Source organism: Brachyistius frenatus, unplaced genomic scaffold, assembly GCF_029030835.1.
Source record: "Brachyistius frenatus isolate BFR_SWC_R1_liver_20210118 unplaced genomic scaffold, ASM2903083v1 Contig_9, whole genome shotgun sequence".
Taxonomy (NCBI): domain Eukaryota; kingdom Metazoa; phylum Chordata; class Actinopteri; family Embiotocidae; genus Brachyistius; species Brachyistius frenatus.
The window spans coordinates 2,765,247-2,882,597 of record NW_027210608.1 but is presented as its reverse complement, the minus strand read 5'-3'; the positions used below and the strand labels follow the sequence as shown (position 1 = coordinate 2,882,597).

Genomic DNA, 117,351 nt, shown 5'->3' with positions numbered 1-117,351 from the left:
CTCACCAGTGTCTAAAAGTCCATTCACTTTGCTAATGAATGCTAAAAAAATAAACGTGCGTAAGAGTTCATTCACTTTGCTAATGAATGCTAAAAAATAAACGTGCGTAAGAGTTCATTCACTTTGCTAATGAATGCTAAAAAATAAACGTGCGTAAGAGTCCATTCACTTTGCTGATGGATGCGAACAGACACGTGAGTTAGCTGCTTCACTACAAACGTAAACAACTGTATCTCACACTTCCAGTAGAAACGTCTTCAGCTGCTCTTAAAGTCGTGCAGAATTGATATCCTGGCGGATATAATCGGGTAGATAATCTCAGATACCACCATCATACTTATTACTCTATAAAACTTCCAACTGCTCACAATGTGTCTTAAACTATGCAGCTCAGCTGATGTCAGGAACTCTCCTCCGGCTCACACATCAACCAATGAACGACCAGCATTAAACTCACACGTAAAAAACTTCCCTTTTAATTTCATAATAAAACAGGATGTTTTGAACAATGCATTTGCAACTTTTAAAACCTATTTAATCCAATGGATTTTTTTTTAACAGTGTATTTATGATGCCTCTTTTACCTTAATGAACTGAACGAATCGCCTTAACATGAACTTTATTGCAATCCACTATATTCTTAACCTGGCTACATACAGTCTATTGTGTTTAACACAACAAGCACTTTGAATAGCATGTGGTGCTCTCGGTAAATGTCATGGGCCTTTTTCACAATCTTTTGATATTTCAACACACTATGACACCAAAGTGTGTACTACACACGTCAGTCCACCAGACGATGCTGTGTGAGTGTCACGTTGCACTTCACCTAGCCGTGAAAAGTAAGGTGTCTTGGATTTAGACATCAAAACTACTTAGTTAAAGTTAGAAAAAGATCATGATTTGGGTTAAAAAAAAAAAAAAAAAAAGAAAGAAGTAGTAGTAAATTCACATAGGTGATGTTACGCATGTCATGTAATTTATTTAACGTACGTTACTTTGAAATGAGTTAAATACATTATGTTATGTACTCAACTTAAGCTACCTGAAAGAACACCCACATTGACTTTTGCTTTCTCATGTGCAAGTGAACTAACCTCCCTGGTCATGTGTATGCATGTGTTGTACACCGAGGTGAAGCAAAACGTGACACTGACACAGTATCCTCTAGTGGACTGATGGGTGTATTACATGCTTCGGTGTGATATCGGGCCATTTTATGTATTTTATGAATCACACTATAAATCTATTCACAAAATTAGCATTCAGAGTAATTGGTAATGACATTTTTATATTTATTATGTTAAACAGTTAGTTTCAGCCATAGACTAATAAATATTAGGAATTTAATGTCCATTTTGGTTAAAAATGGTCGGGATGTGAATAGAAATTCTCAAAATGCTGCAAAATAATAGCATTCGTTAATAATAAACACCGCAGTTCAAAAAGTAATGAGAGTAGCCATAATCAGCCAATTATGCAACATCTACCAGACAAATCATGCACTCACACAGACCCAGAAGCACAGATGTAAAAGTCAGAGGAGGCAGCATGATTATAAATAGATGTTTTCTAATCGTCACATTATTAGTTTCTACACGGAGGATCCTCTAGTAAAGCAGAAAGATGTACAGCCCTGGCTCTCAACCGCGGGGTTGTGACCTCCTAGTTTACACAGATCACCAGATGGTTGTGGAGAAAACTAGGTCAAAATCTTGTTTAGGGCTGAAGCATGTATGAAACGCAGAAAGGTAGTGACGGAACATCTTGATTTTCATTGTGGCCCGTGTGAACAAGTTCAATTCAACCGAGACTCAAAGGATTTTCTATCGTTTTTCATTTTGGCTCATCATCAGTTGGATCAATCTGCACATTTGTTTGTGATGTTGACTTTTCCCTTTCAGTCAAACAACTTAATTTGTCTCCAAGACCAATGGCACAGCAATATTTAAATATCATAAATACAACAAAGAGTTCAAAATCATTCATTTTGCAGTGTGTGTTTTGCTGATTGGTGTCCCTAGTTGCCACTGATTGCAACCAAAGGCCAAGAATCACTTGCCAATTTCACAAAATGGTCACCATTGCCTACCTGGCAAACATGTCCGTCAAACCATGGTTTGTATGCATTAGTTGTGGTAAATCTATAAAAGTGGCCATTTTGGCAATTTTGTGCCTCTATATAAAGCAGCTGTAGCTACTTTTTCTAGCTACCACATGGAACAACAATGGAGCAAAGAAATATTCCAGGTTGAGACTCTGGCCAACTGAAGATGTCTGAATGGGTTATGAGGTGCAGCAGGATCGGACCCAAATGCAGGCACAGAACAGACTTTATATTCACGAGGATGAATCAGAGACGGGACTCTGGGAGCAGCAGGCCCGACGTCAGTGACGATCTCAGTGGATGAAGCACGATTTACAGGCCGAAACTGACTGGTGACCTCCGTGGGACGACACATGATAGCAGGTCAAAGTCGACGGTGGAATCTCCGTGGATCTCCGCAGGGCATCGGGTAAGTCCAATGTGTGACCTGAAAGTCCAACAGCAGCTATCCAATATTGGTCTTACCCCGAAGTGGTGGTATTTCAATGAGTGTTCTGCTGTTGTTAGTTGTTGTCCTGACTGTAGGCAAACCAATGGTCTTCTCCTGTGTGTGTGTGTGTGTGTGTGTGTGTGTGTGTGTGTGTGTGTGTGTGTGTGTGTGTGTGTGTGTGTGTGTGTGTGTGTGTGTGTGTGTGTGTGTGTGTGTGTGTGTGTGTGTGTGTGTGTGTGTGTGTGTGTGTGTGTGTGTGTGTGTGTGAGAGGGTTATTCTAATTAATTCAGATTATTCTGGTGGATCAGGAAAAGGTTGAGAACCACTGATGTACACATATTTGGACCCCCAACCAGCACAGAAATACATCCTCAGTCCTAAGCCACTGAAGCATTGATCCATTAAGTTGAGCACACAAAGGCACACAGTGAAAGGGTCAAGCACTGCCCTGAGTGTAGCTCATGACAGACCTATACAGGAGCAGCGGAGTCATCCATATGAACACAAGTTTCCATGCGTTCCCTGTATACAGTGTGCAGTTTGGTAATCATGGAGAACGTGTGCGCTCGCCAACAGCCTGCTTTGCTGCAGCTATGTGATTATACATGTCCGCTCACATGCGAGTTGCCACGATGCATCAACTTAATTAATGTGAATGTGCTCAGAGCAGGCTGTTACATCACTCACACAGACCAGGAAACACGGGAACACACACAGACATCCTCCTGCCTGTATAAGTGGAATAATGTTCTCCTTGTAATTTGCAACACAAATCCTTGTTTATTTGTTGTACTTGGTGAGCCCTCCCTGCCTCTTCTATTTTCTCTTTCTGTGAGGTGTGGAGCCACATGCACACGCATGCACACGCACGCACGCACACACACACACACACACACACACACACGCACGCACGCACACGCACGCACGCACACACACACACGCACGCACACACACACACACACACACACACACACACACACACACACACACACACACACACACACTTCTGGCTGCATTCATTATAGGAGCTCCTGTGTTTCTGGCTAACAACACTGCACATCTGTGTCCCCCCCTTCCCCCCATCCCCCTATCCCCCCGCCCTCCTTTCCAGGCTGCAGGAGTTAAGCTCAGACGGTGTGTGTGGTCACCCCCATGGGAGCTCTGGGTGGGAGTTCTGGGTGTTCACAGAGCCAGTTGCCCCTCTTAACAACACTGTTTGGCAAAGATTTGTATCACAAACAAAAGAAAACTGATAGTTTCTCCTGAAAGCTAATATTATTCGCCATGGTTTTGTTTTAAACTTTGAAATAATCCAGCCTAGAACCTGTATTTTAAGGACTGCCTCATCCCCAGGCAGTCCTTAAAATACAAACACCCTCCATCCCCTAAAAACTCCCCCCAAGAATATATAGCTACAGTTGTGACAAGCCTTCGACTGTAGTTTTATTTGCCTTCTCCGAGGCATTTTGTGAACCTTAACATTACGTGCGGTTGGCTGCGGATCCTCATGTGTCACAACAGTTTATAGTCTGTCCTCAGTGGATGCTCGCCAAGCCGCTGAAACAAAGCGTGGGTCATTTGTGAGGGTGGAAACCCCCGAAAGACGGAGCATTCATTTTCATTTCAGAGACAGAAGATGTTCAGACACCCTCTTCTCTTCAGTTTATCGTTCCATCCCAACATCTGTCACACCAGGCATGTCAATATGGAAAATATTTGTCTTTATAGCGCGGCTAAATTCTAATATATACAAGTGAATATTTCATAAATTAATACTTTTATTTCTAAACAGGTGTGTGCTCATTGGTCTCAAGTAGGTCTTATATGTTCTTTCAAAGCTTATTTTCTTAAAGTAAAGTGTTGTGTCAAGTTTGTCAAGCTCCCACTATAAAAGGTACACAAAGATGTCATCTGCTCCAGCAGTCTGCCACCCAGCCTGCTGCTCATCTATAAAAAGTGAAAACAAACTCCGACTTCTGAATGACAGTTGATGTCAGACTGGAGCTCTGACTCACACTGCGAGGATTCATCAAACCTCGCACCGTCTGCCAGGCACCGGGCTGTCAGGAGGGATGAGGCTTTCAAGCTGAACCAACAAACTTTGCGCACTAGCGTCTCCAAATGGCAGCGAGCCGCCCCCGAGAACTATTTGAACTTCAAAACCCATAAATCCTGCGAGGTGACGTCAGTAAACTAGACTCAGCTTGTTCATGTTTACCAGCCGAGCCGGCATGCTGCGATGGTAAAATGTCTAATTTTAGTACGTCTGCTGTTTCCCTTGCTGTGGGGTGGAATATATTATCTCATGCTTTTTCACTACTGATACCTGATATAATGATGTTTGGGAGGCCTGGATCTTTTTGTTATTCACAGTTTTTTTCACCACGGTTTGTGGTGCAGTAAATCCACCTACTCTTGCATTTCATATTACCACCTTGGCACAAGTGCGTTTACCTGCAGAGAGGACATCGTTGAGCCACAGAGGTGTACTGCTGGATTAGTGGTGAGGGGGATTATAATGTAATACACAATATGCACTTCTCTAGTTCCGTTTTGGTCTCCACCAACTCCTGAGAGGAAAATCTGGATACTTTGTGGCTAAAAGCTCCACTATGTAAACCAGCTAGTAGCTAAACTTCAGTGCTGCCCGTTCAGTGCTGAGGTACATTTTGTACAGCAGGTCAAAGGAAGCAGTAAGATTTCTGTATTGATTATAAAGCAGATCTACGTGCTTTATAAATACCGTGAAAGTATCAAAATGCTAAGTCCAAAGACAAATTCACACAGCTTGTATTCAGCATCTGTGCCTTTTGGACTTTTGTGATGTCACAAACTCACACTGAAGTCATATGTCCGTCCTCAGCACGGCCCACTATCTAACTTTTTATGTGGAGCGATCACTCTGTCGTGGAGCTAACGAACTACAAGACCAAAGAAAACCCGGGATTGGTCTGGACGTGTGTCACTCAAAAAAGAATCAGCCAATCAGAAGAAAGAGTCAGTGATATCATTGTGCCTTAAAGACACAAACACAAAACAGCCTGTGAGATTAAAACCATAAAAATATCTTATGGATATCAAAACTGCAAAGAAAACTGAGTATTTAAAAGTGATGAAATATGGGACCTTTAATGTTTGTTCGTCAGTTACAGTATGTTGGTATTGTTTCCAGATTTAATACAGCTGGGAGAATAATGTAGGTAGGAGAGTTCCTACGTGGAGTGGTGTGGTATCATAATGGCGGCTCCTCACGGGGGCCGCAGGGCCCTTCACCCTCTCCTGGTTGGGATGCGTGCTGGCACAGTCTCCCCCCCCCGGCTGGCAACCAGGAGGCCAGAAGCCCTAGGCACGAGGAGGTGAAATGTCAATAGCAAAATGCAAATTCATGCTGACAAGCAGTGCAGAAAACATGTTCTGTGCGACTCAGGGAACTTTGATATTTCACAAAGTCAAATGAACATGTCAGCCAGCACTGCAGGGCACCGATTGGGTTATTTAAAGAGGAGGTTCAGAAAGCAGGCCGGTGTTACATCACAGGCAGCAGAGAGTGTTTGCATGCAGCTCAGCGGACAAGGCTCGGCTCTGTTGTGGTTGTTATCCTCCTCCTCCAGTGTGCCTCTGTCTGTGAGCCATCACCGACTCGCACAGCGAGACACAATGAGGGTGGGCCGAGAGAGGAGACGCACACTGGTTCACATTAGTCTGCCATTACATCACTGCTGCGCTCTCACCCGCCAGGTACGTTGGCGGACCCGGTTCCTGTGTGTTATCCGTCTCCAGCACTGAGCTCCCAAAACCACTATGTGGCCCACAGCCTGAGCTCTGATTAGCAGCAGGACACCACCAAGACACAAGAACCAGATTCAGCCCAAAACCTCATTAATCAAGTCTGAATTAGAACCACAGTATGCTGTGAAAATAGACATTACACTGTGAGGATGCTCATAACATACAGCTAAATGAGCTTTGCCGGTTGCCATACCAACCGTGAACCTTCAGAAACTTTTTTGTTATTTTTTTTACACCAATGGCTGGTAATCACTTTATAAATATCATAACACCCACTGCTGTGAAGATGTGACTGGAGTGCAGTCAGCTGCATCACCATGATTCAAAAAGTGTGACTCTGAAGATGTCGCTGCCAGACTGTCGACCACAAATATCTCAACAAGCACTCGACGGATTTACACACAGTTCCCAGAGAGTGGAGTGAATCTTCATTAGGATTTCCTAACTTTTCCTCTCGCGTTACCAGCAGATGTTGGTTTGGAGTGAAATATCTTAACAACTAAATAACCTGCCATTAAATTTTCAGACACTAATAGTAATAATCTCCAGAATGTATTCGGCTGGACCTCCGACTTTTCATCCATGATGATTATTACACTCCTGTCAGACTAAACTGTACTGTTTAGTACAAATGAGTGAGTGATAGCAAGCCAACACACTAAACTCAGATGGTGAACGTGGTTCACATTACCATATATTCCTGCCAGGAGAGACTTGCTGCGCTCCAAATGTCATACATATGTACTAAAACCGAGTGCATAAGTGCGCTCACACAATCCAGTTTGGAAATATGCCGTGCTCTACAAGTACCAGAATAATGTAATGCATTTCAAAACACTCCACAAATTGAGCGTGAAACGCTGGACTCTTCCCCCTCAATGGTCGACATCTCGGCTACGTAGCAGAAAGGGAGGTGTTAGGTTTAGTGGTTTTACTGGCCCCAAACTGTGAGGCACAAGACAATAATTGAAAGCAGTAGTTAGAGTAGGTTGGCAAGGCCACAGAGGCTAAGAGCTGGCAGAGCAGACGAGGCAAGTGTCTGGCTTACTGGAGGCTGGCGTTACAGAAGACCGCTGTCGCAGAAAGAATGGCAAGACAGAGCAGGCAGGACTCTGTGGCGGACAGGCCGGTTAACTAGAGCTGCAAAAAAACAGGTTTCAGGTCGGTTTCAGAGAACTTAGACAGACTCCAAGCAGCCGTTCTGGTGAGTTACCAGGCAGGAAGACTCAACAATCTGGCTCTGAGCGGCTGCTGGAGTATTTAAGCAGGGCAGCATTGATGAGCAGATTGATTGCAGCTGTAAGGCAGCGGATCAACGGCAGGTGACGTGGACGAGTAATCAGCAGCCAAGACGCCGGAAGGAAAACATGTCAACAAACACAGTCAGACAGGAAAAGGAGGGAAAAAACAGAGGCCGGATGACCGGCGTTTCCTAACAGGAGGGACCAACAACTCAAAGTATTTTCAAATTAAGGCATCCGAGGAAGCTGCAGCTGTTGCAGAACAAAACAAGTGTTTATTTTTCACTAAGTACCATCATAGTGCTGTTGGACAGAAGACATCAGTGTGTTTATTTCCGTGCGTTAAACGGAGAGCACGAGAACACGTTAGTTTCTGGGTAAAATAATCAAAGCCAGCAGATATGTTGGTGGGTGATGCCTTCAAATGTTACGGTTATTTCCGGTAAGTGCAGAACGACAGTGTGCGGTTTGAGACAACACTGCTCTGTCAAAATTCAAGTATTACACAAGTAAGAGTGCTAACATGTAAGAGTACTATATGTGAGTGTATTAATGGCAGTACGCCATTTGAAACACATCCACTGTCTAAGAATATGTACCATTATCCTCATATTTAAATGATAATTGTGCCTCCTCTCGCCAGCTTTTCTCTCCATCTGTCATTGTGGCCGTTTTACAAACACTTCTAATTAACTGCATGTTCGTTATGAGCGTAACTCGACCCAAAAAAGGCAAATCTTTTTAGTCCATTCCTTCTGCCTGTTTCCATTCCTCCACCGCAGCTGAGCAAGCAAACACAAAAAAAAAAAATTAAAGTCATTTCGAAAGTTTGTCTTTCTAACATTGCCTGCTGGAGTTTCATTTAATTGTTTTCCTTTAAACACCAATCGTCGACTGTGGATTTTCTCCCTCATCTGTTGTTAAAAATGGTGTTTTGAAGTGATCTCCTACCTGTGCGCTGCGCCTGTGGATAATAAGGGTTTAATGAATGTATGTTCAGTACGTAACAAATCTAAAACAGAATTTTTGTGGGAAACATGTCTGAATAAGCCATGAGCTTCTTATGCCTGTATTCATTTCACGGCTTAAGATCTCATCCGGCACAGGATGTCCTGATGAGGCTCTCAGACGTCAGAGATCGAGCTCCCTTCGTTCTCTGAGTGCATGAGCCGTCGTCGGCTGTGCTCACGAGCGGCCTTGTTTACGCGGTCACGCCTCCTGCGGTCAGACATGAGACACACAGAGAGCTACTGGGATGACTGAGAATCATACGAAGCTTCAGTGCGCCACTTTGAACAAACTCTGGGCTGCAAAGAAGAATGTCAACATTTACGTAGCGCACACTCGACTGATGATGTCACAGTAAATAGAGCATGCAGTAATATGTTCCATATGGCCAACAGGGGGGTGATTCAGGCGGCTAAAAGCAACAACGTCGCTACTCTGCTGTGACACAGGGCCACAAAGCAGTGTCCCACACAAGGACAAAAAAACTGGCATCGATGTCTGAGAGGTTAACATCCCAGTCTTTACAAATGTCCCTGAATAGAAACTAATTGCAGCAGGAAACAGAATATTTTTAGGCTGTTTCAGCAAAGTGGCGAACTCAGACAGGAAAAAAGGCAAGTGATACATCCGTGTGAAATGATTTCCACCACCGAGGCCGTGTGCACGTTTGACACAGCCAGCCGCATACTGGCCTGATAATGTCAATATCATTTCCTTCATCTCCTGTCAGCTCACCGCCCGCTCCTTGTCGCTGAAACAGGCTGCAAATGAAGAACTCCCACACTCAGTGACAGTGCTCAAGCTGTTTAAATAAAGCCCTCAGAGTCAGTAATTCAGGGGTGTGCAGATTTCCCCGCCCTGCAATCTGCTGCATCACAGACAACTGGCTGTCATGGAGCATTTTGGGAAATGCACCTTTTACAACAGTCGGCTTAGATTAGCATAAAGACAAAGAGGAAACAGCCTGGCTCACTCCAAGGTTGACAAAATCCATAACCTCCGTCATATATATATATATATATACACACACACACACACACACACACACACACACACACACACACACACACACACACACACACACACACACACACACACACACACGCCCTCATTCTGTCACACATGTAAATCTGTCAGGTCCAGCTTGACATGCAATGAGAGAAGGGGGGGGGGGATTTTCACATAGCAACTCCACTGAAACGTGTGTAGCTCTCAGCGTCTCCCTCGGCCTCATCCCCAAAACGGTGTTGGCGTAATCAGATTAATTCAGGAGTTAATTCATAGCAGCCTGCCTGGCTGCCGTCGGTAGCACACAGATCCAGAAGTTATCGAAAGCTGATTGACGCATCAATCCTCCTGCTTGTGCCTGCTAAGAGAGCCGAGCTGTGTGGTTGTCAGGATTACTTAAGTGTGAACGAAAGACTGAGGCTTCCAGATGCGAGAGCCGTTGCATTAGCTCTCCCTCCCGTCACCACGAGCTCCCGTTAGAGTGACGCTTCGAACTGGGCTTCACATTTTTAAATGCATCATAACTGTTCATCGTATTTCATAATATAACAATAATTTGTTGTTTTATGAATGGAAAAAAAAAATGAAGTACGGGATGTAATGAGATGGAGATGCAGACAGTGGCAAGACGCAACTGCCTGTGACCTTTGACCTTTGCTCTGGACCGTCTAATGTCTGGTATCTAGATTGCCTCTTTCACCGCTGCAGTTCCATCCGAGCCCCCGAGCTCTGAGCTCCGTGTTGCTCCTTTCCAGCTCCCTCGAGAGCTCAGACTGTACGACGCCTCCCAGTGGTGACGTCTGGCAGTCAGGCGGCATCCACAAATCTTCCCCTAATTGCAGATGAGCTGCACTTTTTTGCCAGTGAGCTAAGGAGACAAACTGAGTTGAGTTGTGTGTGTGTGTGTGTGTGTGTGTGTGTGTGTGTGTGTGTGTGTGTGTGTGTGTGTGTGTGTGTGTGTGTGTGTGTGTGTGTGTGTGTGTGTGTGTGTGTTGGGCGGGAAGGGGGGGGGGGGGGGACCTCTGCAACAGGCCCGTCTCGTGCAGCCGTGATCGTTCCTGACAGCAGCACAGTCTTGGCCATGAGCACAAACTGCCTTGCTTACGTAACGGGCCCATTGTTACCGCCCTGTCACTGCCATTAAAATTCATGGTATTCACATGAAATTACGCCCCAAACTACTGTTTTGCTGCCACTGCTGCAGCAGGCGATGCAGGAAGGACAGAGTTTGGTCAAAATGATGAGATAAAAGTGGAAACACGTGGTCGGACAAATAGGATGCATTGGGACTTTTTTTTTGTTGTAAATGTGTGATGTGATGACGTTCTTGTCATCAATTAAAAAAAACTAAATAGCCCAGCATTTAATACATTTTTGAACTCCTTAAAGAGTCTACTTTCTGTATGTGAAGACATTATGTATGACATTTAAAAAAAGGATGGCACAGAACTATTTCTCAGTGACATGTTTGGTCATTCGAAAGACAGTTTTGTTAGTGTAGGCGCTTGCTTTCAACCCTGGAAATTTTACAAGAATATTTCAAACGGATTTTTAGTTTTTCCAGTAAATATATTTCGAAGGTTACTTGATATTATGTATTCGCCTATTATGATGTGTTATGATAGATTGTTTATAGTCTAGACCCAATTGATTAAAGTGATTAAAGAATCCAATATGTTTTCCAAAATATCTAATTCCTTCAGAATATTTTGTGGAATTAAATGTTTTCATCATGTCATCAACTAACAGTACATACATTTATTGTCAGAAAATTAGTGGGATAATTTGACCAAATTATAAAGCCGAGTACTAAATACAATTTGGGGGATTAGCATCAATTTCTTACTCTGGCCCTACTTTATCGACTTTAAAATGAGCTGTAGGCTGCGTCTCGACATAGATGTGAGGTCTCTCTTTTTTTATCAGGTTATATAAATGCTCTGACAAGCACTACACTTTATTTAAATACCTTTTCAACCTTGTCCCACATTACCAGACCATGTTTGGTAATGCAAGAAAATGAAGGTAATGTAGACTACACTATTAGATCATACATGTTTGTATACCATTTAAATCTATAGTATATTATTCATTCAAATCTTATATCTTAATGAAAGCAAGCTGAAGCACTTCCTCTTATCTCCTCGTGTTTTGGAGTCGATTTCTTTTTGGATGCTGCAGACCTCAACCCTTAAAGAGACAACATAGGATTTATATCACGCGGGTGTGATCATGTTCTCCAACAGCGAGGTCTCGACATCAGTTGCTTTGACTCCCACTTTTTATTGCTGTTTTGTTATGCTGTCCCACTTTACCTGATGTCTCCACATACCTGAATTGCTCCACAGTGAGACTGGAGGATCGCCCGGTTCCATCCTGTAAGTCAGTGCACTGGGCAGAGGAGATCCTGCCTAAACTCCTGGTAATGACTCAGCTGACACTCCTTCACACCTTTTCAGGCTCCACTGACAATCTCCCACCTGCTGTCAAAAGATGATCACAGGAGGATTATTTATAGCGAACAGACATAAACAATTTTAGGAGCATGTAAATTCACCGTCAACTTGTCTCGTCATCCTCGCCACAAGTTGCTCATGTAGTGATGAATAGTTAAATCAAAGAACTATTTCCTCTGATGGGATTAAGTGTGGCAGGGAGGTTATAAACTATAGGTAGCAGTTTATTAATAGGACAGCAAAACCTGTAGATGAACGGGTATGATGACAAATTAAGGGTACATTTTCCATAATTACATAAGTATGTACAGGTATTTGATGGACTTTTTCATCTCCATCCCCTCATACCCCCTAGAGAGAGTACTGAACATAAAACTAAAATAAACAGATAAAGTGATATTTCTTATAAGCTTAAACACTTCTGTCACACAGCAGGACAATGTTGTAGTTGTTATGGAGATGTTATGGTCTCCATTTTGAAACACATTTTGATCTGCTCAAATTCGGCTGCCCAGACTTCAACAAACCTGATGTGGGGTAAAGAGTAAGTTTGCGTGGGATAATGTGGGACACGTTACCAATGCTGAGAGGTAGTTTAACATATACAGCGGGTAAAATAACGTGTCACCATTTGTCTCAGTAAATATATTTCCAAAGGTGCTATTGACATGAAAGCTTCACCAGATGTTGGGAACAACCCAAGTAATCCAGACATACAAAGAAACCAAAACAAATAAATTAAGAAATTAAGGTATGTGTAATAATGTGAAATGACACCGGGAAAAAGTATTGAACACATGAAGAAAGGGAGGTGCAAAAAGGCATGGAAAGCCAAGACAACAGCTGAAATCTATCAGTAAATAGAAAGCAATCCGGCCTCTTGTCAGTGCAAATTAATATCAGCTGGTTCAGTCCCAACTGATGGCCTATAAAAAGGTGTCTCATTACCAAGGTGTCACACAAGAAACATCTCATGATGGGTGAAAGCAAAGAGCTTTCTCAAGACCTTCGCAACCTTATTGTTGCAAAACATGCTGATGGCATTGGTTACAGACGCATTTCTAAACTTCTGAATGTTCCAGTGAGCACTGTTGGGGCTGTAATACGGAAGTGGAAAAAACATCATTTCACCATAAACTGGCCACGACCAGGCGCTCCTCGCAAGATTTCTGACCGAGGAGTGAAAAGAATTATCAGAAGAGTTGTCCAAGAGCCAAGGACCACTTGTGGAGAGCTTCAGAAAGACCTGGGAGTAGCAGGTACAATTGTTTCAAAGAAAACAATAAGTAATGCACTCAACCGCCACGGCCTGTATGCACGCTCACCACGCAAGACTCCATTGCTGAAGAAAAAGCATGTTGAAGCTTGTTTAAAGTTTGCTGCACAACATTTGGACAAGCCTGTGAAATACTGGGAGAATGTAGTCTGGTCAGATGAGAGCAAAATTGAACTCTTTGGATGCCATAATACACACCATGTTTGGAGGACAACACTGCACATCACCCTAAAAACACCAGACCAACAGTGAAGTTTGGAGGTGGGAACATCATGGTGTCGGGCTGCTTTCAGCATACGGTACTGGAAAACTTCACATAATTGAAGGAAGCATGAATGGAAAATGTACCGAGACATTCTTGATATAAAAATCTGCTGCCATCTACCAGAATGATGAAGATGAAACGAGGGTGGACATTTCAGCAAGACAATGATCCCAAACACACAGCCAAGGAAACTCTCAATTGGTTTCAGAGAAAGAAAATAAAGCTGCTAGAATGGCCCAGCCAATCACCTGACTTGAATCCAATTGAAAATCTATGGAAAGAAGTGAAGATCAGAGTTCATAGAAGAGGCCCACAGAACCTTCAAGATTTGAAGACTGTTTGTGTCGAAGAATCGGCCAAAATCACACCTGAGCAAAGCATACGACTCGTTTCTCCATACAGGAGACGTCTTGAAGCTGTCGTTACCAACAAAGTAGTACAAAGTATTAAATAAATATCAGGAAGCGTGTTCAATACTTTTTCCCGGTGTCATTTCACATTATTACACATAACTTAATTTCTGAACGTATTTGTTTTGGTTTCTTTGTATGTATGGATTACCTGGGTTGTTACCAACATCTGGTGAACATTTCAAATATATTTACTGAGAAAAATGGTGACGTGTTCGATACTTATTTTACCTGCTGTCGATAAGTCTATCCAACTAAAAACATGGAACTTGCAGGTGAAGGACAAAATAAATAGGTTTTGTTTTAATGCAACTTTCCGAACTCCCACATTAAGTAAATACAGTAACCGTAAAGCTCGTTTCACAGTAAAAACTGGTGCCAGCTCACTACAACTATCTGCTGACCTGACCAACGTGATGAAATTGAGTTATTTGAGTTGTTCTTAACTTATCTGTAAGGTAAACTTCTTCGGGGTTCAGAGGGAAGGTCTTTGTTTTCGCCGCATCCCCAGATTTGAGAAACAAGTCAGTCCTGCACGGTTGACTTGAAAAATTATACTAGAAAACGGACGTCGCATCAATATGTGGGACATAGTAGAAGAGATAAAAATGCTGTGCAGCCCCACAAAGTGGAACACCTGGTCACACGAGCTTCAGTTGAGTGGAGCTGCTGAACAACCGGAGGCTGTGGATGAACTCAAGAATAGGAATCTGTCCAGTTTAGTGCTACAGTGAAAGTAAGTGCATCCCCACAAACAAACAGATAAAACCCAGACCACAAAAATAGACCCCCCCCCAAAAAAAAAAAAAAAAATATGTAATTTCATTCTGGCCAAATCTTCAACGCGTTACTGTCGACTCAACTGCTGAATCTCCGTGATGCACGGCAACGTCATCTGAGAAACCTTCAGCTAAATCCTTCATGAAGTGCAAATTTAAAAACACCTCCTAACACGCAGAATTCATGGAGGAGGAGGTGCTTGTACGGGATGACAGCACTCCTCATCCTAACAAACAAACACTCACACACACCTACGCTCACACAAAGATAAAACATTCTCACACTGTTCAGATGGAATGATTTATTCATAATCATGATAGCATAATAAAACAATGAACATTGAAAGCACTGACAGTTGAACCCAAGGCCTCTCACAGCATGCACCACCCCGACCCCAGCGTTCACAGAGACACTGAACATCCCGAACGCCAGGACACTCCTGGCTTCTCCAAGTCCTCCTTTTTTTTATTCTCCGTCCCAGTCAGTTGTTTCCTTGTTCCTTTTTTTTTTTTTTTTAATCCTTTAAATATATTTTGATATAAAAACAAGCCCACATATGATGAATCAACCATGTTTGTGAACTGCCTCTCCCCCTTCTTCTGCTGTTATTGTCCCCCCCCCCCTCTCCACATCACCACCGCTCCTCCGGGCTGTCTTGGTTGGAGGATGAATGAGATACTGGCCCATAAATCCCCTCTCTTCCTGTTCACGTGCTCTTCATGGACACTTGGACAAAAAAAAAAATAACAGTCTGATGTGGAGATGGTGGAGGTGCATGGAGACAAGAAAAAAAATGGTTTAATAACCTCCCTGAAACAAAAAGAAAGCAATAATAATAAAAAAAAAAGATCGTTAAAAAAAAAAAAAAGAAGAGATGAAACCACAACAGTCCAATTAAAAGAAGCGGGAGGGAAGTCTGGAGCTCTGTAGACTGGAGGCACTTTGGCACAGAGCGAAGGCCCCACACCTGACACCATGGCCGAGGGAACAGACGGATGGAATGACACAGAGCTGGGCTGAAAGGCATGCAGAGCCACACGGTGACACACCACATCCAGGAATGACCAAGAGGAGGGAGGGAGGGAGGGAGGGAGAGGAGAGAGAGCACCTGACAAACGTGGAGGGAAAAGGCCAGCCTCCCCTCCAGTTAATGTCATGTTCAGGAGAGGAGGAGGAGGAGGAAGGGAAAGGAGAGAGAGAGAGAGAGAGAGAGAGAGAGAGAGAGAGAGAGAGAGAGAGAGAGAGAGCAGCGGCAGGTGTAGAAGGAGGAAACAGCAGCGGCGTCAAGAGAAGAGGAAAAACTGTCTGGCAAAAGCTATACAACACAAACAGGAAAACAGTCCTAGTGTGGAAGCGGAGGACCTGGTGGGAGGAGGAGGGGGTTGGGGGGGGGGCAGTCCCACGGGTCAACGAGCTGGGCAGGCAGGAGGAAGGCGCTGTGGTCCCCTCTTCTTCTTCTTCTTCTTCATCTTCTCCTCCTCCCACTTGTTACAGCTGTGCTGGGCTGTGTCTTGCCCCCCCCCCCCTCCCCTCTATGCCCCACCTCCCCCCCCCACCTGCGCCTCCTCTTCACAGGTAGAGCTCCTTGGCTCTGATATGCTGCAGCTTCTCCCTCAGCATGCGGAAGGAGGGCCGCACCACGGCGTCCAGGGTCCAGCACTGCTTCATCAGGTCGTACACCACGGGCGGGCAGCCGTCCGGGGCGTCCATCTTGTACCCCTTCTCCACCCGCGGCACCACCTCTTTCAACGGCTGAGGAGACACAGACGAGAGACAACGTTAAGGAGCCTCTGCGTTCGAGGTGGATGAGTCGCCTGATGCAATCGACTCGGCCGCCCGGCAACGTCCCCGGAGAAAGGTTATTCTTCAACAACAACAACAAGTAGCTACACGTCAACGTGACGAGTGGTGAAGCATGCAGGGATAATTAAATTCATAATTGACAGTACACACCGTGTCAGATTTTCATCACCTGCTTCAGCGGTTCCACGGCATAAATCTCATTATTTTGAGGTCAAGACTGAGGGAGGCAGACATTACACTAATCAAAACTAATCAGAAAAAAAACATCCCAGCAATGAAGCCTGCCACCTGCTGGTGTGTCTCAGACCTCAGCGAGCCGCACAGAGCCGGAGACCGTACTTACAATTCTGGGGTAAGGCACGCGCCCGAAGGAGTAAATCTCCCAAAGCAGGATTCCATAACTCCAGACGTCTGACTTGGTGGAAAACCTCTGTTGGACAGAAAGAGAAGTGAAAGCTGTCAGAGAGCCGATCAGCACAACAACAACAACAACAACAACGGCGGCTTTGTTCTATTTTAATCTTGTTTCAGGAGATCATGCGAGCGAATACTACTGAAACCAGAATTGTGTAAAGCCAAGCCAAAGGCTCCTGGGGGGTGTGGGGGGAGGAGGGGGGGGAGGGGGCACTCCCCATCTGGACAGCTTGGTTATCAGTCACACACTCGTTCCTGTCGGGCTCTGAATGGCCAGAAGTTGTATGTTCTCTGGGTACGAGCATTATTTTGAACAGTTCAGGCAGAGAAAGAAATATAAAACATGTAGCAGCTACAGAACCGACCCAAAATATTGTACAACTACAACCTGTCCAATGTCAACAAAGCAACGTCTGTGTCTGACCCCAGTCTCGTCTCTTCTATCAGCACTCTCCACCAATGAAAAGCTACAACAATGATTTTCTGTGTTTGTGTGATTTCTCTTATTTTCCTCTGACAGCAGCAGTCCTCTTCTCCAGAAACTTTTCTTTCATGCTTACTAGGTTTTTCCACCATTGTTGTAGCTGCTGCAGCGAAACTCATCTCCATCCACGAATGTTACTACTTCCACCTTCAGCTCTGGGAAAACATTCACTTGGTTTTACTCTTCAGGAATTTGTGCAAAAAGGAAAACTCCCAGAAACGTCTCTCTTTTGAGGCTGACAGAAAACCTAATAATAGAGAGGAATAAACTTCTAGCTTACAAACTTTAACGCTGCAGACATCCCATAATGACCAGTGTATGTTCAAAACTGTTGTTAGGTAACGGTCTAATCCCCGAATATGACACAGCCCACACTTTTTTTTTAACCCCTGTTAAATCCCACCACCTTCCTAATCGCATTCAAGTAGTTAAAGCAGATGAAAACAAATGCCAAACCTTTGACCTTTGACCCTCGCTCTGCTCCCCGTCCACCCTCTCACCTTCTCTCGTAGTGCTTCGGGGGAGGTCCACTTGACGGGCAGCTTGGCAGTGTCCTGTATGGAGGAGGCCTCCTTGGTGAGGCCGAAGTCGCTGACCTTGGCGATGTTGTCGTCGGAAACCAGCACGTTACGAGCTGCCAGGTCTCGGTGGACGAAGTTGTTGGCCTCCAGATACTCCATGGCTTCACACACATCGCTGCGGGGACAGACGATGAGTGAGGACTGGACGACTAAGATCATAACAGCCCACCAGGCGAGAGTCTCATCCTTAATGTATGAGGGCATGTGTATGATGAATTGCTGTGACTTTCGGGGTTTTATCTCACTTGACCAAACATAAACAAAGAGACAACATAGTCCTCATCTTCCTCTAATATATAATTTCTGGTTAATGTTCATGTGCATTTAAAGACCTGCTCTCTTGTGCTTCTCTAATAAACTCAGTCAAACTGAAAATAAAACACTTCACCGTGGATTAATGAAAGTTTATGGTAGCACTCAGTAATTTGTCCCGGATTGCATAATCAGTTAAAAGACTTTTAAACCCTTGACTTGCAGATAAAGCAGCCATTTATCAAAGCAAACCACTTGCATGACGGTTGCTTGAGTGAACAAACAGCTTTTTTTATGTTCCCAGTCGAGTGCGTGACGCTGTTCTTCTGAAATTCACTTCAGATCCTGACAGCGACAGCAGCAGCAGTTTAGCTCCAGACATCGAGCTGTGCCGAGTAAACAGCTGCCGTTTGTACAAATCTAATAACCGCTTGAACGGAGGTGAAGAGGACTCACAGCGAGAACTTGAGTAAGCAGTCACCGCCGAGGACGGTCCGTCCTCTGGAGCGCAGGTAGTCCACTAGGCTGCCCTGTGGCACAGGTCACATCATCAACATGTGGACACAACGCTTACATTGAATGCAACCTTTTACCATCTAGTGAAGGTAAATATTTGTTAGCTTGTATGACTGTAAATCTCAACTGAGTTACAATGAACTAATACAAATATGCGAAAGTGTTTTATGTCAGTTTTTAAATTCATGTTTTTATGTGGCTGCTGCCAGAACCATGTGCCAAAACAGGAGTGTGAAAATGTCACACTGCTGTTTTATATAGGATTACATTCTGGGCTATTTCTTGGTTTAGAGGATTAACTTCCTGGAGTCTCCACTCGTTGCCTGGCAACCATCCCCTCTGGCATGTAACCTGTGAAACGCTTGTCATTTTACACTTTTTGCACAGATGAAAGAAACAAGTTGCAAAATGTTAGCCAGTAAGCTTTAGAGCTACAGATTTTGTAACCATTGGACAGAGGGGTTTATGCTTCCTCGTGTTTCCAGTCTTTATGCTAAGCTAAGCTAAACTAACCAGCTGCTTTAGGTGGTTTCATGAGCTTAATATGCATCTTCTCATCTAAATCTGCCATAAAAAAATGTCTAACTATACCTTTAAAGCCTTGATAGACAGTGTGAGCATGTTAAAAGCAGTATTTGGTGTTTTTCCATATGAGGAAACGACTGACCTTAGCCATGTATTCTGTGACGATGTAAAGACTTCCCCTCTCCTCCACAATTACACCTAGCAACTGCACCAGGTTGTTGTGCCTCAGTTGTCTGTGCAAACACAGAAACAGGCAGACAAATACAGAGTTAGGAGGCAGAACAGATTTAAGAATAACTCCTGCCCACAACAAAATGTATTAAAAAGACAAAGATAAAAGCAGCCGATGACGAAGGAAGACGTGACATCTCAAAGAGGAAAACATGGCTGACAGACGGTGGTGTGAAGGACTGAAGTAACAGCTGGAGGATCTTACGTCATCACAGAGGCCTCAGCGATGAAAGCCTGCGCCGTGGCATCGTTTTTGATGCACTTGACCGCCACCTTGGTCCCTCTGTAGTCTCCCACCATCACATCTGAAGAGGACACAGACATGGTGGACTTTTAGTGTCTTCTCAAAGGTGACTTTGGTCTGATGAATGAAATGAAATGAAAGGTTGTTTGTGGAATCTGTTTCTCACCTCCAAACTCCCCTTTGCCAATGGTCTGGAGGAGTTTCAGCTCCTTTCTGTTCAAGGCCCAGCCGCCTGCCAAGACAGGACATTGGTGACAAACAGAAATCAGCCCATGAGAAATAACATCAACAGTATTATCAAAAGGAAAACAACACATTTGTTGCACACAGTCTTTCTAGCTATGAAGAAAACTTATGAAAATATTCACTTTCACGGCAGCTCCATTTAGATTGATGAATAGAAAAACTATTGATTGACTCCACCGTCTATCTTCACTCATTTTTCTGCTGTAAGAATTAGTCGGGTCAGACGGGCACATGAAGAGTAATGAAGAGAGACAGAGGTTGAAGAAGACCCAGATTGACCTTGAGAGCTGGTGAAGCTCAGCAGTCGTTTCCCAGACACGCAGAGATTAATCACCCTCTTCTGATTAATGCTATTAGGACTGCGATGATAGCAGAACCTTGGAGGAGACGCAGGCTTTGTCTGTACACTGTGTGTGTGTGTGTGTGTGTGTGAGAAAGACTTGAGGTTAACGTGGCGGTGTCTAAACACAAGCATTACAAAGTGTCCCAGTGTGCACTGGTGTCCCTGTAGAGCAGTGGGATGAGCTCAGTGTGCCCTTACTCCTGGAGAACTCGTCCTGTGCTGCCACGGTTCCCTCCATCAACTTGGGTTTAATCAGCCTGGTACAAAGGCCATCGGCATCTTTGGTGTAGTGCTGGAGCGAGGTGGAGAGAAATAAATGCAGTTTCAACACATGAAGAATAAAGTCAGGATGTTTAAAGTGCTGAACGTCACAATGGGTTTCATTTTCAGAATCTTTTTTTTTTTTTTTTTTTTACATTTCATGTTCAGAAGTCTGAAGTATATACGCTGTACTCTGCCACTGTGGGCCTAGATGAGAGATATCCGGGACTGATGCTACTAAATTAAATCTGATTGGTGAGTTTGTACAGAAGCTTTTGATATGCAAAACCAAAGTGAGGCTGATGTTTTCAGCACTTCTCTACAGAAGAACGTGAGCATTGAAAAGAAGATTCATGCCGCGTTGTAAAGACTTGAATATGAGGGGGCTCCATTGACCAAAGAGAGGCAGCGTGACAGGTTTTACTTTTATCAACATGCATCGGTGTTAAAGAGGCGGAGGGTTGTCTTGAGGGACAACAGAAGATGTGCTTAATTTCCATATAAAAAGATGGAATAAAAGAGGAGGAGTTAATACGAGAGGATACACAACATTTTACCGAGTGTAAGAACAAGGAGAGTTGTTCTACTGAAGTTTAAGGGCTGTTTCTACTGGAGAGGGAGTTACACACAATATAAGTACTTCTTATTTGAACTGTGCTGCTCGAATCTGCACCGTCTCCGAAGAGAATTAAGAGAAAGCATCAGGTTTTACTTTGTTTTCAGTTTCTAATCATGAGGACGTGTTTTATATCATTAAAAAAATGGGGTCGGCAGAACCGGCCCATTTTTTCTGACATATGTACTGTCTGTGTCCATCAAGCTGAAAAGACAGTTAATTCAGTGGTGCCATGTTTCTTCCAGTCTGTCTAAACATAAAGTCACAGTTTTCATGCATGACGGTGGATATGTTTTTTCAAATTTTGTTTAGTATGGACCACAATGTGGGAGGGAATCCTTCTTTTAAACCCATATGTCACCTGTAACTTTAGTTAATTACAAAAATGTTTAGATCATCACATTATGACACCAGAAGTTGAATGAACACAAGTCAGTGAAACCTAAATCATCTGTCCTGCATGGCAACAGATGCTGCAGGGAAAGGATCACACATATGAAATAAATAAACCTCTGCTGGATATTTGCAGTATTAATATCATGACAGCCTAACTGTGATTTCTCTTTGAGGTTCAATAAATGATTCTATCGATCTAAGACGTCCGAGCAGGGCTGTGGGGCGGCTCCCCTGCTGGGAGGTGTGGAGTTTAGGAGCATTTGCTGTGGGAACCGGCAGCAGCGGAGAAGTGTGTGGGTGTGAGAGAGGTCGATGCATCCGACCGTTCACCCCCAGGAAACACAACAAACCACACAAACCCCGGTCTATGTCTGCTCATTCTGAAAGCAGGTTAGACATCAACATCGAGAGAGCAGATGCCCTGCTTTGATGATATTCTATTAATGTGAGAAAATACATTTATATTTTCATTTTCAAACTTGAAAGACACAAGAAAGAGGAACTATTTGAGATAAGAGTAAATCAGTTTCCTCCTAACACAGCTGTGGTTACATGGGTTACACACCAAACTGCAAAAGAAGAAGCTGCTCCACCAAAAAAGTCAATGCAACACAAGTTTACCACAAACTGTAAGTCACCATCACAGCCACCAGGGGGCAGCATGATGAAAGAAGGGTGCTCTCTGTTACAATATTCAGCACTGAGGCTGTCAAATGCAAAATAACCAGCACCACAAACACAAATAGGCACATTTGGATTATATCCAGCATTCATCAGTGATGCAGCTTCATTATTTGTTATCACATACACAGTGTTCTTTATCTGTGCAGTAAAGACTGCTCTGAAAGAAGCTTCATTAGCTTGTGTCACATTTTACAATGACTTTAATTGAGTATTTTACTGCCTGAACATTTATTTTTAGTGCACAGTTGTCTGGGCTAAATCAACTTCTTCTCACATGTAATTAACACAGAAGGGTGTAATCACAGTAAAAGTACACAATTAGCACCACAACAGACGTTACACCCTCATGGAGCCATCTTTGTTTTTTCTATAACCACATGCGTAACATCACCGTGGATGCGAGCACGCCTCGGTCTGTCAGTATATGTTGATGCATATAGATAGCCTGTATATGCTAAGTGTGTCTATGTAAAGCCTGCTGGGACCAATAACAGCGGAGCAGGGGGACAGCGAGCACACTGGGAAAACACACAAGAATGTGAGGAATGCTATTACAGAGATCAAGAGATGGACAGAGATGGAGAGAAGACTCAGGGGAATGGAGACAGGCTACAGGATGAAGAGACAGAGACTCAAATATGGTGACAGAAAGACAGAGGATAGGAGACAGCAGAGAGGAAGAGATGGAGATGGATAGCAATATGCCAGGTATACATGAGGGAACAGAGTCAGAGACAGACAGAGACAGAGACAGAGAGACAGAGACAGAGAGAGAGAGAGAGAGAAGGAGGTGGAGAATGGAAGTGGAGACATAACCCAGCCTGAAGGGTGTGAATGAGAGAGAGAGATTGTGGGTGGCTGATAACAAGAATGCACCGGGGATGGAGATGGGTCTCATGCCAGCTGGCACATTCCTGCCGTCCACTTCCCAGAGTCCCGCAGGGCAAAGAGATGAGGCCCAATTAAAAGTGTGATAGCCGCCAATGCAGCTCTTCTTTTTATCAGAGAGGATGAAAAAGGCCTCTCTCTCTCTGTGTGTGTGTGTGTGTGTGTGTGTGTGTGTGTGTGTCTCCTGTCTTCCTGTCTCCACACTCTGTCCTTCCTCTGAACCAGTGTTCAGATAACAGTGAGAGGATCAGAAAGTTTTAGAAGAATGTCAATGTGTACTTGAGATGGATTTTTAGAGAAAGTCCAAGGGGATATTCAATCTGTGTGTGTGTGTGTGTGTGTGTGTGTGTGTGTGTGTGTGTGTGTGTGTGTGTGTGTGTGTGTGTGTGTGTGTGTGTGTGTGTGTGTGTGTGTGTGTGTGTGTCCTCATGTTTACAAAGTTATGTAATCACACTGCTGCATGACTAAATAGTCTAACTCGCGTAACTTCATTTTAATAATTTTAGCTGCCTAACATTGGAAGATGGATTCCTCCTATTGTTACTCCTGATGTCTTGCACATAGAAAGAAGAACATTTAAAGATAGATCAGTCTTTTTATTTGTCACTTCACACGAGCTTACATATTATTTTTTCCCGAAAGATAATCAGAAATGCCTTTACATTACCAACTTAGTCACAAAGAGTAAAACAAAGAATTTGATGGCATCCCTTTGCTGTCTGATGGACAATGAGCAACAATGTTTGGCTGTAAAAGATGCTTCAAGCCCGATGATACACTATGATACACAAGGTAGGCTGCAGGGGATGAGCAGGGATACATAACGGATGGACCAAGAAGCAACTATATTAACAGCTGTCCTCAAACAAAGACATAAATGATCATCTTTTTTTGGAGGAGTATCTACAGGTTGATGTGGAGACTCAAAACAAGAGCTGACGGTTTTGCTCTTGCTCTTGCATGACCGCTGCTTATTTTTGATTTAACATCTGGTCTGTAGAGCATCAAAATAAAAAAAATAAAAAAAGTGGTCGAAGACGACGTCTTCAAAGCCCATGTTTTGTCCAACCAACCATCAATACTATAATTCAGTTGACTTTCATGTAAAACAAGAAGCAGCAGCAAATCTACACAACCGAGAAGCTGTAACAAGGGAATATTTGGCATGTTTCAGTTCTCTAAATAGTTGCCCTTTTATTTCCTACACATTGACTTGTCACGAAACTAATGGTATAAACTGTGCAGTTTTCCTAAAGAAACTAAAATAAGACTTGTGGCTACGCCCCAATTCCCTAGCACAGTTTTAAGAAGGATTCCCAGCAGCCTAAAAAAAAGTAGCCTTCCTCTCAGAGACCTTCAGGAGAGAGGAAGCATCAACTGGAACATGAAAACAGAGTGACATTTACGCTCAAAGGTCTCCTCGTCTTCCAAAGAGCTCTCTGTGGTTCAGCTTTGAGCCTTTCACTTCTTACTGTGATTAAGTTTAAAGACACATCGACCAACTGGCGGCAACGATGAGTGGCCAATTATCCCTTCCAGCTGCCGCGCTGAATGCCGAGGGTTTTACGGGGTATTAAGGGAATTATGATAATGATAAGAGAAAAAGCGTAAACGGCAGCTATGTTGTCCACCATCGCTCACCTCCACCAGCTGCATGAGGTTCTCGAAGTACTCCTCCTCATCGATGGTGAGTTTGCCGTTGTGGTAGATGATCCGGTAGTGCTCCACCTTGCCGTCACAGCTGACGCACAGGGTGTAGTCGCCGGGGTAGTTGGTGCTCTCGCGCACCAGGAACAAACCCGTCTCCGGAGGGTAGAGGAGCCGCTCGGCCTGCTCCCGAGTTATCTTCCCGTGGAACCAGCTGGAGGGACGAAAGTGGAGGACAAGAGGGGGACAAAGAAGGAGAAGGGCGAGAGAGTCTGTCAGACAACAAAGGAAAGAGTTTATGTAACAATAATAGAGTTTGATGCGTGTCCAGAAATACCACATGCCAGTTCTGGTTCTCCAGAAAACAGTGCAAACAGCATCAGACAGGCCAAAACCCTACAACAGATCCATAAAAAACCAAAACATTGTTTCTCATTTTTCCTACACTCATTTACAACCTCAACCACACAGAAGGATCTACTTCCACATATAACGGCCCACCGCCTTCTTCTGAAATGAGAAGTGAAAAACAAGAGTGGGGCGGGAATGGGAAGCCAGCAGCAGCACTTCCAGTCTGTTCAGCTGGATTGGTGCAGGGACGGCTCATCGCAGCGAGTCAGTGAGAGAAAAAAAAGTACCTGAACACCCAAACAACAGGAAACACGGTGCTCACGAACACACATGAACCCTGAGGGCCGAGTCGGAAACGTGCACGCGCTGCAATAACAGGAAAATGAAAAAACATTAAAAAATCCTGCTCAGACGAGGACGAGGCGGGACAGGACTGAGTCACCCAGTCCTGAATGGGGTCAGGGAGACCACGAGATGGACTGACCTTTCACAACAAGGAGGGGGAAAAAAAAACAACAACCTCAGGCTCCTTCTAAGCTAAAAAGCTGGTCAGATGTCTGCTGGTTTTAACGTGCTCTGACAACAAATAAAGCTTCCTGATTTAGAAGCAGCCCTATAACCCTGCGTCCCCGTCCCCCCCACCATATGGTATGGCCTGGTGGACACATCTATAGGCTACTAATGGATGGATTAGACAGCTGCATCACATCTACTGCTCTGCACCTTTACAAATCTCTATGAACAAACAAATATTTCTCACTGGTGTGTTTCTTTCTGAAAAAGCAAATTAAAGGTTACTTGTGGTCTGCAAATGTTAAAGTTTAATCTTTACTTTAGTCTTCTCTAAAACAAAAGCTGAGGATTATACATTTCCTGCCCTTCGTCTCTATCGACTGCGGTGTTAAGCTTAAACACAGAAAAACATCGCAGCAACGTCAACAGCAAAGCAATGTGCTGCATTCCATCGATTTATGTCAACTCCTCCTGCAAGAGGTCAAATTAGCCGCCAACAGCACCAACACACGGTCTCCCTATCCCCGCTCGCTGGTCAATGGCTGGTAATTAACGGCTATAATTAATTTAGCCCGTTTTCCCGGGGCTGCCTCTGTAACGCCCTCCTCCGCCTCTTCCTCCTCCTCCATGCTCGGCCTCCTCAGACAGCAGAAGCCCTTGTGGCAAAGCAGCTTAATGCGGGTTGAGTTGATTAGATCAGTGCAGGCAGCTTCTCCCATGGACAGCAGCTCTTTAACTCCCACTAATCCGTGAGCAGTGGCCAAGTGCAGACGGCCAGGAGAGACACATACCCCCCTTAGGTCGACACACACTCGCCGCTTCGTCCTCAGTTATCAAATGCTGTTTTCAGAAATGACATTATGCTGAAGTGAAAGAAAATGTGGCAAACCACCACTGTGGTAAACACAGAAGGAGGAAGTAGGGCAGCAGGGGTTGAACACCCCAGTTTTTTTTTTTTTTTTTTTAGGGTGGTGCAGATTTCTGCCACATGGGGGCAGCAGAGAGAGGCGATGCCAGGAAGGGAGACCAGGACTGCATCCACTGCCGAGTATCAAAGTATCAACAGGTCAGGATGAGCGTGGGGACAGAAGACCACAGCTGAACCCTTATGTAACCCAGAGGAGAGGGAGAGGTCTTCTCGGAGACATCTGTCAGTGATTCATAGCAGAATCAACAAGTCCCTGTGGACTCCGGCTAATGGCTCCAGAAGAACGGCGTCTAATGGCCCGAGTATTCTGAAAGAACTCTGAACTATGCAATGATCCCAAAGGCAGCAGGAAGAGGTGAGGTCATCAAATGAAATCCTGCAACATGTTTGGGAGTCTGTTCATTCCTCACAAAGAAATCACAGGAAAACAGGAAACATCCCACTGTGATAAGAAAAATTTAAATTTAATCTGATTTACAGCTATGGTACAGTCGTAGCTAACAGTGAACTTCATGCTATCGGTGTGTGTTTGCCCTCATAGCTGCTTAAGGCTAATTTAAAACAACCATTGGGCCTCATCAGATCACACACACACACACCAACATACCAGAGCTGGATGACACCCTGACCGAGCTGAAAAAGGTGCGGACAGACTGTATGAGGGGTGGCAACAAGGAGAGACTAAAGCTTTCAACAGCAGTTCACGAAGACAGACAAAGAGGGTCAAAAGTCTATTTAAATGTTTCCTGTCAACAAGATGTTAAAGTCATCCCACCAACTACTGTGAGCTCCAGAAGCAGTGCTGACAAGACTGCCAGTATAAGACAGACAACATGCTCCATTAGTGGTGTCAACAGTTATCTCCCAGGAGCATGAGGACAGGTCAGCACTGTCATCACGTTTGAAAGGTGTACAAGAAAACTACCCTTGTAAAGCTCTATATTTCCTTCTGAAATTTAGATTTCCAAAGTTTAAACATTTGCTTATCACCACCTTCCAACGTGAACACGAATAGTTTAGATGTTCAAAGCAGCTTTCAGAGCTTTAAAGCAACAGTATGTGATGACACCGTAGCGGCGGCTCGGCTTTCCTGTCTCGTCTAATTTGCATATGCCTCTTGTTATGTTTTCGTCTTTTTGAATAGCTGCAGTTTGAAAGAGCCTGAAATGTCACTCAGATGTAGAGCACAGCTGGTTCTGGACTCGGTGGCAGTCGCACACAGACAACAGAAGACACGCCGTAAAGAGAAAGACTGGTAGACGGGGAGTTTCCATCTTTTGAAGTTGACACCATGTTTTTCCCTCACTGCAGGGACCAGACAACAACAACAACAACTTGTTCACACATTTAAGGATGGAAAGCATACAGCGGGTAAAATAAGTATTGAACACATCACCATTTTTCTCAGTAAATATATTTCCAACATGAAACATGAAACATGAAAGTTTCACCAGATGTTGGTAACAACCCAAGTAATCCATACATACAAAGAAACCAAAACAAATAAGTTCAGAAATTAAGTTATGTGTAATAATGTGAAATGACACCGGGAAAAAGTATTGAACACGCTTCCTGATATTTATTTAATACTTTATACAAAAGCCTTTGTTGGTAACGACAGCTTCAAGATGTCTCCTGTATGGAGAAACTAGTCGTATGCTTTGCTCAGGTGTGATTTTCCATAGATTTTCAATTGGATTCAAGTCAGGTGATTGGCTGGGCCATTCTAGCAGCTTTATTTTCTTTCTCTGAAACCAATGGAGTTTCCTTGGCTGTGTGTTTGGGATCATTGTCTTGCTGAAATGTCCACCCTCGTTTCATCTTCATCATTCTGGTAGATGGCAGCAGATTTTTATCAAGAATGTCTCGGGTTATTTTTCCATTCATGCTTCCTTCAATTATGTGAAGTTTTCCAGTACCGTATGCTGAAAGCAGCCCGACACCATGATGTTCCCACCTCCAAACTTCACTGTTGGTCTGGTGTTTTTAGGGTGATGTCCAGTGTTGTCCTCCAAACATGGTGTGTATTATGGCATCCAAAGAGTTCAATTTTTTTTCATCTGACAAGACTATATTCTCCCAGTATTTCACAGGTTAATGATGTTTTTTCCACTTCCGTATTACAGCCCCAACAGTGCTCACTGGAACATTCAGAAGTTTAGAAATGCGTCTGTAACCAATGCCATCAGCATGTTTTGCAACAATAAGGTTGCGAAGGTCTTGAGAAAGCTCTTTGCTTTCACCCATCATGAGATGTTTCTTGTGTGACACCTTGGTAATGAGACACCTTTTTACTGGCCATCAGTTGGGACTGAACCAGCTGATATTAATTTGTACTGACAAGAGGCCGGATTGCTTTCTATTTACTGATAGATTTCAGCTGTTGTCTTGGCTTTCCATGCCTTTTTGCACCTCCCTTTCTTCATGTGTTCAATACTCCCCCCCCCCCCCGTGTCATTTCACATTATTACACATACCTTAATTTCTGAATTTATTTGTTTTGGTTTCTTTGTATGTATGGATTACTTGGGTTGTTACCAACATCTGGTGAAACTTTCATGTCAATAGCACCTTTGGAAATATATTTACTGAGACAAATGGTGACGTGTTCAACACTTATTTTACCCGCTGTATGTGGCAGAGATATACAAGAAGCACAACTCCAGCTACAATTAATATTCTGATGACTTCTGCGTATTGTCATATGGCTGTACTACTTTGGCATTTTCTTATAATGCTTTCAGAATGAAACATCTCTGTAATGTTACATTTTACAGCTATTTATTATAGAAATGATGTTGAGTCTAACGCTGATTTTTTTTTTTTTTTTTTTTAATGGCTTTCACTGTAAGAAAAGGTGTAAAACATTCCACACGCAGACATGCACAGATTGGCTGTCTTTATCCTGTGTCAGCACTCACGGCATTAAACTGAGTTTCCCTCCTGACTTGACTCCTTCTCTTTTCTGGACATAGTTCGCTGGGATGGTGCCTTCTCTGCCCACTGTGTTCCTTGCTCTGTACCAGTTTGGATCCTGAAACAGTCAAACACAACACAACACAGTCTCAATATTAGTGCTGATAACTGAGGTAGGGAACCATCTTAAATATCCAAGTCATTTTGTAAGTGAGGCTTCCGTTTCCTGTCCTTCAGGACTTTCTCTAAATACATGGAATGGTTAGCAGAGATAAAGCAGTGCAGTTATAAACCTAAAGAACCATTAGTTTAATCTATTTGTGGATAGACAGTGAGGGCTGCTGTGTATCTGAGGAAGCAACAGAAACCAGAGGAACCTCTGGCTAAAAGGAAACACACTGACAGGAGCGACGAGGCTGTTTGATTGAACTATAAATCAGGGAAATCTCATGTTTTACGGAAGCTGATGTACTCTTTCATGTGGCTCTTTGTTTTGTGTCAGCATATACAGTATTTATTATTGTTGTTCTGATTATTTGCAGCATTTCCGTATTTATTATTATATCTTGATTAGGGAGGAAGTCTTTGGTTGTTTTTAGCATCCCATTTCAACTATGAGTTATTGGCTCAGAGTTCAGCTTGAAACAAAATACAAAAGATGTGACAGTAAGAGTCAAATCATATTATAGCTACATTCAGTATTTAAAGCCAAAAGAGGAGGAAGCTGTCTTTTTATGGCCCATATCTCTGTATACTACTTTCAATATGCAGAGACAAGTGCAAAATTTCCTCTATTTAGTATGATCTATAAGTTGGGAATACTCTTTACCCCTCAACTGTGCAGCCTCATGAAGAAGTAAATAAAAGGACAGAACTTAAATTGGGTTTATTGGTAAAATGTGCATCATTTTACAACTTCAGGCCCGGACACCCATTTTCTTACCCTGGTGACTCCGATGATGGTCAGCACATCTCCTTTACAGAAGGGCAGGTCCTGTTCATTGGCAGTCTGGAAGTTATACTTGGCTACACACTCTGTGCCAGTCGACCATGGCGCCTACATCACACACAAGACACAGACGGACCAAATTAATCACTGATGTAACTCAGTTTAGCACAAAGACCTGAATGAAATGGGTTACAACATAGCAACTGAGTCACAATTAGAGGTAACGAGGCACTGAGGGGGAACGTGGACAGAAAATTTGACTCCTCAGCATTATGGCATTGTGGTTCAGTCATTAACGCCACAGAACGACACCATTTAGACATTGTCTAAATGTTATTTTGGGAGTTTTTATGTGGTACCCATGTTATGTTTTTCTCCTGTATTCCAGATTGCGTTGGTGTTGTGTTAAATGTCCTGCACAGTTACATAAAAAACAATAAAGCTGCAACAAATAAAGTAATCAACAACACAAAATTTACTCTTGATAGTCGTTCAAATTCAAGGCAGAGAGCCAAATAATATTCACTTTGAATTATTATGATTTTCACACATGCCAATTGCTACCACAATTTAGAATTAGTTTGGAAAAAAAAACAAGTGATTAATATCTCAAAAATTAAATTGAGTGCATAAACAGAAGGTGTAGATTATAGGCAATAATTTATCTCCGTGGAGCTCAGTGTGCTAACATCACCCACTTCAAAAGATGGAGATTAACACAGCCCAAGGTGGTTATACGACTTCACTGCCCTACAAAAGGAGAGAGCAGGAACTAGAGGAGCAGTGAAGTTGGGGAAGAAACGGTTCAAAGTTTTCAGGCCGAGGTGGCAAACTGTTTCACATATAGAGATTTCAATGGTGCTTCATAATTATGCTTATGTGGGAATTGTTGAATTGTTGGGTTTCTCTGTATAATATTGTAAAGTCTTTCTGTAAGGACTTTAATGTGTTAAGTGCCGTGAAATAACCTGTGTTGTGATTTGGCGCTATATAAATCAAATTGAATTGAATTGAATTGAATTGAATAATACCTAAAAAATAAAATACATTTTCATCAACCAAAATGTGATTCTGCTTTCTTGTCAACTTTATTTCCTTCAACAAACTAGTTGAAGTTAATTTAGAGTCTGTAGTTTACAGGAAATTGTATTTCTGTTTTGCTAGGTGGCTGTGAGTACTATTATTATTTATTGGGAGACCAATACACTACATAAACCCATTTCATTATATAATTGCAAAGGAATGTATTTGCCAAATCACATAAATTACACTGGAGTTGAGATGGAGGTACTGAGATGTGCTAAACTAGGGAAACTAGCTCGCTAGCAGGAGTTCAGCTGCTTTTTTCAGTCTCCATCATGATGGAATTTATTAACTGCTTCATTTAGTCTTGTGACGTAAAGTTAACTCATAATATGTCATATTTTTCATTTACAGAAAACCAAATGAGTACATTATATTTTAGAGTCAGTTAATCGTGGCGATCTCACCAGCTAGCTTCAGCATTCTTTCTACTGCAGTCGATAGGACACAAAGTGTGAGCTACACATAAAAGTATCAGGTGGTTATTGCAATTTTATTCAACTATTAAAAAGATTAAACACATGTAAGCGAGCAAAGCCTTTAAAAACTAAAACAACTGAAACAAACAGCAGGAGCTGCGAGAGACAAATGTAAATGACAGAAAAGAGAAGTGAGCTAATGATACATCCAAATTTAAACGTATTAATATGGATGTCGTGTATTCAGTTTGCATTGTTAGATCAGCACTGTGCTCTGATGAAAATGATGCCTTGATATCATGAATGAGATGAAATGACACAAGCAGAGTAAAAAAAGCAGCAGGTGTGAGCGAGTGAGCTGTGGAGGCTCAATGTGTTTGATGCAGTCTGAGACAATAGTTCATTATGATAATAGGATACGAGTTGAGACCAGTGCTGACAGCTCCTACCGGGGTCATGCACAGAAAATCCTCCTCCAGTGTTATTAATTGTCATGTGGCAAAATGAAAAAAGGGACTTAAAATGGACTAGATAGGATGTATTGTTGGGGAAAATTTCATTGAGAATATTTAGTCATCCAAAATGTAACTTACTGCAACACAGAAACCACCAAACCAACAATCTCAAGGCAGGACCACATTCAATCCACAAAGCATGTATGCAGCTACAAACCGCAATTAGAAAATCCTGAGTAATAAGACGTGGTGACTGAGTATACAGTATATCATGAATGATTACCTGCAACTGAAAATCACTGACAAAAACATAATAAAAGCAAGAAAAAGAATACATTTAATACACGTAACACAACCAGGCTCCTGCAGATAATACAGAGATCTTACGTTTGGTAACAGATTCAAAGTGTTCAGTTTAACCTCAGTCGTGGTCTTTCCAAACTCCTAAAAATTCCTTAATTATAACTCCCTGTGAGTGAAATGGGATGTGAATTGCAGCTTTGAAGTTCAGTGCTAATTAGGAAGCGTCAGTTTTAAAAGGGTTACAGGCGACAACACAGAGGCAGGAACAAACAATGAAGAAATTAAACTTCAGTCTTCATGTTTAAAACAGACAAAGCTGAATAAATGCTATGATCACACAATAAAAAAAAAAAACATTGGCAGATCAAGGAACATGTGCTACAGCTATTTTTACGAGGATATTGAACTTTATCATTTATTTCAAACAACAGTAACAGAACCTGACAGCTGTTGCTGGAAAATATGAACCTCCAGGAGGGCACAATAATGCTGAAGATTTGACAGGCAGGAAGGGTATTCATAAAGGAGGGTTACTAATTTAATCTCTAGCAGAAGACGTTAAGCAGAAGAGACCACTTGAACGGCTTTGGGGAAGATTTACATGAATTTATATCTTAAGCTTTCAATGAATTAATGATTTGTTATCTAGCGGACGACGAAGTGACTGTAAAATATGTGTATTACTTCACCACCAACAGCTGACTGTTAAGATGTCGATGTGACGACCATTGATCCCTGACAACATGCTTCCTCACTCAATCATTTCAGCATGCTACTAAATGAGTAACATAGCAAGAGCCTCCCGTGTCCGACTGAACATTTTGTTTGGATGCACTGGTGCCCCTGAAATTTAGCAGGCCGGGATGTGCAGACATTTCTTTTTTGTCTTTTTACAAATATTATAAACACATTTTCTGAGCTCCCCTGAAAGCAGCATGATTTGACTGAAGTGAATCACCATGGAGTTCAGGATTCTGGGGCATTTTAGTGTCTTATGGCCATCTGAAATCACCACAGGGGAGAGCGGCAAGGTCAAGCGGACCCACGGAAGGAGAGCTGGTTGGGACTCAGGATGTGTTTGACTGGCAGCAGCCGGATAGGATTTCATCATGTGGGCGGCCTCGGCGGTTTTAGGCTCAAGACAAACTGGCTAACGGTAAACTAGCAGAGTCAGTAAGTGGCTGGCTGAGAGTGAAGCAGCTGTGGTGTGACTGCCAACAGGGTGGACAAAGGTTTGCTGAGCAGTGCAGAGCTGCGTGAGCAGAATAAACAGTGAATGCAGCTGTACATGTATGTTATGATGCACATTTTGCAATAAAAATAAATGACAATGTCCAAAAGGTCTGAAGCCCGGAAGAGAGCAGGTCAGTTATAGAGATGGAGGCTTTTGTTGTCAAATAGTTTGTTATTTTCAGTTAGATTCTTTATTATGAAAGAAATGAAGTTTCTGAAAATGAAATCAAATGATATATGAAAGTGTTGCACCAGTGTTTTCCTTCCTAGGTATGTGTAAACTGGGTGATCACTTACATGGATCCCGGACATGATGAAGGGAATTGGGCAGCAGGTGTCCTCAGGCAGGTAGCGGTCACTGTTCAGCTAGTACCATCAGAGCTGCAACACACAAAGGGCAAGACATTAGAAATATAACCAACCACATGGTCATTTACACTTTTTGGGTTCTCAGCACCACAGAAGACGACTGATATGTCTTTGCTGCAGGATGTCTGTGCAAAACAACCATTTTGATAGAATCATAAGACCACAGCTGATAATGGGCATCACAGTCTATACTTTAATATCTTGATAAGAGCTCACTGTGCTAACATGAAGAAGTGGATGTCCGCAGAAAACAAGTCACAACCACATCTTGTTGCCCAATTATTCTGAAAAAAGATATTGTTATGTGAAGTGTTTTTCTTTCTAACTGCCTTCCAGCATTTCTTTGCTCATTGTGCAGTTAATAGATGATATAACTGGAACCAAAATCATACAAATAAAAATATAACTGGCTCTGGGGTACAAATAATTTGAATCATCACATTACATAAAAGGAGCCGAGAGCATCAGTGCAGCATGTTAACTAATGAAGGTATGTCATCCGAGAAAAGGTGGCTGAAGACGGCACTACAGAACCAGAACCACAATATGAGTAAATAGGTCTTTGAACATGCACAATACCTAAAAATGTGCTCTGGCTCCAACATAACACAGTGATTGTGTTTCACGGTTGGAAAGCCAGTGATCCAAATACATTAAATATGGCCTCTCTGCTCATGTGTGCATACAGGGGACAAAAAAGAAGATCACCTCATGTGATACTAAACCTCAAAATATTCACCCAAAATAAAATCTTAATGTTCTACTAATGTAGTCATGAGACAATATAACAAATATCACAATCAGACGTACAAACAAGAACACGTTAACTGGAGTGATGGTGATGTACAGATCCAAGTCAAATACTTTTGGCGCATAAAGCATGTGCAAAAACTCAACTGGGTTTCAACAGTCTACCATAGCCACTGTGCATATTTTACTGACTTTACTGCAAATGTAATTCATACTTTCATTTATCACACTTAATGTTGCTGATTCCCAAGGTGCAACAAATATCATCTCCCTAATCCTTCCTCCCAGTGTATCATTTTACTTCCTTTGACAAATGAAGTTACCTCCTGATAAGACTCTCTTATCGGGGGCTGTTACAAAGATTGGAGTCTGAAACTCGGAGGCTGTAAACGAGAAGGCGGCTCTTTGATATTAGCCCACTATTCAGCATCTCGCTTTCCATCTGGTAGTCTGTTAAAGGTGACCTTGATACAATGGGAGGAGGGCGAGCGAGAGAGACAGACAGATGGAGGCAGAGAAAGAACAGGAAGATTCAGCATGTACTGTATAAAGAAGTTCACGTATGGGTGTTTTACTGTGTGACCAGAGGATAAAATGTGTTGAGGTGTGTGAATGAAACAACGTTGAGTATGCTGGTGTGTGTCTGAGTGGGTGAGTATTTACACGTGTGCCCACATCAGTGTCTTTTTGTGTGTCTGAAAAGTGAATGTAATTGTGTTTCAGTGCAGCTCTTCACTGCCTTAACGCCCTTTCAGGGTTTTTTTTTTTTTTTTTTTTTACTATATCAATCCTTCATTGTCAAGACACAGCAACAAATCAGCATACTAGTTATTACAATAGTCTGGAGATGTAACAGTAACTGAATAGGGTCTCCACACAGGAGCCTCCATTCAAAGCATCTCACCTCCGAGCAATCCAGGGAACAGGAAGTTAAAAGGGGAGGGTGGAGAGTGAGAAGGAGGAAGTAGCTGACGCATATTTTTCCAGCATTTCGTATGAGGTCGGGAGGGGCTGTATTTGCAGTCCAATATGGACATGAGCACTCTGGTCACTGCCAGCCTTTAGACCGACGACAACTGCCCTGAAAGTAAAGTCAAAATAGCTCAATATAACCAGTGAACAAAACAAGGTGAATATAATTTGTAGCCCAAGTATCTGAGCTGAAAATGTGTTCTTAAACCTCTCACCTCCCTTTGATTTCCCTGCATATCTAGCGTGGATATAATTAATAAGAGCCCATAGCTTTCGCTTTGATTCCACTTCATGGAAAGGAACATTTTATCCACTGAGCGGAAGCCAATCGTTTCCTACTTACAAAGTAACTTCGTGCTCCGTGTAATTTTAGCTCCATGAAAATGCTGCATCTCCTTCAGAAGGCCGGGCTGCCGGCTGGCATTCTCCCTGAGAGCATCTATGGCCGAGCTTCACAGCGCTACCATATCCTGCTTTCAAACAGGAAACAGCCTAATTGCAGACCAGTGCAGATCTGTATGCAAACTGACAGAGCCAAATATATCCGAGGCCGGGCTGCTCTGGTGAACCCAGAGCGGACCTGCTTCTTTCCCTTTTGCCATTCTTTACGTCTAAAGCAGCAGAGCTGGAACAGAGAAGCGCGGCTCACCAACCCACAGCCGCACTCGCTCGCCAACAGAGGAGAGACGAGAGCAGAGACACAAGAGTGCTATTCTTATCTCTCCAGTGCTGAGGAATGCCTGCGAGCTATTCAAGAGCTTCAGCATCACACTGCTCACATCAGTCTCCTTAAGTTAGTCAAGTGCTGCTCGGTGAGGGCCTGCGACTTCTTCAATTCAGTTTCCTATCGTAGACCGTGGAGTGATGACTGTGTAGAACTCACACCAGCACTTCTCACAGAGCACAATCCAGTTCTAACACACAGAAAGGAATCGATGGCGATATCATACATGTTTGAAACTGAGAAAGAAGGTCCACAGGGTGGGATGTGACTGAACATTACTTTTTCCTCAATATCTTTGCAGAAACGTGACGCTGCGTTCGGGCAGAATCGACGACGACAACACGACAATGAAGAATAAGCGACGGGCTAAGTGTGTCTGGGTGTGATGCTGCACTGATCAGAGGACGGAACAAAAACCAGGGAGTCGAGCCTGAAGGCTGGATTTTACAACAACAGAATAAGCGTAATCCTACTCTGTGCAGAAACACTCGACCTGCGTGCGTGTGTCCTGGCATCAAGCAGACTGGTTTGGGCTGGATACAAACCGCTGGCAGACGATGTGATGATGAGCAGCAACAGTTAAACTCTTCTGCCAGACTCACCTGCGCACTTTTTATTTCATTGCTGCTCTGAACTCCGCCTGAGAATTGTGTTAACGTTTCATATCACTGAGCACATTTAGCATTCTGGTTCACACCACACATGAATGTAACTCTTTCTTTATGCCTCCTCCCCATAATCTTCCTCCGTGTGGCAGGAGCTGCTGCTAACAGTGTCATGGCAACACACTAAATGATGTATCACCAGTCTTTGATGTAGCGCTGCTTTTTTTTCTCCTTTGCTATGCCAGATGACAGTAATATTACAACTGTTCTGTCATTTTTATTGATACCAGTATTGTGTGTTAAATCCTGTTCCTCCTAAATTGTCAGCACAAGTGTCTGTGAATCACATCTCCTGCTGCAACCTCCTGCACTTTGATGACACCAGATTAAAGTGAGTCATCAACATGTACTGTATATCCATGTGATCTTGTTTCACCACATTAATATTTCAGTGCACTGTGCAAAATCCTACGTTTCCTCTCAACCTAAAGCAATGTTGACTCATTTCCATACTACACCACCATCCAGAGTCCTGAAGCTGCTAGAATTAAGTTCATCTAGATGTAAAAGCTTAAATCGCAATCTAGTACAGTAATGGCAAATTATTCTGTGGAGCAGCTCTAAGATTTATCTCATGGTGGAACGAATAGCCTTCACTCTCCAATATTTTTTTTGCCATAGTACCATTTTACAACTTTGAACATTTACCTTACACTGTGATCCAACTCTTATTGGCCGACACTCCGTCCAAGAATCCCAGCGCTGTTTGTACTGGACACCTACCATGTGCAAGCAACTGTGAGAATGTTTAGCTGATTGTTGCTCCGTCAGCTTTCCCTGGATGAATACAAGCTTAAACAGAAATCACCAGAGAAGTTTGGTGTTTAACTGAAACAGCTGTTGTCGGTTTCTGAAAGTACTGTGATAGAGCCTCGGGTTATGTAAACACAAGTCTCTGGTCCGAGGCGAGCCCAGGGCCCTCTGCAGATTACAGGGTAACAGCGAGAGGTCGTGAAAGTCCACTTGGTGAGACGATTTCGCCTGGTCCAGATGTTTGTCAATTTAAATCAGAATGTCATTAATTGTCCGGAAGGAAATTCAATTTGCTGAGTCAGCGCTAAACAACAGCTTGCATTACACTCAACAAAGGACAGTATTATATCCATTATCCAATAAACAACATTCCCATCGAATTCCATGTCTGGTTAGTCAAGTAATGCCACCCAATATGCTGCAGAGGCAGCTTCATACACAACACAAACTGTTTCCTGGGTCTCACATTTGTCACAATGCAGCTGTCTGCTGGTCCTTCTTTCTCTATTTTCTCAAAAGAACTGACATTAACAGCTATGTTTTGATATTATGATTTCTAACCAACCCAATTTAACTCATATCGATGTGTTTAAAACTTAAATTCTTTCATTCAAATATGCACTGAATCTAACCTTAAGGCTCGAATGCTGCTTCAATTTGCCAAAAACTTAAAGCTTTACAAACAAACAATCAATAACAATTAGCATTTGCTCGCAAACATTGTTTGCGTTCATCCACACATAGATGTGGGTGGCATGCTCCCTCCAATCTCGCAGTTAGCAGTTTAACAGAATTTAACTGAGGAACAACCATGACAACAAACATCATCCCAGTGTTGCAGAAAGAGAAGCAGCTACGGGTGCAGATGAGAAGAGCTGGAAGATGAAAAAAGACGAGGTCACGTCCCTCTGGGAGCCCTTCAGCTCCAGTAAACAGATACAGAATAAAATGCTACACGTAATAACTACAAGAAAAAAAAAGTTGCCACTCCAAATGGAAACACGACCCATTTTGTTTCAGCATCTCAAATCTGACAATGTCACAAAAAGTGCTGAGAAATGGAGAATATCAAAATATTGCATATCTAACCTGAGGACTTCTCTTCAGAGACAGCAGTCCATTAAATGGTGTTTGCCAACGTGACGCCATGAACAAAAACTATTATATTTTGAAAGCACCGCTGTTGCGAAATGCAAAGCAGCTATATTTATGAAAAAATGTGACACAATGAAGACAGTAGAGGACGAGAGCAGAGATTTTACTGTGCAAAGAGACACTTGGGGTCCAAATCCATGATTTTCTGTTTGAAAATAACTCTTTAAGGATAGATTTTTTTTGTACAAGATTACCTAAAAAAAAAAAGACAAGGATCATTACTGAGGTAAATGTGTCAATTAACTGTGATGTGTATTTCAGATGATATTGCCCAGCCCTAGTCTTACTTCTCACATGCACTCATACTGAGGAGAACACACAGGATGGCCAACAAGTTGGGGAATGCAGAGTTAAATATGATTTGAAATTCAGGCCACAAGTGTGAACCCTGTATTCAACCATTAACACCATGTGACGTGTCATCGCAGAGTGTAAAATATATTACGGGGAGGGAATAAACCTTGTGCAATAAGACAGCTTTCAGCCTTGCCAACGTCACATCAGATCAGAGTCAGGTGTCTGACTGTCTGCCTTGGGGTGTCGGTCCTGTTTTAGAAATGTGAGCCACAGTTTGGTAAGCCAACTGAGGGTGCAGACACAAAGATAAACATCTGCTTATGTACAGACATGCATGATGTGAATGTTTGGTCACGGCTGTACAGACACAGGCAAGGTAAACGTCTCTCTACAAACAATCACAATTAAGTCTTTATTAAATCACACCGCTTGTGTTTTTGGGAGATTGGAGGGAAGTCAACAAAGCTACTGAAATATACGACTTACAATTCAAAAAGGACCATAACGTAATTTGAACATTAATTATGTTTGCGTGATATATCTGAGCTAAGAAGGTTTATTTACAGTACTGTATAGCCACAATCCATATGACATAATCTTGACAACAAGTTTCCCCTCAGGGAATTAATATGACAGCATCAAGAAGCGTGCAGCTATGACTATCGAACCGTGACTGATGCTCAGTACAGAGTTGGCATTGTAGAGAAACTGGCGGTGAAAAGAAACGGGGAAAAATATGGAAATGTGCCCTACTGGGTATGCAAATATACAGTATACAAAAAGTGCTCAGAGGGCTGGAGGCTGTGCAGAGTGGACAGCCTCAAACTGTCAACAACAAATGACTCGTGGCTGCATCGCATTTCCTCGTATATAAAATAGTTGACAGCAAGACTTTTAGCTGCAGCCAATGATGGGCATGTATAAGGGGAACCGGGTGGTGTGTATGACCAACATTAAACAAATGCAATACTCCTAGCTGGGAAATATGCAACTACAGATAGTGTGTATAAAAGCCACACAACACATTTTAGTGTCTGTCCCTGTTTATGACACCAAACACCAAACACAATTTACAGTTTACATATTCAGCTGAGACAGACTTGCAGCTGTTAGCAGGAGAGGGCAGGTGTCTGTTTTTACCAGGACAGATTCAGTGCTGTTTTTTTAGTTACAGTATGAACCCCTCTTCTTAATGGTCATTCTGCCTCACAGATTGAGCTTTGGCTTTCCCCATCAATATTAAATCATGCAAAATACAACATTAACAAAAGACATTCAAAGGGTGTTTTTTTTTTAGTGCAAACCAAGAAAAAGTGCGAGTCGGACCACAGACGACCTTTGAAAGCCCGCAGCCAACCAGACTGTGTCTTCATTAAATCACAACATAGAGCCCGACCAACAGGCTGACAGTTCAATAGAAGAAGCAGATCTAATAGGACAACACAGTCTTTCCATGAGAGGCCCAACATCAGAAAAAAAACTGGAGGAATATTTTTTTATAACAACTTCTAGATTTTCAAACCCAGCAGCAACACATAGGCACAGAGGCTCGCTATCTAACTATTGTATTGAACATAAAAAAAGAGCAACAGTGCATAGACAATGCAATTCAGCTGAATTTAATGTGTGTGTGTGTGGGGGGGGGGGTATATATTAGACATAGCAGCAGGCAGCATTTAGGGTGTGTATGTCTTTGTCTCTGCATCTGTATTTGCAACATTGTGCATATGTCTGTATATCTATGTGCCGTGAGGCCCCCCCACAAGGAACCAGGAAGAAGGCTTCAATTAGTGCAAATAGAGAGACGATGTGTCCAGAGAAGCAAGCAGCTTCTCCAGACATTTAATAAGCCTCGGTGTCCTCGTGTCCTTTTCATCTGGGCGAGCCGTCTCCCACCACAGCATGCCGTCACTACTGGGTCTCCGCATGCTTCAGTGATCACATGACTCTGACAGACAGTGTTCTGTGCAGGAGTCCAGGCAAAAATCACCATACAACACCGTTTCTCTTCTGAGATTCTTGTCTTTTTAGCTGAGATGTTGTGAGGCACCCAAGATGCGGAACAGATTGACATCAACTACAATACACTACATACATATATTCATGGGCAATTTCTGATTTGGTCCTGACGCCTTATGTCTTTTAGGTTGGGATATATTTATGCTGTAGTCTGAATCTTGATCAGGACCTTAATCTTGGGTTCTGCTAAGTGGCAGTCTGTCTTTGTTTTGCAAAGTGGTTACCTGATTTTAAAACTGATAATTGTGGCCATAGTACGTAAAGATATGCTAGATTTGGGATATGACGTCATATTTTTCCCCCCTGGTTTTAAAGGCTTTATTACATTAAAGTGATGTTATTTTCTGAGATTACCAGACAGTTGTAGCTGCTCTATTATTTGCTTTTACACACCGAGTCATTATATCCATATAACTGGTAATAATATATTAAAAATGTCATTGCGTAAATACTTTGTGAAAGCATCTGCAGTAATCTCTACAGTATTGTTTCAATATTGATATTGAGGTATTTGGTCAAAAGTATGTTGTGATTTGATTTTGTCCATTCCACCCAGACCCACATCGGCCCGGCTGTCACTCAGACATCACCGTTAGCTTTTAGCTGCTTTATTATCTCACACTGCTAGCAGTGCTAACCGGCAATAATAATAATAATCATTATTGTCTACCTCACTTCAGCCTGAGCAAATAAAGTGATGTACCGTAGCCTCCAAACACGGCAAGTCAAAACATGACTACCAGTTTGCAGCTGTGATAACTTGATAGATGATTTCACCAATACTGCCTCCATGTTGACTTTACACGGATGAAATTTGACTGCTGCTTTATTGAAATGTGTTCAGAATGATGTTCCCATGTTTTATATTTGTTTGGCTGTGCAGTCTTGCTCCTGAGCAGGTAGGAGCAGTTATGCAACTTAAAAATACAAGAGCTGGAATCAGCAGGACTAATTTACCACTAATCACAGCACTAAAACCCTTTCAACAAACAAAGATTAGAAATGCATGAATGTTTACAAGCAAAAGCTCAAACACAAGTACGGACTGGTTCTCACTCCTGAAAGAGATCCTCGGATTATACCGAGGAGAACTCAAGAGGAGGAAGCTGGCACAAACTGGTGCTTGGAGGGCACACTGAAATCTCAAGTAGAGCAGAGAGGCAGGAGAGAGTGAGGAAGTTAAGAGAGGCTGTGGCTCGCTCCGTCATTTCGACTGTTCGGCTCCCTCTGCCATCTGCCACATGAAACATTTCTAACCATCTTCACCTTTTTTTAGCTGAGGTTCTCTTTTCACTGTCCCACAGAAACTCTTTTTTAAAATTCAGCAGCAACTGAGAGACAGAGAGTTAGAGTCTTTTGGATTGAGGTTGTTCTGTGGCTTTTTAAACATTTATTTAACTAGAAAATGCTGCTCAACTCAACCACAGATTTATAGCATCATCTAGCAGCTGCACCAGGGACATTCGATATGACTTACTGTTAATTGTTGGGGATGTGGGGTGGGTGCAAGGTTAATGATATTTCCCCGAAACAGATTCAACAACCGGCTCCAAGATCTAAACCAAAGTCCTACAGAGAACAAGAAAACATCTGAAACTGCAACCCCTCAATTGATTTACTGAATCAAACATTCATTTTGTCCTGCTCCATCTAATAAACAAGAATAAGACATGACGGATAGATCCAGCCAGAATCAGTTACATAAATCATTTGTCACCAAGACAAGACCTGAATGTGACCAGGAACGCCAAGAAAGAAAATAAATGTAGGAAATTTAATTCAGGCCAACACAAGATAAAGGTTGTGCTATTAAACTCGTGTGTGCACAGAACCGAGAGAAATGGATAAAGTGAATTAACAAATAAGAGAAAATAACATTGGGAGAAAAAAGTCATCTTTCTTAGATTAAAGGAGTCATGCATGTGTCGAATCCACAGCCGTCGACCCATATTTTTTATCCAAGTGAATAAAAAAATAGAGCAGCGGGACAGAGAAACCTCTCACACCACAGTCGGTCAGTCGGACCGGCAGGTGGGGAGACGGGAGACGGCCCTGCTGCCTGCCTCCCTGACGTAACAAGTCACAGGCTCGGGTTTGCCACTGATAACAGATTACAAAAGCAGGGAGGCAGGAAGTGGTTGAAAGAAAGGAAGAGGGAGACAGAGAAGCTCCCCGCCCCCTTTCCAGCTCGGGGAGGCTGCTGGACTGGAGAAAGCGGAGGGAAGGAAGGGTAGCGGTGACTGCTTATTGATTGTTTGAGCGCTGTGTGCTGCGGTTCCAGTCTCAGCGCACACTCATCCAGGCCTGCCGCCTGGCTATTTATATCCTCTCAATATCCATGCAAGCGGAGGCAGGCTGCAGTCGCTTTCATCATTGCATACATTATGGAGGCACTGGAGAGTCTGCCTGCTGGGAGAGTGCCTCCTTGGACTATTTTTCTTACAGGACTTCCCCATTTATAATTGGACAATGTTTGGTGGTGGTTCCAGGATTGTATGCTGTATTTTTTTGCATTATTAGAAGAACATGCATGAGCAAAAAAACAGGCTTATTCGATCAGAGAAAGAGTGAAGGTTCAGCTAGTGATACCAGATATATTAAAGTGGTAGATCAGCAATTTAAAATTGTGTTTTCATTTAGTTTGAAAGCTTGCTAGAGACAGATTGAACAATGTGTTCAAGCTGCCCTAGACTGACATATCCTGTCTCTTTGTCTCTAGCAGCAAAGTAGCTGCAAAAAAAACATACTGATCCTACATATCCCATAATGATATTTATGATCATGTGCTCATCTTGAGCGCCAAAAGACAAATCAGTGTTTTACACTTTAAATTCAGATTAATTTAATTCTCCTCAGTTTATCAACCTACTCTGAGCTGATGTCAAAGAATAAAAATGAAACAATGACTGCAAATGCAGAGTAAACTAGAAGAACCACGAGCAACCCAACATAACACTATGGGTCTCTGCTGACTATACAGAATAGAATTGATACACACATTTATTGTATGCTGTAGTCCCTTTAGGGGCAATGCTGGTGATAACAAAAACATAAAGTTGCACCAGCATAGTCAATGCATAATGAATTTACAGTTAACAGAAAATGAGATGCAAGGGACTTATAAATGATACTGTACTGAGAAGGCATGTCCAGAGCTGATATCAAAGATCAGTATTGGGGCCAAACAAGGCATTTTGTAACTGATTGGTATCTGCTATACTGAGTTACAGTCTGCTTAATCAAAGGGGAAAAAAAGCAGCACAACAGCCAATTTAAATGTGTGCACTGTCAGCGTTTTACGAGGTGGTAGTAACAGAGCTACATTCAATACTACTGATTAGTCATGGCAGCTAAAAAAAAAAAAACCCACAAAGAAATACAGTGAGTTCATTCAGGTAATTGTGACACTGTGGAATTGTGATTAGTATTTGCTGTGACTGAATGTTAAAGTTAAGGTATTGCACAATTCAAAGTGGAGCTGATAAAAGCTATTTATAAAGTCATATTTTAGTTTTATTGCTTGGTTATATTGTTTAAAAAAAACAACAACATGAAATCTAGAGTTGTACTAAGTGCAATTGTGTAAAAAATATATATAAATGAAAATTTAAAAAAAAGGAACAGCAAGCAATTTTTCCAAATGCATTATAGACCTATTTGGTTGTCATTTACATTGGCTTGATTTTAATAATCTTAATAAACTTGAAGTGTGCATTGAAGCTGTATTAACTAGGCAAATTCAAGTATAGAATTGGGACTAAGAATCAGCAGATATTCAATAATTAATAACTTGATTGGGGGCAAAAACACTCGATCAGGACATCGCTGGTATTGAGCCCATCATAGCTTTATGTGGTGATCAGGGTTAAGAAACTAAGTGAGAAAGCAAAAACAGGCCAAAAGCGGAGTGTATGTAAATGTTTAGGTGGGGCAGCTGCTGTACAGACTTGGCTGCATCAATTAATTGGCTATCGTGTGTGAGATGCAAGTGAAAGTTCACTTGTGATTGTGCTAAACTGCAGAGTGGAACAGAAGGCGAGGATGACAGAGGACTACATCAGCCTGAATGCAAAATGACGAGTGGAGGCAGATAAGAGTAGGAAGCTGTCCGAGTGCTGATGGGAGGTTTGGGATGCAGGTTGAGAGCTTAAGAGAGCAAGGGATTCTGGGAGACTCAGTCTCTCACTGGCAAAATACAAACAAACACTAAAGTATTTGGATTAATGCATACACATTCTTCAGCCATGGCCTAATGTATGCTGTCCTGCAAACATGCACACACATACATACACAAGTGGCTTCAAACATCCCAGGAGGTGAGGGGCCAATTGAGGAGGAAGAGGAGGGGTTGACACCGCCTGCTGCTTTCACTGCCTCTTTTCCTCCTTTGATGGCAAAGCATGACAACTCCTCCATTCAGAGCAGAGGAGACGGGGAGGCAAAGCACAAGCATGGAGACACAAAGAATGTCATTAGAAGAAGCCTCAGCAGGGTGCTGGTACAATACGGCAGCGGCATTAGTGGCAACTGCAGCTCCAAATCTCTCTAATAAAAGAAGCATTCAGTGGCAGCAGCACTGACAACGTAGAGGAAAATCAGACTCAGAGGACTAAAAAGAACAGAGTGAGGAGGGAAAGAAGCGTATAAGGAGACGGGGGGGGGGGGGAGGAGCGAAAAACAAAAATTCAAATTGCACATGATACTGTTTTGCTCAAAATAGATTATACAGATTACCTGCTCAGTAGGTAACCCCAAATTGAGAAGGAAAGAGATTCAGGGATGGCAGCCTCAAAAATCAAGGTAGACACGGACAGACCCGGTTTCCCAGGAGAGAACACGATGACAGACAGAAACACAGCTATAAAAAAGGAGATACACTCATCAGGTTGTTATGCAGAAAGACAGGGCTCCAAATCTTCCGCAAAACCAAACATTGCCTGAATTACCTGACAATTATATTCCATATTTCTGAGCTACGTTTTAGACCCAGCTGAATAAATTTGTTTTCTGCAACATGACATTTCTTTACCTTTTAACTAACAGAGTTTTGGAATGAAAATGCGAGCGGGACGGACACAGCACAACATACTCAGAAAGAGACATTCGGAGATGTAGAAAGAGAGATCCAGATAATACAAAATGAGAGAAAAAGATGCTCACAGATGGAGAGGACAGAGATCAGGGGAGCAAGGACACAGCGCAAGAGGAGGAGTCAGAGGGGCGGTGGGTGGAGATGACAGCGGATGGAGACATGAAAGTGTTGAAGTCTGCCTGGTTTCTTGGCCGAGGACTGGATCTGCCGGTCCTTAATATTAACAGCAGTTCATCTGTCGGTTCCAATGCCAACCATGAATAATAGAGGCTCCACCCAGCGATGCCAGGACTCTGAATTATTAATTCACAACCACAGACTTGCATTAGCACACTGTGGGGCACTCTTCACGGTGGGGTGTCCGCTTCGGCTGAACCACGTGCGTGCGCTCCAACGCAGGAAGTGTGTGCGCGTGTGCACGTACGGTGTGTGTGTGTGCAGACATCTGACACATGCACACATGCATATTCACACACTGACAGGAAGTGAAATTATTGCTCTATCCAGAGCGTCTCGCAGGTTTTCCATTAGAGAACTCCTGTGATGCAGAGTGGCTGATGCATTTTACAGTTTTGGCAACAAAAAAAATTGTTTATTTGGAATAAACATTGCTGTTGGTTTGATGCCACTGTCATGTCACATCACCATTTCAGATTTAATGATTAAAAAAAAATATCATTAAAATTGTCAATAAACACTCCAAAAAGGTCTTTATTAAGCAAAAAATGTCAATGAACTGATTTAAAAAAAACAACAACAACGAGAAATATTTTGTTTTTTGAGCGATGAAAGACATTAACAATTACCCTTCAAATATCTACTAAAATTAGCAGTTAATAGTGGTTACAGTTTCATCCACAATAGTACAACCCAAGAGACAACGTTAACTAGGTCAATGATTTCTTTTCATAGGCCAAGTTAGGAAATATAGCCTAATTAGCTGAGAGGAGAACTGACAGATGTACATCAGCATAATGCTGCTTTGATTGTAACGTTAAACATTGTATACACTGGTCATACGTCGCTCTCAATGTGTCTGAGGCTGACGGGGAAACACTGAAGCAAATATTCACATCTCACCATGTACATATTGCCCTAGTTTATTAAACCACACGTACAACTCCGATTCACATGCAAGCAACATCATGTGCACATACGCAGGCCTTATTCATCAAGACAGATTCTCCTACACAGCCCACACTTCTCGAGATCAAAGCAGAGAACCACCGCGCTTCCCCACACAGAAAGCCAACCAACACAACCTGCCAAGCGGTCTCTATTGTTGAGCAGGAAAAAGCAACACATCATCAGCTCAAACAGAAAACACAACGAGAAGCCTGTTGTGAACTAAATCACGCAGACTTAGAGAACATTCAGCCGTGTGTGTGCCTTCTGCACAGCGATGTGTAGGCTGAATAAACTGCATTTGGGCAGCACATGCAGAGTCTGTTTCCACCTGGAGGACACTGGGTGAGAAGGTGATAGTGGAGGTGTGGGTGAGAAAACCCAAGTAGACAGTGAGGCCCACAAGAGGCATCACAGAGGAGATTTTCTGCTAATGCACAACCAATGTTTGCAGAGGCAGCAGCAGCAGCAGCAGCAAATCTTTGCTGTAGAGAGCAGAGCTCAGGGATTTCTTCAGTAAATTCATGGAAGCCTGACGCACACCGTGTGCAGTGATGAACCCCGTTCACTCTCTCAGCACAGGGACAGGCACGCAGCTTCAAAGACAAGTCTGTGTACACAGGGCTATATAAAATGACCTTACATACAGTATCATTCAAACATTGGCCCGGAACAATTACATGTATCTTTGTACTGTACTGTCTATACTTCTGTCCCAACAATTTCTTTAACCTCGTCAGGTTAAATGTGCACATTCACCGGGAAGGTTCACACTTTGTATGTATTTATGGGCCACTCAGAGTAGCACTCAGTCCGTCTTCACTTCATACCAAGGGAAATCAAATGTTGGACAACTGAACACAGATCACACAATCTTCTTTAGTTTTAAATAGTAAATACAATTTCCGAAGACACACAAAAAACGTGACATCTTTAAAATGCTGAAGTCTTCCTGAAAAAGCCAAAACCTTTCAATTTATAGTAACGTTAAAAAAATTGGAACAAGAGACTGTTGATATCATTTTGGTTTGAGAAATGACCCAATTGAGTGATTATCAAACTTACCGTTGATTGCTTTTCTGTAATCAAGTTAGTTCAGGACTCTAATCTTCATTTTCATAACATTTATAGTGACACATGGTGAGGACTGTGTACCAAACTTGAATGGCTACATCAACACTGACGGGCAGGCGGGTCCACCCACATAGATAAAAAAAACAACTCGTTTTCAGCCCAGGCATATCGTACATCAGAACACCTTATTGAACTCTTTTCAAAACACATTTTTGGCTACACACCTGTCACACCGTAATGTGTAATTTTCTTTTTTTTCAAATGGATTTGATAAAATCGCTATTGAACAAAGTATTGCTCAGGAACCAGTATTGAAGATGTTGTAACGATACTCCGCCCTGCACATGGTTTACGGGTCACAGGAATATGCAGCACAGGACACACCGGAATAAAGAGAAAACATCCTGACTACAGACTGCATGTCACAGCACATAAGCTAAAACTCTTAAAAATGTATCAGCACTGACTACACACAGATATACAACCATAGAAAAGACAGTGTCCAGGACTGCTCTGAGAACATTGCTTTACAGGAGAATATAAACAGAATGGCGTTTTATTACAGCAATAACATCACAGTGACAACATGAAGCACCCCCTGTGCCAATAACAATACAAAGTCATCGGGCTGCCTGGCTGAGCTACATGTGTATTTGGCCACAACCACAAAAATAAGCTATAACCTGACATTTATCCAAATTCTGCCTGTCACCTGATACACTGAAAAAGGCTGAATTAGTGCGCAGGGAGGGGTCCGCGTATCCTAAATGGTTGCTACATTCTTACATTCCTGGGAGACTCAAGAAGGAGCTCCACAGAAACTTAAGACGGGTGGCTTTATTTTGCTCCGATGCTGACCCCACCATGGTCTGGGCATCAGCAAGAACAGCAAATGATCTGTGTGAGTGACTGAACATGTGCGTGCACAGGTCAGTGTGGGTGAGAGATTTTATCCTGGATAAGATATTTATTGTATTACAGCACTTTTATGAAACTTCATATTTTATTTTGAGGGACCTGTTTGGATGGTGATTAACATTCAACGGTTCTCCTGCTGTGTTCAGTAAAAGTCAAATATTTTTAATCAACTCCATGGAAACAATAATTGCGCTAGTAACCTGTGACAATAACAAGCCGGATGATTGTTTTTTTTTTTAAATTTTTCACTCAACATCCCAGACCTTTACATGCATTTGTGTTACAAGATGATCAAAGTTATTCCCTTCATGAGTGGTCATAGTGTTTTGGGTCCTTGGTGTATCACTCTACAACTGCTACGTGTTATTAACATGCTTTATTTAGAGCAATATACCAAAATCTGAGACTGCTGCCATTTCTGTTACAACTTTGAAAAGATCTCAGTGCAAAAAGCAACAGATAATCACGATAATCATGATCCTACTACTACTACTACTACTACTACTACATATTATGTTTCAGGATGTTTTTAAGGCTTGTGTGGCCTCAGTGAGGCTGTGCAAGAAGGTAGCGTCAGAAATTGTGGTTATACTTGGTTAACGAGGTCAAATTTCTTCCCGAGAGGAAAAAAGCCTTCACGCTGTCCCACCAGTAACAGCAGCAACAAGGAAATCACCCCTAACCAGCTTCCCAAAGATGAGCACAGTCTGCATTTCCAGTTGTTTGCATGTCTAAAAGTGATATACTTTTACATACAGTTATTGTATGACAACTGTAGCCGGACTACCACATAGATAATGTTGGCTAAAGGGGTGGGAATCACCACAGGCCCCACAATACGCTATTTTCAGCATACATAAGTCATGATACCATGTTGGCCCTGTGACGGACTGGCGACCTGTCCAGGTTGTACCCCGCTTTCGCACAATGTCAGCTGGGATCGGCTTCAGCCCCTCTGTGACCCTGTTCAAGATAAAGTGGGTATAGATAATGGTTGGGTGGATGGATGATACCATGTTATTGCGATGTAAAACATTCTGATATTCTGAGTATCGCAATAATGTACACTGTGACTTATTACCTTTTTTCCAACTACCAACTCTGTCCCCAAAGGAAAACTTTTGTTTTGTCTAATAAGACTTCACTCTTTAGCCTGTTCATCTCACTTCAAGTCTTTGTGTTGCAGAAAAATGGGATTGTGAAGCAGACAAACCCAGCCCTAAAACAGTCATAAATGTTGCATGCACAAAACAAATGTATTTATTTACCGTATAAATAAAATACCAACACTTGGTGTCTCTGTATATCATTTTTCCACACAAATTATTGCAATACTGTACTGTATCAATGATGCTATAACAAACATATTGATTGTCAGGGACTGGTGAGAAATAAGATGCCACCATCCTCAGTGGCAAAACATTTCATTTTACATTTTAGCTGCCAGCATTATTCAGAGTATGAACTTAAGCGCAACAAAAAGATCAATTCTTGTGCTCCTACAATGTCCGTGAATGAAGAATGTAGACGGCCACCTCTAAATCCATCTCCATTCATCTCTATATGCATTCATTTATCCAGCTACTACCTACCTCTCAGTAAATCTTTTCAGTAAATCATCAGCTGCTGTATCATTACATTACATTACATTTCATTTAGCTGACGCTTTTATCCAAAGCGACTTACAATAAGTATCACAAACAGGCCCAGATGTAGGCTGCGTCAACAACAACAACCTGATCACTACACTGCACAGATCACTGCACTGCACAGATCTTCTTGATTAATCTCTAATTTGAAAACATCAGGACAAAAGATAATGCTTTTCTTAAAAAGATAGCCTGAGGGAACTTCCACACAGAGAGAAGATCAAGTCAAAACTTCCTTGAAAAGAAAATCCTGTATCAGAGTAGACGTAGATCAGGTACCTTTCAGCACTCTATGTGACATCATTAAAGCAGAAGCATTTACCGTGTCTTTGAAGAGCATCCGATGACTCGACTGCACAGAAACTACTCTGGAGTACATCGGGAGGGCAGATAAAAACAGGCAGTGCTGGAGCCTCCCTGCTGAGACAAGATTCATTGTTATTATCATTATCAGTGATTCATCCTGTTTTCGTATTCAGGAAGTCACAATAAGCAGCACTGAATCTCTATAAATGGAGAAAAGACACCATCTGACATCATCACACTGACTGCACCACTTCCCCTTCCCCCTCATATTGGCCTAAGTATAACTGTTCTGTACACACAGGTATTGTGCACAGGAAGACAGACTGATCAGACAGTGAAGGTAACCACGGGCTCGTTTCACAAAACCTAGGTAAGGGATTAAACTGGGATCATCCAGGTATCCTGGCTTCATTAAAATTGGTTCGGTTTCACAAAAGCAGTGGCACATAAATTACCATGGAGATTTATTCTGTGAAACTGGTCCAGGCCAGGCTATCAGCCAGGCTTCCTTAGCCCTGGTGCCTTTCAGTCAGTGTTTACTCTGATCAGAAACCAATTTCTTACAGTTATTCCCTGTTAAAGGGAAGGTTTGCTAGAAAATAAATAACACAATAACTTTACCTTTATGAAAACTATTATTACTTCAGTCTTGATCATGATTTTATTACAATTCTTGAGATGATTAGAAACAGACAATAAAGCTGCAAAGGTGTTTTAAATTAAGTCATGAAGGAAACAAAAGTATTAAAAGATGGGTGTTTCTCCCTTTATAGTCTCATGCTCTTGATGATATCATCGATGATGAAACACATACGGGCTTTCTGATGGAAAAAGGTGTTTCTGGACCGGTTGGACCCCTCGACTTTTCTTAATGATAGAGAGAGAGAGAGAGAGAGAGAGAGAGAGAGAGAGAGAGAGAGAGAGAGAGAGAGAGAGAGAGAGAGAAAGAAAGAAAGAAAGAAAGAAAGAAAGAAAGAAAGAAAGAAAGAAAGAAAGAAAGAAAGAAAGAAAGAAAGAAAGAAAGAAAGAAAGAAAAAAGAAAGAAAGAAAGGTTGGTAATCTTGATGACCAATAATACCAGTAACATTAACTTCCTCTGCTCACTTTTAAGGCATTAATGTGTACAACTGATAATTTGAGTCAATAACTCCTTCCATTATAGAATTATGACAGTTTTAGTTCAGATTTGTGGTCGGTAAATGTTTATTTTTAGGAAACTACGCATTTGGTCAGTCCACTCGGTCTGCCACACCTTTTGACGCTCCTTAATGAAATCAGCAGTGTTCTTTTTCATTTATTGTCCTTTTCCTCCTCGTATGCTTCCGTTAAGATTTAAGCATGTGACATGCCTCTTTTCCATTTCACATCAGTGAATCTGTGATCTACCTCGTGGTCTTTTGAAGATGGACGTGAATGCGCATTTATCCGGATAAATTACACCTGGCTTGAAATAGCCGCACCTGATCAGTCAGGCTTGGCAATTGTGAAACGGATTAAGCCAGGATGCTCCGACTGGGCTAGGTCAAGCCAGGCTTTTCTCTCTTATCCTGGATATCTTAATTCTGCTTTTGTGTAACAGGCCCCAGAGGAAGTCCCAAATATAAACAGCACATTGGCACAGGTCTTTGTTACAGTCCACTTCCTGCTTGGCTGGGGAACTCATGTCCAGAGATCACATATCAGTTTGATACTTCATTGATGTGCCTGACACAGTGAGTATGTGACAGAGCACAACAAAGGATCAAACAATGCAGTGCAAGATAAAGATAAAACTGTCAATATCCATCACAGAGAGAGAGAGATACACAGGACTGTATTTACTACATCATCAGTGACCTGGTACTTTAAATTACAAAGAGTTTCTGGGTGAAAATCACCTGATCTGAAAAAGCTCTGTTCATTTGCTACTAATGGCCTGTATACCAGGCTGTATACCGAATCTAAATCCACTGCAAATCACAGTGACCTGAAGCTATATTATATATAATTTTTCCCAACTCTATAGAAGTGCCATTATAATGTATTAAGAGTTGTTTCGTTTTTCAATTGAAGCTTACCTATGTCAAGACAATAACTAGCTCACTAAGGGCTGGGTAACAAACCATAGTACCAAAAGGGCCTCGTCACTCGAATCCAAATGTCAATACCAAAGGAGTAAATATCTTCAGCATCAGTGAGATAATGGCAAGTAAATCTAACATTAAGACAATTAGTTATTTCAACAAACAGGGGCACAGGTCTCTTGCTCCAAAACAGAAATCATGTCACATGAATCATGTCATATACCTGCAATACATCTGGCTGCATGACATTATCCCTATCAATGCACTCTAATATTGATATACAGTCTGCACCGTCTACAGTGTGTACATTCATAAAGGAGCCAGCTGACAATGTCAAGGGCAAAATCTGTGGTATCAACTTTCCATTGTTACAAGACTACTTGGCTCTCCAATCACAGGTGGTATACTGTGTATTATACTCACTACAATCATGCATGTATTATCGCCAGTCTGAACATGCTCAGACGTGGTGTGGGATGAGAATCTAATTTGATCTTATTGACACACTAACTGACACAGAACTTGTCTCAAAAAACAAAACAGAAAACTGGAGTTTCCAGTCAAAATCAGCTTTTTCAAAACCCAAAACAGAGAATGATGTCATGGAGCCGACCTGTCATTTAAACAACAAACCACATGCTGGTTTGCACCATGAGGTAGCTCTCGGTACACAAGGAGGGTAGTTAGTGAAAGATGAGGAGGTACCAAGAGGTCATAGCAAAGCTGGTGACTTGGTATTTATTTCTTGGACCCAAAGAATGATTCATGCTGCTGTTTCTGAATGATCACCTCTGGATGAAGAATGGTTCTGTAGATAATGAAACATCTCAGCTGCAGGTTGGGGGAACTGGTGGGGGTCATCGCCAGGCACCTTTTATGACACCATTACCTCTTAAATCCAATATCACAAAACAATATATGAATACCACCACAAGTTCAGTAGCAACACTTTAACAATGAAACAAGAAACCAGATATTTCATAAATATGAAGTTGTCTGAAAATGGCATCTCCTAGAAATGCTAAAATGTTGGACTTATCATCAACCTTTTGTTTAGCGGCTCTCCGTAGGAAATCTCTGCAGCCTGTGGGCGTAGTGAAAGACTAAGGCATGTGTCAGGCCTGCAGCGCTCCTCATTGCCTACATTGTGCAGATAGCCAGCAGGCGTGGCGGTAGAAGCCTCAAGGGGCTCTCCAGCCGCTGCCCAGATGGAGAGGCCTCGCTGAGTTTGCATGCAAGATGGCAGCCACAATGCCACTATTCTGCTGGGCAGGAGGGATCGCCTGGAGGGAGGGGAAGTGTGTGGGGAAGAAGTGTGTGTGTGTGTGTGTGTGTGTGTGTGTGTGTGTGTGTGTGTGTGTGTGTGTGTGTGTGTGTGTGTGTGTGTGTGTGTGTGTGTGTGTGTGTGTGTGTGTGTGTGTGTGTGTGTGTGTGTGTGTGTGTGTGTGTGTGTAGGGGGGCACCTCCATCACAACTCAGCAGGTGCTGACCAGAGCAGAAGATACAGGAGTGACAACACAGTGGAAAAAAACATTTAAGGGATGATGATTGTGGTCTTTTTTCCTCCCAAGAGCAGCCTGGCAGTTTTTTTTTTGTTTTTTTACCAACTAAAATAAATTTTCCATTAGAAGACTTGCTAAGGTTGAGAATTAACAGACAAACCACAGATATGACAGTCACAGCGGTCAGACCCATTTCATTAATAAATGAGTCAGCAGTAATCTGCAACAATTTTGATAATGGATTAATAATTTATTATTAAAGTAGAAGTGCTGAACATATATCTAATTCTGTCTTCTCTAATGTGATAAGTGTTGGGTTTTCTTTATGCATCCCTTATAAAAATCAGTTCAATTTATGTAATTTTTTAATTATTGTTGCGCAAAACATGCAATCTAAGGGCATTAATTTGGGTTTTGGAGACTTTTTTCACCATTGGTTCCACTATTTCTGACGTGTACCATGAAACTAGCTGACTAATCAAGAGGAAAATCAGAAATATATACAACTAATAATCATCAGCTGCAGCCCAGACAGCCCTAAACAGTATTGATATTAACTTCATAATACCAATAATGATCTGATTAGGAGAATGATGAGCAGTGATATCCTTAATAGGAATCAGCCAGGAAGACAGTCACGTCCGGTGTCTACACAAAGAACGTCTTGATCACTGATCAGCTGAGAGACAACGAAACCGCTGTACACTTCCCAAACAGTTGTGTACAGTACAGCTGTACGCTGCACCTATTCTGTCTCTACAGCCTTTAAAAACAGGAAGCAGCGCAGGTGCAGATCTGCTGCCTGTTTCACTTTCCATCACCCTTCCTACACAAGTGGACCGTGGCACCACTTGCCACTTTGCATCCTGCAAGGTCTACAATAAAAATGCACAAGTCAGAGCTTGCACGCACCTTATCAGACACAGTAAAATACATCGCACTGCACTCTGTGTCTGTTTGGGTACATAGAGTCATGTGCTGCAAGCGCATTCATTTTCCAGCTACCAACACACCACACCAGGAGGCTGAAATGCACACAACCATGAAATAAATGATGCTGAATGAATCTATGCAGAGATGCGATACAGCCCGCTTTGCAAAGTATGTCTTGCACCATCTGTGATGTCCTGTTGCTCATGAGTGTCAGTATACTGTTAAGCTCTGCACCAAAGTCACCACAATAAATCCCTCTGTTATTGCACTTGCTGATTAAAGAGGCAGTAGGCATTGGAGAGTTGGGTCTGGAGGGGAGGGAAAAAAAATAAAAAAGGGAGCTAAACGCGGTCATTGTGTCGAGGTCAGAGCCTTGGACGGGCTTCAAATGTGCAATGAGATGGTCAGTGTACAGACAGAGGACCTATTACTTCCCTGCTGAGCATATAAGCCAGGCTCAAAGCTTAACATAAGACAGTAGCACAGCTCAGCTCCTCTCAGCTTTAAGGATCGACTAGACCAGAACCCCCCCACAAATAACTCATTGCTAAACAGGAGCGAGACGACATGTAAGGTCTGCAGACTTGTCCTGTCACCTCTAGTCCTCGTCAAGCCAGACCTCGATTAGCCTACTGCGATCTAGCCATCAGTCAATGATGTGGGGAAAGAGCTATCGACAAAGAGGAGATAGGGAAGGAGAGAACTAAGTGTGGTCTAAGGGTTTTATCTGTGAGGCTCCTGCCACCTTATTGGATGGATCAGACTTAACAGATGGAGAGCTGCACAGTCTCACTCCTCAGTCAGTTTAGAGTCCTGCTACATTACGCTGGGGGCTGAAATGAGGTTCATGGAAGAATGATACTTACAGCAAAATAAAACACGTACTTGAGTCTGAGCACAGAGACCCCCGAGGGACTATGTTGGATATACCAGCAGCAGATTAAACCTGACAGACACAGCATATGGATCCCCAACATGTTGCAGTCGGGTTCAGTAGATTCCTCTGGGGATAATGAAGCCCTTATATCCCACCTCACTCCAACCAATCCTGGTAAAAGATTCCTCTAATAGAAAACCAAAGCTCTCACAATGCTTCATCAGCACTCTGCACTCACTGTAACAGCATCAAAATGTCAGAACTACGTGGGAGCAGAACAAACAAAGGACAAATCATCTTTTACCCGATTGTTGTTTTCTGTCTTTCAAATCAAACTCATGGAGTCATCTTTAAAACATTCCACACAACACAGTGCAAAGGACCTACGGAGAACCGAGCCAAACGGTTCATGCAACCATCCATGTAATCAGACAGGCCTTTTGCCAGTGGTTCTATCCAGATTACAATGCAAAAGCTAATCGCTGGTCCAACCTGCCGAGGCAATCAGTTATTAAAATTGGCAACAAGATCTGGAGAGATGATATTTCAGATTCAGAGCTACCACAACACGCTAACATGTCCGATAACAAGCACAGGCACGGAGATAATACGCTAATCATAAGATTTGTTCCCTGAAAACAGCCCGGCAGTAAGATCGGCGCTGATTACGCCGCGCTACAAAGCAGAGCAGTCCATGGGAACACCATGTAAAGTGACAATATGCTACAGATGCTTTTTGTCAGTCATGCCGCGGCTTGCAAAGGTATGTACATGTCAGACAGACACCTCGAAGCATCGGAGGGACCAACGAGCAAACAATGCCGCCAAAGCTCCAGGGACAGCTGGCTTCACGCTCGTGTACTCAATGAACTACCGACAACATAGTGTAAAGCTGTCGATAATACATTTCATACTCCTTAAACGGAAAAACAAAAAAACTCAAGTTTGCGACGGTCCACCCTGCTTGGAGCAGAGACACTGGAGCCGGATCAGTTCCTACATGGTGCTCTGTAGCTCAACCCGACCTCTGACCTCTGACCCTGTGGAGCCAAGCCAGAGAAAAACGACTTCCCCGCGGGGTGAACAGAGCAAACAGAGCAGCACCACAACACAAATATGTGCTGTCATCATCAACAGGACAGCTCTGCTGCAGCTGCGGGTCGTTCCCTAAAAGCAGGGACAAAAAAAAATGATCAGGACTGTGTTTGACACATGAACGTGATCAGAGGAGAGATATGGATCGATGTTTCCTCAAGACAAGGGGCTGAACCTCGTCCCTATGTCCCGGTGTCCCTGTGTCCCGGAGGAGGAGGATACACGTACTATGTCCATTATCGGACAGGACGTGTCCGTCGTCCCTATTTCCCAGCAAGAGGCAAAACGATTCCCAAAAAGGGCAGAACATCGTATTTCCACAAGTCTGATATGCACACGGTTCTTACATCAACGACACACCAGCTGAACCTTTTAGTCAATTACAGGACATTTGATCCAAACTCAATAACGGCGCATCCGCCTGTAACACAACGAGTCCTGGTTTTAAATGTGGGCTTCACAGCAGTGATGAACCTCAATGTGTCACAGAGGAGAGACTCGAAACAAAAAACAAAAACAAAAAAAAGGTCAAAACCACAAGGCGTTAGAGACGACCAAGGTGTCCGACTATGGAATCACAGGACAGAAAAGGGGGCGACCAGGAGGTTTTGGGCACAGCCGCAAAAAATCGCCCATAACATGAACATAACTGGAGCTAACGAACGAGGCAGACAGTTTTAACATTCACCTCGTTTTGCTCTCCTGTCAAACCCCCGTGGTTGTTGTTGTTGTTGGGTTTTTTTTTTTTTTTTTTTTTTTTTTTTTGGGGGGGGGGCAAAAAAAAATCCGGCAAGACCTAGCATAACGCCAAATAGTGTCCGATAATGGGTCTCGTGACGGTTCACTGCACGTTAACTAGCAGCTAACGCTAACCGGGTTTACCGTTGACAACAAAGCGCTTCTCGTGCTGCCGGTGACCGGGAAGAAAAGCCGCGGCCGGAGTCGACTATAACAACCGAGTAACGACATCCCCCCCTCGGGCGCGATCCTGAAAACCATCCCCCGCGCAGCAAGCAGCATAACCGAGACAAAACAAGTCGGTCCGCTGTGGCCAACTCACCCGAAAGACCCCTCTGTGGTGTCGGACCAGATGTTTGCTGCAAATCAGCGATGAAGGCCCATGAGGAAGACTCCTGCGGTCGGCGGTCATCCAGGTTTTGCGGGGGGGTTTAACGATTAGACAATCCCAAACGTGGCTTCGCTTTGACGGCTGTCTCGTCCGCATATGTGTGTGTGTGTGTTGAAGCTGTGCAAGGCCTGCTGCTGGAAGGAAATGGGCTCCGCTCCGTCAACGGCAAGGCGCATGCGCGGAGGAATAAGCACAGCCAGCGGCGGGCGAGCGGTCCGCGAGCACAACCGTGCGGCCAACAGGTGAGACCGGCAACCGATGGCGGACTTGTTACAGCGGGAGGAGGGAGGCTTCTCGTGTGAGGAGTCCAGCCAGCCAGCCGCCTGCTGCGTTTCAAAGCCGGGTTAAAAAAATAAAATAAAAACACATGCCGCGAAATACGAGTCGTACATCTTGTCGTACTGTGGCCGCGTGGTAATTTAAAAACACCTGTGTGGATTCCATACAGGTGTTTTTGACTGACAGTTCCCTGAGGATAGTTCGTGACGGGAGAGCTGCTCACAGATTCCAGACAGTGATTAAAAACAGCTGTCTAGCAGCAGTAAAGCTTTTGTTATGTGTATGATTCAAATATTTAGATGCAATATTTTGTATCAGGCCTATATGTTTTACAATATGTATATTCAGCGGAAGCCTCGCAATCGTTGCACGTCCCTTGGTTTGACTGCATTATTTATTACCTGACAAGTCCACCCATTCAGCTGCTCTTTATAATTTGGTCATTTGTAAGGAAATATGATGACCACAAACCCTAGTGACTAATGACGGGGCTGCAACAGCGCATCCTCGTGGATTAGGGTCACAGGTGTGTGTATTTACACCGCGATGCCCCTCTCCCCCCCCCCCATCTATTTTAGAGGCCCAGAAAGGTACTTGAGTAAGGAAACGTTCACGAAAATGGAAATGCAGCCATGCTTAATTTGATTAGTTGTATCTTTGCTTGTTATTCCATATGTCAAAGTGTCTTTAAACACTTTAAAGGCCTGTTAAATTAGAATTAAACTAACAAAAAAACAAACAGCAGCCAGATATATCAACATCACTGACCCAGATGAGCTCAGTGTATCTAAACAGAACCTTTTGCTAATTTGATGACACTGAAAGCAGTGGAGAAGAATATTATGTTCAGTTACCTGTGCTGAAATAAAGCACATAGCTTAATTTGCACTATTACTAAAATTTCATGCTGTCAGCTGAATATCAGAATATGTGTAATAACCTAATTGGGATGACGTATTCATATTCTTCCAAGAGTCACTATAGAAACAGCCTCCACCATAAGAACTCTTTAATGGTATTGTGAAAAAGTGTAGTTCAGTATCATAAGTAAAGTATTTCACGATGCAGAACAGCAAGTAGCATCTTTTACTGCTGCAGTTCATCAAGGTGGTGCTCATTCAACCCATGTTAATAGGGAGTTAAATGTATATTCATCATCATATTTTATAGTGATTATGTATTTTAAATCATAATATCCAATGTAGTACTTGATCATTTAAACTGTTGAATAAAAAGTGAAATATGTCCATCATGTAATGTAGTGTTGTTAAAGTATATAGGAACATTATATGGAAATGAGTTTCTCACAACTTCCCTTCGGTGTAGTGGCAGGTGTTATATTTCCTCTATGACCATACACAGTAGACTACACATACACATTGGAGGCAGTCGGACCATTTTATCAGCTGATGTTGGGCTGTCACAGATAGATCGGTATCGGCACAGATGATGTCTGATATGCACGGATATGAAAACATTTATTTACAGAACATGATGCAGAAAAATATGCTTGGGATAATTTAGAAAAGGGTAAAATACAGAGTGTAGATCAAACAGACACTGGCTGGCAATAAATTCAATTCATTTTTATTGCAATTCTTTTCCCAATTTTCCTCACACCCATTGATCTTAGGAGCAGAATCCTCCACAATCAAACATACAGACACTTATGACTTTAGAATGTTTTGATTACAGTCGTCATCACATTTGAAATGTTATTTTGTCTTTGCTACAATTAAGACAATAACAGTGGTTCAGAGAACACACAGGAAACTGTGACTGTCTGTGGAGGCTTTTAGGCAAATTTTAAATCTTCAATTGCCATCAATATTCAGTTCTCTTATTTAGAACTTTGTAGAAGCACCAACATATTAAGTTTAATATAGTCTGCCTCCCTCTACCATCATAATACAGCAGGTTCAGGGCAGTTTCTGAGAAACCATCAATGGAATAACTCTCTTTTTCATCACAAATTCCTTGATTCTTTCTGACTACAACACAAAATGGTCCTCCTCCAATTGCAAACTGGCAAAAGGACAGTACAAATAAATGTTCACAGACGTAGGATGAAGTACAAAAAGGGATTCTTTCAATACAAAATGTAGTAAGTTCAGTGCAAACACTGCAAAGTGTCCCAATCTGTCCCTGTCCCGTTTCTACTCTAAGTTCCGTTTGTTCAGATAAGAAGTTCGTGAAAAATAAAGAGCTCTTAAAAAGCTCTCATTGCATTAGTTCAAAAGCTGTCAGTCTAAAAAATACAGCCGTTTCTTCGGTCTGGAGAAGTTGACATTTTGCTGATGCACAGCTGTAACACAAGATCACTGCGCAGACCACGAGAGGACGGTTGGCGGGTGCGGTTATTTCACATTTAGTGGCTCAATCTGATGTGTCAAAATGTCCAATAATCAGGTTTTATTGGCCATAATCTCTGGAGAGGAACTTGTTTCAAAATGGTTTTTGGTCCTTGAAATGTGTGCCACAAAATCCTGTCTAATCTGCAGAGCTTCAGAAATATAGAAAAGTTAATCCTCCACGGATGTGTGCTGCCACTTTTCACTTTCAGTGTCAGCGGCTACGATCAAGACACCCAGCAGTGTAGAAAAACTGCCATCAGATTAATGTCAATGCAAATATAAAGTTATTTTCCCCATTTTCATTCAGTGTTCCTGAGATGTATTCAATAAATAAATAGAAATATAGATTCTGTAGAATATCACCTCTTTAGTGTAACATGCTACAACCATTACTTGACAAAAAGCACCAGTTTAAGATAAGAAAATGAAAATTGAAAGACAATGGGCCTCAACATTATCTGTGGGAGATGAACGGCAATTTTGGATCGGCACAGAGTAGAGCTGAGCCGGGCTCCTGGTCGTGGGGTCACGACCGGACTCCACATGCAATCTAAAGGAGGAAACAGGAACTGTGTCTCGGCTGCTTTAACCGATCACAGAGTCAGAGGTCAAAGATAGACTCACAGTGGTCAGCATTTTGTAAACATATTCATGTCATCGTGGAGCCCTTTATCAAAACACGCCGGAGAACAGGAAGCTTTTCCCTTGTGGAAAACAAGAGGTGTCGCACGCAACACGAGGCACGAGGACGAACCTACAGCTCCCACGCAGCTCAGGCTGTCGGACGATGCTCGCAAATGTGACAAAAAGTTGTTTACGCGTTGTAACAAACTGGTTTGGTCATATAGTTGCTCTTCCACATACACAATGCTTTGCACTCACGGTGGAAAATGGACCAATGCTGTTATGCCGGGTGCAGAGGGATGACGAATTTACATCCAAAGGGGGAGTGGTAGCTGATGCCCACTTCTTGGTAAACCTGCTTCGGGATGCCGATGTCACAGAGGTAGACTCTGCTCTCTCTCTCCGCTAAAGTTAGAGGAAGTCCTAAAGACAGGGTCCACTTCGCCTCCACAGTCTGATGCTGCTCGCTGACCGGAGGATCGATGCCAAGGACTGGAGCCCGGTTCTGGTTGGCCCAGTCTGCAGCTGACTGGTACCAGGACTGCTCCCTCAGCAGCGGGTTCTCATGGCAGTCCAGACAGTTGATGAGCAGATCGACCGGGCTCACAGGCAGGTCTGGGGAATTGGTGGAGGAGATGGAGAAGAAGAAAAAAAATATGAGTGTTTCACTGTAAAAACTTTCTCTAACAGAGTAAAATAATATTAGATGTGTCTTGAGGCCTTGTTTTAAGTATAAATGGATAATCCAGTGCTTTCACAGGCAGCTCATTTGACTCAATTCAAGTAAATGTCACTTGCCTTTTCCTGATAAGCATCTTTGTCTTTGAGTTACTTTTAACTAGATACAAGAGACATGTCTGTAAAACATCCACTTCAAGGCTTTAAAAGATGTATTTTAAGCACTATGTCTTGAAACTAGAATCTCTAGAACGATGAAGACTCCCACACTACTTTAATTGTCAACATTTTTTTAGTAATTGTAAAGCCAGCGGTTCAGGTCTCGGTTCCTCCGGTCCACATGCTGAGGACATGCTTCTGATGGCAGGTAGAACTCCACCATTGTGTGTGTGTCTTTGTGTAAATGGTTGAATTTGAATTTGTGATTTGTTCTCTTCTTACTTGGACTTAATTTCTTCAGTATGCTAAAATTGGGAATTCAGAAAAAAAAAAAATCAATTAAGAATTATTTTCTAATATTCCGTGTTTTACTTATTCCTGTGCTGTAGTCTGACCTCAAGTAATTTGATCTTAAACAACATCATTACCTACTTATTTCAAACCTTTGAACACTTATCAGAGTTTCCATATTTCTAGATTGGAGCCATCTTATTTTAAGAGTTCTTGTGAAATTCAATTAATGAGCCACACGGACAAATAGTTCAGGACTATTAAGTCATTATCTCCTCAAATTAAGTGTTTTCTTGCTTTGTATTTTGGCCAGAATTTTTTTGAGTGTTTAAGTTACTTCACAAAATCATTAGAAAACCCTTTTTTTTTGAGCATATGATCTCACTACAAACTGATCAACAGGAATCTTAAATGTCAAAACAAGTGTCAAATATGCATGTCAAAACAAGGGCTGAAATTGGCATAAAAAAATGTTTGAGCATCAGACCATTTGGCCTCATCACTTGTCCCCCGTCTTCCTTTCAGTCCTTGCCTCTTCTTCGCAAAATAAAAGAGAAGACTTACAAACTAGGACTGGTTTCTCTCATGTTAACTAAAGAGATAAAACCCCAAAGTTTTCTGCATTCCAAATATGCTTCCAAAATATTAAAGTGTTTGAAATGGTGCGACTCCACTAGAGGGCATCATTTGTCTGTGCTGCTCTGTTACAACAGGACAAGATGGACTATTATTTGTACAGATACTCAGTCTCACTCAGACATCTGGTCAACTCGGTCCTTTCCAGTTGAATGAGTGTGAGCAGTGTAGAGAAGGACTCAGGCGTCTCTTGGTGTGTTTTACCTTTGACGCTGGCCACCTGCTTGCCGCTCGTCCTGCTGTAGAGGTTGACCTCGCTGGTGACCGACTCCTGCATCTTGACAAAGTTGGGCAGGAACAAGATTACCTCCACTTCATGGTTGGCCAAGTGCCGACCACAACTAATGCCTTGGGCTCCTTGAACATGGGGCCCACACAGAAGCACCACAGTGGGCCTCTGGTGGACATTTTTTGGGGTGAGCCTGAGGAAATACGAGAGATCAGAGAGATTACTCCACAAAATGAACAAGCAGCGAGGACCACTGAAACAGTGCCTGTGTTTATAGACAAACCAACATCTCAGAAACAGACAATGCTGACTGGCTAATTTCCAAATGTTACCCAAGGTCATGGGAGACCTCCAGGGAGCCAGTGTCTATCTTTATGAACCAACATACTCTGTTAACTCATACTGTGATTCAAGTTTTAGGCACATAGATATTTGTATTGTTATCTATCAAGCAATGGCTGCATCTGATCGGTGCCAAATTCACTCTGCAGCAGGACAACGAACCGAAACATACAGCCAGTGTGGCACGAAGAACAAGGAGTCCTGCAACCGACAGTGTGGACCTACAGAGACCTGATCTCAACATCATAAAGTCAGTCTGGGACTTCATGAAGAAACAGAAGTGACAGCCTGAATCCGTTTTTTTTTGTTCACTATATGTCAGTATTTGATAAATTAAAAACCATTTACTGCATAATTTTGAGAGCATCCTCACTTTGATTTTAGTACCTAAAATCTGTGCCCAGTACTGGACATGTAACAATAATCAGAGTTACGGTTACATATTACACACTTTTGAAAACATTGTCAAAACATTAACAAACATTAGCGATCAAATAAAAACATTAACAGAGCTTGTGTAAAAAGTAAAGCGTAGTCATGTTCGGCAAGTCCTTGAAGTGTGGCATGTTTACGGATGTTTTGCAACTTCAAAACATTTTTATTGCTTTGTTTCCTTAAAAAAAAAAAAAAAAAAAAAAAAAAAATTCCCATAGTCTGAGACATCACACACAGTTGGTATCATTAATCTGGGTTCTTAGTAAAACATGGTTAAGGAATGTAAAGAAAAACACGTGCACACAAAAAGGATAAAACATGGAAAAGGATGCCCTCTCAGGAATGTATCAACATTAAAGAGTAGAGGAAGATGAGATTATTTTTAACTCTGAAAAGCTGCACGTGTTGAAGATTAAAAAGAGCCCTGATTTGGCAGTTAATTGGGTTCTCAGAGTTTCAACTCAGAAACAGTTGTGCTGCTACTGACAATAGCAAGTGATGCAAAAACAAAAAATGAACTCGTTACTGTGTAGAATTTGTAAGCCGGTTGCTGATGTTTCCAACCTTCTTAGCGACAGCATTTGCTCCATGTTGCAAGAAAACCTTCTAAAAAAAATGAAAATATATATATATATATATATATTTTTTTTTTTTTTTAATAAAGCTGCAGCTTTTTGATTACAGGAACTCTTTAGATGATGGCACTTGGATAAATCACATAAAATACGGTCACCATATTATTTATAATCAGAGGTTTTAAACTTCACATTAGTTCGGAATTACTGGTCATACGAGGCAGGAATTATTTGGGAGTTTAATTAAAGACTTAAAGTAAATCTCTACATGTTTTAATATGAACTGTCGGAGTGGAGACTGAATTGAGTGTCTGCTGGCTGTCAGTGAAATAGTTGCACACCAATTCAGTCTCTGATCCAGACACAGCGACACTAAATCAAAGCTGATCTCAGCTCACAGTAGTTTCAGTGTAAATCTGAGACACACAAGTATTACACTGCAAAAATGATAAAAGGATCCGAGACAGTAAACCTGTTTGTTATTCGAGCCGCCGCGCTGTGGTTCTTTGATCTTAAATAAGGCTTTGCTGCTCATAAAGGCGCCGGTAAACAATACCGAACACGGCTGCTTCAGTCGATTAGGATGGTCCTGACCTGCTGTGCAGCCACTCAGAAAATAGACCTTGAGAGGGGGGGGTGTCAAGGTTAACACCGTCTAACTCATGCAGAGGCACGGTAGTAAAGATGATTGCCATGGAGACCGTAAAACATGGCGTGTAAACAATACATTGGACAGAGCAGCTCTAATGACTGTATAACTGATCAGACAGGGATGTTTGGCACACTGCTGCACATTCCTCTTATTATCATTCAAATAACTACCTTCATTCTTTTATACAATTACCAGCCGGGAAGGTTTCAGGCTTCCACACACTTCACTGCTGCTCCTTACCTGTTCGGTCCGCCCAGCAGTGTGAGAGCCATCTGACAGGAACAAACGCCTATGGCCTCCAGCCGGCGCTCCACAGATAGGCCCCAGCGCTCTGCGGCCGCGAGCAGACGCTTGTGAAGCTTGTAGGGCACGCTGGGAACCACCAGGCCTGAGTCTGTGGAGAAGAAAAATGGGATAGATAACATGTTTATGCTATTCTATCAAGTCAGATGTAGCAGAGTGCCGAGATTTAGTGGCAAATAAAAACATGATTCAGTCCAGATGAAGTGTACTTAAATGAATTTCCCAACTGTCAAAGTCACGCCAAGCTCCAAGCAAGAATCGGGTAGCAGAACCGTAACTTGATTATTGGTAAATGTTTTCCGCTGGCAAGTTTTTGTAAAAATGTTTTTGACACAGTGGGAGGCAGCAGCAGGTCGACCTTTGGTTAAATAAATGCCACCAGGTTTATTTCATAAATGCATGAAGTATTATACTTCGGAATTCCACCTGAACCGTAAAAAAAAAACATTTTACATAATTTTGAAGTTTGTATTCATCAGTTCACTTTGAAAAACAACAGTTGGAGCAGAAGTCAAACCCAGAAACCTATCTTCTAAGATCAGGGCAAATATTGGTCTACAGATAAACACACTCCAGGTTCTCAGGGGGACGTAGTCATGTGTGAGCAACACAGATCCTCAGGCGAGTAAAGTCTTTCTTTGGGGAAAAGCCCTTCCACCTCCTCCTGACCTGATCCTGTTCCCATCGCGGCAGATTCTCCATTTCCTCTCCGGTTTGTCACTGCTGTCTGAGACAACAAAGGAAAGATTGGCAGCCTTTATAAAACATGACAAACATGAGGCAATGGGAGTGAGACGCCTATTCCTCGTGGGCCCCAAGTTCACACGCACTATCGCATGCTTTCTGACCAATCCCCAAAGCCCGAGCTGTGGGGCGGGGCTGCGCTGGGCCGGACCCCCCACATAGGCTGCCGTCTCAGTCAAAACAGACGGCAGGTTAGCCTGACAAAAAAGGGGATAAACATCAGACATATGAACACCTGTATCTGTATCCCAATAGCTGGTGGTGAGAGATTGGAGAGGACTGAACATGGAGGCATGCTGGTGACCGGGCTCAAAAATTCAGTTTCTTAAAATTAATTCTGCCCTCATTTGGCAATTAAACAAAAAAACAAAAACTTTCAGCCCAAAGTAATGCATAGACTAAACATTTTTAGCTAGGATTTATCACATAGCTCCCTTCAGTTGTATTTCATGTACAGAACTGTGTATAACATTTTAAAGGAAACTTCTTTTAAATGGTTTACATTCATTTCACACATATAATATTGCACCGGCCCAACTTTGGAACAGCCTCCTCCAGATGGGGTCGTCACTGCCTGTATTCAAATCCTGATTGAAAACATTTCCAATGGCATTTCCACATTAGGTCAAATTTAATTTGAATTGTATTTCTTTTTTAGTATTATTTACTTTATTTCCAACGTATATCGTCATGTGTTGTTTTGGAATGATATTGATTTAAAATTTTAAGGATACTTTTTGTTTTATTGCTTATTTTGTCTTTAATGTCTTCAATGTCTTCAATGTTTCAAGTCTATTTTTGTGGAGCACTGGGGATTGATTCCAGTTGTTGCAACCTCATAGGTGCTAAAAAATCAGGTTAGTTTTGAAAATATTGGAGCAGCCTTTAAGCCATTACCACTGACCATCATATTGGTCATCACAATCATATTGTGCGCCAAACTCTATCATCAGGCGCCTTTGTTGGAATTTATTCAACGCCACCCCCACTGGTTGCTGATTGGTCCGCACTTCAGAGTGGCTGAGCTTTTACTTTTAGATCAGTAATAATAAACTTATTTTTTTAGCTACATGTTTGGTCACCCCTCATTTGTCCTGCCTTGAGCCAGGCTGTAACAAAACCTTAAAGTGAACAGGGCTTCCAGACTGTAATCACAGTAAAGACTGAACCAGTGAACAATAATTGGGTGGAGCCAGGCAAGTAGTTCACCTCCTTTTGATGAAATTGCTTAAATCCCTTTGTTTTTAAGTGTCTTTCATGTCACATCACCCAAAGTTGTCACAATTGTTCTTTTCTCTGTATTTTTTTTTTTAATTACTGTATTACATAACATCAATTCATCCTTTTATCACTGTACAACATCAAGTGTGTGGAAACCTTGAAAGAGCTTGTGCTAATCCGTAGATGTCTATTGCCTGTGGCACATTAGGAGGGTAATGAAAGTCAAGCTGTGGGGAACTGCATGGCTCAGGATCCCTTTGATAAATAAAGCTGCTGGGAGGCAGTTAAGTCCTTAATGGCCTCCTACAATTCGCTGGCCTGGTAGCTGAGAACTTGGTGGCCTCATTGGTGGGCACAATAACACATTTACACCCACAACTTTCCCCACCCATGGCATGCAATGCGATCAGTGACACATGAAGTACACACACACACACACACACACACACACACACACACACACACACACACACACACACACACACACACACACACACACACACACACACACACACACACACACACACACACACGCGATAATCACATACAAACACAGAGACTCATGCCGTGCCAGACTGAAAGTCTTATCTTTATGTTCGCTCTGCTCCCCTCACACTATTCTTTTATTGACACCGCACAAAGGCCGCTAATATGTCTCAGTGGGCAACAGCAATCTGGAACATGCCAGTCCTCATGTGAGCGATAAGAGCAGGAAAGTCAACTGCTTCTTGTCATGCAAAGTGCTGCCTTGAGTGCCAAGCTCAGAGGAAGTGGGAGTTGCACTAGTATGCACTAATTGCTTTTCAACCGTCCTACCAGGTGTGCTTCTTAATAACTCATAACTCTCCTGCTGAAGTTGCTGCTACCAAAACTGCTCCCCTGGCTGGCTGCCTGCCCCCCCCTCTCGCCACACACACACACACACACACACACACACACACACACACACACACACACACACACACACACACACACACACACACACACACACACACACACACACACACACACACACACACACACACCTCCATGACAGTCTCACACAGATGCAGTGATTTATGCACACACCCACTCTCAATGTGAAAACAAACTCAACAGTCAACTAGCTCAACCGGGTAGCCGTGAGTGTGCAGCAGCACTAAAATAAACTAAGCTGGAAGCAATCCTTCAAGCATGACAAGGAAACCGGCGGGACTGAAAGCAATACACGCTGGCTGGATGTGAGCCATGTGTGACTAAGGCTTGTGCTGGGACAGGGAGGGTCAGACGAGGCTGTTTCAATTCTCTCTGCTCCACTACCAGAGTAGCAGAGCAAGATTGGGCGCTGGCTCATTAGGAAACAATTAAAGTAGCTTCATGCAGTAATTTGTTACATTACTCTTTACAATTCTGGTTGTTTCTTTGCGGCCAACAGCTCATTATTAGTACTGAATCCCGAGCCTGGCTCTGCCAGAATACTGTGATTATAGTCAGAAAACCATGCTTGCTTTAATGTTTGCTCAGCAACTCCGAAGGGCAAACCAAGCAGTGACAAGTTATGGTGGCTCAGTGCAATGACGTTGTAGTCATGCTTTTTAATTTTTATATTTTAGCTCCATCAATGCTAGAGCCTCGGCGCATATGGTGCTCACTGCCGATTGGTTAAAGCCTGCTCTATCAGTTTCTAAATTACCACGAGGCTACTGAATCCCTGCAAGTGGAGTGAATAAAAGTGACAGTGTGCACTGCTTGTGCAACTGTGTAAGGGACTTTCTCACCTTTGGGATCTCTTCCAGTGTGAGGCCCTCATCGTTTAAAAATCAAAGGGATTCATGGATATCTAAGGATTAAAACATCAAAACTGAAACCTTTTAGCTGCATGCAGTTTCATGAGGAGTTCAGAACACACACAGTGTTTCACATCTAACAAAAGGTCCCTGAATCAGATGAGTTAGAACAAGCTGTCCTGATACATTTGCTTTCAGAACTCACATTCTGCCTTCTCCACCGTGATGTGTCAATAATAAATGAATATAGGAAAAGTAGGTAAACAAGCTGACGTGATTTGGATGCTGCGGTCTAGCTGAGGTTTCACTCCAGAAGAGCAAGATAATAGTCCAACTAAACTTAAACAGACTGCAACTTTTTCAATAAACAATGGCCTTTAGAAAAAGGCCTGTCAGAGCCTCATGCCAGTGCATTAAGTCAACCTAACCTACAGCAGGGCACTTTGTTTTGCTTTCTCCTATTGTTGATTTCTGTTTACTGGCAAAGATTCCAGGTCGAGAACACTGCGGTTTGTTCCTGCTTCAGAGTGCTGTTTATGTAAGGCGGCACACTAATTACAGAGTGCAGAGGATGGGGATTATGATGACAGCCCTGGGAAGTATATCTGCCTGCATGGTAAGAGAAGGGAGGCTCTTGTTGGCAGCTGTCTGCTGAATGGTAGACAGCTGCTTCCACCGAGCACTCCACAATCAGATAGTCAGTATGGGGGGAAATCCCAGAAACTCCATCAGTACTACAACCACCCTGTCACCTTTACATTCAGCAGAATAAGTAGCCAATATTCTTATCTACTGTAATCCTTGCTCGAGTCATTCTACTCCTGCTCATCTTCAGGAAGGCAGAGGTACTGCAAAGAGATCTGTGAATAATAATGGAAAAAGTAAGGGGGGGAAATAAGGGGGAAAAAAATAATTTATATTTGATGCACTGTTTTAAATGTCAAATTTCTCACTTCATCAAAATACTAATTCTATTTTTACCAAAAAGACAACTTAAAAGCATATATTGAACATCCAAGAGAAAGATTTATCATGAGCATCCCAATGAGGTTGATTTGTCCAACGTATAGTTGGTTCTAGGGCTGCCACCAATTATCTGCCAAAGCTTTAGTCAAAAAAAAAAAAAAAAAAAAAAAAAAAAGATCTTTTTCATTATTTGCAGGAAGAAAAAAAAAAAATGCACAAACTGTGTCTTGTCAGAGACATTATAAACATACAGAAACATGTGTTACCGGGGAGCTTCAAGAAGGTGTTCTTGTGGGTAACCTGGGTGTGACATCCTGTATGTCCAGTGGGTCCTGGTTATCATAAGCATGGGACTCTTACATGTAAGAAATAATGTTAGCAGCACGTAGCCACTGCCACTGTTCAGTTCCTGCCAACAACGGGAATGTAGAGAAGACCAAGTTTCAGTCTAACAGCTTTCTAAACTCTGTTCATCGTGTTCGCTCCCCAGGCAAGGAAATAAGGGCCCGGCTCATCCAACGCTACAGTGGAGTCTCTGCCTCTCCACATCTCTGCGGACAGTAAAGCCAAGTTATAAATTACAAACCAGACTAACGTAGAGACGTTACCACGTTGAGGAGCAGCAGGTCTGGAAAGGCCACATGTGGTTTGCAATAGGCTTTGTGTCATAGAATTTCTGAATAGTGTGCACTTTCATACTTCTATTTCTCTCTCTGTTAACTCTCTTTCAAACAAAACACACACACACACACACACACACACACACACACACACACACACACACACACACACACACACACACACACACACACACACACACACACACACACTGGAGGGTGCAGGTCCTCTTATGGCCTGACTTTCAATAATCTGTTTGTAGCTGGGACACAGATGCTATTAGGCGAAAATACATGTGTGTTGAAATAAATGAACTAAATGTTCAGTCTCCCTGCTGATTGTTCTGTTAATATCACTTGTCCCATTCTTTGTCATATATGTATACAGTGAACCCTCGCTATAACGCGGTTCACCTTTCACGGTCTCGCTGCTTCACGGATTTGCATCGTGCATTGTGTTCTGCATTCTGATTGGCTAAACAGTCTCTCCGCTTCTTCTCTACCTGTTTGTCAATAACGTTGCGGTTTAATATGTACACGTACGTAAAACAGCTTGCCAAATTAAAAATAATCGATGGTGGCATGTCGGTTTATAAGAATCTTTTTGCCCAGAAGAAAAAAGAGCGACAACAACTACCGATAACTATGTTCTTCTCTCGAAAAACCACACCTGCACCGCCGGCTTTAGAAGAAAGAACCGCTGCAGAGCGGAGTCAGGATGCAGCGGCTCAGTCAGAAGAGCAGTGAAATACACGAGTCACTATTTGTCCTACTGTACTTTGTATTTGTTTTCATAATCATTTTTCATTTCCTCCCGTTCTAATCCAATGACTCGGGTCGCAGTGGGGCGGTGCCGATCTCAGCAATTTGAAGCCTTCAGTTCGTATTGATGATTCAAATTATTATTTTACAGTACAGTAGTTATTTGTAAAAAAAACATTTATACAGTACTTTTATTTGTTAAACAAATGCTTGGGCCTGTAAAAAGGTTTTGTTCTTTGGTTTCAATGTATTATGGAGTATTTCATTGTATAATAATTGTAAAAAAAATAAAGGTTACTACTTCACGGATTTCACCTATCACGGTTTCTATTTGGAACGTAACCCCCGCGAAAAACGAGGGTTCACTGTATATGTATATATATATATATATATATATGTATGAATAGGAGAATAGGAGGTGGAGCTCGATCCTGATACACCACACACCTCAGCCCTTTCTCCACCACTGCTCCAGTTGCTACAGAATGAATTGAAACAAAAGCCCACCGACATCTTGGGAGTCCAGGGCCTGAGTTTACTCATCTTGAGTCTGTATTAACCAGTTATAACGCTCCTAGAGCGAGAGCTCATGAGAAAGGACAGGGTCATCATTCTTGTGGGCCAGAGGGGATGTGCGAGGTCAGAAGTCGTGGCCATGACAAACAGTAACTAGGGGTTAATGCAACCAATCAGCCCGTCCCAGAGTGACCTCTCTCTGACCAATGGGAGAAATAAGCATCACAGCCATTGTGAGCCCCTCTCTATAGTCATTGTTGTTGTTCTCGTCGTGTTCAATAGAAAGAGACGCAGCAGCACATTCCTCGCACTACTGAGAGCCTATTTAGTGCACAGTATCAAGTGTAAAAAAAAAAAAAATAGTTTAGCATACTGCACCTTTTGGACAGAGCCGAACTGTGCTGTATCAAAACAGTGTCATTACATAAGCAGATGGTATTCCTGGTCAAAGTTTAAACATTTGAAAAAGCTACTCTGTCCAAAACAAACTCTGACATGCTCGCTGATAAAACATCCTACAGACAGTTTCATATTATCTCGTTTAACTATCTCATGTGAAATGTGTACAGAGAAGGTGCGCAACTAAGATTGTCAAACCCCCAAACACCTTAATTTTCTTTTCTTTTCTCATATCATGTACAAAAAAACTTTATATAACAAAGTCATGTCTGTACATCTCATTCACACAGATGGTGACTAATGTGCTTTATTACAAATCTACCTTTATCAATAATAATAAAAATAATAACATTTGGATTTAAAAACTTTTTTTTTTTTTTTTTAAAGGCTGGCTAAATGCAAAATTTTTCTGAGCATCATTTAGTCTTATTAACAAAACTGACAGTTCATCTCCAAGTACTTTCTGACTACACTACCAGTCATTGGCACTGGAAATGTATATTTGTGAAAATATGTCAAAAATATATCATTATATTAAAAAAAAAAAAAAAAAATAGTTTTGAAGGTAATTGTATAAAATAGCATAAACATGGCTGGAAACATTAGTAAACAGTGTCTCTGCTGGGAACTATTATCGTCTGCGGATTTGGTGAGGCTGTATAACAGGACAGAGTATGCATGTGGCATTTGCTCGCAACTAACTGGAGTTCTCTTTGTGGTATTGAATGTACATGCAGGACAGCGGCGTTGTGGTTTTTTTTTTAATAGTTCTGGCCAATTCTAGGGTTATTGGGCGTGCAGGATGACGTCCGGGTTTGAATACACACTAATTTTTTTGTTTGAAAAATATATTCATTGTTGGTTTTGGTTTAAACTTACTGGTTTTCATGGAATTTACTGACGTTAAGAAAAATATAAAATATCTCCAGAGCCATTCTTTAAAGAAACCTTTGGCTTTGGGACACTGCGATATATATGTTTCACTATTTGTGTTTCTAACGTTTACAGACTCAAACTTAGCTCGAAAATTGTGCCGTTATCAACTAATCTAAAAACATAAAAGGTCATGTACATAAATGAAGTCCTCCCAACTACACACGTGTGACTGTGTGTGCATCTTCTTCTTACCGGTACAGTACTCTTTACCCCCATGCTGGGGCACTGTTATCTGTCTGTATATGACCGGCTTCCCCTCCAGAATATTCTCATCGTGCCGATAGGACTGGAGCTTCTGCTCGGCCTGCGTGCTGGGATGCTGAGCCCTGTTGCTGTGGCTACTGGTCCCGTCGATCTGCGAGAAGATGGCGGCCTTGTCGAACAGAGCCAGATTTCCCTCGAAGTCAAAGTCAGCGTCCAGGTCCTCGTTGGTCCCGTCGCCAAAGCACTCGTCATTCTTTGACCTTAGCGGCCCTCCAGCGCCTCCATTCCTCACAGTGGTTTTCCTTGGTGTGGCCTGCGACGTCCCTCTGCTGTTGGATGAACCTGCAGGCGCTGGAGAACAGAGAGAAAAGAACACATCAGAGGACAGGTTTAGAGTCATTTTCAGAGTAGCTGACAGCTTCTGTGCACACAAACGCTATCCTGATGTGCTCACATAAAACAGGATTTTGTGTGGGTCAATGTTGATATTTATTCTAAATATTGTTAGCAAGGTTTTCCCAGCTTTCTGGGGGGCTTAGGTGCTGTGGTAGCAGTAAGCAGCTGACAAAAATGTTTTGGACGATTATCATGCAAATTTTCATTTAAAAAAATGCACTTCTCTGAAGCTTTTAGTGTAGCTATAGTGACTTAGGTACTGTGAATACAGTGTTATATCGGTCGTGAAAAACCCTGATTAGGATAAAGTCCACTGATGAAGCCTGATTCTCAACTTGTACACCCCACTGAATAATCATAGTAGAGACATCCAAATCCTCCAAAAATTATTACTGTCACTGTCACATCAGAAGGATTGAATACATTTACACACACTGCCTTCAGCAATGATCTATATACAGCCCTTTAAACTGTGTTATCAGAGTTAAGTAGTTATACATCTTACATTTAGTAACTTTTTGGAGTAGTTCAGTGCCCTTTTTACTCTTACTTTAGTAGGAAAATTAATACTTTTGCCGTGTTGCATTTTAAATACAATCAGTGTGCTAATTCTATTTATCCTTTTATGCATGTGTGCATATATAATAATATAATATACCCCTGGAGTGCATGAAAATGTCATCCTACACAAGAAGGGTGATCTTTTTAAATATGAAATAGGCAACAAAATATTCAATCATTTATACTTGGCACAACAATAAACAGCAAATCAACAAACCCAATGAAACACTATAACAGGCACATTCAGTTGATTGGATGGTTAAAGGCTGTGACAAGGGTTCTCAGCTAAATTTCATTTTACTCCAAAATGTATTGACATGAACTAATGTTCAATTAAATTTGAGAGTAGTAGCCTAAGCGTAAATTATCTCACAGTGCAGACAGCTGTGCCAGCAAACAATTGATAACACACCATTTGTGGCGTGTCCCCCAGACGGACCGACTGAGGGTTCAACACAGTGAGAAGGTCTGATCTGGATTGCCACCAGCTGGTTTCAGCTTTAAATTAATCCTGAATTTATATTTCATCTGTCAGAACTGCTCAGATCTGAGTCACCTCTAAAAGAAGCTATGAGCTGTCTTATTAAACTGTAAATCCTTGTGTTGTACATGGTATAATCCACACACAATAATATCCTGTGCTCAGCAGTTTCAAATTCTGACTAGTTGCTTGTAACTTCCTTTATCTTGCCTCTTCTCCTCTCACGGTTAGTTACGATAACCCGCTGAGAACGAAACACCGCTTCCACACAAAACATGCAATGGCCGACTGCGCGGTGCTCAATAAAGTTTACATACATGTAAGCACAAACAAAAAAACAAAATGAAACAAGAACAAAAAAAAAGAAAAGAAAACTGGAAAAACCTGGCCTTCAACCCCAACCATCCACAGCTCTCACGCTAGCCAAGAGACAGAGAGGCACAGTCGCACGCTACTGTCAGTGTGACAACTAAGGTGCTTTGGCATCTCTCACGCAAGACAGTGGGAGGCGCAGTTATAGTGCAGCGGCGTTGATAGAAAGCTGCTAACTAACTGCCAGCTAATTTGATACCTGCCTCAATATAAAAATACAGTCTTACAACCATCAATACAGCGATAAAAAGTATTGATTTCAGATTTACGCAACAGCAAGGTGGCGTTTCCACCACTGCTGTGGAAAAATATTCAAATTAATGTGCCTCATTCCTCCTTAAAGACAGGAAAGCTATTTTCTAATTATAATTAATTATAAGAAGCAAGCAAAGCATTATGGAGACTGGTCCAACATGTCGGGGAGAAGGTGGTGGGTTCGTGTGTATAGCAGTGTGAATGGAGATAAAAGCTGGCGTTCTTATTACCACAAGCTGACAGTGTATTTATTTACAAGGAAGTGCTTTCTCATTCTGTGAATCAAAAATCTGAGTGAACTGGGCACGGCTCTAAGTCAAACAAACTAATGACTAACAAGCAGACAGGCAGCGAATCGCACTGATTTCAATTTAAACAAACTTACCACCATAAATTTGTCCAAGTGCAGAGGCCAGGAATATTTACAACTGAAATATGGGTTATTATAAAATTGCACCATTAAGTGCAGAAATATGATATGACAGGGCTTAAACTGTGACTGTGGGATTTAATTGTCCTTGCTTGTCAACACATTTTTTGGTTTTCACAGCAATTCCATGCTAGAGAATATTACATTTTCAGCCATCTCATTCATAATAAAAACTCGTATCACTGTACACTGCAAGGATAAATCAATCAGAGTGATAAGGAATGTAGTAATAAACAGAATGGTGTATATTTTATACTAGTACACCGTCACTATAGATCACAAGGGGGTAAACGCAATGTGATGTCAAATTCAAGCCTAAATGGAGATGAAACCATGCAAACCTCAGTGTGTCAGCAGCACTCAGTCACAATTGGATGAGGATGCTGCTGACGTTGGTGGTGGCATTACAGCAACAATGATCTCAACAGTAATACAGCTGACACACTGAGCTACCTTAACTACTACATATAAGAATCAGAGTTGTTTCTGGTTAGAGTGACGAACCAGCTGGGAAAACCCAAAGTGAGGAAATGAATTTGCAAAGTTCTTCACTGCCTCAGTAACTTCAGCTGACCTGCCTGCGCCAAGGCTTTTAAAACACACAGGCATTTTTGTGTGGTTGACAGAAGAAGTCCGTAATCAAACTGGGAAGCAAAACAAATCCTGGATGTGCAGCAAAATCTTTCCAAGGTATATAAAGGTTTCACATTTTCTGAAGCAGAGGTTTATGGGAAAAACCCTAGGCTGGACATGATTTCTCTCCATGCAGAGGCGTAGCATGCTGGTTGTGGGAACACTTTTCATAAGGGCAGAGTCTGGAACTACTCCTCCAAAATGCCTATTTAATGAGATCTGTTTTAACATGATGGAATTCGACGATGATGCTTCGGGAGGTCTATGCATCCTTCACAGAAGCAGTCCGTTTCTAAATTCCCGTTCTACTCTCCCAGAAAGATCAATGGCAGATATTCAGAAACAATTTCTGGAATCCCTGATCTTGTACAAGCAACAGCCCACCCTGTTTTCCCCTCTTTGTGGCCGGGGGCTTCTTGAGAGCATGGCATTGCGTGTGAAAGGACCAGCCCAGCCCAAGCCATTCAGCACTTTGGCCCCATGCAATTTGTGCAGTAGCTCCCTGGCCACCAGCCTGAGAGCTAGAGATTAAAAAAAACAACTCAAAAGGTAAACATTGCTTCCACAATTGATATGGCCTCTGCCTTCCAAGCACACTGGGACAACATGGCTTCCTGTCAGGGAAGGGAGAGGAGGGGAGGGGGGTTTCCTGTGCTGGCCAGGAGTGAGTGAGGGGAAGAGATGGGGGAGAGAGAGAAAGGACAAGAGGGCACCAAGGCTTTACATAACCTTCTTTTTAGGAGCAGACATGGAGAGGGAGGGGGAATGTTTATTGATCTTAGTCACACACATATTGTAAAGAGGAACTTTGGTACAAGTGTTTAGCACGCTATGGGAATCTTGGGGGGAGGGGGGAGGGGGCTGTTGGAGCAAGATAATGTTTGATAATGTGAGCTCATGTTTCTTAATAGGAACTAGTGGCACACAGGGAGGTGCAGAGACTGTGTTAACAAGTTAGGAATCCTACTGACTTACTTGTTAAATGAAATGGAAAAAAAAAAAAGACTTCTTATTGTGCAAGTTTAATTTTCAATGCACAGGAGGTGGTTTTTATGACCACGCTGCAGAATATTACACAGTGTCTGTTCGCCAAGTTCCTGACCCCTGACTCCTCCATTGTTTGGGGATCCTGAGTGTGAAAGTGAACTGACTTTAACTGATTCCAGCAGAGGCCACAGAGCTGTCCAAGCAGACTTCCTGCTGATTGGATGTTGATTCGTGGAAATGCTGTTTTTAACTTTCATCTAATCAGGAAGGTTGAGTAACACAGGCTAATACAGCTGCATGTACAACTCGAGACAGGAGAATACAGATATGTGCTTTAGTATCACCGTGTGTCAGAGCAGCAGGACTCCGCTCACAATTTATCACGGTTGATTTAGGTTTTTATTGAACTACATTTTTGATATAAAGGAGATTTCAATTGACAAAATGCTTAAAAAAATAAAAAATAAAAAAAAATAAAAAAAGATGTTAAAATGATCGTTTAAAAATACGAGGTGAGATCAAACATTTCTGAGACGGTTGCTGTTGCGAAGCACAGTCATGTGGCATAGAGCAGGGGGATGCAAAAACTTTTGTGAATAAGTATTCTAAGTTATATTGCTTGATCAACATCAGCACCTGCGTTAAACTAATTTATTTTTTTTTTATCAAAAAATCGCAACAAAGAGGAGAGTAAAAAAACAGTGTCAATCACAGAAAACGTAGTAGAGACTGAGCTGATATGAAACTGGTGCACAGAAATTAAGAAAAATAACAATCTCGATACAATGGTGGCCAGATCTGAATAATGTATAGTTATTGGTTTTTATAGGTTTTAGAGAAAAGGTACAAAATATCAAAAGCACTGCAGCAAATTTATGGAACTAATGATTATTAACTTTGAAATAAATACGTTACAGTTACAAAAACAGCAACGAAGGAGTTATAGTGAGTTCTCCGATTAATATTGACTGTCAACACAAGACATCTGCTTAAAAACACTACAAACCATGTAGAGCTGCAGAGCGCTACAGTACTACAAGGTGTCCAGTTTTAGCTGTAATATAAACAATAATATAAGCTTCACAACGGTAGAGTGTTTCGGCTTGGGCCACTCTGTTGGACTGCATTCCTAATTTGGGCATTTGAGATTCATTTCTTTCAACCAGTGGAGCAGTTAAACAAATAAAATAAAACTTCATATTATCTTAACTGCATCAAACTAAATTTTGCTCCCTTTGAAATTCTTCACAACAGCTGAGCAAAGAGCATATTTAAACCCCAGTGAGGATATAGGTAGTGAATTTATTTATTTAGTTACTCCTACTGTTCTGATAATTGGGCAAAAAAAAAAATCTGCCGTTGAAAATAACACTAGAAATACATAATTTAGCCTGTTAAGACTAATGTTGTACAAAAAAAAATTCAGTACCCAGCTCCTTTAAGAAAATACTAAGCTCTTTCAAAAAAATGAAATGCAATATTTTTGAGCCATTTCTTTTAAAGATGAACTTGTTCAGTAGGAACTAATTTGCGTGGGGTTGAGAGGTACATACAGTTGCAGCTCAGGCAGTCAAAAAAAAAAGAAAAAGAAAAAAAAGACGATGGATGGCTACACTGTTGGTTTTGGTTTTTCCATTTGATTTGATGACTATAGCAAAGAGGAAAATATTGCAATATTTATTCATTAAGGATTCTCCAGACGTGTTTACAGACATGCAAAGACAGACTGCTTTGAATAATAATATGTATCTGACATGTTGTTTTGTTGCAGTACACTATTCATTTACCCGGTTAGATATTTTAAAAATGAGATCTACGCCTATCTATATATGGAGCTATTTTTAAATCAACTACAGTATAAAATTGTTATCTTACTTCACTGAAAATCTATTCCGAGTTATCAAAACAAGCTGTTTACACATCACACTGGTTTGTTTATGGATCAGGACCGGATGTGAGAGTAGTTGTGATCTCACAAATCCTGCCTCCAGTGTCAAACTCTAAACACAGAACTGTGAAACTCATCAAAGACAAAGCAAACCTCTGGGGAGGGGCAGTGGAGTCTTTTGATTTGGTACAGCTGATATCTGAAAACTGTATTTACCCAAAATTCATTTGATCCTTTGTGAAAGCGGAATTCCCTTTTATTGCAGGCAGAAAAACATTTCTCTTGTACAATCAAAGCAGTGATGATGAGTGACTTTGCAATTTTAGCCGATCCTCAGTGACAACTTTCAGGGGATTATAAGAGTGATTGTGTAAAATGTGGCTGTGTCGCGTGTCACATTTCCTTCAGTCATCGAACAATATTTATTTCCTACTCTCCAACAGAAGAGTAGTACATTGTTCTTAATAATTGTTCTGAAACAATAGCATTCTTCTGTGATTTTACAACTAGAAAATGCAGCCTCACAGTGAATAAGTAAACGTCTCAAATTAACTGGGCTTTCTTATCTTATGAAAATCTACGTCAAACTGTCTTAACATTGTGCAACAATGGTAAAATAATCTTTGACTGTCCTTGTGTTACACTGCACAATCACACTCTTTTTGGGCAGTTTCCAGTTGTTGAAGTTTGAATAGCATGTGCTTTGTTGGGAGTCAACTTCACAGGCTATTTAGTACAAAACCTGATTCTGTTATCTGCTACTGGTGCTGTTAGAAAGATCACAGTTTAGTCAATGGTAGTAAGTCAAGGGTCCATTTGAAGTGATGCTCACATTCAGCCATTCCTTTGTGTATTCAGGGTTTCTGCAGTGTTCACAATGTTCATGATTTTGGCGTATCACAGATATAGCGGTATCTGAGTGCATGTTAGCTCATGCACTGATATAAAAAACTGTATTTTACAAAGCATATAAAAAAAAGATGCTTTGGGTAAATTACAAATCGTTCTATTTGTGTTTTGTTTTTATTTTTTTTAATTCATAGTTAGTTATTTGAAATTATTTCATGCGCAGTGAAGTTCACTGTTTCAATGCACTGATGCTATTTTGGACAAAAAAAGTTTGATGTTTACTGTAAGATATCCTGCCTCCATTACATATCTGTCACCAATGTTTGATACATTTCAGTTGATATATCGTTAACAGCTTTTAACATGAATAATTAACATGAACATAACCCAGGTAAGAAGAAGAACAGGGGAGAATCAACCAATTATTAACCAATAATTAAAAAAACAATAATAATATTACGTTGGTGCTCAAATGGACGTTGGGATTAGTTCCGCAAAAGACCCACCTTAAACTGGAGGGACTAGATTTCTGTGTATTTTGACCCATGCCCTCTCTCTAACCAAACAAAACAGCAAGTTACTAAACTTTGTCCAATTAATGACAAATGATTATGTGAAACTCTACAACATTAATTATCACTCTGCATTATGTAACTCTAAACAGTATCAGTATATGCTCACTTTGGTCTCTACCAATGAAAAGCCGTAGGTGATTGAACCCGAGGTCATCCATCTACCTACCTCTGCGGAGGATGGTGATCGGAGCATTGTTGGGATGAGAACTGTTGCTTGTTGCATGAGAGTGGGTGGATTTGTTACTCTGGCCATTGCGTCCTGCTGACATGAAGCTGGCTTCTGTTGCAGCCCCCTGCCCAGAGCTGGGCTTGTTGACTGTGTTCTGGACACCTAGGAACTTCAGTTCCTTGATATCAATGGCACTAGAAGACAAAAAAAAACACTGACCTTACTTGGTGGTCAAATGACACTCTGCTAATGTCCTGGAATAGTTATTTATTCTTATATGATTACCACACATTTTCAAATTTAAAAGCACTGAAGTGTCTGTCGTAACATTTCTACTCGAAGGAAAGTGTCGGATTCAATTTACACAGATTGTACTGACTTTTCCACATGACTCTACATGCTAAAACATTGACGAAAGAGAAATGTGAAAACCCAGTGAACGTGTTAGATGAGGAGGTAGAGGTAGCTGACCTGAAAGTGACCTCAGGAACGGGACACTTGACTCCATTGTGAAAGGGCTGTCTGAGTGAGATGGTTTGACTGGCATGATCGACAGACGACACCTCTCCCTGATAAACACCCAGCGTCACCCCACAGTTTATCGACACAACGCTGCCCAACCAGTCTGCTGCCATTCTGCTCACCGTGATCCTGTAGTTCAGAAACACAAACAAGAAAAGGGACATTTTTTACATAAAGAATACAGTTTATTACAGCTGAGTGGAGGGTGTCTCTTTAGATTTCACGAGTCGTACTAACACAGTCTGGACTTCACACACACACAGTGTCTTTTCTGCTGGATTAATGGTGTATGTTAAAGCTGTGGCGCCACTGGTAGACACTTTTCTCATTTTAAATTTCTCTTTTTCACGTTCAGTTTTTTTTTTTTTAAACATTTTAAAACATGTGCACTTTACACGCTGACTACAGAACTTCTGACTCAATATAATAAAACATGACTGATTTTGGGCCTTTTAAAAAAAGCAAAATATCCAATGATGCGTCACAATAACGATGTTGTAGGCAGGGTGTAGAGGGCTTTCTAACAGCATGAACACATCTTCTGAGGGAAATTAATTACAGCAAATGAAACGTGTGAAAAACTTCTCAAAACAATGAACTCCTCTCAGGTGGACAGTCAAAGTTTGGTGGAGGGGTTGCTTTGGAGGAACTGGGACTCATGACCTCTGTCATTACCAAACCCTCATCATTCATGCTTCCTGTTTCAGAGCACGCTGAACGGAACAAAACAAAAAGCAAACAAACCCATAAAAAGATAAATAAATAAACTCACTGAACACTATGCAGAAACTCAAAATAAAATGAATCTAAATAAATATATAAAACAAACGCTGCTCATTGTACAGTATGTAGAAAAACCAAAGGAAAAAACAATGTATATGAATATATAAAACAAACGCTGGACTACAGTTTATATATATATAAATATTTAAATATTTAATATATATTTTAATATATAAAACAAATGCTGGACTACAGTTTATATATAAATATTTAATATATATTTTAATATATAAAACAAACGCTGGACTACAGTTTATATATATATATATATATATATATATATATATATATATATATATATATATATATATAAAAATTGAATATATATTTTAATATATAAAACAAACGCTGGACTACAGTTTATATATATATATATATAAATATTTAATATATATTTTAATATATAAAACAAACGCTGGACTACAGTTTATATATGTATATATATATATATATATATATATATATATATATATATATATTTTAATATATAAAATAAACGCTGGACTACAGTTTATATATATATAAATATTTAATATATATTTTAATATATAAAACAAACGCTGGACTACAGTTTATATATGTATATATATATATATATAAATATTTAATATATATTTTAATATATAAAACAAATGCTGAACTACAGTTTATATATAAATATTTAATATATATTTTAATATATAAAACAAACGCTGGACTACAGTTTATATATATATATATATAAAAATTGAATATATATTTTAATATATAAAATAAACGCTGGACTACAGTTTATATATATATATATATATATAATATATATTTTAATATATAAAACAAACGCTGGACTACAGTTTATATATATATATATATATATATATATATATAATATTTATATATTTTAATATATAAAACAAACGCTGGACTACAGTTTATATATATAAATATTTAATATATATTTTAATATATAAAACAAACGCTGGACTACAGTTTATATATGTATATATATATATATATATATATATAATATATATATATTTTAATATATAAAACAAACGCTGGACTACAGTTTATATATATAAATATTTAATATGTATTTTAATATATAAAACAAACGCTGGACTACAGTTTATATATATAAATATTTAATATGTATTTTAACATATAAAACAAATGCTGGGCCCTTAAATTAATTAATTTGACCATGCGCCGAGCTTACCGTTTGTATAAACGGGGTTTCGCGTCTCGTGTGAACCAGTCTGAGGTAGATTTAAATCCGGAGACCGTGGAGGATAACACTGATTATAAACTCCATATGAAGTCAGGATTAAACCAGATCGAGGGGAAATCACAACATTGTGATGATACACAACTGCTGAGCTGTGTTTGGCTAGTTTACCAGCTATCATTAGCGTCGCTTGCGTCCGCTGTTTGTGTATTTTAACCTCAGCGGACTGTTGCTTGTAACCAGTCTCTGTTATTGTTGAATATCCAGTCCGACAATGTTCAGTCGACAATAGATAGATTTACCTTGTGGAGAAATTTGTCGCAAGATGTTAAGGCTAGCCGGAGCCCAGGCTGTTGTTTGGTTTGTGCTGTCTTCCGGGTTGAAAACGTCACTTCCTTTATCTCCCACATGGGTTTGTTGTCATATTTTTTTCTCTGTCTCTGAGGTTTAAAAAAAAAAAAGGGTTAATGTGACGTATTATGAATTGGATATCCTGTTTTTGCACATCACTGATGATATTGACTTCATCAATATATATGTGTATTTTGTGTGTGTGTGTGTGTGTGTGTGTGTGTGTGTGTGTGTGTGTGTGTGTGTGTGTGTGTGTGTGTGTGTGTGTGTGTGTATCTGGTGTGCGGGGAGGGGCGGGGTGGGGTGAGGTGGGGACTGTCTTACTTCAAGTCAAGCAAACAAGAACAGGAGGATGATTGCAGCATATTTTATTTGCGTGGCTGATTAATGCCCCGATTACACACCCTTACATGTCATACAGTCATACAATAGAGATAGAAATACAAAACTGTATAGCTTACTAATATATTCCAAAATCACTGGAACTCTTTTGGTGTCCAGGCAAATCATATTGATGTACAGCAAAACTATTTCACCTCAAATATATACAAATGATGGGATCATAAAAATGACTTTATAAAATACAAAAATCTCGATACACACACAAAATCACATTTTGGGATACATATATATCTTCAGTGTCTTACAGCCACAGTATAAAGGAATACAAATAGCTTAAAAACGTGATTGGTATATGTCTTTACTTCAGAGCCCTATGTCACAGAAGAAAAATGTAGGTTGCAGTGTTTTACGTAGTAATGTCCGCACAGTAAAACATACTGTTTGTCCCAAAGTTGAACAAAGCAAAGACTTTGTATGATGTATAATTTCTAAATGGGAGCAGTTTAGATGACCAGACAAAACAGCAAGAAATGGGTATCTCCTTATACTTCACTGAGAAGCACCAAAATGTGCAGGAATATCTCTTACTAAACTAAAAGCATGACAGCGACAGACACAAACCGAGACATGTCTGACAATCTGCAATCAAACTTCATTCGTTTTGATTCGATTTAATTTGCTCTATAGATCAAATGTGACATCCAGTGCATTACATTCTGAGAAAGATGCCTTTTTCACTGACTCTTAACCTGACTGTAACCTTTACAGTGCTGGAATCAATATACCTCCTTTTGAGACATACGTTGGACATTATAAATAGCTTCACTCGTCACTCCTCGATCGCATTGTGGCTCTGAGGTGGCAGCGTTTGTGCTTCATTGTGAGACCGTACTCTGGGGTCATGTCCAGTGGCTCTCCAGGCAAGGTGTGAAAGTGCAGCTTCTGGACGATGATTGCCAAGAAGAGGTAGACCTCATTTCTTGCAATGACCTCACCGATGCAGCGCCGCTTTCCCATGCCGAAAATCATCACCTTCTCACCCTCCATCTTGTTGACCTCAGTGCCATCAGCGCTCAGGAAGCGGTCTGGGTTGAAGGAAGATGGATCTTTCCACAACTCACTGAAAGGTGAAGAGAATGAAGAAATAAAACAAGCTGCTCAAATTAAACCTTACAAGCATCAGAAATTAGAGGTTTAGTCTCTGAGGATAAGTTGGATATGGGGAAGGGAACAAGGACTGGTATGGTCTTTCTTTTTAACTACAAACTGGGTGCCCTTGTGCAAGGAATACCTTCCTCTGCTTTAGTTGAGGAAAAAACGCTACAAAAAATAACTTACGGATCATGGTTGACCTGCCACTGATTGATGAAGACACAGGTGTCCTTGGGAATGAAGTAGCCATTCAGAGATGTGTTTTTTGAGGTGCTAAAAAAGAAAAAACAAAGCATCGGCTCATTGTGTATTTACAGGTTTAAATCACATACAGTCTTATGCTTGCAATAGGCATGTTTTTGTGTCTATCTTTGTGTGGTTCTGTAATACATAACATGTCAACAGCACTTTATTTTTGTTAACACCTGTAGTACTTTCCGAGATCTAAAAGAGATGAACCTCACCAGTGTGGGATAGTAAAGGGCAGGAATGAAGAATGGCGAAACATCTCCAGGATGAACGCCTCCAGAATCGGTAAGTTGTTTTTATCAGAGAGAACAGGAGAACGATCCAGACCCACTTTGTCCTCTGAAAATGAAAAGACATCATTGAGTATTAGTGCAGGATGAGTACCTAGACTGCAGCCATTACTCTGTCTGTGATTAAAGAATACAATCAACCATTCTGCTTTAAGAGCATCAAAATGTGTGTTCCTTTAATACTTTTTACAACTCAAAATAACCCCTCCATATGCAGTGTTTATCATAGCCGCTTTTCTAAGATAAATGAAATATGCAAGGAAGTACTTTTGTGTGAAAAACTCTACTTACTCAGTTCTTGATAAAGCCTCTCTTGTGTCTCTGGATAAGCCACCAAGTACATGACCGACCACGACAGGGCAGTGGAGATGGTGTCAAAACCTTGAGGAGAAACATCTGTGAGGACTTTTTATTCAATCATGGTCATATATGATCAGGTCAATCAACACAAAGAGAACTTCAACCTACCAGCTCCAAACAAGTCATTGACAATTCCTACAATCTTCTCATCTGACATCTGGACATTGGCATTCTCATCCAGCTTCCTGTCCTCGCAGTGATCAATGAGCGAGTCTGTGATGTCACGGATGTTGTCCTGAAAGTAGATCATTGGACCATCTCAATAAATATTAAGAACACAGTGACTTAAAGGGCAAACAATATGTCAAAAGAAGAATGGAGTACATAATATTTCATGAATGATTTAGTCTGTGGTGTACCTTGTCAAAGGTGGCGTAGTGCTCGTTGACGATCTTCTGAACAAACTCGCTGAAGCGGGCATTGAGACTGAAAAACTTCTTCATTGCTTTGCTGGGCAGGAACTGAAGAATGGGGATGAAGTCTGCTGGGTTGCCGCTGCCCACCACCTGTCCGAACTCATCGCTGAGGTTCACCAAGCTGAACAGCTCCTGGTCGTGGTGGTCGTAGCGCCGACCAAAGCACATGCCACAGATCACATTGGCAACAGAGACAACAATGTAGCGGAAAGGGTCGAAGCTGCCGTCAGACTTCATGACAGTGTTGATCTGTTTGATCAGATAATCAGACTCTTTGCAGATGTGCTCCTCCAGAATGCAAGAGTACTCTGGGGTCGTGCCCTCCAGGGTGGCGAAAGAGCGCAGAGCACTGAAGGCCAGCTTTCTGCGGGCACGCCAAACGCCGGCCTGGTCCGTACTGAAGGCCAGACTCTTGCCATTGTTGATGAATTGGAAGCTGTACAGGTCAGGTCTGCCAGCAAACTCTTCCCCTTGTTTGATGAGAGCCTGTCGAATAGTTTCATTGCCACTCAGAACAACCACTGGACGCATGCCAATCTGGATTTGGAAGACATCGCCGTAGCGCTTGCTCATGGCAGTGAGACTCAGGTAAGGTTTGCTGCCCACCTCCAGCACGTTCCCAATGATAGGCAAAGGCTTTGGGCCAGGGAGTCGCAGAAGCCCCTCAGGAATCATATTGTGGAAAGACTTGAGGAGCAGGTAGACCACGCACACCGTCGTCAAAGCCACCAAACCCTCAGATACCGACAGTGAGCCAATGAGTGGCAGTATCATTAGTGCCATGATGACTTTTTTTTTCTGGCTTCTGCACAACCTGTTGAGAAAGCATGACAGCAGTGCAGGCAATGAGAAGGCGAGGTGTTGTGCAACATGTTGATTACATGCACCAAAAAGTTTGAAGCAACCAAGAACTGTAACATTGCATGTGTTTATTTGACGTATATGTTCAAATCTTGCACAGCACTTTTAAAAAGTGGTAGTATATGAAAAGTAGTGGGCTATGAAATGAGTGTGCTTAAAACGTCTGTTACCTATGACTCATAGAAAGCCAGATGATTAAAGAATTTAACTGCAAATACCAAATTCATATTGATCAAAGTCATTATTTCAAATAATGTACACTCAACACTTTGTTTTTATCTTAGTTGCAATAGGTCTGTAATTTTAAACTTAAATGCAAATATAAAGCTTACCTTTTCTGAAGTAGAAAAAGAAGAAAAGTGATGGAAGAAAAGTGGTTATCCCCCCCAAAACTTCTCAAACAAGAAAAAAAATATCGTTTGGTAGAGTTGTTGTCGAGTTTACTCTCGTAATATCCCTAAAACAGAGAATGGACTCTTGCTTTATAGTGTGCTGCACAGCTCCATTGGCTGCGGTTCATGACGTAATCTCTCTCTCACCCTCTCCCTCTCTCTCAGCTTGTCATGAATGAAGTTTAGAAAAGAGAAAAGGTGTGTGTGTTTGTGTGTGCGTGCGTGCGTGTGTGGAGTATGTGATAGACCGAGCAATGCAGAATTCATGTGTTTCAAGTCTGTATCATCCAAAATGCGTTTTTATGTTCGAATGTTTATGGACAATAACCATCGCAGGCAAGTGATTTCCACCGCTTGGCAATAAAACACTTTCTAATCTGTGATAACAGTGTTCGACTTAATGCGTCACCTACTGTTCGGCAAGTTCTTTTAAAATCATTAGTAGACGCAATTTTGCGCAATATTTTGGCTGAAATGTGAAGAATAATGTTGATTACAAGTGCTTATATCAAAAAAATTCCGCAATTTGACTTTAACTGTGCCAATGTTGTGTTTGTTGAGACAGAAACTTTACTCATCTATCGCTCTGATTACATTACTAAATCCACTGTTATTCATTACTTTCATGTTGAGTATTGAGTCCGGTCATTCTGTGGATAAGAGCAGAGGAGTTTTCATTCAGCATTGATAGCAGACTGATCTCTCGCGGATGCCTCACTCAGATTTGTCTCAGCTAATCATTTTCCGAGATAATGTTATGATTTTGTGTGGTGTAACTTGAATCGATATTAGAGAAGTTTTTCTTTTATCAGTGGGGTGTGAAATGTATTCTATTCTATTCTATTCTATTCCTATATTACAAGGAATAAATGACAGGAAGCTTATCTCCTCTAGAGCTGATGAGTTATTGAACTACAAAAGGACAACACCATGTCTACAAGTAGAGCTTGTTTCAGGTTTGGCTTGCTGAAGTCGATCTTGTGCGCCAGCAGCAATAAAAAAAAAAAAACCTTGGTTTGGGGTGAGAACGGGAGTTTGTGACAACCTCCACAGCAACCTCCCAGGCCGGTTTAAGTCCTGATAAAACAGTCAGATGCCATTGCGTGCTTGTACCTGTTAGTTCTCAGCTGGAGTTAAAGATTGACCAGTTGCGTGAGAGCCCAGTGATCAAACCCTCACCTCCCCTTTGAAGAGGATGCTGGGGAGAGAGGGAGGGACGGAGGGAGGAAGGGAGGGGGGCAATCAGGCTGCACTCGTGGAGTGAAAGGGTAGATGAGTTCAATACCATTGCTCAGTGTCCCCTTTTCAACCTTTTTTCACCAGATTTCTGAGTGGGTATTTGTAGAAGAGCTTTTTCACGTTCAAAGCCCGTTAAGGGCTAATAAATAACCATTTTGCACTGGATGCAATTGCACCATTGTTTAGCTGTATATATTTATATGTTTATTAAATATTAAATATTCAATATAATATTTATATTATGTCTATTTATGTTTTATATGTCTATTTATGTCTGTTTTAGTTTTTTGCAGGTTGAGAGAAAAGTTAAAACCGGTGTTAAATTCCTTGTACGTGTTAACATACCCGGCCAATAAAGCTGATTCTGACTCTGATTCTGATTTAAAGGCACCTTTTTTGTAATTTGAATTGCATGTTTCAAACTCTAAATGTATTTCTGTGAATACCTATTACTTATTTCAAAGTAGCCTCTAATTTAATATTTGATCTGCTTTTACAGGCAAACGTACCACATGTTTGTCTGCTTTTCAACAGATTTGATCAAAATATTATTATTTATTATTTTATATCACCAAAAAGGAAGTTCATCAGGCCTATAGCCTTCCTATAATTTGAAATTAAATTTCATTACATTATTTATCATTTTACTTGGCTGAACTATGTGAGAATTCTGTAGATTTCTAAGATGTGATTTCCTTCAGGTAAAGGGTGTATGCTGAATGTTTTGTGTAGTGATTCGTGATCGTGATATAATTCTTCCAGAAGTAAATTTTCTCTGGAAATGTGTCTGCTTTGGGTCCATCTTCAGAGAAACTCAACCACTGAAGGCTCTGAAACTATGTCTTATATTTCAATTTTTTTTTTCTGAAGTTTGAATCAGACCACAGCCATGAGAGTGGATGGAGGAAGGACTCAAGTGTTTTCATGTTTGACTATACTATCATATGTCTATTTTGATACCCCCAAAAAAATCTCAGACACACCCCATCACTCAATATCCCAAAAAGTGGATCCCTGATGTCCTTTACAATATGAAAGCTTTATTTCTTATTCCAACAAAACACAAAAAGAGACCCATTAAAGCCGACAATTAAGATGCAGCCATTTTAAAGATGGTGTCAAGTTTAGGTAAATATCGTTTATGATTTGGATTGAATCTTTGAAGAATAACAAGCACCTATTGTAGGATTGTGCTTCTTATTTTCTGTGAATTATGGAATGGAATGAGAATGAGAACAGAATGAGAATGGGAATGAGCTGAGCATATAAGCAGAAGAGAGATTTATTATCACCAAATATCCTTTTATTACCTTCGGGTCATCATAGCCTTTGGATAACATGTCAAACGAATCTTTGCCTTTTAAGGGTGAAGTACTTCTGTTACTGTATGTAAGGTATGGTCCCAAAATGACATTCATCTTTTATTTATTTACCTGTTGCACTTTAGGGTTAAAAAAAAAAAAATGCCTGTTGGCACATTGAGGGTCAATACTAATGTTTTTAGACTTACATTAAACCGGTTAAACACTGTAATCCACTGTAAAGAAACTATAAGGTCATGAGGAACTTTTGACTTCTACGTCCGTCGGTAAAACTTTTGTTTCTTGATTTATTTCGCGAAATTTGCCGGGCTCAGCACCGTCCGGATCCTCCGCGACTGTATGTCGACTCTCCGGGGACTCTTGCCGTGCGCCAGGGCGCTGCGCCTCTGGTGCTGCAGGTTGCGTGAGAAGCGGAGCTGCCGTCCAGAGGGGAGGGTCTCGGTCTTCTGGACAATCCTAAATCTGCTTGGTCAAGTCACGCGAAGGCAGCCGCCTCTGGAAAAGACACAAGGGTTTTAAACCAGCAGAACAAAGAGCGCAGGACGCGAGACTCTTTTTTTTTTTTTTCCCTTGCTTGTGCACGAAGGTGCACATATTTGCGCGCTATAGCTTCTGTAAATGCGAGGATCTTGGGGCTTTGGAGTCATGCAATCTGCCACTCAGGCTTCATTCATTGTAGTCATGCAACACTGCCTGAGCTGCCACACAGGCGAGAACCCACCAAACGGCAAAACAAGTTACGAAAACTGGAAACAAGGTTAACCAGTCACGCAGCGGGTCCAAGAGTGGAGACTGGGATGGTTGGAAAGAGTACAGGGAGTCACTGGGCAGAAATGCTCCTGAAGTATTAACTATTCATTAGTTTCAATACAATAAATTAGGATAATGAAAAAAGGGGTACCTTATTTGAGCACGTTTACTTCCTGAGATGTACTTTCTCTTCCAACAAGCAAACAAATAAACAACAACAACACATAATTGCCAGCTTTAAACATTTGATTGGAAATGTTAAAAAAAAGGAAGTTCATTACCCTCTGACAACGAGTTTGCTTTATTTGTATCTAACGTGAACATATTATAGTCCAATTTAATATATATATATATATATATATCAAATGAAAACTAACTTGTTATATCCCAACATCCCTAAATGTATAGCATATATATAGTATTATTTATATCATGAATCCTAAATGTTAAATAAAGCTCAGTTTTTGATACAACATGTCAAATATTGTACTTGGTCCTAAACACTTCAGAAACTCCTTCTCTAATCAATTAGTTACTCTTGATGACATTGTCTTGACCACCAGCACCACTGTGAGGAACCGTGGAGTTTTCTTTGATGAGGATTTGTCCTTTAGCTGCTATATGATGTAAATCTCCAGGACTGCCTTCCTTCATCAATGTAATATTAATAAAATCAGGAAAATACTTGCTCAGCATGATGCAGAAAAGCTCATTCACGCATGTGTTACTTCCAGGCTGGATTATTGTAATTCCTTGTTGTTATGATGTCCAAATTACTCATTGAAAACCTTGCAGCTGATCCAAAATGCTGCAGCAAGAGTACTGACGGGATTTAGCAAGAGAGATCATATTTCTTCTGTTTTAGCTTCTCTTCATTGGCTTCCTGTTAAATGAAGAATATAATTTAATATTCTCCTGCTGATTTACAAAGCTCTTCATAACCAGGCTCCATCGTATCTTAGAGATCTTATAGAACCACATCATCCTGAAAGAGCACTTCTCTCTCAGTATGCTGGTCTGCTTGTGGTTCCCAGAGTTTCCAAAAGAAGAACGGGAGGCAGAGCCTTCAGTTTTCAGGCTCCTCTCCTGTGGAACCAGCTCCCAGTTTGTGTTCGAGGGGCAGAAACCCTCTCTAGCTTTAAGGTTAGACTCAAAACTTTCCTTTTTGATAAAGTTTATAGTTAGGGCTGCTCAGGTGGACCTGACCCATCCTGCAGTTATGCTGTTACAGGCCGAGGCTGCTGGGGGACCTTGTTATGCACTGAGCTTCCTTCCTCTCACTCTTTCACTCTCTATACGCTCATATCTCACCATTACATCTTATTAACTTCATGCTTCTTCTCTCCCATAGTTTTTGCTTATTGTCTGTTGCCTCTTGATACAGTTCCTTCGCTCGCGTAGTTTCTGTTCTTTCTTTTGTAGCTGTCCCGTCCATGGAGCAGCATGTCTCTGCTCTGTGATTGTCGGCCCCACCAACAGCTCATGTTTTGGATCTCTATGCTGTCCTTTTCTCTCTCTGCTCTTCCCTCACCCCAGATGGCAGATGGCCGCCAACGTCTGAGCCTGGTTCTGTTGGACGTTTCTTCCTGTTAAGAGGGAGTTTTTTCTTCCCTCTGTTGGAGGTATTTCTCCTTTAAAGAAGAGTTTTTTCCTCCTGGTTTATGTGGGAATTGTTAAATTTTCAGGTTTCTCTCCATAATGCTGTAAAGTTCTGCTGCAAGGACTTTAATGTGTTAAGTGTCATGAAATAACCTGTGTTGTGATTTGGCACAATATAAATAAAATTGAATTGAATTGAATTAGATATTCATGGTTGTTCAGGGTAAAAAAAAAAACATCAACTAAAGATCATGATTACCACTGATAATTGCTTATGTCACATTACAGCTGCAGCAATATATGTACTTCTGTGTCAGTGTGTGATGCAGAAACAATCTCTGAGCAGTGTTACAGATATAACTGGAATTTACTGAGGTGGGTGTGCAGGTTAACTTGACAGTGCAATAAACCTAAATAAATCTGAAATCTAGAACACTATCTCCAAATAAACTCATGTCACTGTAAACAGCACCTAAAGTGATCCTGATGCACATTGTTCAAACTTCAGTTGTTGCATTTTCAACGAGTGTGTGTTGAGCGCTCTCCGGAGATGAAATTGAACCTGATTAAAGATGAATGTGACTTGTGTGTGGACCACCCGAGGTGAGAGCTGTTTTCATTGAGCGTTCAGGCTGCAGGAGTATGTGTGTGTGTGTGTGTGTGTGTGTGTGTGTGTGTGTGTGTGTGTGTGTGTGTGTGTGTGTGTGTGTGTGTGTGTGTGTGTGTGTGTGTGTGTGTGTGTGTGTGTGTGTGTGTGTGTGTGTGTGTGTGTGTGTGTGAGATCACAACAGGTGAGCAGCATTCACAACTGGAGACGGAGCAGCTGTAAATGTCATATAGGAAGGTGGAAAAAAATCTTCAGATACTTCTAGATAAGTTCCCCTTTTAGGCTTATATTCTTTTCTACTGCCAGGCCTTAAATACAAGATTATTCAACATGACAATCAGCTGTATTCTGCAAGAAAAAGAGCAGGTGAATGGAAGAATTAAAGCTAAAGTAGGAGACCTTTCTTTTTCTATTAAGAAAAAACTAGGGGAGCAGTGGTGGAAGGATATAGAAGCCTGGAAGTGCATCAGGGAAGAGATTCTGTGGTGAGGTAGTTTACTAATTCTTAAAAAGATTAAAGAGATTACAGGTGACTACGGGAAGTGATCAGCGGTGTAGACATGACCACAGAGACAGCAGTGGTGGTGGATCTTATCAGAATGCAGAGCTGCACGTTGGCCTGGAGGTATTTGGTGTTGGTTTGCCTGTGTCCATTTCACAGAGCTGAAAAAAAAAGAAAGAGGAATTTTTTTTTTGCCCACAGCCATTTAGCTCTTAAAGAATTCTTGGACATAAAAGCAGGTGTAATGACTGTGAAGGTTGTTCGTTTCTAGTCACGCGAAGGCTGTCACGCACACACCTTCAGAGCAGGTGTGTACCCCCATTTCACTGTGCGAGTATCACTCTTTGCATACCACCGCTGTCAAGAGTTGTTTTTTTTCTTTGTGGTGGTTTTCATGATTTAGCATCAGTCGAGGAATGAATGCAGAGTTGTCATAAAGCTATAAAACCTTCCCAACATGGAAATAATAAATAATGGTGGGTCTAAAACAGTTTCAAAATGTGCTCATTGTATCTTTTAGAAGAACTTCCTTTTTACATCTAACAAGTACTTTTTAGTTTGCTTTTGGAACCAAAAATACTTACTTTTAAACCTGCTGATAGAGAACAAACCTCCTTTGGAGCTTCTTTCAGATTGTCTGCATTATTTTACAGACCATGTTACATCCTCCTCATTCGTCAAATAAATAAGGCAGTTTAAAGCAGCTGGAGGCTTGAGGTAGAGATGAGCAACACAGCCTTTATTCCACCATAATTAACACACAGCACAATTAAACCCACAAAAATAAAACCCACAAGAAAAAAAACCTCAATGGTGCAACTAACACGCTGTGGCTCCCTGTTGACATGAGGTCCTAGCAGTAGCGGCAGGTCCTGATGTAAACTGGCAGCCTTTTATAGACTGCTACTGATGACTCCCTGAAGAACAACAGTTCAAAAGGGTACCCTTATCCACAAAACCCATTAAAAACTAACAAACAAAGACATACGTAGAAATATTTATAGTAAAACATTTGAATATATATTAACATCCTTATTTGAAACTATTTTATACATCACATTCAAGTCCATTATCTCCAGCTTGAATTTATATAAATGCTTCACCCCCTCTTCAATCAAACACCTCCCTGAAACTTGAAGTAGTGTACAGGTGGCCTGGAGACTCTTTTGGCCTGAACACCTTGGAGACACAACGGCAGAGGTAAGAAACTTATCCCACTCACTCAACATTACATAAACCTCTTTCTAGACATATACTTTTTCAATTAGTCATTTTCACAAATATTGCGCAATCAAAACAATTTTTGTTTTCTGTTGGCGCAACCAAACCTGACAACCCAGGCCTTCATCAGTGCCAGCTGAGAGGCAGCTATCAACAAAGCATACAGTATTGGAAAAATGTCAAACCATCAATGAAATGCATTCAATCTGTGTTTGTGCAGTTATTTCCATCTTCTTACAATGTTCATGAATTATCAAAGTGTCAATCTGTGTGTTGTTACTTATCAATGTGAGTCATGACTTTCTTTACAGTTAAAATTTCTGTGTGGCTTGAATTATATTTAATGGAATACTTGCTTAAATCCTCTGATCAGCCGCCCTTCACAAATGTTCTTGTACAAGTTGGAGTCTTTACCTCCAGGACTGTTTGACTGATGTATGTGAAAGAAGTGGGAAAAAAGAATTTCCCTTCAATAATCTGTCAACATAAGTCTCATGCCACTTTCCCATTGGTGAAGTGTCCTTTGAAACTACTGAAGATAAAAGGGTACTTTTACCCTTTTGATAATGGAGGAATTAAAGGCATAGTTCAAATGGTTAATATGGCTCTTCCATAAAAAAATGGGTCAGAGAATTATTTTAAAATGGACTAGAGTCCAGCTGATAGGTGATGAAATCAGTCGAGTGCCCCTTTAATCTTCTATTATAATGATTGTAAACTCAAAAGCTAAATATCAGTTTAACATAAATGTGATAATACAGCTGGTCCACTGTAAAATGGAACAATAGTTTGACCAGTAGGACATCAGTGAGCGGGCTTCTGGCCTTGCGTGTGCCCCATTGAGCAAACCTTAATAGGATTATTTTGGGCTGCAGGTCATGACACCTCACATGAATGACCTAATACAAATTTACAGCATATCCCCTTCACTGAATTGTTCATTAGAATGAATGTGGAACTAAAAACGGTATGATTGTGTCACACACTCCACAGATGCTCATCAGTTAAGTTGCTGTATCACCTCAGACTCGTGCACATTGTGTTATCTTTTGCATATACTATGATGGTTGTTCGTTTGACAGTAAAACATCTCTTTGCTGCATGCATTGTATAAAAGTTTTTATTTCATTAAGTTGTGGTTGCAATTTGCAGCTCACCGGCCTGACTGGAACTTGAACATCTGTTGAGCAACAGTGTTTTTGATAATATACATTGTCTAATAAGTTTAAAAAATTTCCCCTCGGGGATTAATAAAGTAACTACCTAACCTAACCTAATCTAAGTTATATGATATGAAATATTGAAAGTTAATGGCCCCATCAGCTTTACTTTATTTACAGTTTCTCAGTGTTAATCTAAAGTCGTAATCTGAAAAGTACAGCTGTAAAAGGTAAGCAGGAAATGAAATGTGGCATAGAGTAGACTTTATAACTATAAAAAGGACATATTCAAGTACAAGTACCTCAAAAAGGTACTTGAACCCAGCTGTTGTACCAATAAGTGTACTACAGACAAGTTCAGTCACCAAACTGTCAAAGAGAAGGGATCTAATTCTGGCCACTTGATGTGAAACTTCCTGGAAGACGCTTCTCATACTACATCACATGAGACTTAAAAATGATGGTGGTTTAGGATTTTTACAAGAGGATGGACACAAATGACACCATTGTTTTTTTTTTATAATCAGTAGAAATGTGAACTGAATAAACAGGTCAGCTGGGGAATAGTGTTGAAACAGCCCACTGTAATGACTGATTTGAATAAAACACTGCAGAGCACAAGTAAACATTGTAGCTGTCTTTAAAATGCAACCACAGCTTTTAATGTAATTTTGTTTTTGTTTTTATTTTATTTAGAAAAAAAACACCCATGTAGTGCAGATTTTCAAATTGATTTTATGCTATTGTTCTAGCTATTTAAGCTGCTTATCAGTATTAAACAAATGTGGACAGTTAACCTCAGGGTCCAGTGCATCAAAAGGTCCATCACAAATCAATAAATTCAAGCCTTGTGAAAACATTTGGTAGTCTACTGCAAGTTCACTCTCCCCGAAAATGGTTTCGGGAGTAATAGAAGAGGTTTATCTGAAGGTCAATGACTGTATCAACAGGTGATTGCGCTGTCATTTAGTCAGATTGATCTTTTAGGTCAAAACAGAAGACACAATCAATAGATAGTAGGGTCAGGGTGGGTCACCACGTAATCATGGAAATCAGCTAAGCATATTGATATGTCTTTCACACGCAACCATGAACACAACACAAACACGTTGCAGCAGGCCTGAGAGAAAAAAACACGGGCTATAGGCTGTGTGTGTTTGCATGGAGGGGAGACAAAGATTTCCTGCGTCTAAGTGTGTGTGTGTGTGTGTGTGTGTGTGTGTGTGTGTGTGTGTGCAGGTGGGGATTACTGGATCACCTTCCATTCCTCACCAGGCGTGAATACCAGCTTAGTAACTGAGCTAATGGTTTCCCCTCCCTACAGCCCTCCTCCGTCCTTATGCAAGCCAGTATATTTGCGCTCCGCGGCAGTAACAATAGTTGCGTGCGGAAATATCTCGGTCATCCATCTTTCTGTCACCTCTCCCTCTCTAGCGGACCACGAAGGTGTCATAACTGAGCGTAAATAGGCAAGGCCAAGGAGGGAGGGATCATAAAGAGAAACCCTTAAGATAGCGTGTCAAAGTGAAGTCATGACCCACGCTACAAGATAAAGAAGAGAAAAAAAGAAGCACGAACCCCGGCCAGACACGCAGTGTTTCTGAGAGAATATTTTTCTCATCTTGATCATTTTACACCGTCAGCCTGTGATGGAAGTAAAGCAGCTAGCAAACAAACATATTCAGGTGGCTGGCAGCTGGACTCAGAATAAATGTTAATGTTGCTCTGCGCCTGCAAGACAAGGTTTGCAAACGCTAACCGTAACAAATGAATGCAAGCTTTTATCTGTCCTATTGCAGAAAAATATTGATTAATTCAGCTTTAAACATTAAAAATAGATTTGCAATATAAGAACATCTCTAAAAAGCAGTTCTAAAGAGATATTAGAAATAGCCTAATTAAATTGGTTTCCTGATCATTTATGCTCCTTTCGAGGAAAACTGGCTTAATTTGTTTTGAATTGTTTCGATACATCGTTTGAAAGATCCTCTTAACCTACAATTTTGTGTACTAATGAATATAATATTCTTGAGACATCATCAAGAGTGTCATTATTATCATCACAGTAATTCTCTATAGCTCATACAATGTATATATATTTGCCTTGGCATTTGTTCAGGTAGACAACTTTAATTTATTTTTAATGTTTCCCATGGAGAAATAAGATATGGATAAGCTTGGCACGCAAAACAAGTCACGCATGACACAAATTAACCTCTTCTGCCTTACACACGCACGCACGCACACACACACACACACACACACACACACACACACACACACACACACACACACACACACACACACACACACACACACGTCGCCCCCACCACCACCTTTATTCTCTCTACAGTGCAGACCAGCGGGCCCGTCAACCAGCCTATCATCTATGGGTTAATCCACAGAGCGTGAATTCTGAAAAGAGGTCTCACTCTGCTCCATTTTTGGGAACCATAAGGAATTGACCAAGATATTTGCTTGCCCTGTATTGGCATCAGTGAAAAAAGTCTCAATATTAACTCTTGTACATATCCTTAGTGAGAGCAAACTACCTCTATCGTTTTGGATTTAAGCACGACTTTTACTAAAAGTAAAAGATTTGTGATTCTAACGACTGATGCAGATAAATTGTAAAAAACCTGGTCCACTTTTAATATTATTATTATTTATTTAAATGCATGTAGCTTGCAATTGAATGAAAACTGCTTGTTGAGACAGAAGTAATATTGCAATAGTTGGATGGCATTATCATATTCATTTTCTTGACCATCAGCAGACAACATGCAACAGGTATTCAATTTTCTCAGAAAAAAAAAAAAATCATGCCCTCATATCCATGATGGAATTTTAAACTATTCCTTCTTGGTACACGGTATTTGAAGAAAACAATAAAAACGTGTATGCTTGACAAATAGAGCAAAAAGGCAGAAAGTCGATGGAGCAGCAGTGAAGACCTATAGATGTTGCCGGGAAACTGGGCCAACTTTTTTGCCCACTGAGGGATTCCTCCCTCAATAGACGATCTACGGATTAATCATTGTGCATTGCGTGCAGACTGTGTTTGCTCGGACAGAGCCAAGGGTCGGGAGGTTGTGTACAGAAAGACCAGTGGGAGGTATCGGTCACCCTTTTCTATCAAAACAATCATCGGCCGTTTTTTTAGGCAGCACGCAAAGTTGTGTAAAAAAAAAAAAAAAAAAAAAAAAAAATTGAGAAAGGGAAGAAAAACGTTTGCGCTTATGCATTATGGGCCAACGGTACATTTGTGCAATGTGAGCTGACACGCTTAGATGTCCTTAGATGTGGCCTGTTGCATGTTATCCCTCCCTGAGTACCACAAAAGTAAAACTAAAAAAGAAGTTTTCTGGGCTTAGCTATTTGTGGAAACAACACTGTCATGATATCTTTGCTATGATCCAAACATCAGGTCCTCACAGATAAAGTCCAAAATGATCTATATGAGCCCATTGTGATCTACTATTATCAAAGTATGGTTCAGTTTAGGCAACTGAAAAACTAAAGAACAACCATGGACCTACAAAAGCAGATCTCCTGTACAGGCTGTGCTTTAAGAACATTAGTCTTTTACTGAACACTTCATAGATTGTTGCAGACTGAATGAGAGACTTGTTTTTCCTGGGAGGTGTCTTTTTTCTCTGAAATCCCTGTGAAATTTCTCTGTAGTTGAAGAAAATATGAAATATGTAGACAGACAGGTTAACTGTTTTGCTGCTCATATTACAACACAAGAACTTGATAAGCGTATGGCAGTGTCTGGTCACCAGGCAAGATGCAAAAGTACCATTAGGATGCGATTGTGCACCCCACAGAGGAAAAACACAACACCTGTATAGATCTCTTTAAATCACAAAAAAAAACAACCTCATATGTATATGTTTTTATGTATGATTTTATTATAGACTGCTGACCCAGGAGAAGCTCAGTAAAACGATTGTTCAGTCCAGTTAAGACAGTAACACCAGGATGGTGGAGGAAAACCGGAAATATCTTGTCATCTGTGGTAATTTGCATAAATAAAAGCTGTTGATTTCAGTTCATTTACTCACATGGCTGAGTTCAGTCTGCATTTATTAGTTTTAATGGCATAATTCAGTATTCTGCAACTTTATATGTCCAGATCCATTGTGATTGTTGCCAAATTGTCACTATGTGATGGAGAACAGCATTTAAGATGTTTGAAGCCCATGGGATTTCAACAATTGTTACCAGCCACATACAACAACTGAGATATCTTCATCCTGATGGCAAATAAGGTAAAAAAAAACACTCACATCACAGTTATTACCCACTTTAAGAGTATCAGAATCCAGAATGATCAGCAGAGACGAATAATTCCCTCGCGTGAGGACGCTCTAGTTGTGCAGGTACACGTGTAGCACTGAGGCTATTGTGTGCCAAGTTTTATCTCCTTAATCAGTTCTCTTTGCCACCAGTTAATCATTTGTGCATGCCAGGGCTCACACACATTGGATTCATTACACGCAGTGGGAGAAAAGAGGCAGGATGACGACACTGTGGCTGATAGCGCTGACATAGCCGCTGGACAGTGGTGTAAATTACGCAGCCACTGGTCCTCCTTTTGTACCAGTGGGAATAGATTTAATATGTGTGTTGTGAAGCACTCCAACATCTGATCCCTCTGTGTCTCAACAGGCTCTTTCTATGCAAAACAATGAGTGACAAGGAGGTGGATAAAGAGACATGCATGTGGGCCAACACATATGGCTGGAAATCTTATGTTTGTGTGTATGTTAACATTCACACATTTTGAAGTTAGTTGCAGTGGTGACATGTGAGATTTATTGGCACGGTGATTAAAAAAACAAAGGAAAAGTGAGCAAAAAACACACTTCTGTTATGCAATCCAGGAAGAGGCAGATAAAAAGTGAAGAAGTGCGCTCACAGTGCCAGCTGCTGTGTGCCGTGCTGGCATGTGTGATAAGTAAAGGCAGTAATCCAACATCTTGTTAACTCGCAGACCTCACACAGCAGGAGATTAACGCTGGTGATCATGATATGGGAATGAAAGAGGCACGACAGAAACTACTGAAGGACCTGCCACACCTGGCTTATGTATATGTCTCAGTGCTTGTTTGTGTGTGTGTGTGTGTGTGTGTGTGGAGTTTATTGATGCGTGTGTGTGAGAATGGCAGAGAGACGAGTCTAGTTTTTTTTTTGTTGCCAATGGGTGTAACCTGGCTTAGATAAATTTTGATCCCTGCAGGGCAGCGCGGCTTGTCATCCACCCATCTCTGGGATGTGAGCATCTCAAAACCACCGACAAAACATTTGCTCTTCTCGTCTATTTTTACTGTTCTGCTTTGCATGTTTACAAAAAGAAGACACACAATCCACAATCTGCAGACCTGCTTTTAATCTATCATGCCTCATAAAAAAAACAATGATCACTAACGACTGATGTGAAAATCACATTTGACAATATCGTTTGGATCAGGGAAGAGAGGACTATCTCTGATGTCGAGTCGCATGTGGTGACAAGACAGTGTTCACACAGTCTGCCCTGCAGTGCCACATCAAATGAGGTTACAAATAGATCTGCCAACAGCCCATTACCCCACCTGTCAGCTGAGGAATGATTCGGATTTGATCTCGAGCCAGTTCTCAGCTTTATGAGCAATCATAATTGTAAAAAAAAAAAAAAAAAAACTGCCTCCATGATTGTGCTGTAGCTCTTTAGTGTCAGATTGCATGGCTTTGATGTTGATTTGTACTGCATGAGATTGTTCTGGGTTCTCATGTTACAGACTCACTTGCTGCATTGAAATAATACAGTTTGTTAACTCATCTTGTACATTTACAGTAGTACTGAGATTTCAAAGCCCATTGGCAGGCTGTTGGGTCTGTCAGCTGCTTTCCGGTGATATCAATAAAGTAAAGTGTCAGTATGTAGTTGTGTGTTATTTAATGTATCAGTGGAACACTGGACCTTTTGTTGTAAAGCAAGCAGCTGACCCAGTTCTGATATCAGCAGAAAAGGTGAATATCACAGCTGTAGCTGATAAATAAAGATGTTACTCAGTCTGTGTTAATATTCATTGTATCTCTCCTGCTTTGGTTGAAGTAATGACTCTCTGTGCATTCCAATACCCAAGATTTGGTGTGCCTCAATACATACAATAGTATGTGAAATACAGTACGCCAAAAATACCAGGATGTCCTACTGCATCCGGTCGTAATTTGCAGTATCAGGGTGGATCACCAAGTTCGGCGATTGCTCCTGTTGCATGCAAATGGTGCACGGCAGCATGCACTGAGCACAGAGAAGCTATAACCTTCATGAGTAAGAACTCCAAGTTTCATCACTAGATCTAAATCAGCACCTGAGTGACACACGCTTTTGGGAGCCATGGTCTGGTTGTGATTCCTCCATGGACATGAACAGAGGGAGGAAATAAAATATTGTGTCAAACTCTGGAGATCGGTAACAGAGACCCTTGAAATGCTTCAGGAAGCTCGTGGCAATGAAGTAATGAGCCTGGAGATGTGTTTTGAGTGACATAAGCTTTTACGAGAGATACTTCTTTCTGTTTCCTAATAATTTGTCACAAACTGATGTGCACTCTCTGCTCAAGTTTCAGGTGGATAAAGAAATTGCCAACGGACATGGACCACTGATTACAAAATCATGTGTAACTTAAGTGCTGATTTGGATCAAGCGATGAAACCTGGAGTTCTTACTCATGATGGTTATGGCTTCTCAGTGCTCAGTGCATGTCACGCTCCTGTGCGCTGTCTGTGTGCAACACAAGCAGTGTCTGAACTTTCTGTTCAGCACTTGTATGCATTTCGCCTAGTTGCAATTTGCAAAAGGAAGAAGAGACATTGAAAAGAAGTGTAACGTTAAGTGTAGCACTTGTTCCAAGATGTATCCTTTTTCCTTTTACTTCATGTCGCACTATGGATCGAAACAGATATGACCAAGAAGGTTAAAGTTCAAGGTGGAGCTTTATGAAGTAGTATTTCCCAATTGCATGCAAGAGTACCTATTATGGAAGGATAGCTGCAGTACATGCTATCTCCTGGCTGGCTCTCTGACTTGAGGGTCAAAGGTCAGCGCTGTTCAACTTTGCACAGTGGCTCAATACAGGCAATGCTGTCTTGATGTATTTTGAATTTAGTTAGTATTTTATGGGTATGTGGTGTTAATATTACACTACCACAACTAATGTCCATTTGTTTGTCATTTAAGAACCATGACATCACCTTTCTGAGTGCAGAGCAAATGTGGCAGAGACCTTGATTCTTACATCAAGATCAATGATCATGGTGTCTGCGTGCGATCAGAGAAAATAACATATTACACATAACTGTCATTCACACATGATTAAACCTTTACTGTCGACTCACTTTCTGTCACGACACAATGAGACAACCCATTGTGTAATTGGGCAACCATGACACAAGATATTCAGTTGTAGGTTGGAGCAATGGACTGACGGTGTCACACAACAATGTATGAGTTTGCACGAGATGTCGTAAGTTGCAGGTTTCATTGGGTTGTTTATCATTCATTCAGTGGCTATTTCGCCAGCTGTCAATGGAGGAATGTTTTCAAATTGTGGAAAATAGAACTAAATGAGAAGATTCATATCATGCTCGTTCCATCAAAAGCTAATTTTTGGTTCTGCCATGTTCCCAGATCAAAGGGATTGTTTTGGTCAGAACAGTGTTATAAGTGATAGACATTCTGGCCAAAACTAGTCAAATAAGTTGCAATAAACTGAAATTATTCACTTAAATTTGAATGTTGATTAGATATTTATCCCATAAAGTATGTACAAACAGTTGGGGAGATATAAACAGCAAAGGCAAAATAGTGACTGGAATATTTGTGACTGCAATGCAGAATGTCTTAAAAACAACAACACCTGTGCATGTAAATCCATGCAGTGTGTATGAAGAGGGCACTATAGACGGGAATAAAGACGAAAGATGATCATATATGGGTGTGGTGCCAGCTATGTCCTTGCTTAAGTATACGCCTCAGTTTCTTGTACACAAAGACAAGTGAGTAAACGTGCAGGTATGTCGCATTGAATTCCACTTCCTGCAGCATGACTCATGCATTTGCTTTCGAGCAATCAGCACATATGTTCGAGACTTGCACAGTTCTTTCATGTTTGGGAGAACCTTTGCACGAAAAGAGGTGAAAGTGACTCCGACAATAATGCTAATCTGCTCTGAGGTTAATGATTAGGCAAACACAGATGGCAGAGATAGACCCAGAATAATACACAAAATATCATCTTTGTGTGCCGTCTCATATGTCATTGATTAATAAAATGCACAATAATTAAAACATACACTGAACAGAGTGATCATCATTTATTTTCAGTTTTGCTGATATCCTTGTTTTTCTTTCATTCAAATCAGTGTGAATAAGCTACAGGCTCCACAGTGAGCACATAAACAATCTTGGAGACACTCCCAGGCATAGATGAATGAAAACTTTTTGTGAATGACAGCAGCTTCTTGAGAAGACTGTCTGTCTTTTCTATTGAGGACAATATGTTTTCTTTAGCGATTGCAGGGCAGAAGAGCTGTCTGACAGCACCGGCATGAGGGCTGTTTACTCTTGTTGAAATCTAACCACGACACCTGAGTTACAGGTAGGGTAATGAGGGTCAGGTTCCTTTTGAAAATGATGTAGTACAGACGGTGATAGTCTTCATATAGGTACATGTTGTAGTCTCTTCACAGATTCTCAGAGATTAAAGATTTATTCATTAATTTGCTGCTCTAAGTTTCTTTTGTCTCTCCTAGAAAGTCTTTTACTCTTTCAGTATCATTTGTACAGGGTTTGCAGTGGCATTATGCCGTAGAATATTCCTTCATAACATGTCATATTATATCGTGTTGTATTGTGTTGTATCATATATGGATTAAGAACAAAATATCTGAATGGGCAGCTTTTTCCAAAACACACATCAGTATAAACACAACACAAACTTTCACCCATCAGTCAAAAAGCTAAATATGTCAATAGCAAGCAAATACGTATAATTTACAGTTATGCATCAGAAAAATATGCAGAAAATGATGGACGTATCCCATTTTACAGTCAACCAAAGGGTGAGTATAAAAAAATAATGCCATCTTTAATTGTAAACTCCTGTTAGATTAACAAACTTTCATGACAGAGTAGGTGCTGTTCTGTTGGTGTCTTAACTAATATTGATAGGATAAAGATGTTCTAAGTGTGTGTATAGTTTATTTGTATTGTGTATATGTGAATCCATGTGTAAATGTATACCAATGTAATTGAGAGATAGAGCCAGACATATACAGCATTAGTTTAAAAGCTGATAAATAAAGAAAGAAAGAAAGAAAGAGCCTAAAATAACTGGAGTTGCTGTAGCAAAACCATTAACCGTGGGGATTCCTTTTATTTGTGCAATATAGTTTCGTAACAAGAGTTGTATGGCTCACACTCCTGAGAAAATGGCAATTTGCCTTCAGGATAAATTCATCAAAGACGTGCAATGAAACACTACCACAGCCAATTGATGTTCCCCGATTTCCACGATGGACTGTAAATCAAAACTCTTTTTTTCTTAACTGCCTGTGAAACATTTTTATCAGAGGAACGTTTCCTGCCTTATCCCAGCCTGACAAGTCCTGTTTCACCTTCAGTCTGCGTACTTGTTGAGGAAGGTTCATCAGCAGCCATGTACTCATACCAGCACATGCAGAGTACAGTGGGATGTGAAAAATTGCTTTTATTACCGTAGCAACCAAAATAGTTCTAAAACACCAGCGTACTTGATGCTTCAACATCACGTCAACATTTTGCTCATGCACCTCTCCTACCGTCACTGTGGACCCAGTATGTTTGTAGATAAACTGAACAACAAAACAAACAGAACAAAAAACTAGAAAACTAAAAAAAAAAAACTTTTGCCTCATGACGTAAAATATGTAGAGACTTTAAATGTGCTTACAATTTGATATAGTTTTTATTGTTTTCAAAATATATGGCTACACAGGCTAAAAAAAAAAAGTCATTGGAGATTAGAAAAACAAAGAAGGTAGATGTATTTGTAAACAGATTAACAAACCATGATACTGTGTTCACACCAAAGTGTTTTGACCTCTCAGTCCACTAGAGGACTCAGTGCCATGTTTTGCTTCGCCGAGGCGTGAAAAGTAAGGCCCTAATAACCACGTGGCTGGGGTTGGGGGAAGATCATGGTTTGGGTCACAATAAGTCATTTTAGGTAAGTAACGCTTCACACATCAAGTAACATTACAAAACACTACACGGGTTAAACAACGAGGACCGATGTGTGTATTACACGTTTTGATGTGATACAGCGCTGCAGCCTCCGTGTCATTATGTCCAGCTGAGAATACCATTGACCCACGACCTGTTGTTAAAAGTGTGAGGCAAACTCAGATTTCTTTATGTGAATCCACAACATGCTCAGGTGTCATCACACGACCTCGATACCAAGTACAGGTCTTTGGTCATGTGATGACGGGTTGTCGTTTGTGAGGGGAAGAATATGACCCTGGCCTCTTGGGTCGGATGTGAATGTCCTCTTTAATCTTTCTCTGGACTTCCACCGACTCTTGGCTGATAACTTTGACCCCTGTCCAGTCCGTCAGTCCAGCTAATGTTGTCTGCTTTTATTGCTTTCCAAACTTTGCAGTGATGTGTTAACTTTTTATAGTTGGTGATGACTCTTTGTACCTTGAAATTTCAAAGTAGTTTCAGTTTATCATCAAATGTCCACGTTGCGCTGTTTTTTTGAAGAGGAAAGTAAACTTTTTGTTTGTTTTAAATCAGTTAAATCATGTTCCCGTCCTGCACCTATAAACTCACGGAACCAAATCTCAATCTCAATATTTTATTATTTTAGCCGGTCATGGGAAAACTGAGTTGGCTTTAGTTTTCTCTCACACATTGTGAAATAATAAGAATATAAAAAATGCCATGCTTGCACATCTACAGATAATGTAACAGTGTTGATCGCAGTTTAACAGTGCCTGAAAATGCAACTGGACTCCTTCTGGAAACCTGGCTGGTTGGCGTTGGCTTTCAGCGTGGGTGTTCAAAGATGCAGAATCCTGCATATTTATTCAGGTACAGATTCAAAGCAAATGTATGACTTTCTAACGGTTGTATTTTATTTGCATTAAATGCATAACCTGTAAAAATAATGGAGAAAAAAAACACAACAGCACTGCTGAGCTCAGTTTTTGCAGCAAGGAGCTGTCAAATTCACAGTATCCCTGTTTACTTATTTCTTATATTGTGTTTTAATTATCGTGACAGTGAGGTAAGGTTGATACAAATTTGAAAACATAAAGTCACTGAAGGAGTCCATAAATATATATTACGTCTCTGCTGGAGGATTTTCACACTGCCTAACAAAGAAAAAAAAACACACTCAGCACATTCAGTAATATTTAACATTGCTGCATGCTGAAAAAGTGGTAAATGAAATGGCAGAAAAAGAAAATCATGGAAAAACATATGCTCCCGGCATCTACATCAACATCTCCATCTGCATACAGTGGGTACAGAAAGTATTCAGACCCCTTTAAATTTTTCACTCTTTGTTTCATTGCAGCCATTTGCTAAAATCAAAAAAGTTCATTTTATTTCTCATTAATGTACACTCAGCACCCCATCTTGACAGAAAAAAACAGAAATGTAGAAATTTGTGCAAATTTATTAAAAAAGAAAAATATCACATGGTCATAAGTATTCAGACCCTTTGCTGTGACACTCATATTTAACTCACATGCTGTCCATTTCTTCTGATCCTCCTTGAGATGGTTCTACTCCTTCATTGGAGTCCAGCTGTGTTTAATTAAACTGATTGGACTTGATTAGGAAAGGCACACACCTGTCTATATAAGACCTTACAGCTCACAGTGCATGTCAGAGCAAATGAGAATCATGAGGTCGAAGGAACTGTCCAAGGAGCTCAGGGACAGAATTGTGGCAAGGCACAGATCTGGCCAAGGTTACAAAATAATTTCTGCAGCACTCAAGGTTCCTAAGAGCACAGTGGCCTCCATAATCCTTAAATGGAAGAAGTTTGGGACGACCAGAACTCTTCCTAGACCTGGCCGTCCAGCCAAACTGAGCAATCGTGGGAAAAGAGCCTTGGTGAGAGAGGTAAAGAAGAACCCAAAGATCACTGTGGCTGAGCTCCAGAGATGCAGTAGGGAGATGGGAGAAAGTTCCACAAAGTCAACTATCACTGCAGCCCTCCACCAGTCGGGGCTTTATGGCAGAGTGGCCCGACGGAAGCCTCTCCTCAGTGCAAGACATATGAAAGCCCGCATAGAGTTTGCCAAAAAACACATGAAGGACTCCCAGACTATGAGAAATAAGATTCTCTGGTCTGATGAGACCAAGATTGAACTTTTTGGCGTTAATTCTAAGCGGTATGTGTGGAGAAAACCAGGCACTGCTCATCACCTGCCCAATACAATCCCAACAGTGAAACATGGTGGTGGCAGCATCATGCTATGGGGGTGTTTTTCAGCTGCAGGGACAAGACGACTGGTTGCAATTGAAGGAAAGATGAATGCGGCCAAATACAGAGATATCCTGGAAGAAAACCTCTTCCAGAGTGCTCTGGACCTCAGACTGGGCCGAAGGTTCACCTTCCAACAAGACAATGACCCTGAGCACACAGCTAAAATAACAAAGGAGTGGCTTCGGAACAACTGTGTGATCATTCTTGACTGGCCCAGCCAGAGCCCTGACCTAAACCCAATTGAGCATCTCTGGAGAGACCTGAAAATGGCTGTCCACCAACGTTCACCATCCAACCTGATGGAACTGGAGAGGATCTGCAAGGAAGAATGGCAGAGGATCCCCAAATCCAGGTGTGAAAAGCTTGTTGCATCATTCCCAAGAAGACTCATGGCTGTACTCGCTCAAAAGGGTGCTTCTACTCAATACTGAGCAAAGGGTCTGAATACTTATGACCATGTGATATTTCAGTTTTTCTTTTTTAATAAATTTGCACAAATTTCTACATTTCTGTTTTTTTCTGTCAAGATGGGGTACTGAGTGTACATTAATGAGAAATAAAATGAACTTTTTTGATTTTAGCAAATGGCTGCAATGAAACAAAGAGTGAAACATTTAAAGGGATCTGAATACTTTCCGTACCCACAGTATGTGTAAATAAGCTGCTGCTGGTTAAATAACTGTTAAATAACAAATTAAAAGTCAGACTCTGGTCTTCATGCCACTTTCCAGCCAGTTCCAGGCAACTGCTGTCTAAGCAAGACCTTTGTTATAGTGGGAGTCGTTTTGTAATGCTACTGGTGTCTGCACGCTGTTTGCCAAGTTGTAATTGAATTAACAGCCTGTTTTCCAAAGCAGGCCACTTGGAAATCCCACCATTGTAGATACCACTAGCGTGCCAGAAATCCCAATCTGCTGGCGCCAAAAACAACAGTTTTGTGTGTGTGTGTGTGTGTGTGTGTGTGTGTGTGTGTGTGTGTGTGTGTGTGTGTGTGTGTGTGTGACAATCAAAGTGATTTGTACTGACACTGAACCCTTCAGGTCAGAAGCAGATCTTTTGCCCACATGAGTGCCATCAGTTGATTTAGAGTTTTGTCTGCGTGTCATCCAGCTGTGGTTTGGCCCCAAACCTCTCAACTTTAAACAACAAGTAATTGGAAAGCACATGTAGGGGATTAACTGCCACTGCAGAGCTGCAGCAACACTGTTGACAGGAGATGTTACAACTTGCATGTGTTTTGAAGAATGTGAGGACGGTTGGAACAGACGTCATTAAAGCAATATTGTTATTTTCTTAAATCATAAAACAAGCCAGTGTAAAATGCTGCTATTATGTTGCTGACAGGGAAATGATTGACAGGGTGAGTTTGTGTAGTGGCAGATGTGAGAACAGTTTCCAAACATGAATCAGTGTTCCTCTTACACACACATCTCTGTAAACACTGGTCACATTGTGAAATAGGCTAATAGATGTTATGATGAACTTGTATGTACCATAACTATCAAGTTACAGATAGAAATTGTTAATCTAAAAATATTGATTAGAAGAGCTTTAAGGACAGCCGTGGATTCATAGTTTATAAAAGCCCTTGCTAAAACTTAATTTATTTTGACATCCTGTTGTCCTAGCAACATACCTATGTAAGTATGTACCTTCTTTTTTTTTTTTTTTTTCCAGATTTCACTGCCATTTATTGAAGGTTACTGATCACTGCAGAGATGCATCTGTCTTAAGATCTGTCAACATCTGCAAGATGTTCCAGGTAGTTAGTCAGTGGCACATATGTTTGCACCTGTCATTTAGAATTTGTATGCCCCTAAGCAGGTAAAAATTGAATAAAAAGCATGTTGTAAAAGTGCTGGTGCCACAGGGCAGATCCGGAGGTCAACTAAAAAAGATGAAGCTGTTGTCCTCACGCAAGGCAACTCTACAACCGGAGACAATTTTCCCAAAAGACAAGCGCTATGGACCCGCCGATCCGGTTTTTCACACTCTTGGCTCTGCTGCGTGCATGTGAACAGCTTGTAAATGACAGAGGAAGCCAAGGTGTGTAGAGACCGATTGCCTCGGGCCAAGGGAGTTTACACAGTGTGTTGCCATTAATCCACCTTCTCCCATTTTTCTATCCAATTCTGCCGTAACGATGCCAATCAAGTGCAACTTTTCTGTTGTTTGATATGCATTCCTGTCAGATGGGAAATTGTTTCCGTGTTAGATCTGCCAGAAAGCACTACTGTGGAATATCGAATCATGTCATTCAATAAATCATGCCTTTTTTTTTTTTTTTTAAGCATTAGAAAATCTGGAAATGTAGTGCTCGTGGCTGCGGCTGCAAAATATGTAGCTCTTTTACATTTATAGCCATATATTTGTACACTGAGGTGCAGTGAGCTCGCACATGTGGCCGAGAGGAGTCTGCAAAGAAACTGTAAAACACACCGGAGCCAGTTGCGGTGTGTATACAGCTTCTTCTGATAAACACACTGTTGTAATGCCAGGTCTTGATTAAGGGATCAGGGTGTCTGAAAAGGCCCCGTGCAGTGGCTTCTGGAACAGACTCCTGCAGGACAACAGATAAAACATACTGATCATGGGATTGGAGGCATGTTTTTGACACAGCTAATAGTTCCATTACTCATCAGACAAGCTCCGACTCTCAGGCCTCTTAGCAGTTCCATTGTGAACAGTGACAGAAGTCGGACTACAATCGGAAGAGGGTGTGCCCAGAGACAAGTACTGGAAGAGGAACAGGCTTCGGAGAGTAAACTAGGATGCTTAGCACTGAGCCTCAGGCATGCAACTCCGATTTAAGAATGAGTTAGCGTGTCAAGATAGCGTGTCTTGCAGCAGACCACGCCTGCACCTGTCAGGTGTTCTGTGGCATGCCTTGGTTTCGTGAGGAAGATCATGTATGCGTGCGTGGCTGCATGTTGTATACGTGCATTCTCCCTCATCTTGTTGCACGCAGCCGAATACCCCGATGATGATGGACATCTGACACTACTGATCCCTGGAAACACCTAAATATTTATCAAGTGCAGCGGTTCACCTGCCGGGCTCAGCAGCTTCCTCACCCTCCTGCCGACACATTAAACATGGTTATATAAACTGTAAGATTTCTGTGTTACTTCCAACTCTTACCTGTGCTTGTTGTTTTGATTCATGGGCTCGGGCTGACTTTGTTCAGTCTTGCGCTGTGATTGAGCAATGTTGCATTTTTGTGGTTCACCAATTTAACATTACATAATTTATATTTACAGCAGAAATTAATCCTGAAGGCAACATTTGCAGAGAGCTGCCTGTTTGTTGATTAAAAAGACATAAATAAAGCAGTTTTTTTCCACCACTGACATTTTAACACCTCAATATTATTGTCAGCATGTTTGCAAAAAATGGCATACATCCAAGACATAAAAGCAAACTTCTAGCATTACACTTGCAAGCATTGACATTCATTTGGAGTCCAACTTCATTCACCTGATGAATGTATTGTATATTCACTCTGAAGCTCTGTTTTGGTCTCGGTAAACTGTCTGGTTTGCTAGCCAGTGTCCCTCTGCTTTTTAAAGCTGGACAGGCAAGAGACAAACTCTGGTGCTGAGTCAAGTCGTCACTTCAAGTTGATTCCAAAAGTGTCAATCCTCACAGACCCCTCTAATAAAATACTCACCTTTACAGCAGACCTGACCTTTAGCATGGGAAGAAAAATGGTTTTAGTGTGTACAAAGGAATGCATTTTTGTGTCTCTCATTCATCTTGTCTCTCCACCACCTGCTGCAGGGACAGCGGAGCACTTTCTCCAATAGACTCCTCCAGCTCCGCTGTCACAAGGACAGACACAGGAGATCATTCCTGATACAGGAGATCATTCCAGATACAGGAGATCATTCCTGATACAGGAGATCATTCCAGATACAGGAGATCGTTCCTGATACAGGAGATCATTGACCAAGAGATCAGTCCTGATACAGGAGATCATTCCTGATACAGGAGATCACTCCTGATACAGGAGATCGTTCCTGATGCAGGAGATTAGTCCTGATACAGGAGATCGTTCCTGACACAGGAGATCCCTCCTGACGCAAGAGATCAGTCCTGATACAGGAGATCGTTCCTGACACAGGAGATCCCTCCTGACGCAAGAGATCAGTCCTGATACAGGAGATTGTTCCTGATGCAGGAGATCGGTCCTGATACAGGAGATCGTTCCTGATACAGGAGATTGTTCCTGATACAGGAGATCGTTCCTGATGCAGGAGATCCCTCCTGATGCAGGAGATCAGTCCTGATACAGGAGATTGTTCTTGACACAGGAGATCCCTCCTGATGCAGGAGATCAGTCCTGATACAGGAGATTGTTCCTGACACAGGAGATCCCTCCTGATGCAGGAGATCGGTCCTGATACAGGAGATCGTTCCTGATACAGGAGATCGTTCCTGATGCAGGAGATCCCTCCTGATGCAGGAGATCAGTCCTGATACAGGAGATCAGTCCTGATGCAGGAGATCAGTCCTGATACAGGAGATTGTTCTTGACACAGGAGATCCCTCCTGATGCAGGAGATCGTTCCAGATACAGGAGATCGTTCCAGATACAGGAGATCGTTCCTGATACAGGAGATCGTTCCTGATCCAGGAGATCATTGTTGATACAGGAGATCGTTCCTGATACAGGAGATCATTCCTGCCCACTGCAATAAGACTGTACAATAACTAACCCCTCACCAAATCCATCACAACAATGACATCCTTGCACTGCTGTTTTGTCTGTTGTTTTGTTCTAATTCATTGCATTGTTGTTTAGTTTAGTTCATTTAATATAATTATATTTTATTGTATAAAATGTGCATTTTCTTTATTATATTCAATATTTTTTCCCTTAACATAAACATTTCCCCCTGAGGGATGAATAAAGTATGTATGTATGTGTGTGTGTGTGTGTGTGTGTGTGTGTGTGTGTGTGTGTGTGTGTGTGTGTGTGTGTGTGTGTGTGTGTGTGTGTGTGTGTGTGTATATATATATATATATATATATATATATATATATATATATATATATATATAATCTATCTATCTATCTATCTATCTATCTATCTATCTATCTATCTATCTATCTATCTATCTATCTATCTATATATATATATATATATATATATATATATATATATCTATCTATAATCTATAAGTGATGCATAGTTAAGGCATGGCCACTCCAAGTGATAGGTAGCAATTGACTTGTATAACTTGATACTTGTAAGTTTCAGCCAGAGCCATGCAGTCAGAGACTCTCCTCCTGTTGGTTTCAGCAACCAGGCTTCAACCCACCAGCCTCAGCTCCACCCATGCTTTATCTCTTTACCTGATTTTTGATTAACATGGCCTTAGGCAGACTCAGGCACTGCCATTATGGTAACAGCTACACTTAAAATGTTTACATGTGGGTCTGTGGATGTTATGCCCCTGAAATAATAACAAGAGTGATGTGGTGATGTCTCCTCAATGAACGCATTTACTGGATTGAGGAGAACCGCGAATTCCCCGGGTTTACAGGCGAAGACAAAAGCAATCATCTCAGGATAGTTGATCAGGCTACTTAGCGGATGATTGATAAAACAATAATGAATTAATTTTGAACACAAAAATAGATTAAATAAACAATGAATAAATCACTCGATATTTCAATCTATTAATGAATATGAATGGACTCTTTTTAAAATGATAACAGATCATCAATATTTATACTTGTCACATGGAGATCGACCATAGGCTGTACATAAAAGTGGACGTAGTTTCCGGGTCTGAATAGTTAGATGATAGTTATTTCAGATGCAAAGCCTTTAACTGTATACCACCGATGGCCACTAGGTGTTGGCTCCAAAAAAAATCTCTGACTTCATTCGACTTAAACTTCTTTCATGAGACACAAAGTCAATAAAAAAATTTCCACAAGTCATTATGGTGTCATTTGCTACTCACACCGTCTGATCAATGTTCTGGCAGTCCAAATAACTCCATAATTAATTAGATAATAAGCCTCAAAGAGAGGTATGTTTGTGGGTGTGTCTGGTTTGATTGACAGGCCTGGAGTGCAGTCAGGTTTCCACTATTTGTGGGCAAATTAAGTGTCCTCAGGGTCTCAGTCAGATTGAGTCAAATCACCGCTTTCTCCTGCTCTCTCTTGCTCATCCAAATATGAGCACTTGTGGTTCATAAAAACCCAGATGACGACGACTTTACACAAACCAATAAGTGACTGTACACAAACCAATGGGTGACTTCACGCTTGGTTAGTTTTGGAGCCAGCTTCAAGTGTCCATACAAAGAACTGCAGGTTTGTCTCACTGTCTTGGCTTCATTGTTCAGCCCACAGGTTGCTGCTTGCTTTTTCCATGCTCACTGATTGCCTTTCCTCACGAAGCCCAAACACACTTGCAGATTAGGTAAAAAGTAGAATCTAATATTCCCTTAGGTGTGATTGTCTGTTTTACGTGTGTTGAGACCTCTGATGACCTGTGACCTGCCCTGGATTGTCCACGTACGCAAGGTATTTTCTGAAAATATCAGCATAGTTTGTTCTTATCTAAGACATTTGTCTCATCTTTCTGTCACTAGTTGGGTTCTTCATGGGTGACAAAGACAAGATGAATGATAAATGTGCAGCTATGTTGACTTTCTGGAGCCTGCA

The 117,351-nt window shown here is 41.3% G+C and overlaps 3 protein-coding genes across 7 annotated transcripts; all 3 read right to left on the bottom strand.

Moving 5' to 3' along the window:
* Nucleotides 1-16,324: 16,324 nt before the first annotated feature.
* Nucleotides 16,325-59,647, bottom strand: LOC138616208 (tyrosine-protein kinase CSK). Of its 4 annotated transcripts, XM_069690351.1 has the most exons (14): nt 59,451-59,647; nt 51,937-52,031; nt 34,350-34,433; nt 30,554-30,667; nt 29,616-29,728; nt 24,897-25,116; nt 20,609-20,702; nt 19,988-20,053; nt 19,783-19,882; nt 19,489-19,579; nt 18,762-18,835; nt 17,973-18,168; nt 16,918-17,004; nt 16,325-16,523 (listed from the first exon to the last, which is right to left on the bottom strand). In XM_069690351.1, exons 3-14 carry the CDS (start codon nt 34,362-34,364, stop codon nt 16,341-16,343), a joined length of 1,353 nt encoding a protein of 450 aa, XP_069546452.1. In that variant the 5' UTR covers nt 34,365-34,433; nt 51,937-52,031; nt 59,451-59,647; the 3' UTR covers nt 16,325-16,340. The 4 variants fall into 4 exon arrangements, with proteins under 4 accessions (XP_069546452.1, XP_069546451.1, XP_069546454.1 ...); XM_069690350.1 differs by lacking the exon at nt 51,937-52,031; XM_069690353.1 differs by lacking the exons at nt 51,937-52,031; nt 59,451-59,647 and adding an exon at nt 59,273-59,297.
* A 1,617-nt stretch (nt 59,648-61,264) lies between these two features.
* Nucleotides 61,265-85,690, bottom strand: LOC138616207 (enhancer of mRNA-decapping protein 3-like). 2 transcript variants are annotated; one of them, XM_069690348.1, is made up of 7 exons: nt 85,618-85,690; nt 83,275-83,454; nt 82,801-82,997; nt 75,196-75,558; nt 67,014-67,167; nt 64,745-64,962; nt 61,265-63,391 (listed from the first exon to the last, which is right to left on the bottom strand). In XM_069690348.1, the coding sequence occupies exons 2-7, from the start codon at nt 83,436-83,438 to the stop codon at nt 63,057-63,059; spliced, it is 1,431 nt and encodes a 476-aa protein (XP_069546449.1). In that variant the 5' UTR covers nt 83,439-83,454; nt 85,618-85,690; the 3' UTR covers nt 61,265-63,056. The 2 variants fall into 2 exon arrangements, with proteins under 2 accessions (XP_069546449.1, XP_069546450.1); XM_069690349.1 differs by lacking the exon at nt 85,618-85,690 and adding an exon at nt 85,307-85,381.
* Nucleotides 85,691-86,017: 327 nt separating this feature from the next.
* On the bottom strand, nt 86,018-89,769 carry cyp1a (cytochrome P450, family 1, subfamily A). The gene is made up of 7 exons (XM_069690347.1): nt 89,669-89,769; nt 88,419-89,289; nt 88,168-88,294; nt 87,991-88,080; nt 87,625-87,748; nt 87,347-87,433; nt 86,018-87,128 (listed from the first exon to the last, which is right to left on the bottom strand). Exons 2-7 carry the CDS (start codon nt 89,256-89,258, stop codon nt 86,831-86,833), a joined length of 1,566 nt encoding a protein of 521 aa, XP_069546448.1. The 5' UTR covers nt 89,259-89,289; nt 89,669-89,769; the 3' UTR covers nt 86,018-86,830.
* Nucleotides 89,770-117,351: the final 27,582 nt, after the last annotated feature.

Excerpts from the sequence above, each read along its gene's own strand:
- cyp1a (XM_069690347.1), bottom strand. The coding sequence starts at position 89,258 with ATGGCACTAATGATACTGCCACTCATTGGCTCACTGTCGGTATCTGAG. Across the intron at positions 87,749-87,990 it reads GAGGCTTTATCAAGAACTGA|AGGACAAAGTGGGTCTGGAT; the intron begins GTAAGTAGAGTT and ends TTTCATTTTCAG. Across the intron at positions 87,434-87,624 it reads CCCTTTACTATCCCACACTG|CACCTCAAAAAACACATCTC; the intron begins GTGAGGTTCATC and ends TTTCTTTTTTAG.
- LOC138616207 (XM_069690348.1), bottom strand. The coding sequence starts at position 83,438 with ATGGCAGCAGACTGGTTGGGCAGCGTTGTGTCGATAAACTGTGGGGTG. Across the intron at positions 64,963-67,013 it reads CTGCTGGGCGGACCGAACAG|GCTCACCCCAAAAAATGTCC; the intron begins GTAAGGAGCAGC and ends GTATTTCCTCAG. Across the intron at positions 63,392-64,744 it reads GCAGGTGGCCAGCGTCAAAG|ACCTGCCTGTGAGCCCGGTC; the intron begins GTAAAACACACC and ends CCAATTCCCCAG.
- LOC138616208 (XM_069690351.1), bottom strand. Across the intron at positions 18,836-19,488 it reads TCACAGAATACATGGCTAAG|GGCAGCCTAGTGGACTACCT; the intron begins GTCAGTCGTTTC and ends CCTGTGCCACAG. Across the intron at positions 17,005-17,972 it reads CCGAAGCACTACGAGAGAAG|AGGTTTTCCACCAAGTCAGA; the intron begins GTGAGAGGGTGG and ends TCTGTCCAACAG.